Source organism: Silurus meridionalis, chromosome 3, assembly GCF_014805685.1.
Source record: "Silurus meridionalis isolate SWU-2019-XX chromosome 3, ASM1480568v1, whole genome shotgun sequence".
Lineage (NCBI taxonomy): Eukaryota > Metazoa > Chordata > Actinopteri > Siluriformes > Siluridae > Silurus > Silurus meridionalis.
This window is the reverse complement of record NC_060886.1, coordinates 22,067,009-22,209,715: the sequence shown is the minus strand read 5'-3', so window position 1 is coordinate 22,209,715 and position 142,707 is coordinate 22,067,009. Positions and strand designations below refer to the sequence as shown.

Below are 142,707 nucleotides of genomic sequence, written 5' to 3'. Positions count from 1 at the left end.
CATGGCAGCAAGAGACTACATCGCTGAACGATTCGAGATCCTATCCACGGAGCAAGATTTTCTCGATTTCATCCCTCCTGAACTGTTCGCCATCATAGGGAGTGATGCTCTCAACGTAGAGAAAGAGGAAATGGTGTTTGAGCTGCTCATGAGGTGGATCAGGAAGGACAAAGAGAACCGGGCAAAGCATTTAGGCGATGCTTTCGAGCACATTCGTTTCCGACTGCTTGAAGAGAAGTATTTTAAAGAAAAGGTGGAGAAGGATGATATTATTAAAGCTGATCCTGAGCTTGTAAAGAAACTTAAAATCATTAAAGATGCCTTTGCTGGAAAACTTCCAGGAAAGGTAGGCGGGAAAGAGGCTGGAGAGAGCAAAATGCCTGGATATCTGAACGACACCCGAAGGATTGGCATGTACGCCAAGGACCTAATCCTGATGATTAGCGACACGGCGGCCGTGGCTTACGACCCTGTTGAGAACGAATGCTCACTGGCAGCAATGGCCGAGCAGATACCTAAGAATCATGTCTGCATCATTACCAAAAAGAATCAACTTTTTGTTGCAGGTGGACTGTTTGCGGATGAGGAAAATAAAGAATCACCTTTGCAGTGCTACTGTTTTCAGGTAAATACGAGCATTTCCACACTCTGCACATCCCAAAGTATTTTATTCCTAATATACTGCAGCCCTATTTCAACAATCACAGGTCTTTATTTATTAATGATACAATTTGATCTGCCTATTCAATATCATTGAACACCTAAAACATTAGTTTCTACCAGAACTAGTTACTGCTTACACTTATGTTATAGCTGTCTTTTCAATAATCTCAAAGTAAAAAAACAAAAACAAAAACAAACAAAAAAAAACAACAAAGAAGTTTATCATGATTTTGAAACCATCAAGTGCAAACTCCTTTGTCCAAAGACTTCTCCTGTAGAGAAAATCTAAACACTCCTTACACAAAAACATCACCAATTACAAGTGTGATTTATCTGGCTATGATTTTCTTATAAGCCCTTGATTATTAGTCCAAGTCCATGTAAATTAGCTGTTACTATAGAAAGTCGTTATTACTACAGGGTGGGCAAAAAAGTAACTAGGTGATATTTAATGGCCTTATTTTCATACAGGATGGTGCACCACTTTATTTTGCTCTTATGGTGTGTGCGTGGTTAAACCAGCATTTTCCTGGGTGTTGGCTGGGACGAAGTACATGGCTTCCGTAAAGTCCAGATCTCACTTCATGTGATTTTTTCCTGTGAGGCTACGTATAGGAGGAGGTGTAAAGGACAAAGCCTCACACAATGGAGGACTCGGAGGCACGGATTCAGGAGGTTCTCAAAGCGACTGCCTTCAGTGCATTTCATTCCCGGCCATTTGAGGAAACTAGTTGGCGCCACCGGTGCCTACGTTAAAACGTTGAAAGATTTGCTTTAATTTTCCTATGTAATAAAGCAAATGTACAAATGTTTCAATACATGTGTATTAGAAATATTTACTTCACCAATGTTTAATGCAGAGTTATTATTCACCCACCCTGTAGTAACAATGCATCGATATAAACCTGTGATTTCAATTTCATGCAACTTACTTCAATTAAATTCAATGTCATCCTGATGTGAATTACAGCTGGATCCTATTAGTGCAGACTGGATTGCTATGCCGCCACTGCCTTCTTCCCGATGTCTCTTTGCCATGGGAGAATTTGAGAACCTGATATTTGCTGTTGCTGGCAAAGATTTACAGACCAATGAGTCTCTTGACTCAGTGATGTGTTTTGACACAATGTAAGTGCGACATCCATTACCTTGTTTTCCACTTTATATGATCCTGACATTTAAAAAGAATCACGAGTCTCTTATGAGTCCTTTTTGTTGTTTTTTGTTTTGTCACAGAAAGATGAAATGGACCGAGACGAAAAAGCTTCCCCTGCGGATACACGGCCACAGTGTGATCTCACAAAACGGCCTGGTCTACTGTATAGGAGGAAAGACAGATGACAAGTAAGATGAGTGTTAAAGCGATGCTGACAATAACAATCTAAATCTCCCAAATATTCTTAAAGTGTGGTTTTGTCTGTATAACAAAACAGCAAAACCATCAACAAGATGTTTGCATATAACCATAAGAAGTCTGAATGGAAGGAGTTGGCATCAATGAAAACACCACGGTCCATGTTTGGGGCAGTTGTCCATAAAGAGAAGATAATTGTGGTTGGAGGAGTCAATGAGGACACCCTTTTAGCATCGTGTGAAGCCTATGACTTTGGAAGCAACAAGTAAGTGCCATTTAGTAGCTGTTTTTATTACATATTACATGCCATGGTCTAAATGTGTACACAGATATGCACTTGAGCAGACCGAACTGATTCCTTCTTTTTTTATTATTTATTTATTTATTTTTTAACTTGAACTTTCATGGTTTCTGTGTGCTGATCCTAACATGCTTTTATAAAAAAAATCAAAATGAAATGAGCTACTAGGTACAGCACAAAATTTCCAAAAGCATGTAAATATCTGATCATCACATACATACAATCTGTAGACCTTCTCCTAATGTTACAAACTGAATGTCTTTGTATGCTGTAGCATTAAGATCAGATTTCACTCAAACCATGTTCCTATGCACAAAGCAAAGTCCACAAGCACATGACTTGAGATGAAAAAAGTCATGGCCCAAATAGATCATTGACACCGCCAATATTAATGGCTTGAAAATGGATGTTCAACAAACCCAAATAATTGTGATGGTTAGGTGTTTACATATTTTCTACAATAAAATCTGTAAGCCAAAAAGAGGTCGTTATTGACGTAAATACAATGTAATTTATCCACTATGAACTTATTAGTCCACTGACAGATCATCTCTCTCTCTCTCTCTCTCTCTCTCTCTATATATATATATATATTTTTTTTCTCTCTCTCTCTCTCTCTCTCTCTCTCTCATATATATATATATATATATATATATATATATATATATATATATATATATATATATATATATATATATAATTTATTGATTTTAATTATACTTGATCATTATTTTTGACATATAGGTGGGAAGCCTTCCCTGAATTTGCACAGGAAAGAAGTTCAGTAAATGTTGTTAGTGTTGATGGAGAGCTTTATGCAATCGGAGGCTTTACCATGGTAGGGCAAGATAAAGAATGTGTGCCATCAGAGATCACAGACATTTGGCAGTAAGTACTCATCACCACAATTGTGTTATAAGTATTACAACAAACAACAAGTAATGCTGTTATAGGCTAAGTGTTCCTGCAAAAATGTCTAACCTTAAGGCTGTTTTTATTATTATAGGTATGAAGAGGACAAGAAGCAGTGGGCTGGAATTTTGAGGGAGATGCGTTATGCAGCTGGTGCTTCCTGCGTTTCTATGCGACTGAATGCTGCAAAAATGCCCAAACTGTAAAAATAGTCCCGGTCTCTGTAATAGGGACATGATATTTTAAGCCTTACTTGATGATTCCAATTATGTGAAAATCTAATTTAGCAGTGCACGAGCATGAAACCCACACTGGTTTGAGTTTAGGATGATTTCACAAGATTGCCATATATTTGTATGCACAAGTGACTTTTTTTGTTTGTTTAATTGCTCAAAAACCTGTATTTGCTTAACCCTTTCATGATGATGACGACTACACATAAAAAAAATAATAATTCTGAATTCATATATGAAGAATATATGCACGAAAGGGTTAATTCAGACATCAAAGTACAACGTTATGACATTTGAAATGAGTTTGTTTATTACAGAAATAATATTTATATTGCAATATATACAATTAATAAAAACTCACAGTAGACATTACTGACAATGTGGTATTTCTCTGTATTCTTGTATTGAATATAAGAATGAGGTATTTGCACATCATATGCAGTCCATCAATAGCCACACTCTCTAGAATGAATATCCAGAGATGAAGAGTGGATTTCTTGGTGCTCGGAAAGTTTATGTGACTTTGGGAAGTTCTGTGAATAACCTATTTCGCAAATATTCCTTCCAGGCCTCAGGTGTTGAAAGCTCCATAGAGTTCCATTCAAAGTGAGGAACCTGTGTTGGACAATAGTTCATGAAGCTAGTAATGTTCTTCTTTTCTAACTAGATAACAACTGAAAACATTCTTTATTTACTCACCTGCAGAACATGATATCCTAAAATCTCCAGATGTCTCTTTCTCATCAGGACATCTCCTTTAACATGCTGTGAGTGTTTGCAGAAGGACTTGGAATTCAGGAACTCTATAGCAATACTAAGGGAACAGGTATAAAATAAAGTAAAAAAATAAATCTATAGATTAGTGCTGTTGAATTATAAAATATGACTAAATGGGAAGCAGGAAGTTCTAATAATAGTTTCGGTTGTAATTCAAATTACAGACTAATTTAAGACTAATAAATAGTGATTATATTCTAATATTAATTTAAAAAAATGGACAAAGATTTGTTTTTCTATGGAGATGTTTATGAATGGAAGGGGCCTCCAGTACTTTGTATTCACAAATTGTATAACACAGGAGATCTTTCAAGAAAGAGGCCTTTGTGCTTTCTCTGAAACGTGACAATTTTTTTGTCCTATTCACTTCAAGAGAGCAAGATACATAAAAGAGAATCTGGGATTGAATAAGGAATGAATCTTTACAGCTGCTATAATGAAAGTGAACTCAATAACGAACTTGCAGCAATATAAGTGCAACTTTAATCATGCTGTTTGGTTATGTTTTATTTTATATCAAATTTAAATATGTACATACCGCTTAGCACCTGGAGGTAGCTCTGTCCTTTCCTTCTCTGTCCCAGAGTCCCAGTGCACCTTGCCATCTTCGTTGATCTGCAAGTCACTCAGTTTACTGTAAGGTATCGCCTGCTGATTGTGATCCAAGACGCACTCATAGTCTGCAAAGTTGATACGGACGTGTAAAACCATTCCAACTACTTTCTCTCCGTGAAATGTTTCAAACTTAATGCTTAAACTTACCAACAGTGTAGAAGTACGGAGTCAAACCTCCTACTTTGACACAGTTGATGCCGCCAAGCACTTCTCCCAGCATCCTGTGGATCTGCTGCTGGGCGAGATTAACTGAGCTGTGGTCTGTGTTTTAAAAAGAGAAATTCAGTTTATTACCCTTCATGGTAAATTGTTTCACTTGTGGTGCTCTGAAAACCATGCACTACAATAAAACATCTGCAGGTATCGTCAATCACCTCTCTTATGGAGCTGCATGCAGTAACGCTCATGGAACCAGGGCACCTGGAACTCTGGGCACTCGAGACACAAGGCGCGGTTCAGCTGCATCAAGCGGGAACGTACTCGCATGTTCTGAGCACTTGGTAATGCTGGTAGTGGGAAAGTATATAAGTGTAAATGAAAAGCTGATAATTGCTTAGTAATGCGCATGATGTACTAAATGCTTTTTTAAATGGGTATCAAGTATCTCTTCAGGGATCTTGTATCTCTTTTACACAGGGATTACACAAGATCACATACAAGATGAATTGACAACATATTTCAATCTGATTTACTCAAATTACTTAGAGCTCTTTTTCTTTTTCCATTTGGCAGAATTACATAAATTAACACTAGAAATTTTCTGACTGGTAGAAGAAAGACAAGAACTAAAAAGTTGCACATACTCTCAAGCTGTGCATCCAGCCTCGCCAAAAAATCCACTCGGAATATTTCTCTGATTAGAGGCTCTGGGAAGCGGTTGGTCAGAGCCAAAATGTAAGCCAACAGGACCAACATGTGAGGCTCAAACGAACCTGAGAATATCAAAAACAACATTTAAGTTTGTTTCTAGTTCAAATTTCCAGAACCAAAATGATTCCAAGTTCCAAAAAAAAGAAAAGAAAAAAGAAAGAAATAAAACTTACCGATTTTGGTGGGACAATGCTGAATGTAAGCATCAAATAACTCGTCCACCTTTGGAGAGTCGTAGTTAAGTAGAGCAAATGGGAGTAAAGTGGCATAAATTGCAGAGTAATGAATCTGTAGAGGGTAATAGAAAAAAGTTTAGGTATGTCTATAAATGCAGAAAAATACATTCACTATTAGATAAATCATAATCTGATTTAGTGAATGTCAAAAGATCTAAAACATCTCAACCTAATACCACAGTGTTTAAGGTTTACACAAATGAAAATGAGAAACGTAATGCCTGGTCTTTTCTTCAAATGCCCAGTATGCAGTTAACCTGTGCCGTATTGACCAAAGTAGAAAATCTGTTCCTCCACTGTTCTAGCCTAACTAGGTTTAAGTTCATTTTCAAGGTTATTTACATAGCGCTTTCACAGCGGTCTCAAAGCAGCTTTACAGGACGTAAGAATTATACAACAAATACATTTTAATAGAAGTGAATTATAAGATTTTGAGTGACATCTCTCTTCGTTAGAAATGAGTTTATTAGAGGGACAGCGCATGTAGGATGTTTTGGTGACAAGGTGAGGGAGGCGAGATTGAGATGGTTTGGACATGTGCAGAGGAGGGACATGAATTATATTGGTAGAAGAATGCTGGGGATGGAGCCACCAGGTAGGAGGAAAAGAGGAAGGCCAAAGAGGAGGTTCATGGATGTGGTGATGGAAGACAGAGACAGGACAGAGACAGAAAAGAGGCAGATGTAGAGGACAGGGTGGTATGGAGACGGATGATCCGCTGTGGCGACCCCTAATGGGAGCAGCCGAAAGAAGAAGATGAGTGACATCTCTCTTCAACAATTGATTTTCATCTGCAGAACTGCCTCTTACTGACATTTTTTGTTTTTCGCACCATTCTATGGAAACTCGTTTAATACCCAAACAGCTCAACTGGCACCAACAACCATGGCACATTTTTCCCTATTCTGATTTTTGATTAACATAAACTGAATCTACTCACTTTTGAGTTTCTGCCACATGATTGACTTTCTGGATAATTGCATGAACATGTTTTTCTACTATAGTGGTTTCTAAGTCTATTCACAAATTTATCTGCACCATTAATTCACAAATTAGTTCACAAAAGGAAATCAGTATAATTTGTATCATACTAACAGCAATTGCTTCACTAAATACTAAAAAAAAAAAAATTTCAACCTCCTACCTTGTGTGTGTTTTCTAAGGCAACACTGGCGATTCGGTCCAGCAGCAAAGTAGAGCGATAGGTGGTCCTGGTCAAAAATAGAACCAGGTCTAGCATGTTGATCCAGGTGAGCTGATCTGCCAACTTCTGAAGCACCACAACCGTCTCCTCGAGCAGCATCTCCTCAAACCATTCCCCTGACATGAATTTAAGCTCGTCCATGAGCAGGTCCAGTCTCTTGGCTGCGTGGACTCGATCATGTGCACGGCGGTTTAGGCTCTGCAGCACATGTATGTACCTGCTGTGAGTGGTCTGGCCATAGGAGGGATCATTCCGCATCCATTTAGCAACAGCTGTTGTGAGTGAACTTAAACCGATCAGGTTGCATTGAGGCAGCACGGCATCGATGCGAGAGAAGACCGAGTCCTCGATTCGTGCGGAGGGCAGCATGGCAAGCACACGGGTTAGCATGGTCACCTCGTATATGTGCACACAGGTCTGTAAGTAACTAATAAAGATGGAAACAATGGGATAATATTTATAATACCAATATAATATACCAATTTCAGACAAGTTTTTACTGTCACTCATTACATATTTACACAAATATCTGTACTTTCTACTGCTTACATTTTCACAGACTCGTTACTTTAGTTTTTATCTATTTAGTGAAATGTCATGTTTTTTCATCTCACTGCACTGATCAACCTATTTCCTGTCATTACGTGTTTTTTTTTTCTTTTTCAAGGCAACAACAGATATGGGGCAAACATGGATAAGACAGAGGGAGTCAGTGATGTAAACATGACTGAAAACTGATTATCTTTTCTCTGCTTGTGTTCTATATAGTGGTTGTTCAGCTGGGATACATTCATTAGGTAACAACATTTAAAAATTCGTTTTGTACCAATGTGTTAATTAGAGCTGTCAAAATGCGAATTAATTTTAACAGCACAAATTTTATTAACGCGCGATTAATGCATTTCTGTCCTACCGTTTTTTGTATTAAAAATATAAATCAATAAATATAAAAGTGGCGAAATTAAAACCTTCAGCGCAACACGTTTATTCATGATGTCCTTTCTTTATTCACTTATAAAAAAATTAAAGATAAACAGAATACTTGAATACTTGTAATTATGTAGTCTGTATGAAAGTTAGAAGAGGTACAGTTTCTCCGGTATCACCTCATTAACCGTGCAAACATTACAAAAAGGAAACATAGCAAAGGTTCCATTTAGTGTCCTGACGATTTGACTTTAAAATGATTTACCATAATTACTTTAAAACATTTACAAGAATATTTTATCTTCAGAATATTTTGTCTTTAACATAGATGTTGAGTCTGGTTTCACTAATAATAAACATACATTCGAAAAATGCCCATGTTGATTTAGAGTATTAAAAAAATGTAAAGTATTAATATAAGGTACATTTATAACAGATAAAAATGTGTGATTAAGTTGCGATTATGAGTACACTCACGACAATCATGCAATTAACCACAATTAAATATTTTAATCGATTGACAGCCCTAATATTAATCTAATGTGAAGTCCAGTTACCAGCGTGACACTAAAACAGGTAGAATGGCTATTTTTTTTTACTTAAGTACGTGTCAGAGCCCAAACATCTTTACTTTAACTTGAGTAAAAAACTATAGTCAGTACTCTTAACAGAGTATTTTAAAACATGAGTATCTGTACTCCCTCTTAAGTGAAGGATGTGTGCACTTTTGCTACCTCTGATAGTAAATAAAAAATATCTACCTATTCATTATTTCAGGAGGAAACAAGTCATTAAAATTGATTCTAATAGCATCGCTTCCTTACTCTGCATAATAACGACTTCATACTGCATAGCAACTGCAGAGTTCACCGAGGTAATTAGCAATACAAACATTAAAGGAAACTAATCACCTCATACAACTTAATCAATTAAATGATGTTAATAACAAATGTTAATATTTGTAATCAGAATCAGGTTTATTGGCCAAGTGTGTTGACACACACAAGGAATTCGGTTCCAGCTGTTAGTGACTCTCAAAAGTACAGACATAAATAAAACCTATACATGACAAAACAGACAAGACAAAAACAGACTATACAAGACAAAACAAGACAATATGAGACAGTATAGACAGTGTGGGTAATAAATAGGGATACACTATTTACACTACACAATACACTATTAATGCTGATAAAGCAACTATTGAACTGGCTGAGACTCACCGGAGCACAATGCACCTCAGGCTGGAGAAGAGCTCAGGACTCTGACAGTGCAGCAGAACAAGCGCCTGGATGGTCTTTGCGATCTCTACCGGCCTATACACCTCCAAATTCCTGTGCAGTACGGCTGCAATCCTACAAAATTCAATCAACACATATCTATAAAGAATATACAGCCTAACCAGCCCTATCCCAACATGATGAAGTTGCTCTAAACTCACTGATATATGCTACAGATTACAGTCCTGAGATCACTAAACACTTCTTCTCATAAAAATCAGAGAAGCAAGGTTGAAGGTCATACTTATTAATGAGTTGAAAGTTCCGGCTCTGTGTCTCCTCCAGTGTCTCAGCAATTACTAGAGCTTGTTGAGCATTTAGCTGATCAGCCAGCAGCAGTGCTGTACTTTCCAACCTGTGATACGAAAACACAAAGTTAGAAATGAAATGATTTTTTAAAATGTCTTAAACCTGGCAGCAATTCTAAAGAGCTCTGGTTCAATTTGGAATCCGGGTTACTGTGTATGTGGAGGTTCTGTGCCTGCTCTGACCATGTCAATGAGGGTATTAGTTTACTTTGGCCCATTCCCTTTGAATGGGTGTGTGAATATCTACATTCATGTAGTATTCTCAAAGTATCCCTGAGAAAGATTCTGCTGATTAAGCAGCTTTTGAAGATGAATAACTGCATCATATAAGGAACAACAAACAACAAACCGAGCTGTTACATACGCACCAGTGGTGTGATTGCATTTCATGCAAACCCATGCCTTATGCACCACCCCCTTCATTCAATTTATTTTATTTTTGTTTATGTTCATTTTTGCAATTTACCTTTCTCTGATCGCTGGTCCTGCCAGGGGACCTAAAGCAGTAAAGAGCTTTGTAAAAGACTCCGGATCAGTGCACGAGTCCATCAGCTCCACCAGCCTCTCCATTGCAGCCTGTCTAAAGTCCCAGTTGCTGAACGGAAGGGACCGATACAGTGTCACTATAATACTGAGGTTCTCCACATCCAGATTAGGGATATTTTTAAGTAGAATGTGACTGCATTTTTCCAACAAAGGTCGATGAATGAACTTGATATGGCGGAGGAACTGCACTACCCTCCTAGGATTGTTATAATGGGACGCGTCCATGCTGTCCAACAGGATCTCAGCCTTTTCAATCAGCGCGTCCCGTAAGCGGGCAGACAGCAGCGACGACATGCTGATCATGAGCGTCGTCAACACTCTGAAAAAGATTACTGATTATTATTATGATTTCTATCTGGATTAAGGACTTATGCAAAGTGACATGGTTTATTTTTAGAAATATCGAGAATCAGAAATAGAGATATTAGAAATTGTGAATCAATACCTGGCATCTTCTATTGAATCCAGCTTCTGACTCACAATCTCAACAATGTGACCCATCAGTGGACTGTGGTGCAGCCCCAGGTCATTTAAACAAATAGATAACTTTGACAGAGTTGTCATGGGGAATCTGAAAAATAGATTAGCTAGGTGTTGGGTATAAAATTTAAACAAAATCTACCAGATTAATATTGATATTGTAAGAAATTACAATCCGTAAATCTGTAGAATTAAAGTATATCATTCTAATATGACAAACCTCTTTTAAAGTGTCATTAAAATATTATCAACAGGTATTAGGGCAGCATTACCTTTCTAATCTGTTCCAGGCTTCAATCACCAGCTGCTGGATGAGAGAGTCATGTGGTTCAATTTGCAGTCTTTTCCAAAGAAAAAAAGAAAAAAGAAATAAACAGAACATTAGATGAATAGATGCATTAGTCCTGGGGTCGTTCCCATCATTATACTGCTGCATGTGTGACTAAAAGTGCTTTTAATTATGGTTAAGTAACCACAAGCCAATTCTGTGTTCGAGACAATATTATGTACCTGAGTCCACCATAAAGTATGTCCACCACCGTTGCATCATCCATCAGGCTGATTTTGTTCTCAGCCAGAACTCGAAGTGTGAGGAACTGTGGATGAGCTCGGATCAGTTTGACCGTCCGCAGCATTTCTGGTCTCTCCCTCTGAAACTGCCACAGCAGGCCCACGGCAAAGCCCACATGACTGACTGAGAGCTTCACCTTGTTCTTGCTCACCACGTCAAAGAGCTGGTCCTCAGCCGTGCAGGCCCTGAGCTGCCCCAGGATATGGTCATGACACACAGTGCCATGATGAAACAATCTGTGAGGGTGCCAGCACAAGGCACGGAGCCTGAACATGACCGCAAACAGGTCAGGAAAGCAGCCTGCTCTTCATATTACACTCTTCAGAACTGGAACTCCTAGAGCTGGGGCAAAGAGATGAGATGAGATGAGATGAGATGAGATGAGATAAAATTTGTTAATTTTGTTCCACTGATCATGACTTTAGGGAGAGAAATTACTACTAGGAGGCTCCTTATTCATTTCCCTGGCTTGGGCATGAACAGAGTACAGGGTTATTTAAAAAGAATAAACCGATTTCATTACGCAATATTTTATTAGGAAAAGCAATACAAACCTCCAGCCAAGTCACAAGTATTATACTCACAATATATACTATATATACTCACTTTATATCGACAAAAATACATTAATACCCCTGTATAATACAGGAATGACTATACTATACCGGAAGATGGAGCTGTCAAAGGGGTCGTCAAAGTAACAGGAAAACTTGTACTCTAACCCCACATCACAAACAGGGTGTCATTATCAACTATAAAATATAGTGCAACTTTTGGGACTATGACACAATAAAAAAGACCTGAAACTCACTTAAACTGTATTCACAAAGACATGATATGGTTTCGTGGTGTTAGCGGGCAGGTTTGACCTATCCTCAACTCACGTGGGAACATTTGGTTAGTTAGCTAGCTCCGAATCATAGGAAATATAAATTAAATAAATTGAATATAGGAATTTATTTTACACTAACAACAGTTGCTGTCGGATTAAACCGGGCTATTATAACGAGTTTCTGTTAATGTCTCTAAAGGAACCACTGTGGGGATTTTTTTTAATACACGGCTAATTTGGCGTTTTAAGTTTCAACAATTGCTTCCGGTTCACAATGTAACGAACCGCAGGAGAAATACAGAGAGAACGGGGGGCTTTTATAATCCAAAATAAAAGCTTTGTATTTGCGATTTGTATTCCAAAAAAGTACTCCCGAGTAAATTATGTAACTATGTAGAATGTATCTTTTATTTTAAACGTGTATTATTATTATTATTAATTATTATTAATAATAATAATAATAATAATAATAATAATATGCAGGGGCAGTCGAGGGCAGATAATTTTTAATATACATTTTTATTTTTATCTTTTGTTTATTTATTTATTTATTTATTCATTCATCTTCAGAAACTTTTTTCCCCCTGGCCAGGGTCATGAAGGGATCAGGGACCTATAAATGCTGGCAATGTAGAAATGTTATGTTACCCTGTTAAGTTGGCCAGTTATTATCAATAGTAAAAAAATAACAAAAGTTAAAATACCAAGTAAATGTTACAACCAAGGTTAGGATCCAGGGTTGTGGTTTCAAAAACTTTATTGAGCAGAAATAAAGCAAGGTGGTTCTATGGAAATATAAAAAAAACACAATCAACACAAAATCCTGACAGTCTTCTGTGTACATTTTTCCCCCAAACTTCTTTAACTGCCATCATTATTCCCAGGTTCTTTCCAGTAATCTTGGAGGAGTCCATTCATCACTATTTTTCTAAAAAGTAGCATGCAATTCACACAGCCACATGACCCTCTATCCCGACCACTACAGTACTTCAAATCTTTGCTATCTGTTCTTTTGACACATTTCTGCTTCAAATGTGCTGATTCTAATCAAACATTAAGCACCTTTAAATATACTGACTTGATTTGTGCCACAAAAATATATATTTCATGCATAACAGAATTTCTCAATAATCAAAAGGGTTACAAGGTAAAAATGTTGTACATATTAATCACAGTACACCACAATACACATATCACACTTAGGTGCAATGAGACGCCCAGTTTCCCATCCTGTTTTTGGTAGGTGGGAGGTACAGTAATTGGAAACCCAGGAGGTAACCCATGCAGATATGTGGAGAACTGTCTGTTCTCACCTTTGGCCACTGTATGCAACATTTGGGTAACCATGGGTAATGAACTATCCTTCTCAGGCACTGCTAATATAGCATACTCATGTGAATTTCTCTTTTACAGTATCAGGAGAATTTATTCACACATGCCAATCTGGTGCTTGTTCAGTCCCTCATTATCTTTATACTGGACTGCTGCAAGTCGCTCCTGGCAGGACCATCCTAGGTTCTCCTACACCACCCTACTTCTATGCTCCCTCACTGGCTTCCGGTAGCTGCTAGCATCAGATATAAAACACAGATGCTTGCCTACAAAGTGATAACAGACCTGCACCCCTCTACCTCTCAGCACTTATCTCACCCCACACTGCTCCTTTGCTCGAATGGTCCCACCGTCTCTCAGGGTACAAAAAAGACATGCTTCCATGTGATGCCTGAACTTGATGCCTGTCTCTAGCAGTTTTCAAAAGATGCCTAAAGACCTACCACTTTCAAGGTTTTTAAATTAACACTTTTTTATTAAAAAAAACATTGCTTTTTAACTAGAATGCATTTATTGATGGAGACTTGAAAGAAGTTGCTCTGAATAAGAACGTGCATGAAAACTTCAATAAATACTTCACCTTTGGTATTAAGTTGTAACCGAGTTAAATCTGCTTTTTTCCTGTAAAAATACATTATAAAGGTTATGGGCAAAGGCTTGGGAAAGTATTCATTATTATAACTGTGATTCAATTTACAGGCAATAGAGGACAGAAACTGCTTCTTTAAATAAATAAGAAATAAATGCATGGCCTGTTATAAAACAAAATACACAAGTTAAAAAAAAACCTGTACATTAAATGAACACTCAAATGCTGAATTAGGCTTCAATTCTTTTAATTTCTGACATCAGCGACACTGCTCACCAAGTGAATCCTAGTCGTTTTTTAGCCTTCTGAATGTCAGGAGTTTCATGCAGCTCCTTTATGAGCTGTGCACTTCTGCAAGCATAACTGGGCAGCTGAACCCCAGATTGATCCAGTACTTGATAACTTGGTCTAACACCATTAAACACAGGACCACGTCCTCCACCAATGCCCTCCTTTGTGACTTTGAGCAGAGGGGAGATGTTTCTCTGAGCCTCGCTGGCTTTTTGAATCACATGCTTGGCATAGTTCTGAAACTGATTCTCTTCCTCTGCAATAAGCTCCGCATTCCTCACCACAAACTCCTGATCCTGGTGTTTTAGGCTCTGCTCTTGTGCATGTTTCTCAGCCTAGATGCATAAAGGAAGTGACCAGATGTCTAGTTATGTTGTGTTAAATTCTTTAAACAAACAAAAAAAAAAAAGAAATATTTAGCTAATTTACCATCTGATGGATAAGAGTGTCTTGTAGCATTTTGGCTTCCTCCTTCATTTTTTGTGATTTGATAAGCTGCTTTTGAAGGAAAATGTTATCGGATGCTTTCTTCGCATTAAGCATCTCCATAGCTTTCTGTTTCTCCTCTCGCCTCTTGTACTCCAGTTCTTTTTGCTAAAATTGGAGACCAAAAAAAAATTAATAAAGAAAAAACTCTTAAATAAGTTTGGAGTTGGAGAAAATATTTTGAATGTAAATGATGAAAAAAAAACATTTAACATTTAACATATTTCCAATAAAGGAGTTTACCACAGCTTCTCTGTGTTCTGCAATACTCTTCATCATGGCAGCCTTCTTTTCATTCTTTTCAAGCTGTTTTTTATCCTGCTTGGCCTCAGCTTCTGCAGCTGCCTTGGAGATCAGCTCTTCATTGGTGGTGTGTTCTTGGATATATGCTTCCAATTTCTCGACAAGCGCTTCCTTGTGTCTCTGAGCCTCTCTGCCATGATAAATAATCATCACACAAATGAACAAAAGTATGTGGACACCTAACCAACACACATATCATATAGGGGCTTCCCCTGTAAAAGTGGGGACCACACAACACCTTCACTGAAACTGAAATGGTCTAAAAAGGTTCCAGCATTAGCAATGCTTCTGTTTACAATCTGAGCTCTAATAAGACAATGCTAAGACTTAGAGTGGAACAATTTGAGATTCCTGCACAGAACCCTGACCTCAAAGTCACTGAACACCACTGAGATAAATTGGAATGCTGACAGTATACCACGCTTGCTCATCCAGTATCACTGATGGGCTGAACAGACAAATCTTCACAATCACTTCACAAAAGCCTTCCCTAAAGAGTGGAGTCTATTGTAGTGGCAACAGCAGAACCGACTACATATTAATGCTCTTTTTTTGGAATGGGATGTCCAACACATTTATATAAATGTGATGTACAGGTGTCCACATATGTTTGCTAATATAGTGCACATTCTATAAACCTTAAAGAAATATACCGTGGCATACTAGGGTCAATATTATAGGGTCAATACTAAATATAAATACAGTGGAACCCGGTTATGTCGATGTCCTAGGGGGTTGCCAAAAAGCATCGAGATAACCGATGATCGAGATAAACGAAAATCAATTTGGTGGCAATATATTAACGTGATTGAAATTTCTTTATGTACATGATGTTCGTTAATAAACGAGAATGTGCATGCACATGTTTTTTGGAGGTTTTTTTACACAACAGCGTTGCCGCGATTTGTTTGATAAAGGCATGCTATAAAAATGTACATACAGTACATGTTTGTTAACTGTCAGGAATCCACCTGCCACGCCCCCTTCAGCGTGGCAGATGCTTTCTCGGCCGCTTTCTCTGAAGCTCCCGGCTTCAATTGTGCACATATGGTGCTCGTTTAGCATCATCACCAGCTCCTATTTAAACTTCCACACTCTCACTGTCCGTTATTGTTGGTATATGTTGGTTCACGGCGGTCGTTGTTATCGCGCATGCGTATCCCGGTACATGCCTTCCCACCGGCACTCTCTCAACGTCTGCTCTTTTCTTCCCAAAGCGCATCGCGGATTCCCCCCGATCCTGCTGGTGTTCATTCTATGCTTTTGCTGCTCATCCCACGTTCCGCGCCACGCTCCTCCTTTCGCCTCCCGTTCATCGCATAACATTTAACAACAAAAGGCATATGTGCACTAACTAACAGCAGAGATTCACCAGTATACAATACAACACCTGTAGCATCTGTAAGGCTGTAAGGATTTTTCCGCCACTTTCGCGAGTTCTTCTGCGGCTGCACAGCGCCGATCAAGATAACTGACGTTAAATGGCAAAATTTTCCCCCCTTGTGCTCGAGATATTAGGGTTCGGCGACATAACTTTTTTTTTTTATTTATTTATTTTTTTATACCTTAACATCTGTGCCTCTTTTTCTTTTCTGAGTTTCATCATTTTGCCTTTTGCCTTCACAAAAAGCTGTAGTCTCTCCTCTTCCAGCTTCTGTTTCTCAGCCTCAGCTGCTTGTGCGATTTTCTTGTTGGCAAGATGCTCCTGATTGAAGAAAACAAAAAAAATGACGATTAAATAAAGAAGACTGCCAAAAACTAACGTGAATATTTTTTAGTTTTTTTTTTTTTTTGCTTGCTTTTTACCTTATACGCCTTCATATTCTTTTCCTTCTCCTCTTGCTTCTTCTGCTTGTGTGTGATTTGTTCCTTATTATAGAGCTCTTGCAATTGCCAGAATTCCTCTGCTGCTTTATTATGTTCCATAGCCTGCTTCTCTCTCAATTGTTCATGGTCCTTAATCCTAATAAACAGAGATAATGTTATAAAACACAGGGGTTCTGTACAGTTCAAACAGAGGAATGTTTACTAATTTCAATTGTTAAACTGAGTCTGTTGTAACACTGCTAATGGAAAATGAATGGTCTCAGGCTATGTGTAAGGTGACTACGTATACGTTAGATACTTTGTTACATTAATATAGCTAATGGCTATCAAATCATGCACATGTTGGTGTATCCAAAAATGTACTGTTGTTTCAAACTCTCAGCAACTTCCAGACACTTCTGCTTCTTCTCCATGGTTTTAAGCCACTCCTGTTGTAAAGCCAGTGTTTCTTTGCGTGCAATAATAGACAGAATCTCTTTTTCGACATCTTTAGAAGCATTATTAATTTTTTTCTTCAGCTCAATCTGAGCCTCCCTCTCCTTCAGAACTTCAGTCATCAGCAGGGCACTCTGACGGAGAAATTAATGTTAGTAAACAAAATCCTGATTCCATAATCTGGACATCATCAACATTATGAAAAAGTCAATATGTGGAGAAAATCGCAAAGAACACAATGTATTATACAACATAGGTGATGACAAGAAATGCAGCTATTATAGCTATAGATTATTCTAATACTAACATGAAATCTCTTCACTCTATCAGTCTGGTAGTATTGCAGGGTTTTGGCCTTCTCTATTTCTTCCTTTCTTTTCTGCTCTTGAAACTTTGCTTCCTCAATGTCAATCCGCTTTTTCTCCTCCTCTTCAGCTTCCTCTCGAATTTTCTTCGCCTCCAACCGCATTTGCTGCTGTCGCTGTAAATGCATAGATATTTTCATCGAAACACATTTCATCAGTCGGTGGCACTGAAGATGCATGGAGGCACACAGATGTGACAGCTTTTTACTGGATTACATTTTAGATACTCTTTTTGTATACAAGTATACAATTGTCAATTTATGAAACCTGATAAAATGCCATAGGACCATTCACACACTACATCATCAAAGTCATAACTAAGTAAAATCTGTTGACTTACAGCAATGGTGTTAGGCCAGTTTTTGACCAATTCTTTGGAGCGCAGGTGCTTGGCCTCGCGCTCTTTTGCAGCTGCGATGAGACTCTCTTGCTGTTTGTTCACACGATTCACACTATCTTGGATTCGCCTCCATTCTGACATGGGCAACACAGTCACCTCACGCAGGTCTACGGCTTGAGTTGGTTTAGTGTTCAATTCTGCTGAGTTAACTGTTGGGGAGTTGCAGGTACAAGTGTAAATTATAGAGTGTTATATTGCTACATAAGGATATATTATTTCTTGCTCTATAGTATGGCTGTCATAGTGCAGACATGTCAAACTCAAGGGCTTCAGGCCACTTCCAGCCTGTGGATCCATTATATCCGGCCCTCAATATAATATCATATTTCTATTATAAAAGACAAAGTTTGTCCCTGCATGTTTGAAAGAACATACAGTATCTCACAAAAGTGAATACACCCCTAACATTTCAGCAACCATTTTAGTATATCTTTCCAAAGGACAGAACTATAGAAATGAAACCTGGATATATTTTAGAGTAGTCAATATTACACTGTTACACTGTTCATTATGTAGGTTATCCTATCTTGCTAATGGGTAGGTTACTATCCACTATCTTTACATTCATTATGAATATCTAATGTAATCACTGTGAGGAGATACAAATACAAATATATCGGCCAGGTTATTGTTATAGGTATTAGTCAACAAAACAAGTAACTAAGTTAACAAAGTTGGCTAAATTAAGCCACGCTAGCATGTGGCCTGTTCACTTACCTCTAGTAATTGACCCTTTTCTCCGTCCGTACTGCACAACAGACGCCGAATCTACTGACATGTTTACACAGCTATTTATTTTTTATTATTAAACACGTTGATAATACTTGATGTGTTTTACATGAGAACAAAAAAGCAAAGTTGTTTTCAATTGTGCTTCCGCTGCGCCTTGGCTTCAACGCTGCGCCACAATTACAACTCAACTTTGGAGTTGCTTAGCAGCAAGGTTAACAAACCACTGTGTCTCCCATGGCAACCACAAGAGCTCAGGGGCAAGCACGTGACCTGAAAGGGCGCGCCGACACGCAGTGCAAAAACAAGCACGAGCGGGACAGACCGAGTGTTATGAGGACATACAATATCTAATCTAATATCCAAATCTAATATCAGATCAGTGCAAACATTGATCTGTAGAATATATATATATATATATATATATATATATATATATATATATATATATATATATATATATATATATATATATATATATCGTATATATATATCGTATATACAAATATATATATATATATATATATATATATATATATATATATATATATATATATATATATATATATATATACGATATACGGTGGATATAAACACCCTTATTTTTTTTTCATAAATCTGTTGTTTTAATTAAAAACAGAAATAACAACATAAATGCCAGACTTGTTGAATCTTTAATGTGATCTTCCATCTTATGAAATTCCAGAGATTAAAGAAAATATTTCATAATTGGACACATTTTACATAAAAAAAACCCTGCATTGAATAAGTCTACACACCCTTTGATTATAGGGCCCTAACTGTCCTCAGAGTTAACCTGTCAAATTCAGAATTAGGCCTGGAGGTAAATGGCATACACCTCCCATCAATTAGAGTAATCTTAATTAAAACCATTTAAAAGTTAGCTGTTGATGAATATTTCCCTGAATGTTTGACGTTGCATTTTACTGAGGCTGCGTTTGATCTTGGCATTAACATGCGATCTGTATTCAGATGTAGTCCTCAAACTCATTGACAATACAAATGTAAACGCATTCTAATCGGAATGTTGCGCGTTTACACTTGGCAACATCAGATCCAATTTTCTTGCGCAATATTAATGGCCGCAGAAGATGGCCCAGGTGCAGGGTCAACCTGAAGTGGTGTTTTTTGTTTTAAAAACCATTTTCAATCGAGGGACATTTTACAAATCCCGCAAACATATGGTTTCGAGAACACTGCCAGCTCAGCTAGGGTGGAAAAAACGCACTTTCTTTACAGAGAATGAGTGGAATTCTGCAACTTTTAAGTGCACAGGCAAACTTAGCACTATATTTGTAATGTACTTGATTATATTGCGTCAACCTCTGAATGCAGACACGATGGCTGGATTGTGTTTACATTTTATTAAGGTCCAATCACTGCGCGTCCTCGACTACTTCTGGACTAGGACATGTTAATCCGATAACATTCTGATCAGAAGCGCAGCCTTAATTGTTGAAAGGTACCAATCAGGAGAGGGCTGTGAAACTGAACGTACAATGGAACACTGTCACAACCATCATTAATGAGTGGAGAAAATGTGGCACCTCAGAAACATTGCAAAGATCAGGACGACCCTCCTAAGTTATTGAGAGGACAAGGAGAAAACTTATCAGGGAGGCTACTAAGTGGCCAAAAGCAACAATGAAGGAACTTCTTGCATGTGATTACTTCTGTAATCTGCAAAAGTCTGGGTAGGGTGGCAAAACAGAAGCTGTTTCTTACAAAGAGGAATATACATGCCCATCTAAATTATGCCAAAAGATTGTGGAAAATAAAGAGAAGACAAAGGTTGAACTTTTTGGCCATAATTCTAAATGGTTTGTGCCGCAGAAATATATACATAACAATGAATGCCTTTATTTTGATTATGTGAGGCTCCCAGAATAATGTTTGCCCAAATTACCTGGAGATGAATGAATGAACTTAAAAATGAAACAGCACAGTGGTGCAGTCAATTGTATTGCCACTTCAAAGTTTGAGGTCCGCGGTTCACTACTGAGCACTGTTTATTGTCTGTGCAGCAGTTTGCATGTTCTCGTCCATTTCCTCTAACCTACAGTAAATTATGCCATGGAATATTATAATTGCTTAAATATGTGTGTAGATGTCTGGTATATTGTCCAAATTATATTCCTTCCTCATGCCTAGTGTTTTCCAGACCCACTGTGACCCTGACTATGAAAAAGCAGTTACTAAAGATAAATTATCTTTATATTGTCTACAGTCATTAATGGAGTAACTAAAAGAGGAGTGTTCAAAAAGAAAAATTGATATGAGAAAAACATAAAAAGGCAAATGAGTACATTTATTAACCTTAAATAAGAAATAAATGCTCTTTCTGCATTTCACAAGCCTACTTTTCACATAATGAAGTTATTTATTAGCATTTGATTGAGGGCTTTGTACAAAAGGATGAATGTTGCAGATCTAGTTTTTTTTTAATAACACATAGCACATCTTAAACAAAACAAAAGCTTTCGAAAACAGCAACAGGTAAATGTCCAAGTTTTGTTATGGCAATTGTTATCGCCTCCGGATTCTAAGGGATCTAAATTATTAGAACTGAAATTCCAAAAACTGTTATACAAAGGGTTTGAAGATGATTTTGAATACATTTCAATGTCTCACACACACACACACACACACACACACACACACACACACACACACACACACACACACACACGCCACTGTTTCCCTTCACCTTTCTGTATGCCTTTCTAAATCTTACTGTTAAGTCTTATCAGCACTGAGTGAGTTGTGTGTTATTTCATCCCCACTGTCTAATGTAAGCATATGATATGGTTGAGAAAGCAATAATGAACTTGCTGACCTGATAATTTGACTAACCATATTAATTATTAATATCTTAACATTTGTTAAAATCACTTTTTTCTTGATGGTACAGGAATGAAAGCCTGTTGAACTCAATTGTACACATATGCATACATTAACTGAGCGCTTTATTAAAAACATTATAATTATACTAAGTTGAGCCTTCATTCGCTTTCCCAAAACCACCTTAATTCTTTATGGATTCCACAAGATTATTGAAATATTTTTTTCAGATTCTGGTCCATGTTGGCTTGATTTCTTTAAGCAGTGCTGGCAGATTTTTTTGTTGCACTTTCATTCTGCTGTTCCAAATGTGTTCTATTGGATTCTATTCGATTTGGAAAGAGCAAAGGCCTTTAAAGAACACTGAACATAAAGGCATGCTGTCCTCTTTCTGATACCTATTTGAGACAAGTTGAGACCAGTTTGTTTTGTGACAAGTTTGTTTTGTGACATGGTGCATTATCCTGCTGGAAGTAGAAGATGAGAAAACTGTGGCCATGAAGGGATGTACAAAATCAACAACAAAACTCAAACAAACTGTGTATACAAACAACGACTGTTGGGTACTTTCAATTTCTGACTCTACCATTTGTGTGCCTCAGCAAAAACTGAAATCCATCCGACCAGGATATGTTTGATCCAATATTGGTGAGGCAGTGCACCACAGAACAGATTTCTGCTCAGTCAGAAATGGAAGCTAACGTTGTTTGGCCTGAAGCCAAACCGCCCCAAGGTTTGATGTATTGCAAATTCGGACTTGCTTTTCTGCCCACAACAACGGTATAGAATGTGTATCTGAATTACTGTCAACTCGAAAGAGTCTACCAAATCTCAGCTGACTTCACATATCAAAAAGGCATTTCTGTTCACTACACTTAATGGATGTTTTATGATTATTGCCCTATTCGACAATCCCTGGAGATCAGCAGATTTAGAAATACTTAAACTGGTCCATCTGGCACAATCAAGACACACTGATTGATTGACACTACACCTTTAAACACTACCGGAAGCTGTTGAATAACAGCTGTATGATTTTACACACATGCTCCCATAGATTTTTATAGATAATTGCATGAATAAGTGAACACATGCCCAGTAATTGTATATTTTCCATATTTTTCATGATGCAAATTAATCCACATGTGCTCCTTTTATATTAGATTTCACCTAGGCTGTCTTATCATCACATGGTACAACGTGTACACAGATTACCAGCCAAGAAACTTTCATGGCATGATTTTTATTTTTTCTAATTAGTATTTCTGGTTTGGCTGGTGGTGTCCTGAGTTAGAGGGCGTGGCTTTGCTTTCAGATAAGCTCCTCCTTTTGCTCTCCGGTGATCCTGACGCAAACTCGGTTCAGCAAACGCACACGTGCCCACTCAGCTGCACAACTCCCGCAAGCTGCATCCTGCAGGATGAGGAACATGGCAATCAAGCGCGTTTTAATAAGCGAAAGTGTGGATCCATGCTGCAAGAAGATTCTCCAAGACAATGGAATTGAAGTCACCGAAAAGTCCAATATGAACAAAGATGAGCTGAAAGCCCAGATTAAGGTAACTGAACAATATTTATAAATGCTGTTTTTTTGTGTGTGTGTATAAGAAAATTAAGTATTAGATTAGATCTCTTTTTAATTATTTTTTTCCCCCCTCCACAATCCTGTTTATCCGTGTCTGAAACCCTGAGCCCCGCCATTGCCTCCTCCTCCTGCACTTCTCCACAGAGTCTGATGTAACATCAGAAACCCTTACAGAACGACCTGCATACTGATTAGCTCTGATCTCTGATGAATGGAGATCCAGGCTGTATCCAAAACCCTATTTCCATCCGCAGGGATTTACTTTAATAATGCATGTATTTTTATATTTTATTACCTTTTTAAACGTACTACATTTTATACTGAATCACAAACTGAACGTGTGTGTATATATACAGGTCGTTCAGACTTGTGTATAAACAGCTCAGAGGACTGCATCATCCTACACCACTGACCCTTGGCCGTGCTCCATATGTCACGTTGAACTTTCTGCTTCCTTTTTATCATCTGTAGGATTTTGATGCTCTGGTTGTTCGCTCAGCGACCAAAGTCAGCGCTGACGTCATCGAAAACGCCGGCAGCCTGAAGCTGATTGGACGAGCTGGAACGGGCGTGGACAACGTGGACGTGGAGGCGGCCACCAAGAAAGGCATAATTGTCATGAAGTAATGAAAGCATTAGCTGGGAATTGAGTGGGATTTTTTTATTTTTTTGTTATTGCTCATGCATTCACTTGTACTGTTCTGAAACATGCCTCCAAAATAACATGCCCTGTTTTGAGGTATTTCACATGTTTGCATATTGTTCAGAAGATACAATGATCACATTTCGACAAATTAACCAGTTGAAATGTTTACATGGGTGCACACACACGCACACACAAAACGTTAAAACGTGTTACCTGGATTAACCACTGTTATGTTGTGTTACAATTGTTCCCAGTCTATTGTTTGTCCCGAGTAGTTAAACTACTCATTTATCTTAAGAACAATTCTCCAGGAACTGCACGTTATTTTGATTTCCCAGCACATATCTGACCCTTTTCCAACACTGGTTTTATTTCTGACCTGTCATTTTTTTATCATTGACATTCATGACATTTAAAAAGTTATTTGACTATGAATGATTACATTTAAAATGGTGAAAGATCCATGATGCAACACGGCAGCAACTCCTTCTATAGTGGTTAAATCATTAAACAAAGCTTCCCAACATGTTCCCAGTTAAATAACATATTTGAAAATCTACTGTTTATGTAAGGAATGTTCGGTGTAAAAATTGAGTGCGTATTAGAATGAATACATTTCAGATAATCTGTTTATTCTATTAAATTACAACCAGCCCAAGTGTCATAGCTGCTGTTATAGAAAAAAAAATCATTACTTATCAGATTCAAGATTAAAACAGTGCTGTGTTATAAAATTGATTATATCTAATTTGCATGTTTTTAAACCAGAGCGATTATTGTACAGTTGTCAGTGCATTCCAGTGTGAGCTTTTGCATCATTGTGGGGCATCTTGAAAATGGTCTGGTTTGTCGTTCGTTTTACAGCACTCCAAGTGGCAACACAATCAGTGCTGCTGAACTGACCTGTGCCCTTGTAATGAGTTTATCAAGGTAAGAACAACATGTTGCAACATGCAATAAAATTAACAGGATGCATTTTTAAAATGTTTTGGTGTATGCTGTATTTTCTGTGTACACCTGGTAATCTTTTTTTTTCTTCTTTTGTAGAAATATTCCACAAGCTGTTATGTCCATGAAGGCAGGAAACTGGGATCGTAAAAAGGTGCTGGCTTGAGTACTATGCTGTGAATTGTTTAAGCTCCGTTTGAGCCAGCATGGCCTGTGGTGTAATTACAGACACTTTTGTGTTCTCTGTTCATTGAGTCGTCCATAATTAGAGCTGACCATTGGGTACATTATGCCTCAGAAAAAGTAATTAAATGGCTTGTTGATTTTGCAGTTCATGGGTGCAGAGTTGTATGGCAAAACTCTTGGAATAATTGGTCTTGGAAGAATTGGGAAAGAGGTGGCCACTCGAATGCAGTCCTTTGCGATGAGGGTATGATGAGCTATTTTTGTGTCCTGTTTCTTTAGGAGCTTTATTTATAAATGTTAGTTCTTGTCTAATGGCAGTGTACTGATGTGTCACTTTCTTTTTCTTTCCAGACCATTGGTTATGACCCCATTACTCCTCCAGAGGTGTCTAAGAGCTGGGGGGTGGAGCAGATGTCTCTGGAGGAGCTCTGGCCCCAGTGTGATTACATCACTGTGCATACTCCCCTCATGCCCTCCACTACAGGTAAATGTGCCAAAAAGGGGCAAGGCTTTAATATGGTTAGAAAGATCCATGTTATTAATAATATTACAGATGCAAATAAATAGTTTTAAATGCCAAACTTTATTCCACTTAACTAGGTTTTGTTGCTTTTCCCTAATATTTTATTAATTATTCAAGTGTGACTTATTAAAATATATATAAAAAATTTAATACACTTAACATGCTGTATTAATTGTTGTTTAAAAAAAAAAAAAATAATCTCTGCTTCTCTCTCTTTCTTTCCTTTAAATATATACAGGATTACTGAATGATGCCTCATTTGCTAAATGTAAGAGAGGTGTAAAGGTGGTAAACTGTGCCCGGGGAGGCATCATTGATGAGGCGGCTTTGCTGAGAGCTCTGGAGTCTGGTCAGTGTGGAGGAGCAGGTCTGGATGTGTTTGTAGAGGTGAGATTGTTTGATGAATTATCTAAAGATTTAAATGAAAGCTGTAAAATCAACAGTCATCATCTAGTGTACATGTACCGTACTCATCTGCTATAGGGCTGTGTATTATGTAGTAAGCATGGTCTTCTAATTTTGCAGCCTGTAATTTAGCAGTTTTTCCAGACCTAGTTCAGAGTCAAAACTTTCTGTCCCCTAAATAAAAATCTACTATTAAGACTGAGGTGAACAAATGCGTTTAGTAAACATCTATTATTATTATTATTATTATTATTATAATACTGTGTTTTTATTTATTTATTATTATTTTTACTTCGGTATTACGTCTATATTGCCATTTGAACACTACACTGTATTAAGAGCTCTAACTTTTCTTTGTACAATTATGAATCATAGATTATATGGAAATGAAAGCTAACAGAGCGGCCAGGACAGGTGTGGTAATATTTAATTCTTTGTGCCAATGTGACGATAATGATGATGGTGGTGGTTGTGTGCGATATTGGTTTAAGGAACCTCCTAAGGACCAGGCATTGATCAATCACCCCAATGTGATCAGCTGCCCGCATTTGGGTGCCAGCACCAAGGAGGCCCAGGCTCGCTGTGGCCAAGACATAGCACTGCAGATTGTGGACATGGTCAAAGGCAAAGCTTTAGTAGGAGCGGTAAGGTTTTTTTTTTTCCCCTGGAAAAAAAGTAAATGTTTAAATGTGCATCATCTCTATTTTTGTAGGATATTTTAAAATAAAAAAATTAAACACCATCATAAGTCAGAATGTACTACATTAGTAAATCTCTCTAAAATTTACGGTGCCTGTCTAACATGCATAAGAACAACAGCCAGAATTGAAGGTTTATGAAGCTTGATGTTCCCCACAATGATAAATTCTCCACTGATCTGAAATACTAGCAAAATAGACTTCCCGCTAAATGAGAAATACGTTTAAAAATAGTGCTTTGTATACCACTACACTTAAAAATGTCTGGAGTGTCAGTGCTAATAGTTTAATTCTTTTTTTGGTCTCTTTGCATGCGCAGGTGAACGCACAAGTCCTGGCTAGCACTTTTACCCCCGAGTCACAACAATGGATCAGACTGGGTGAGGCTTTGGGCAAATTACTGAAGGCCTGCAACACCACGAAACAGCCTTACAACCAGGTCCACATCACCACTCAAGGTGGGCTTAGTGCACCAGAGTCCACCTAATTATGAAACACAAAGATACAGATTACAGCTGTGTAAAGAAACTTGAAATGTTTTTTGTTTACAGCTGGTTATCCCCCTCTAGTGTTGTAATTATGTACTACATGCTTTGGCATTATAAGTAAATCTATTTCTGTAGCATAGTTTATTGTGTTAAAAACAGCTTGGAAAGATACTGATAAGATTTTATTTTTTTTTCTTTTGTTATCATTCAGGAGAATGTTTGAAGAAATCGGCTGAGTTCCTGAGTTCAGCAGTCTTTGTTGGACTGATGCCTGAAAGCTCTGAGAATGGCCCAAACCTGGTGAATGCTCTCACACTGGCGGAAGAGACCGGAATTACGGTAAGGATTTTTTGCCAATATGTTCCTACTGACTGTTTAATAAAATGTCAGGCATGATGGGCATAGTGACATTTGCTTCTTTAATTTCATCCTTCTATACTCAAGTTTTATAATCACATTGCTAACAAACAATGGAAGTGCAGAACCACTGATCAGGTCAGCAATTTCTATTTACAACTTTTAGCACATTTTAGAAAATTTCCCATTTTAATAGAGAAGAACGATGCATGTAGTTCAGAATAAAACATAGTTCACTTTGTTGGGCCATGTTCATTCATGCAGCCTAATTTCATATGAGTTGAGATGGAAATATTTTTGTAATCTGAACAGAAATGCATGGAATAAAAATATATTAAGAAGAACTTCAGTATCCACACTGCCAGGCACTACTCTGAAGCACCGTTAATGACAACCAATGTGAATACATGAGTAAATGTAACAACATTAGAAACAGACAAATTGCTTATTCACAATATTTCTTGCAATTTGCAATTCGGACACTCTGTCATTGAACAGCTAGACCTAGATTAAAGCAAATGTATGATTGTTTGTGGAGAATTAAGTATCGCCTTCCCTACTTTTCCATCCTCTCAACGACGCAAAATCAACACACCAAACATGCCTTTATGAACCGCATTTGTTGTAGGTTAATATGTCAGTTTCTTTTCGGGACTGATTAGTCAATGTAAGATGTGCTACAACCAGCTACATTCTTCTGAAATCTGTCAACAGATTAAAAAAGGTCACAGTGATGGGAATCAAGCTAAAGCCACCTGCGTGTTGGAGGCGTCTGTGAATGGCAGTGTTTATAAAGCTTCAGGCACCGTGCAGACTGCAGTGCCAGTCCTTCTTGAGCTGAACGGCAGTGTGTTCAGGCAGCCAGTGCCTCTGTCTGGAAACCTGTTGTTTTTCAGGGCTGCTGCTTCACCTCAGCTCCTGCCCTCTGTTACTGGTAAATTAATTGATATCAAATGAATGAAATAATGTACTAGCTGAATTAGCCAAGACAATCGAGATTGTATATTTGCTAATCTTATATTAAATTAGTAATACAAATCTTGTTTGGACAATCAGGTGAGCTGGCAGCTGCAGATGTTGAGATCGATCACTTCAGTGCCTCCAGTGCCTCTGGTGATGATCAGTGGTACTGCGTGGGGGTTACCTCTCTGCTGAAAGACCTCAGCACTCTTTCGCCCCTGGTGAAAGAGGCAGCACAACTTACTGCATGAGTTCCTGCTAACAGGATGTTGGTGGGAATTTTCTGTAGCATTCCAGTGTCTTACATATCTAAGTATTTGATGAATTTCTTCAGTCCTGGGGATTCCCAACATAATTGATTCGTAATTATTATTGAAGGAATACACCTGCATTTTTAATCTTAGCATTTTTTTTTTTTTTTTTTTGTAATTACCATTGAAAAGAACAGAGCTCTCTAGCATTTTGCTGACATTACAATTCTGGTTTTAGGCTTCCAACCATTAGATGTATTGATTATTGGCTGTGGTAATATGCTGCTCATGCTATATAAGGACAATAGGTTAAATGTCTTTTGGAATGATATTTAACGTTTTCAAAAAAATGAGGCAGATTTCTCAGTAATCATAGAGGGCAGTGATTCCCTAGGACTGGATGTGAGTTTTCTAGATCTAACACAAGCATAGCTTACCCATAGTGCGCAGGTTCCTAACCCTGGCCATGGAGTATCCCCTGCCCTACACATCTTAGGGCTTTTTCTAATATAACACACCAAACACACTTGAACTCGAGAAGGGATGGTAATTAAAAGATTGGTTGAATCAGTTGTGTTGTGTTCAAAGAAAACACTAAAATGTGCATGATAGGATGAACTCCAGGACCAAGACTTGGAACCTGTTAGTGCAATATGGAATTACTTTTGATAAGCTTAAACGCAGGCATTGTGAGTTTAGTATATATATAATACTAATGTTGTGGTTTGTAATCTAGATTCAAATTTTCTGAATCACAATAAGTAGAAGTAATAATAAGACTAACTGATATTTTTCTAGTGAAGCAGTTTGAAAGAATGGATGGATGAATGCAAGAGTCTTGCACATTTTGCATATGCCTTTAAGAGTGGCCAATGTACCTGAAGGTGAATTGGCTACTTTCAAATTGCCACTGTGTGTGAAGAAGCATGTACCAGGGTACTTTTTGTGGGATAAGCTCCAGATCCAGGATAAGTGAAAATAGTGACGAAAAGATGCATGAATGATGAAACTTAAATGTTGTGATGGCTTGATGTAATGAAGTAGAAAATCACCACACTGCTAGACTCCAACTGTCACCTGACCTTAAGCTGTATTAGGTTTAACTCAAATGTAAAAAGATTAAACAGTACATAATTGAACATCAAGCTCATTTGTACTCCAGGTCTGTGAATTGTGAATGATTAAAAGTGATATCACAAATAGTTGTTTGTTTCTTTGTGGTGGTTATTTAAAATATTTTCTGCAGTGTGTGCTCTGTCTCCATGGAAACTGCTGGGTTATTTTAGTCCTTTACAGTGAGCTGGGTGCATGAGGGACACACGATGGGATAATCCCAGCATAATTCATAATGCTGGTGAGAGGAATTAGTCCTTCTTTTTTGATTTAGTAATTGTTCTAGTCATTTACAAAAATGATATGTTTATGTATTGAGATTAGCTCTGATCCTGCTGTGTATGAAGACACATGAATTGTGTAGAATAGGTTTCTGTATAGTGGTGGTTTTTAGGCTGTGTTCAGTTCAGGAGATTGTGTAGCACCATGTGACAGCCGGCTGGCCTCTCCAACTATACACATATACCAAAATAGGAGTCCAAATGGAGGAGCCATCTGTCTTCTTCGGCACAGCTAGAGAGAGATATGCCTGAGGAACTGAGTCCATGCTTCACATCGTGCTCTTTAAATCTTTTTTTAATTTAAGAATCTGTGTCAGTCCATCATTCTAGTCCAGGTAAGTTTGAATTTGTCCACCTATATGAATTTCATCTGTGTACAGGTGTTTCTTGTCTAAGAAAAAATAAATAAATCTGGGGGCAAAGTATCATGTTCTGTGTTGTGGCAGCTGGGTATTGCAGAACCCTGAAATCTAAACTGATTATGGAAGAACAGGAGAAATAAGCCATTTTTATTTTGTTCAATATGTACTTTTTTTTTTTTTTTTTTTTTTTTACAACATTAATGCCAGTGCTTACATGTGGAGGTTAATTTCATCACATTATGCTCTAAAATTGTACAACAATATAAGAAAATTAGACCTTTTGAAAATGAAACCATTAGTAAAATATCAGAGTTAAAAAATAAAACGATTAAAACATTAATTTTGTGGGTAAAAATTAATGAAAAAAAAAAATAAATGAAGTTTTTTTAATAACTAATCACACAAAGAAATATACGTTTGGACGTGAAAAAAAAGTATGTGCAAATATGTAAAACAGGTATGATCCCTAAAAATAACATTAATTGTAATGTACCTGTTCTGTAAGAGATCTCCAATTGCACTGCTTATTGGCAATGAGAAGATTTATCCTTGTGAACCTTTTACCTCTTAACATTACTTACTAAAGTAACACATTCACTTTTGGCTGTACTGTGTAAAATGTGGCTATGTAATATAACAAAAAAATTATTTTATTTCCCAGTTCACTTCTAAATCATGTCGTCTGTGGGTGTAGAAAGTTACACGTACGAATTCTGCGATGAAGATCATCCATCAGAAACATTAAGAGCTCTTCTGGAGTTCTATGCTTGTGGCCTGTTCACTGACATCACACTTCAGTGTTGTACAGGACAGATGTTTCACTGTCACAAGGCCTTGCTGTCAGCCTGCAGTGCCTACTTTAAAGTCATGTTCACCTCGGATATGAAGGAACGCTCAAATATCATCATCAACCTGTCTGGCATAGATGGAGAGATCCTAAGCGCTCTGGTCAATTATGTTTATACGTCCAAAGTGAGCATCACCCAGGCTAATGTGCAAAGCCTCCTAGAAGCTGCTGACCTCCTTCAATTCAGTGCAGTAAAGGCGGCCTGTGAGGAGTTCATGATGCGTTTTTTAGATGTCGATAACTGCCTTGGGATTCATGCTTTTGCAGAGCTTCATGTCTGCCCCTCGCTGGAGCGCGAGTCACTGAGGATTATACTTAGTAGATTTGAAGAGCTGATATGTCAAGAGGAGTTTTGGGGACTTGACTTCAAAAAGCTTGCCACAATCCTGTCTACTGAGAATGTGAACATGTGTAATGTGGAGACACTTTTAGACGCAGTTGTAAAGTGGGTGACCTTTGACCTAGATTCTCGCAAAGAAAACATTCTGGATCTGCTGCACTGCGTTCAGCTCGAGGTGGATGACACGTATCTTACAACGGCTTTGGACGTGTACAAACAGTGTAACGAGCACAAAATACGCTCTATCATCAGTCATTCTGTGAATTCTAGTGAAATGTTTAAAACTAGAAAGAACCTCACATCAAAAATGTATATTATAGGCGGATATTATTGGCACACATTGTCTGAGATTCACATATGGGACCCAATTTGCAACACGTGGGTCCAGGGGAAGGACATTCCTGACTACACGAGAGAAAGCTATAGCGTTTCACTTCTTGGTTCTAACATTTACCTGACAGGAGGATACAGGACAGAGACAGTAGACGCACTGGATACAGTTTGGATTTACAAAATTGACACAGATGAGTGGACACAGGGATGCTCTATGATCACTTCCAGATATTACCACTGCTCTGTGCCTTTACATGGATGTATATTCGTCATAGGCGGGTACACAGCGGGAGCCCCCACTAAGGAGACTGAATTTTACGACCCATTAAAGAAGAAATGGTTTCCTGTGGCAGATATGATACAAGGTAAAAATTAAAATGCTAAAAGGAATGACTATGTTTTTGTGCAAGAGTCTTCTGAATTTTTGGTATACTTCCACCTCCCAAAAACATGTCAATAGTTACATTTTTACTTGGTTAAAGTGCCGGAGATATCAGTTGGTGTGTCAATGTGTGCATGTGTTTCATTCAGGCTGTATACCTGCCAACTATACAGTGTTTTCTGTTTTGTCACCAAACATGACATTATAATAAACCATAAATGATAGAAATGAAGCTACTTTGAAGTTACATCCAGTTCAATTATAGGATTATAATTCTTGAACATTAGTGGGGGGAATCCACAAGCATGCCATTACTTATCATTTGGCAAGCTCTTTGCACATGCCTCTCCCAAGAATACTCAAATAGACAGCCTATAATTAGAAGTGGCAATAAAGTGATTCAGAGTTGCAGACTTTTGTTTAATTTGACTGCAAACAGCTCTGTAATAAACGATTACTTGTGCCAGCATTTAAAGGATTTATGGGCCAGCTTATTTGTTTACTATTCATAGGTGTTGGAAATGCTACTGCATGCGTGGTGCAAGACAGAATCTATGTGACCGGGGGTCATTATGGATACAGAGGGAGCTGCACCTATGAGAAAATACAAACTTACAGAGCTGATGTCAATGAGTGGAGCATTACAACAATATGTCCCCATCCAGGTAAGACTAAACCTTGCCTATATATAAAATATACATAGTCCTACATTATACATATTGTACACAGATTAATCACTTTATTTGCTGACAGTATTTCTTTGTCACACAGAGAATTCCAGTTCGTACTTCCTGTAAAAATCTAACTTCCATAAGTTTTATACTATGATTATCATTCAAAATATTTATTATTCATTGTATTTCCTATTTCAGAGTATGGGCTTTGCTCAGTATCACTGAACAACAAGCTCTACTTGGTGGGTGGTCAGAGCACCATCACAGACTGCTATGACCCAGAAAAGGATGAATGGACACAGATAGCCATGATGAAGGAGAGACGGATGGAATGTGGAGCTGCAGTAATAAATGGGTGCATCTACGTCACTGGTGGCTATTCCTACTCAAAGGGCACATATTTGGAAAGTATAGAACGTTATGACCCTGACCTGGACTGCTGGGAAATAGTAGGGACCCTACCTAGTGCCACTCGCTCACATGGCTGTCTTGGTGTGTTTTGTTTATAAACAGTTATTGTTCATATGTTTGCTGACACCTGTATGTATTATATTTGTATTTTATTCAGGGTCTTATTTCCAAATTGTATGACTGTAAATTATGTTTTTATAGAGTTTATACTGATAGTGTTAGTATAAAGCTTTCACATATTAAAGCTTATTTCTAAAATGTGTTGAAGAAGACAACACACAGCAGTGACATGTTTTCACATGTACATTCCTACATGCACTAACCTGCTGACCAGGACTAAATTACACACAGCCACTCATAGTGTTAAAATCAGAATCTGACTGTTATTTCTGTTTAGTGTTTATTAAATGAGAATAGGAAAACCCGGGCAAATATAGAAAGCTGAAAAGCTGTTTTAAAAATTATCTTTATGAACCTGTAATTCTTCAGTTACAGTGCATTCGGAAAGTTTTTAGACCCCCTTCAATTTTATGTTGCAGCCTGATACTACAATCATTTCAATAATTTTTTCCCCATTAACTAACTACACCCTGTACCCCATATTGACGAGGTGAAAACAGAATTAAAAAAATTAAAAACTGACATATTACATGTACCTGCACTATATTGCCAAAAGATTGTGGACACCTGGTCATAAGTATAGTATGTGCTTTTTGATCATTGCATTCCAAGTTTAGTCCCAATTCTCTCCGCTCTTCTGGGAAGACGTTCCACTACATTTTAGAGTGTGCTTATGGAAATTTCATCCATTCAGACACAAGGCTTTTAGTAAAGTCAGGGATTGATGTAAGTGAGGTGAGCAGGTATGGGGTGCAGTCAGTGTTCACATTCATCCCAAAGGTGTTTAATAAAAGGTCTGAACTCTATAGCAGGAAATCTTCCACTCCAACCCATGCAAGTTCAAGTGAAGGGAAAAATGTCATGCTACCATATCCAAAGACATTCTATATTATTGTGTGCCAACAGTTTGGGAAAGAACCACAAATGGCTGAGAAAGTCAGGTGTCCCAATACTTTTGTCCATATCATTTAAGCATTCAGACCTTTTGCAACAACATTTATAAATTAGCTCAGGTGTCTCCCAATTCTCATGATCGTTGTTGAGATGTTTCTACACCTTAACTGAAGTCTACCTGTGGAAAAGTAAATCCCCCAAAACAGTTATGCAAAGTATGTAGCATCATACCCAAAACAACTTGAGGCTGTAATTGTTGTCAAAGGTGCTTCAACTAAGTACTGAGTGACGTCCTCAGTACTATAGACTAATGGGGAAAATTTTTATATTTCAATGAGTGTAGTATCAGGCTGTAACAAATTTTTTTTTAAAGTAAAGGGGGGTCTGAACACTTTTGAATACCCTGTATATGTTTTCACAATACATCCACAATGAGAATTCTAAAGAACTGATTTAAATGAATGAATGGTGTTTAATATAAGCTATTTGCAATAGATTTAAAAACACAAATATTTACTATTTACCAACCCATTAATTCAGTTTGTGTAAAAAAATATACCAGCTGTGAAGAAGTTATGTTAACATGTTTGATTTATCCTTTTCAAATCATAAACTTGGTACATTTCCAGTAAGATCTGGTGCCTATAAGTATATTAACTGAGACTGTGATAATTCAATGACTTCCCTTCATGCACTGTGAATGTTATTCTTTACAAAATGTGTGTGTGTTGTTTCATATTTAAAACCAACTGTTCTCATCCAGTATCATTGCTGTACATTTTATTCCTCATGTACATCATAATTCTCTTCAAGTGTCAGACAAGTCAATTGCATCACTGCCATCTAGTGAACAATCATAGAAACTACACTAAATGACTTCATACATCAAGAAATGTTAAAGCAACATTACGAGTCCAGACGTAATGCAGAACAAAATATTTTAAAACATATCTACAATAGAAAAAAGTGTCAGGAGAAAGTTGAATAAAAAACCAACAAACGAGAAAATCAAAATTTTCATGCTGGGATGAATCGAATAAAGTCCACCTGGATGTCAACCTAAAAAAATTCAAAACGAAATGCATTTTATTAAACATGAAAACACAGAAGTAAAAAAAATTTCAAAATACATATGAGTAAACAATTAATAATTCTTACCGATTTCTTTTTATGAAACTTATACGATGCTGGTAGATCATACCTAAGTTCTGTGAAAAAGCATACAGATATCCCATATTCAAACTGTAGCTTAAATATAGTATCAAACATTACATGATCACATTATTACTGTATAAACTGTTTTAGAGTAGTCCTACATTACCTGCGATTACTTCCATTTTCACTTTCCAGTCATTCGCTTTCTTCTGTATGTGCTGTAGACAAATTCAAAGCTCTGTTGTAAGACTGTTTTAGGATGTAATATCTAGGGCTGCAACAACTGATCGTTATAATCGCCATTATATAAATGCCATTATCGATTAGTTGGACTGTTGAAGTTACCGGATAGCGTGACGGTAAGATACACAGCCACTTGTGAAATGGCATAGTACATAGTACTAGTACATAGTACAGTTCAACTGGCAGCAGGAAAAAGTGTGTGTCCCAAGTCATCCGAGGCATGGCAGCATTTTATATTAAACACAACAAAGAAGGCTGTAACCTGCAAGTTATGCAAAGCGGAGCTTGTGTGGGATGGAAGTACCACAGTGATGCACGAGCACATGAACAGAAAACACCCTGGTGTCACGGGTGAAGGCGAAACATCAGCACGGTGAGTAAAAACTGAAGAATTCTCATCATGTGAAAATGGTATATTTTAATGAAGTGCTATTGTGTAAACTGTAACTTCAGCACAGTCGCAGTGGATCTGTGGCTCGCGAGCATCAGGTTGCGCAATCAGCTCGCTCATGACCAGGGCTCCAGACAAAAAAAAAAAAATCAATTAAAAGAGCCATTGGCTCCTATGAGAAAAACAACATGCACCAAATTAGATTTTTAAGTGCCACACAAGAATGAACTTTAAAAAATGTAAAACACTTACTTCGAGTCATCCTGTCATGTGTACATGTACCATCTTTTTACAGCATGGCCTGGGAACTGAAGCGATCATATAGGCGGAGTTGAATTATATTTTAATCTCTTTTTATTCTCTTTCAGCACGCACTCCGAGCATTTTCATGCTTTTGACTATCGCCATGTTTTCTTAATGTACTAATGAAATCAGTTTCTCTCACAATTTCTCTGCCCGCTTTAGAGCAGAAGTTGCAAAACATTTTATGCGTCTCGTGATCCAACCTCAGTCATGAAAACTCTTAAATCCTAGAAGTTTTTCAAATGTCTCTCAGCACTTTTATTTATGTTTTTACTGACTGACATAGAAAGATGGTCCTCGGTGTGTCTGTCGTTCTCTCTCTCCAACTCTGGCACAGCCTGCTTTTTTACTAACAGGCGTGTTATCAGCGGAGGAGTTGGACAGAGATGGAGACTGTTTCAAAAAGTGGGATGTTTTTAGTTTTGACATGTTTTTTTCTGATGCAGAAAGGTAAGTTTTGCTTTAACTGTCGGGTTATTTTGATGCTTTAACTCATGAGTCTCCGTTTATTACATCAACAAATGATGTGAAAGGCCATTCCTCACAGAACACGCACATAAAATGTCATAACATGCAGATTATCTGGTCATAACGTGCAAATTTATATGTTCGCAGCAACAACATTATCGGCAAAAATATTGCTCGCGGTTTATTATTTTTGGTCGCAAATGCCCATTTTATTCGCAGTCTGGAGCCCTGACGACGTAGTGATGGAAAGCAGCAGATAACAGCAGCAGTATACGTTTACATTTTTAGTCACTGTTGCGTTTTTTTTAGCAAATGATTATGCATTTGTACACAAATGCTTATTTATTTTTTTCTTAATCAAGCCTGAACAAAATTTCGGTGTATTTTTTAAACAACAATTTTCAAAACAATGTTGCAATATATTTTATATTAATTTTATTTAAACATCGTTGTCAAATTGCCATCTGCAATTATCATTAAAAACAATACAAATGTTGATTTCCACAAGCTGCTTCACCTTGAATACTCAAATGCTGTTTTCTTTTTTCAAAGGAGAAATCCCAAATGCACTCCTCAGCAAGCTATAAGCTTTATAAAATGTCAAAATGAATGATAGTTTAACTCTATATGTGGCTTTTGCAGTTTTTAATGCTGATTAATCGATTATCAGAACAATCGTTAGTTGCAGCCCTAGTAATATCTTTCAGCAAGCAGAAATAAAACCACTTACATCTCGTGTGGAAGTCTTATGAAGAGAATAAACAGCTCCTTTTGACATAGACAGGGCCGTTTTCAGAAACTGCATATCTATACCTTTTAAAAAAAAAAGTTTGGAGTGTTTGCTGTGGTTATCAAACAACCCAATTATATTGCAGCCATTCATAATGATCATTTTGCAAATATGTGAAGACTTTAAACAGTAACGAAACAACTTCCACTGCTGTTTTACGTACCCTGATTGTGTTTTGTGCCAAACGGAGGGTTCATGATCACTGTGTCGAATTTCTTTGTGTATAAAGATCCAATAGAGAGGATGTCACACTGAACCATGTCGATGTTCGGCAGCTCGAATTCCTCCACGTTTCGTTTGAAGATGTCCAGCGCATCACTGTCAATGTCAAAGCCTACACACAATCTGGTAAAAAAATTTTTTTAGGAAAAATAGGTTTTCTGAAGTACATTATAGACTTTGATTCTTCAAATAAAAATCCAAATTAAGTTCTTACCCTGCATCCAAGACAGCAGCTCCTATACTGAGCACTCCACATCCACACCCCAGATCAGCAACCAGTTTATTCTCAATGTCATCAAATGAATTGTGGATGGTGTAAAGCATGCAACCTGTAACAGACAATATTCAGTGTAGTGCAAGTCTTTGTATAGAAAGGATATGTTTAAAATAATAAAAATTATAAGCAAAAATACCTTTGTGTATAATTATATTAAATGCTTGTTACACAAAAATTCTACAGTAAGGTTCAGAAGCATCTTTTTTAAGGGATTTTTTGACAGTTTGACTGTGGTGGTGTGGCAGAGTGCTAACATTCTCTCCCGTTCTCTGTCTAACATAAGCTTTTGTGTCCAAAAGTCCAAAATGTAAAATTTTGATTAATCTGTCTACAGATTAATGTTATACAAGTGATCCCTCAAGTGAATTATTAATAAACACAAATCGAAAAGCACTGTTACCTGCTATATGCGGGCCTGTGGGATACTGTTCAAGGAGGATCTTTGGTTCCTCAAACCCGTCCACTTGCTGTAAGCAACTCTCCAGTTCTTTCAGCTTCATTGTTAAGGTAAAAACGTGCGGTGAACTATTTCAGTAACCAACCTGTAGGATGATTAACAGGAAATGGGATATTGATCATGATTGATGATGATGAATGAATGAATGATAATGATGATGATGAATGTTATCAGATCAAAGCATGAAGAACTGATAAAACTGGAAGTTCAGTGGAAGTATTAAAGCAAGTAGTGCTAATGGTGGAGATTATTACCTATCAGACAGTTCAATACTATACATGTGGTTATAGATAACATTTGGTTATAATAGTTAACCTAACAAACTAGAGTTAACTAAGTTAATTGCAAAAGAAAAAACAACAGCTGACAATTACAATAAATGTGAACCTGAACCATTGCATTTATAATAAATGGCAACCCCAATTCCAGAAATGTTGGACAAATGTTGTGTAAAATGTAAAAACCAGAATGCAATGATTTATAATTCTCATAAAGCCATATTTTATGAGAAAAGTGTTTGCTGGAAAAGTAAGTGTTACTAAATATATATATATATATATATATATATATATATATATATATATATATATATATATATATATATATATATAAAAAAACAGCTGGAGGAACATTTTGCAACTACATAGATTAATTGACAACAGGTCAGAAACATGGTTGTGTATAAAAAGAGTATCTTAAAGAGGCAGAGTCTCTAAGATTCTAATTGGTTTACCAATCTGATGAAGAGAAACACCTCCGGAAATCATCGTCTGTGAATACAGACAGTCCTTGCCAATCACAAAGGCAGGTTAAAGCACTATTATGCAAAGAAGAAGCCACATGTGAAAATAATCCAGAACTGCTGCTATCTTCTCTGGGCCCGAAACTCTTTTAAAATGGACTGAGGCAAAGTGAAAAGCTGTTCTGTGTTCAGATTAATTAAAATGTTTTAATTCTATGTCATCCAGTATAACTGGGAAAAAAGGACTATCCAGCTTATTATTAGTGCTCAGTTCAAAAGCCTGCATCTATGATGATATGGAAGTGCATCAGTGCTTATGGAATGGGCAGCTTTCACATCTGGAAAAGCTCCATCACTTCTAAAAGGTATATATATGTATGTATGTATGTGTGTGTGTGTGTGTGTGTGTGTGCGTTTATAGAGCATATGTTTTAGAGCATATGCTTCCCTTCCATTCCATTTTTTTAGACATGTCGCAGCCACCAAATTTAAAATGACCTTATTTTTTTACTTAAAATAGTGCGTTTTCCTCAGTTTAAACATTTGATATGTTTTCCATGTTCTATTGTAGATAAATTATTGGTTTATAAGATTAACATATCATTCTAAGTCTGTTTTTATAGAACTTTTACACAGCGTCCCAAATTTTTTAAATATTGGGCTTATACAATAACAAAGCTGTTCTGGGAGGTTTGAATTCGTTTTCTTGATTAAAAAAATAATAATAAAATAAAATAAAAACCCTGACTTCCTCGGAAATTCTTCATGTCTCTATTATTTATAGGATAATATTAGAGTAAGATTATAGCCAAGAAATAAACCATCTGTATACTAGGGAGATGCTAGAAATGTTTGTATAAACTGGCAGAAATATCCAAACAATATTTCCAATTTGAGAAGCTGACATTTAATTTAACAAACCATGGTACATTTGCGCACAGAAGAGCGCCTGAACACTTAACACTAGGAGATTGACTTAATAATACTCATAAAATCACAGTGACAAAAACACAAAAACAAACGTCCGGTCTCAGATGTGCACTTTATACACATTGCTTGCGTTATGCATGCAATGAAAAGGACTGAAACAGAACGCGCTGTGCACTAAAACTATTACATTTCTCTATCAAAATCACCTTTTTTAACGTTATTTATTTCGTTTTTTTCGACAGCAAAACACAGAAGTAATCCAAACACTTACATTAACTCAGTGAAGTGCTCATGGTAACTGGCATGGATCATGGCTACATAGGGAACATACTACCTGGCTACATAGTGTGTACTAGATCCACAGGCGCTTTATCTCCTGCCTGATGAGCCACTGGTCCACCATACTACTTAGTAAGGTAGAATGAAAGGACGCTTACAATTTACTTCCGGCTTAGAGGTGCTTGAGAACGTCAAAACAAAAGTTCTAGGTTATCCTAGTATAGCGTTAGAGTCCTGCTGCATTACTATTCACCCCGTGTTGTTTTCCTTGTCGTAAATAAAAAAAAAAAATAAACAAACAAATTAATAAGATTACCATATTTTTGTTGTAAAATTATTATGAACATATGGTGTTTACTTTAACGCACTTATATTTCCGATTTCAGATTATGTTCCAGACGTTTTACAGCATGTCCAAAAATCGCGTTCTCATTTATTTGTTAGTTTGGGCCAAGATAATTTTTAGCGGGCCATTTTCCCTTTTACAAACTGTAAATTAATCTTCTAGAAAATGTGCTTAAGTTTGGAAACACCTAGCCTTTTTTTTTTTCATTTGAGACACATGCATGTTCCTTTTTTTTATATACGCAACACAAGAATTGGACAATAACTTGTCCACTGGAGAATTGGGACAGATGAGCCCAAATTTGACATTTTTGGCTGTAACCGAAGAACTTATGTAGGACGGAAAACAGAAGAGAATGTTGGCGGACGCCCTCACACCCAGAGTCAAACATGGAAGTGGAAACACAATAGTTTGTGTTTGTTTTTGAGCAGGAAAGTCTGGAGTCTTACTCTGGGTAAAAGGAATACTGAACCAAAATGGTACAATTCCATACATCAACACCATGCAATTCCATTAAGACTAATTGAAACTCATTATAAAACAGGACAATGAGCCGAAGCATACGTCCAAGCTCTGCAAGCGTTATTTAGAGAGAAAACAATCGGCTGGAGTGTTGTCTATCATGGAATGGCTTGTCCAGTCACCGCACCTAAATCCTTTTGAACTGCTCTGGGATGAACTGGATTGCAAGGTCATCATTGCTGGAGAACAACTCTCGCCCCCTGTATGAAACAGTTTCTTCTCTGAGCAGCTTCTTCAGTGACAGACTGTTACACCCTAAGTGTCTGAAGGAGCGATACAGACGGTCTTTTCTCCCTGCTGCTATTAGACTGTACAATCAGAGCTGCACCCAGTGAACCAGTCACCAAAATATACACTGTTATTGTGTTTTTAACTGTGCAATATAACAACGTTTGTTATAATATTACCTATGGGCAATATGTTTGAATTAGTGTTCAAACATTAGTGCAATTATGTTTAAAGTAGTGTAACTACTTTATTGGTGGTCTTTTTTTCTTTTTGTATTTATACACTCTGATATTAGCACATTTATTTTCTTTGCTGCTGTAACACAGAAATTTCCCCACTGTGGGATGAATAAAGGTTTATCTTATCTTATCTTATCTTATCTTATCTTATCTTATCTTATCTTATCTTATCTTATCTTAGTGGGATCCGTTTAAATGTGGTATTTTACAGGATCACTGGTCTGTTTCTGGGTAGATGTAGTGTTTGACAGGTAAATAAATAACAAGTGTGGTAAAAAGTACTTTAGAATGTGCTCTTACAGGTGTGATGCTCTTATCATTAGTGGTGGACATTAAGAAGGTTTATTTTTTTTAGATTATTTCTTCATATTTTTCTTTTCAAAAAGGAATGATCTCCATTACTGTCACTTTTACTTCACTACATTTTATTGGGTAATATTTAACATCTTACTCCATCACATCTCACATCTCAAATACCTCTGCCATTCTTCACTTTTTGAAGTGAGAAAGTTAAATGATAACAACTTTAAATCCCAAGAGTTTGCGTGGAGTAAGGGTACTCTCACTGTGTGTCTGTAACAATAAAAATCTCCTTCTGTAACATGGTATAAGGTGCAGGAGTGTGGAGCATTTGAATTGCATGCATTATTTACATATAGTGCTCAGAGATTAGTTCTTTAAATTTTGGCGCTTAAGTATATTTAAAAGCAAGTACTTTTGTTTATTTATTTTACTCAAGCAGAAATGTAAAAACAGTACTTTTTACAGGAGTAATATTTAATCATGGTGTTTGTACTTTTTTCTATTTTCTACCTTTCCCCCAAATAGATTTTCTGTATAATTGTGTAGTGTATCTCATTTTTTTCTTTGTCTCACTCATTACTTCTCTCAATCATGTGTGTGTGTGTGTGTGTGTGTGTGTGTGTGTGTGTGTGTGTGTGTGTGTGTTGTGTGTGTATCTGTCTGAGAGGGGCATCAGAGACCACAAACAACATCAGAACATGAGAAGCCGATCAGTCTGCTCCCTCGGTTTTAACAGGCTAGTGAGCCCATTTTATTTTCTATTATGTGGGTGTAGAATGGGGTGTTCTTTTAATGTATGGAATTTAAGTGTTGGGTGGAGCAGTATTTAGTAAGGAAGGGTTTTATAGCTTAAAATGGTTAAGGAGATTGAGTGCAAGTGATGGGGACTTGTGGTCACGGCTGCTGCGGTGAGGAAACCCAAAGCCTGCCGTCTGACCAGCACCACAGTAACAGCATACTTCCCATTCTTCCTCCAAACCTCAGGCCGGCCTTGCCAATTCTTCTCACTGAAAACTCAAAGGCTCCCCTCCTCCCTCTCTAGGATGAATGGAGGCTTGAGGAGCATATACGGTCACTGTGTGTGAACAGTCGTAACTTTGGAATGTGATTCATTGTAATGTTTTTGGCTTTTTTGTGGTAAAATTGCAAGTTTATTTTTTGCCTGTATTTTTTTCCCCTTGGTGTGTTTACATGAATGGCCAAGAGCTAGACATATGGTATGCGTTTGTCAGATTTAGCATGCTGACACACCTACACATGCACATAATAATACTCATAAAGAAAAAGAACATGAATGGTGGGATGAATGATGGATAAATAGAAGAGTGTGTTTATTTATAGATTTTTTGAATGTCCATCCTTGAGTGCTGTTTGTTGTAATATCAGCAATGGTTAATAGGGGGCAGTATAAGCCAACTTCGAGCTCCTGGAGTAGCGGGCTTTTTGTCCATACTTTGGAGTGTATAATCTTTTTCAGAGACTTCTCATCCCTGAGCAGCTTTATGTTTTCCCTAGAGCACAGTGCCAGCATGGTGGCAGCCATGATGAGGAAATGATAATGGACAGTGCTCAGAGCAGCACTAGCTGTCAAACTCGCTTAGAGAAATGTCATTGACTTTCTTTTTCTCCTCTCTGCCTGACAGCTCCTGGCTTTTACAGTTTCTGCTGAAAACATGCAAATCTGTCCTTGTCTTCTGCCTTGGTTGTTTTGGTTTGCCTCATGTTTTTGTGCCCTTTGCTGAGGTGAATGCTTAGACCAAGACCAAGAACAAGAACAGACAAATAAATTCAATTAATGCAAACTTGAAATACCATGGTGTTTAAAAGATTGAGTGTGACTCTGGCAAAAAAAACAAAAAAAACAAAAACAAAAACAAAAACCTACTAAAGACCTATTGAGACGTTTTTATCTTCATGATGTAATTTCAGTTTATCTGAACTTCCACATGAGATTTTTTGCCATGCCTTTATTTTATCAATCATGCATGAGAAGGTCTGTGTTTCTGAATTGGAAAAAAAAATTGAGACAGAGGGAGAGCTAGATGTGTGAATGAGTGGTGGAGTCCGAGTGCCAGGGTGACGCAGGCCACCGCAAAGAGAGGGCTTATAAAATGTGAATCATCTTGCACCCTGTTTTTAGACAAACCATGAAAATGCTGGAATGAGAGGGCACTTAATTTAGCCTACGCTTTTTTAACTTTCCTGCGGCTGGTAATTCATGCATAGCAGCAAGCAGACCGGATTTTTTGGGGGAGAAAACATTGAAAACCTTTGACCAGGCAGCCTAGCACCCAACTCTGGAGCCCATTAGTGTAGCCACCAAGCTGCCATCCTTAATCAAGTGGCACCAGGGAGGATAGGAGATAAGAGAGTGCAGATGACATTAAAAAGAAAATAGAAACATAAAAAAGTAGGACTTCTTGCTCTCCTCTCTTTCCTTTCCACAATCTCCTCTCTTTCCTTACTTCTCTTCTCTCTTTCCTCTTCTCTCTATCCTCTCCTCACCATATCCTTTCTTTCCTTACCTCACCATCCTCTCTCCTCTGTATACTCTCCTTGCATTCCTCTGTATACTCTTCTCCACTCTATTTTCTCCTTCCTACCCTCTCTTCCATTTCCTTTTCTATTCTTCTCTCTCCTCTCTTTGCTTTCATATCCTGTCTAAATCTGCTATTGTCTCCTTGCTCTTCACTCTCTTCTCTCCATCCTTCCTCTGTATCCTCTCCTCAATCTCCTCTCCCGCCTCAATTTCCTCTCATCTCTCACCCATCCTTGTTCTCCTCTTCAGTTCAGTGGTGGATGAAGTGCCCAAAGCATGTACTTGAGTAAAAGTAGGTAAAATATTACTCCAGTAAAAGTAAAAGTGCTTCCTTTAAACATTCACTTAAGTAAAAGTACAAAGATATTAGCCTTGAAATGTACTTAAGTATCCAAGTACTATGATATATTATGGCTTTAATGTCTTATTATCATTTTTGTCACAAGACTCAAGAAGATAACACCAACCAGCAATGGTGGTTCTAAGCCCTGGGTGAACCACGTCATGACCCAAAGACTCACCTATTGATTAATTTCAGCTTTAAAAAGCTGCTCTCTGCTTCAGCTACCATCGCTTAATAAATGTAATATTCTCAGAGCAGTCCACAAATTTGGATACATTTTTGAGAGCTTTATACACGGATAAATATCACCCTAAAGGCATTTATTGCACAATTAAACACACATCATTGTGCACAACTGACCAAACTCTCAGAACAAAGAGACATACGACTCTTTAGCTATTCATAAAATACATACAACATCCCATATGTCTTTTAAATTATCTACTTAAGCTGCACTAGAGATTTTCCTTACTGAACTCAATTCAGGACCTATTCAGTACAATCACAAAAAAAACTTCATGACATCACCTCCATTAAAAAGGTAACCAATCAAAACAATCAACCAATCAATAAGTGCTATTTTAACTACAATCCAACTAGACTAGTTAGGCTGTAATTGTTTTGTTGCGAACTACACACATTATTATATACTACATCGATAATCTAAATCCATAATTTTAATTTAGACATCACTCCAGGTCTTCTCAGTTCTCCCAGTAGAAACCCTGAAGGTGATGTCACCCAACCCCCTCCTCCTCTCCGTTCTGAGTGTATGAGTAAGGAAACGTCCCTGGGTGGTAGGTGCACACTCCCAGGCCCGACTAGGTTAATTTACTGTGACATGACATAATAATTGACACGACCATGCAAATAAGCGGTAAACAAACAAACAAACAAACAACAACCCTGATTAGTGATTAGCTGCATGTTTAACCAGTTAAGTTTTCATCCGCTTATAAGTAAAAAGGAATGACTGATTTAGCAAAAGGTAGTTGAAATCTCCATGAATGGAAATACTTGAGTAAAGTACAGATACGCGAAAAAACTACTCAAGTACAGTAACAAATTGCATTTACTTTCTTACTGTACACCACGTCTCCTCTTCTCTCATCTCCAGTATTTTGGGCTAATATACTCCATTCTACTTTTGTGCCCTTGAACAAGACATTATTCTAAAGTTCCTCTAGGAATTTCTTCATTCACTGTGGCTTAATTATAATATGATTTTAGTTCGCTTCCCCTGCCAGTGTTTCATATTTCAACACAATTTCTAGACGAAACGAAATCATAAGAAGCAGTCTTTTAAAAAAATCTGCTCTCTCACAAGAACACACTACTGTACACATAACTTTATATGGGTTAATCAAAATCTATGTATGATTTCAAACTGCACTTATACTGCACACAGTATAATCTGTATATCTGATTCACTAGATATGTGTTAGCTTTAATTCAGGCAGTAATACAGTAGATGATAGTTGTGCAGTAATGATGACAGTGTGATGGTTGCAGGTTAAAGTTCTGAGGAGATTGGCATGAACTTTGTTTTTCTTGGAAAACAGCAACTACAGTATCATTAGCTCTCAGCTGTGATCTTCAAACAAGGCTGAAGTCACAAAGTCCATAAAACACAAGCAGGTCTGTTTATAGCAAGTGAATTAATTGACAGATACTCACATTTAAGCGCACACAGCCGTCATGTTAGAAAGTAGTTTTTAACTTGTCAGTTTTCAGCTGTCTATTTCTTTAATATATATTTCTATACTCTAAAATGATGACTATATAAAATATATATTATATATTTTTGTAGATATTTTATGTAGACATAAAAAGATCTATATATACAAGTTTCTATATATATATATATATATATATATATATATATATATATATATATATATATATATATATAGTACAGACCAAAAGTTTGGACACACCTTCTCATTCAAAGAGTTTTCTTTATTTTCATGACTATGAAAATTGTAGAGTCACACTGAAGGCATCAAGGGCTATTTGACCAAGAAGGAGAGTGATGGGGTGCTGCACCAGATGACCTGGCCTCCACAGTCACCAGACCTGAACCCAATCGAGATGGTTTAGGGGTGAGCTGGACCGCAGAGTGAAGGCAAAAGGGCCAACAAGTGCTAAGCATCTCTCGGGAACTCCTTCAAGACTGTTGGAAGACCATTTCAGGTGACTACCTCTTGAAGCTCATCAAGAGAATGCCAAGAGTGTGCAAAGCAGTAATCAAAGCAAAAGGTGGCTACTTTGAAGAACCTAGAATATGACATATTTTCATGAGCTCTTACATTTTTGCCATCTCTCCATGTTGGTTTCTTCAAACTTCTCCCCCCTTTCTCAAACATGCCAATAGTGTATGTGAATGGGTGACGCTAAATTGCCCATAGATGTGCATAAATATGCAAATTGATATATGTTTGTGATGGATTGGCATCCCATCTAGGTGTATTTTTGTCCTGCCCATTGTTCCCTAGTTCCAGATCAACTCTAACCAGAATAAAGTAGCTACTGGAAATAAATGAATAAATAAAACTAAAAGTGTGAATTGAGGTGACCAAAAAGATTTGTGCTTACAGCAAGCATATTGTCTAATGCCATTACTAAGACAGTCCAATTTTTTTTTTTTACCATGAGCTACCCACTGTCCTGGAACTCATTTTCTCCTTGCTTCGTACTTTTTTTCAATGGGGAAGCTTGTTGACAAATTAAGACGTGTCATTTCAGTTTAAAGCGCCCTGCATGGGTTACAGCAAGCATTCCTTGAGCACACAGCAACACATATACCTCAGCCTCAGCGCATAATAAGCACTGTCCCGACTATGTGGTTTGCGTTTCCCCATGCGCAATCGTAGAGAAGCCACATGAAAAACTCTCGGTATTAAAGGACAAGTCTTGGTTAGGAGGGATTTTGTCATGCAACAAGACCATGTGTTTTTTTGTTACTTTTTTCTCGACTTTTTGGAGAAATACAGTCACCATTCAATTAGTTAATTAAACCACACTTTTATTCTTTACCACTGGGTTTGAAGTGGCTAGTATTTTTCATTAATGGGTTATTGAACATATTTCTTCAATGCATTGTTGTTTTTTTTATTTTTTTTTTCAAATGTGTAGTTTTCTATATGGATGGGAAATTCATAGTCGACATATTAACATTGGGGACATTTCACTATTAGCACAAAGAACTCTCTGTATCATTTCAATAGAATCAAAATAAATAAATAAATGTGTGACAAATGTATGATGATAAATGTGTTGCCTTTTTAAAAAAAATTATTATAGTCCAAGGTTTTTGATTAATATTAAAATTACAGTTATATAGGGATATACACAGGGATATAATCTCACAACCTTCCCACCAGAACCTTTATAACTATATCACTATATCTAATTAACTGAACACCATCTCTAATTAACTACTAAGCAATACCTCATGACTTTTAGGCCTTGCAAACTATCTTCAATTCATGTTAATTTTTTGTGCATTGCTTCTTTTAATAAACATAATTACTACACTTTTTAGATATTAAGGAACAAATATTGAGGAAAAAAGTCAAAAGGGAACCCACATTTTTGTGACAGCTGCTAGTATATTTACAAACCATTACAGTATACAGTTCTACAGTATAGAGTATTACAATTTTCTTTCAGAATTATGTGTCTTATTGGATGAGCTTCCAATGAATCCATTACAGCTAATTTCCTGCATTTAGATGTTCTTGAAACAAATTCTTAATTTAGTTTTTTCTAATTTTCTCTGCTCCATCCATCCATCCATCCATCCATCCATCCATCCATCCATCCATCCATCCATCCATCCATCCATCCATCCATCTATCCATCCATCCATCCATCCATCCATCCATCCATCCATCCATCCAACTGTCTGTCTGCTTGTCCATCAATGCATCAATTGATCCCCACCTGCTGCCTGTCTGATCAAACAGAAGAGACAGAAGTGCATGAAGACAAGAAGAATCCATTATTACAGAGAAACCCAGAATAGACATCTTTTTATTACAAGCCGGTCCAGTGGTGGTGGTGGTGGTGGTGAGGAAATTACAGAGAGCTCTTCTCACACATAAAACGTTTGCAATGCTGAAACCAGGAACCTCAATAAAGGCTGAATTAGAAAATCTTTAGTTTTTTACTCAACTTATTTTTTAAAAACATTTCTAAATTTTTCCCACTCTCTTCTGAGTTTTGTTTTATGTTGTGCTTCAGCAGGCTGTTTTGTGGCTTCTCTCTGAAGCCTGTGGTAGGAAAATACGCTCACTTGTGGCCAACTGGAATGCCACTCCTGAACTTAACATCTGTTGGGAGGAAGATGTTAAAAGGGGTAGGGTTATAGTATGAAGAAAAAAAGCTGCTAATCTCATGCTCAGATTTTGCAAATTTGTGTCATGTGTTGTGCTGGAGCACACAAACAGTATCCTCAAGATGGCTGTGGAAAGATGAGTCTTTAGATCTTTGAGGCTCCTTCATGCCTCCATATTTATGTGAACTACAGAGTGGTTAGTCCACATCCGCTCCTCGATTGAGCATTTAATTTAAACAGCTTGTCATTTATGTGGAGTAATATGGAACAGGTGTTGTTTGTGCCTCAGTGAGCATGACAGCACCATTTTATAGATACTACTCCATATTTTGTCCAATAAGCAACAGGTTATAAATGCATCTGTTACTAGTAACTGTAGTAAATGTTACTTCTACAGACAGAAGATGTTGCAGTTGAAGAACCAAACTAGGCCAACCAGTATAAAAGCATGCCTTTTTCGTTTCAACAGCAAATTACATCTACCTATTTCACCACAATGGAGAGCACAGTGCAGAGCCCAAGCAGTCTAGTGGTGGTGCAGGGTATTGTGGGCCACTCCCTACATGCTGCTAATTGGTGTAATCACTGCTGTAATGAAGTATGGTGGTTTCTCCAAGTGTGATTACAGGTCGTCAGTTCCCAGAGGAAATGAGGGGTTGGGGAGCAGAGGAATTCTCTGTGATATGGGTGTTGTTGCTCATTTACGAGATGTGCGAGTGAGGCGTGTGCTGTTGTTTTGACGCTGTTGCTGATGGTAGCTGCTGTCAGGCTTTCTGTCAGGAAGTAAACAATCTGGGTGCAGACGGCCTTTTATATTCACCAGTTTCCTTGTTCGAGTCTTATCTTAGAGTTTGCCACTTTCTACAGGACATAGTGCTTTGTGAGTGTGCCCAGAGGAAGCTTTCTTTGCTGAAAGCCTTTTTTTTATGTCAGGATATTTTCAGATTCAGATATCAACTTTGTCACACATGTTTCAACTAACATTCCTTAGCAAAAATACAATGCAATAAAATGCATTATGCTTGGTAAAAGTGGGATTTGAACATATTCAATTAAATGTAAGATGATGGCACTTCAGAATTAGGTTTCACACATATTTAAGGGAAATTTTAAACAAAACTTTAATGTAATCACATTAAACAAATAAGAAGGACACCATATGTATCATAAATATAATATAATTAAAATATGTGGAATTTTTTTGTCATGGAACAACCCGAGAAATGTCCCTTTACATTCCACTTGATTCATTGTTATTTAATAAAAAATAATGAGAGTATAACAAGAATAAAAAAAAAAAAAATACTTCATAAGACCAATCAAAAAAACATTTTTAGTGAATTGTTGGCCTTCTGGAAAGTATGTTCATTTACTGTATATGTACTTAATACTTGGTAGGGGCTCCTTTTGCTTTAATTACTGCCTCAATTCGGCGTGGCATGGAGGTGATCAGTCTGTGGCACTGCTGAGGTGGTATGGAAGCCCAGGTTTCTTTTACAGTTGCCTTTTGCTCATTTGCGTTTTTCTTTTCTATTTTCTCATTTTCCTCTTGACAATACCCATAGATTCTCTATGGTGTTCAGGTCTGGTGAGTTTGCCGCTAGTCAAGCACACCAACACCATGGTCTTTTAACCAACTTTTGGTGCTTTTGGCAGTGTGGGCAGGTGCCAATTCCTGCTGGAAAATGAAATCAGCATCTCCATAAGGCTGGTCAGCAAAGGAAAGCATGCAGTGCTCTTAAACTTCCTGGAAGACGGCTGTGCTGAACGTGGACTTGATAAAACACAGTGGACCAAAACCAGCAGATGACATGACTCCCCAAACCACCACTGACGGTGCAAACTTTACACTGGACTATTCTGTGCCTCTCTTCTTCCAGACACTGAGAGCTTGATTTTCAAATGAAGGGAAACATTTTCTTTCCTTTCATCTGAAAAGACAACTTTGACCCACTGAGCAACAGTCCAGTCCTTTTTGTCCCTTGCCCAGGTAAGACACCACTGGCGTTGTATCTGGTTCAAGAGTGGCTTGACACAAGGAATGTGTCAGTTGTAGCCCATGGATACGTCTGTGCGTGGTGGCTCTTAAAGCACTGACTCCAGCTGCAGTCCACTCTTTGTGAATCTCCCACACATTCTTGAATGGGCTTCGTTTGTGACACCATGAGTCTCTAATATTGAACTTTTTCACAATATTCAAATTTCCCAAAATAGTGAATTTTGGGTTTTCATTAGCTGTAAGCCATAATCATCAAAATTAAAACAAAAATAAACAATTGAAATATAAAAAAATTAATATAAATCACTAAAATAATGATAATAAAATTTTAATGATATTCTGATTTATTGAGATGCACCTGTATATAGGTGTAGAAATTAAAAAGGATCATCTGGCAATCATAAACTATTTCCTATTTTACTGTTTATTATTTATATTTGCAATTTTAACTAACTTTTGAGAACCACCCAGATTCCTGCCCAAATTGTTTCTAAAGTAAGTATGAATCATAACAACAATTAAATACAATATTATTTTACAATGTTTCACAAAAAAATTCACAAATGTTTTACACATTAGGATAAAGCTAAAACAAAATGTATGGGTTAATAATTTTTTTACTGTGTACCACTGTGTATAGTAAAAAATGACAATAAAAAAAAGCCCCTTGACCATCCAAGACTTTATGAATTATACATGCACAAAAACCATCATCTCTAGGCTAATGCTGATTTGTAGTTTGGAAAGAAACGTCTTTTTCATGAGTGTATGTTAGTGTGGTACTTCACTCAATGGACCAATGCCTTGGGGCCCAGGCCACTCACGGTGGGTAGAATTGATGAGAAATGTTTGAATAATAAGGTGAAAACAGGTGTTTATTATGTAGCCCTTGTGCGTTCCATGAGGAGAATAAATCAGCACCATCCAATGGTGTTTGTAATGTAGTCCACTTTTAGTTCATATTCTTTCTCATAGAGCAAATTACATTTGGCTTAACCTAAAGTGTTCATTAATACATTAAATAGCAAACATGTACTAAGATGTAATTAAGGTAGCTGTTGTTCACACATGAATTCATGTGACTCATGGTGTAGTAAAGGTTAGTTCTTGATTAGTATATTCGCCTTAACTCACCATTAGTTCTTAATAAATAAACTTTTAGTTTGCATATAGTACATGCTTATTTATACACTGTTATTGTAGTTTTACTGATATAAGATATATGCATGTATTGCTTAGGTGCTTAGTTTACAACCAAACCATTACTTTATTATTATTTACTGAGAAATTATGCACTTGTCATTAGCAGCTTTTAGTACTCAACTGAGTGTCAGTATAGTACTACTCATTCTTTTCTTTTGTTCATTATCAGTTACCACTGAGCTTTCCACTATACTGTATGTTGGAATATGGCTGTGGGGATTTGTGTTTATTTAGCCACAAGGGCACGAGTGTCTGGTGTGCAGTCAGTACTACCAGCTCATCCCCAAGATGTTCATTGAGGTTGAGCTCAGGCTCCTGTGCACAGGGTCACTGTCATGCTAGAACATGTTTAAGCCCTTTAGCAACATGAAGGGAAATTATAATACTGCAAATGGTTGTAATGATAAGGTGTCCACAAACTTTTGGTGATGCTGTACATATGTTTCAAACTTTTTCTCTTGTCAACTGGTTTTGCACACACAGAAGGAAACACATATTTAAGGACACACTATACACTATATTTTTGCCTATGCTGATTTTTTTAGGGCCATTCTTTTTAACACACAGTGGGGGAAATCATTATTTAATCCCCTGCTGATTTTGTAAATTTCACCCCCTTATGAAGAAAGGAACAGTCTAGAATTTTTAAGTAGGTTTATTTTAACAGAGAGCCATGACATTAAAAAAATCCATAAAAAACATCAAAGAAAGGTTATAAATTAATTTGTATTTGATCGAGTGAAAAAAGTATTTGATCCTGTACCAAATTAGCAAAAATTCTGATTCTCACAGACCCCAATTAGTCCTGTCCATTTAGAAAAGTACTCTTAATATCAACTCGGTATGTGTATAAAAGACACCTGTCACAGAATTAACCTTTTCCATTCAAACCTCTCCACACCATGGCAAAGACCAAAGAGCCTTCAAAGAAAATCAGGGGCAAGATTGTATACCTACACAGATTCTACAGTGCATGGCCCTGTTCATTTGGTGAAGTCTTTCTGTACCCTTAGCAGAGAAGCAGATGTTTTCTCCTCCATGTTTGACAGTGGGGTTGGTGTTTTTGGGGTCATATTCAGCATTTCGCTACCTCCAAACACGCCGAGTCGAGTTGATGCCAAAGAGCTCAATTTTGGTCTCATCTGACCACATCACATTCTCCCAAGTGTTTTCTAAATCATTCAGGCGTTTACTAGCAAACTTCAGCTGGGCCTGTTCATGTGAATCCTTGATCAGAGAGACCTTGGTGTGTTACCAATGGTTTTCTTGGTGACTGTGGTCCCAGCTCCCTTGAGATGATTAACAAGCTCCTCCTGTGTAATTCTGGACTGATCCTAACCTTTTTTAAGAATCGTCCTTACCCCATGAGGTGATATTTTGCATGGAGCTCCAGAGCGAAGGCGATTGACTTATCTTGTATTTCTTATATTCTTGAACTATTGTGCCAAGTCTCTTTCTCACCAAGCTTCTTGCTGATGGCCTTTAAGGCCATTCCAGCCTTGTGCAGGTCTACAATCTTGCCTCTGATGTCCTTTGACAGTCTTGCCCATGGTGGTGGAGAGGTTTGAATGGAAGAGGTTGATTCTGTGACGGGTGTTTTGTTATACACACAATTAATTGATATTAGGAGTTCTTTCTCAAAGGGACAGGACTAATTTGGGTCATGGTCAGAATTCTTGCTGGTTGGTAGGGAATCAAATACTTATTTCACTTTATCAAATACAAAGTAATTTATATATATATTATTTTTTATTTTTTTTTATATTATTTCCCTCTCTGTTGCAATAAACCTACCATAAAAATTCTAGACTGTTCATTTCTTTGTAAGGGGGAAAATCTACAAAATCAGCAGGGGATCAAATGATTTTTTCCCACACTGAAGTTACATGTTCTCTATTTAGGCAACTGTATTCTAAAGTAGTCTGCATTTACTGTAACCTGAATGAAACACCAGAAATTTTGCAACAGTAAATTTTGTATTAAATACTAAATTAATAGTTGTTTAGATAAAGGTAGAGACTATGAGGAAATATCTGGAGGATTCAAAATAATTTTAAAGGGTCCACCAATGCCCTCCCTCAGTTTTATACTGTACATTTGCACATTTCTCCTTTTTAATTTAGTTTTAACTAATGCAAAATTTGAATTTTGCTGTGTTAGGATGTAGCCAAATGTTTTTCCTGCCATACAACATACATTTAAGTAATAAAATAAATTCATGATTTTTAAATTTTTATTTCTGTTAAGTTCAGAGTAAGCTTTTACAGGATGCATTTCTGTTTAAACTTTTAGCATCTTAACAGCAATAAAATAACCTTTTCTGAGAAATCAGTGACTCACAGAGTAGGCGTCTATTTTAACTCCCTGTAATGTGGTGTCGCTTAGTTAGCTTATTTTTCTGAGTCTCTTTTTCCTTGGGGTTTCTCTGAATCACCTTTACTATGCGAATGATAAACTTATCCTCATTCTACAGACCTTAACACAAACACCTAACTCCATTTAGGGCAGCCTATTGCGCTATGGTTTTACACACAGATGATGAAATAAGACATTCACCATCAAAGTCCACTGTGAGGTATTTCTGGAGAATAATTTTCCTCCATCTGAAATGCGGAAAAAAGGAGTCTTGTTTTCAGCTTGTTTGCTATGGTCGACTTGTCCTTAGGTGAAGAAGAACGAGCTAAGTCTTCTGTGTCCTGCTTCCTAACCTCAGAGTTAACCCCAGACTCCGTCTGCCCCCACACTGCACGACATAAATAGGGACAGTATGGGGCTTATGGCAAACTTTGGATAGAGAGTGTATGTGTGTGTGTGGAGGTGGCAGAGCAGTGATTAATGCTGTTTATGGTGATTTAACGTGTTTATGAGCTTTGGTATTCTGCATGGTTTGGCATAACTGTAATTGTCGGATTAATCACTTATGAGGTAGCACTGACTCAGTGATAGTGTGCAGTAAAAAGACGGTCAACAATTTGAAACAGTTCCTTCCCATTAAAAGAAGTGTTTATTGACTAAATACTAATGGCATGGCTAAAAAGGATAAAAAGTATTTACAGTTTTTCTCAGTTGCTTTGGAGCATTTATCAGATCAGAAATGGAATCCTCAAAACCTTGTTCAACCTCCACATCACGTAGTCACTTAAAAGCATTTATTGTTGCTTTGATCAAATTGCGAATGCTTTTATACATTCATTTAATTGATTGTTTAAAGTTGTCTACTGTTTCCTACATTATCTGTTGTTTGTTACGTCAATCAAAATATATTATTCTAGTATCACCTACACCTTAACCCGCAAAACATCTCTGCATCAGTTCAATGAATTTCTAATAAACGTATTTTTGTAAATGTGTCTTGAATTGATAAATTGTGCAAATGAATCTTGAATTTCACTAATACAGGAAAACCACGTCACTTTGAAATCTTTAGTGTTTACTGTGTGGGCTGCCTTCCTGAGAACCTCCTGAGAAATTCCTGAGGAAACTTCCTGAGAAATTAGAATGCTTATTTGTAATATATATTTTTTTCTTTAATCGGCGTACTGTTCTTTAAAATGAAGTATTTTTTTATTGAAACATCAAAGAAGCTGTACTTTGATGTGAATATCGTTTTTTGTGTACTTTATCCACCCATGCAAAGAGGCGAGGTTAGTTGAAACAGTGTCGCAGCAATGAGTGACCAAGATTCTTTCCTTATATTATCTTCAAATGTCTGCTGTTCACTGACCATTTCCTTTAATTAGTGTATTTTTTTAAATAAAAGAGCAAGAATTTTCTTGCTTTTTATAAAACATGCACCTTTAAATGTAATACATATATTAGTAGGTTAGCCAAATGATCTAATGCAGTGATCATATGACAGACAGACAGACAGACAGAGATAGATTGATAGATCGGTAGATAGATAGATAGATAGATAGATAGATAGATAGATAGATAGATAGATAGATAGATAGATAGATAGATAGATAGATAGATAGATAGATAGATAGATAGACTTAATTGATAACAAAAAAATTTTAATGAAGGGGCAGTATACCTTAAATTGAGTCAACTGCTGTTAAAATTTAATATTTGCCATGGGTAGGAATAGATTCCCAGGAAATCTCAACCCAGACATTACTAACAACCCTTGCTGTAAAGATCAATATTGACCCTTGTGGTAATTATAACTCCCTCAACATGACTCACCCCACTCGGGCATATGTCAACAGCAAGCTTTTCTGATTTGGATTACCTGATCAATGTAGGGTGGAATTTAATTTTGTTAACTCAATATTTATTCCTTATCCACTGCATTGCTGACCTCTGCTGTGCTTCTGGTTTGAAATAAAAAGCATTACAATTAGTTTTTAAATACCACTCAGCAAGCATAGTATTGTACTGTAGGACATTCAAAAAGCGCCTTTATTGTCTGCCTATATTTCCGTCTAGGACACATACTCTCTAAGATATGACATTATGTGATGATGAAAAAGCTTGTGTACAAAAGCAGCATGCACATTCTGTTCTTTCCCATTCTGCCTTGTCAATCAATGAGGGGAAAAAGTAGTTAAATCTTTCTGTTAGCCATACATGTAATTACAGCTTGCCAAACTGTTACTAAATATGCTCTCACTGGGTTTCTGGTTTTGTTTTTTCCTCCCCTATCCCCTTTTGAAGGGGTTCTAATTGGTGGAGACAGTGTGTCAGGATTAGAGGCTGGGTGTTTTAAACCCCAACACCCCCCAAAACCACATGGACCCCCCTCCTCTCAAGACTCCGAACTTTACTACAGCTTTTGGGACGAGTACACAGATCTGGGTTTACTGTGGTCTGACTTTCAGCACCTCTGCACTGTTCCCATATGACACCTACAAACCCTCTCCCCAAACACACATGCAAATCTATTCCTAAACACAGTATGGGCAGGGACACAGGCAAACAATCTGGCTGCTCTTTATTAGATCAGACTTTTTGTTGACTAGCCTTGCAACTTCTTCCGGGAGACTATTTCACTATTTCAAAAAATTAGGCTTTTGATCATACAGTAAATACTGGTTACACTTTAACCGATTATGATAATTAGAACAAAACCTGGAAAAAAGCACATGAACAGGATTGTTTACTTATGTAGTGAACAGGAATGCAATAATAATGAAGGAATTGAAAAAAAAATTCCAGAGGTACGTAGTTTTTAATGGGAATTAGGGTGGCTGCAAAAATACATCCAACACTGTGTTAAAAACTGAACAGTAATCTGAAAATCTGACAGCCCTGCATATGACCCTTACAACAAGATTGTGTTTACCACAGTAAAAACCAAAAATTACCACCTTATTTGTATGTCAGCCCTCCTGGGAGCACCCTGCTGCTTTGGTGCTGTATAGAACAGATTTGGAGGCACAGGACAGGTGTACGGGTGCAATCAATCAGCTTCTATCGTCACCTCCTGCTGCCAGCTCTGACGACTCTGCATCCACTTCATTGAGGGTGCTGTACTCTTGGTGCACCTCAGCCGTCTCCACTCCACACACTTCCTGTCTCAGCAGCACGGCTTAAGCAAACATGACACACAAAAGCCCCACAGTGCGACAGCCTACGAGCAAAATGTGCGATACTGTTCAAGCCCCGGTCCAGGCTACTGTCAGAGTTGCTCTGCCAAGACCTCATGGGATGTGTTCATGTTCCATTTTAATACCCTAATTATGGGTTCTTCTCCATTTTATTAACTTTAAAACATAAATAAGATATACATGGATATGATGTGTGGGAGAAAAAAGAGAACTTAAGAATATATCCTTATATCATTAGCTATAATCTTATATTGTCCCTCACTATATGCCAGTATGTGGAGCACTTGTGTGGTTTCTTGTTAAATGAACCAGAAATGAAACAAATGGGCAATCAGATAAATCTTTGGGAGTAACCTGCAGCAATTGTGTGCCCACACAATAAATATATGAAAAATAAAAAAAGCATGGCCATGTATGCCCATGCCCAATGCCTGACAAGGCTGACCCCCTGCTGGGAGCATGGAGCCACATTTCTGTGTATGGCCAGACTGAATTTCCTACATTCACCTACTAAGCTGCTTAATGCTACAAACTCAGATTTATCATTTGGCCTAAGTTGTAGCAACAGTGGACACAAAGATTATACATGTTAACCACAAGTATATATAAAGGTCCAATTCTGCTTTTAAATGTATAAATAATTAATATATTCTGCAGCAAAGTGTAGTTTGTACATTTAGAGTTTTAAAGTATACAGATCGCTAATAAATAGCTTGTTTACAATTGCAATACATTTTCCGTAATGATACTGCTGTTTATATGACTGTTATGGCAAAGACAGGTTCTGTATCATATCAGCAGAATACTGATTAACCTGGCTTTGACTGCTTGTTCATAGGAAATGGAGGTGACACAGTGTCATACTTGAGTATGTTGCGCTTTTGTTTGCTTTTTCATGTCCGTGTTGCAACAGAATTTAGTGGAGCTGGAGCTGTGAAAGGATCCTGGAATAAAAGGCTAAAGGAGACCAATCTATTTACCTTCTTTTCTCTCTCTCTCTCTCTCTCTCTCTCTCTCTCTCTCTCTCTCTCTCTCTCTCTCTCTCTCTCTCTCTCGCTCTTTCTCTCTCTCTCTTCACCTTTCGCCGATTCCCTTTTATTTCTCAGGTAAAACATTTACAGACACTCAGTCAATAAATGTTCAAGCTGTTCTGTCATGTGAACTTGTGCAGGTAATGCAAAACCTGGAGTTGTAGGACAGCTCAGACTTAATCTTAGTTTCAGCTGCTTGGCTTTTTTTAAAGCAGGTTTTGGTGACTTTTGTGGGATGAGGGATCTTTGTTTAGCCTGTCAAATGAAACCTCCAGTTTAAATAAACAAAACATTGAACTTGTCAAATAAAAACCACCAACTTGTTTGATTTTGGAACAACCATTTAGGAAAGTTGAACTTTCAGTGGTTTCACCCAGAATCTTTACATGAACGCTTCATGTGTAACCTTCTTGGGCAGGAATAATGTCAAATAAACATTTGGACATGAAAAAACATGAAGACAAGCCAAGAAAAGTTAGACTCAGTTGGTCAGTACAACTTCCTTAATATAATAAAAACGTTTATCATATCTCTCAGGCGTCAACATGTTAAAGAATAGATCTGAACAGTGGTACACAAATCACTACATTTATTTGTTTAAAGTAAACACACCATCGAAGATCACAGCTGGGCATTAAACTGTACTGAAATGAGTTCATGATACATCTGGGCCTTACAGCCACAATGATTTCTCCTGTTAGCCATCCATTTCTCTTGCCCTCTCTCTGTCTGTCTCTCTTTCATTTCTCTTTCTTACACAAAGTCTATCACTGCACTAAAAATATCAAGAGCTGCAAAAGTAAATAATTATATAAAAGCTCATAAGCACAAATATATAAATATAAAGTACATAATGAATTTATTGATATTTGCTTTTTCAGAGCTGAGGGAGTGGCAGAGCAGTGGCGCACCAGAGCGGCCCTGGTGCTCTTTAAAGTGGTGCTCTGGGCTGTGGGAATGTACGCTTTTGGGCCGTGGCACTGAGCGATGGTGAGCAACCCTGGCTTTCGCTCACACAACATGCCTGATCACTCCCGCTTGCCCGTTCAGGCTATACCTTTCATTTCAAGAGCTTTCCATAACATGCCAACCACCATATTAAGTGTCAGGATATTTCTGCCTTTCCTCCCTTTCTGCCTCTCTTTCCATCTCTCTCTCTCTCTCTCTCTCTTCTTCTCTTTCTCTCTCTCAGATCTTTTTTCTTTTTTTTTCACTTTTCCTGTACCTCTTTTTCCTTTTCCTCTTAATTTAGAGAATTCTAATTTATATCCAGGAAAGGCTGTTCTAAAGAGATAGTCTGCAGTATATCTTGATTAAAGCTTAGGAGACAATGGTATTAGTCATTATTATTTCCACTGATTAGGAAGTCAATCCGATGAATTCTGCTCTTCTGAAGTAGCATGATTGAACGGCAGCTGTTGACACGTCAACTCTAAGATCAGAGGGCAGTGTTTTGGTTATAGTGCATCTGGACGCTGGTCTCTGATTGCACTTGTCTGCTTTAAATCACTATTGATGACAAATTTAAGCCAAGGTGGGGTCTTTAGCACACGCTAGCTTGGCCCAGCAGCAGCTCCCGTTTTCGGCGACTGTGTGGGAGTTGCCATTATTACTTCCTTCAGATGTTAATCTTTTGTGAGCATGAAGTTTGTTCAATGAGTCCACTTCAATTTCCTTCCTACTCTGGATCTCAACTTTCAATTGTGAGTACACACTGCAACCCTCCACCCATGTCTATATGTGGAAATAAAGTTCAAATTACTATAAGTAGATATCCTTAGATGTACGGGAATTTAGGGAATTGTCGGCCACACGAGCCTATCATTTATGAGCTGATTATTTGGGGATTAAATGTTCAAAATTTGTACCGATGGCTGTCATGTGCTTAAAGTAGTGGGCAAAGTGAATGAGTGATAATGTGCTTTTTTATTAAACCTAAAACGGTGACTATAACTCTGCTCGGATTGAAATCCATAAACCAAAGCGGTAGAGTAAATACAACCTTACTGTAAACATCCTGTTCCAGTATAATCGCCATAGTGCAGTTCCTTGACCTGTAGCTGCGCTCAAGCAAGCTTGCTTTTCTCACCTCCACAGTCTACATGAGCTGAAAGAGCTTGGGATTAATTTAAACACAACACATATCTGTAAGCTAAGGTACAAATACAGTACACACACAAATCGTGATGACAGAAAAGCTATCAGCAATAAATCAGGCTGTGGTTTCTGGATGATATAACTAACTCCAGTCAGTCTGCTGCTTTTAAGAACTTTTTCTTCAAGCATTCCCCTTGATGATATGTGAGCCTGCATTCATTGCAGTGCGGTATTTTTGTCCATTATGGTGCTAGGTGAGCACGTTTGTGGTGTAGCCGTGTTTACCTGTGGTCAGATCTGCTATACTACCCTGCTGTGAGCCTTCGTCTACATATAGGTGAGAAAGGGAGTGAGGGAACCTGAAAACAGATGCGGAAAAAGTTAAAATTAGAAGAAAAGGCCCCACTATTTTTCAGCACCACAGTCATAAACAAAAAAGCAGTCGGAATGACCAGGGTGTTCATTCACTAATTTTAATTGGTTAGCTAAATTCTGAACCTCACATAAAACAAGGTATATAAATAAAAAAAAACTTGTCTGTCCCCTTTTTAGGTGTCAGTCACTTTAATTCCTCCCATGTGCACAACTGTATTTTAAACTTTTGCCAACTCTGTGATTGATGAGAGAAACAAGAGAGAAAAGGAGAGAATGGATCCTGCGTGTCCATGTTGTATGGGTTTGTCTCGTGATCCTCTGCGGGATGCCGCTGTCACCCCCGTTGTGGCTAGCTGCTCTGCTGCTGCTACAGGCTTCAAAGAGTGCAAGTCTGCCCACAGCCCTAATTAGAGGGTCCCTGCCTTGAGCTGGGGACAAGCTAGCGGAAAGTGTGCGCAAGTGCACACACCATGCTTCGCTAGCAGTGAGCCGACATGGGCCGGGGATGAAGGGAGGAGTAGCAACCTCATCAAATCTGTCCCATGATTCCTTTGCTTTTCTCTCTTATCCACAAACACACTTTTCTTACCTCCTGTTTTATACTTTTATCCTGTTTCTTTCCTGTATTTTCTGTGTAAACACCATTCAGGGAAAAGGAAGCATTAAAGAAATGAGTTGGTTTAGGAAAGATGAACAGCAGCTAGCAGAAAATTACTTGTAGCATCCGCATTATTGCTTCTATTCAAGTATGTGTGTGAAGCAACCCAAGAACCCAAGACAGCTGCTGTGGAGATGGATGTGGAGAAACATGTGCCGCCCAAAACCCCAAACCCAAATGAAAAAACAATCACTATGCTTCAGTAATCACTATGACAACTCATCTTCATCCCCCCCTTTTCCATTATCGTCTCCTTCCTTTTCGGTCCATAAGCAGACATTGTATACTAAAGGCTGTTTATGTTAACTCGCACCCATCATTGTTTATGTTACCTCAGGTTTTAACCATATTGTCACGGCCTAGTTAAACGGGCTGTTAGCCAGAACACAGCTGGCAGGGCCAACGGCGGTGTAGTAAAATATAAATATAATAAGAACGTTTTTGAGCTGGTGTATCCATTCTGAGCAGTGAAACATCACCACAATGACCACAGCTGTGGCATACGTGCAGGAACGAAAAAAAGGCCATGCCTCAGGAGCCTGAGAGAGGAAGCCAGCAGGAGCAAGGAGCAGGCAAAGATGTGCAACATGCGTTTTAAACTTTATATTAAACTATATTTACTATATGTCCTAAACACACAGACATGCTTGTGATTCTTACTCTTTGATATTTAAATGACTTTTTGGTTTTGTATGTGTATCTCTTTACAGCAATCTAAATTAAACTGAATTTGGGAAGAGACCTATTTCTACTGTGATGCAACAGTTTTAAAGACAAAATTTGAAAGCTGGCAGTCGAGTACCTATGTGCTCTTCCTAATAACAGTTTTATATTTAACTAAGAGGATTTAGGCCACCGGAGATTGGGGAGGATTTTTTGGGTAACCAGGAAGAAGGAAAAAATTAAAGTGGTTCTGAAGGTATAGCAACAGAAAAGAGAAAGCATGGGGGCAGCTTCCACAGGCTGCCATTGATGCATTGAGTTATTCAGGGCTCTGGACTTTGGGCCTCAATTACAGCTATTTGGCAGGAGCACTTACGCAGAGAGACGCGGCTGTGGCAAGTCCGGACCACGCTGCCCGACCCTTCGCTCTTCCCCTGGGCAGTGCTTTGTTTTTTTAGCAGGCCGCTAGCTCAGGCTGCTTTTAGCCTCTGCTTTTAGACATCTCTGGTATTATTTTTTCTTTGCTCGCTCCAACGATGGCCTCAGTCGTTTAGTAAGCCCAAGCACTTGGAGAGGAAACAAAATGATCAGTCACTGACAGTGTGCTTCCCACATGCAAAAAATTGTATGACATGATTCTCATCTCTTTGTTTTGCTTCAAGTAAACATCCATTCTATCCAACCAAGCCGATTTCTGTATAGATCTGGATTAGCAGATACAGAATGCCTATTTAAAAGTTTGACTTCTAGAAGGACAGGAAAGAGGCACTCTAATAGAGGACAAGAGAGAGAGAGGAAGAGAGAGAGAGAGAGAGAGAGAGATAGAGAGAGAGAGAGAAAGAGAAAGAGAGAGAAAAACAAAGAGAGAGAGAGTGAGAGAGAGAGAGAGAGAGAGAGAGAGAGAGAGAGAGAGAGAGAGAGAGAGAGAAAGAGAAACAGAAAGAGGGGACTTCTTCATGAAGCTGTTGGGGACAGCAGGAAGTGGTTAGGGCAAAAAAACAGAAACTATTACCTTGAGGAGAACGAAAGGCAGACTAAAACGCCGAATCCCACCGCAGTCCACAAGAACGCCAGTCCTGAATAAAAACAACTAAAAACAGAGTTGTTTACCGTTTAATACCAGAAAAACACCAATTTCCCTATGCACTCGTTCTTTCTCTGTGCCTAACTTTTAGCTGGTTCTCTTCCCATCTCCAGCTCTCCTCCATTATTTCTTTTGTGGGTTAAGTCCTTGGGTAGTACTAGTACTCATGTGACAGCCCTTTGCTTACTTTACTGACACTTGATTGGCTGAAATTATGTGAAATGCACCCATCTGGTGTCCTCTTATTTCACAAGAGAAAATTAATAATACATAATACTACTATATCAATGGTCTGCAGTCTAAACTGCTGCTCTTGCACACTTGATGCTCAGTGACCACTGCAGCACTCATTGCCCATTCAGGCTGTGGGCTCTCCTTTTGAGTGTGTAAGGGAATTCTGATTGGATATGAGTACATCTATAATATCTGACATACTGTTAACAGTCTAGTTCAATAGGCAGGCCTTCAGGCAGAAATGTTCTTAATTTTTTCTTCCCCAAAGGGACAAGGACACACTCCATAAAATCCACACACTCTGTAATTGAGTCTTTATGACCTACAGTTTTATCTGCTGTACAAGTCCACCTGGATGTGCCATATATGCATCCACACTAAAGCTGCTTTCATTTCATCCATGCATCCAAAAATATGTTTATTACATGTGTAGAGCTTGCAAGTCACAGATGCTTGAGGCTTTCTATATGATTATAGCAAGATGGGCATCTAAGCCTTAAATAAGTTGAAGAAACAATTCATTATAAGTGGCAATAAGCATTAGGTTTGGGAAAAAGATACATTAAAGTATATTTTAAAGTAAAATACCAAATACTTTAACTTTAAGTGTATAAAATAAACCACAAAATACAGCAGCCACACCATATATCAAAATAAAGTACTGTATTTTTTTATTTTTTAAATAAAATTTTTTGTCAACACCTTCCATCAGTTGTCTTTGATTTGTCCCTTCACCATTACACTGAATCGGTTGATTAAGTAAACAATGTAACATAATGTGAATAGCATATATTCACATACATATCCCTGTGATCTCCCAAATGAAGGTTAGTTTTAAAGTAACCAACAGTTTAATGTTTAACAGTTTGTGAATGACTCATAATTGTATCCTAATTTAGTACTTGGTGTTTGGTAACAAAGGGCCGACTTTACAACACCGCATCGTGTTGTCAGTGTTGTTCGGTGTTGTCTGTGTTGTCAGTGTTGCTGATGCAAAGCAACGCATCAGCAACATCGACAATGACAAATAATTCAAAAACAAGTCATTCATAAGAAGACAACTGATGGAATCTGCATATCAACTAGTTTCGAATTAGTTATCATTATAATCATTCGATTATTAATCATAAATCATAAATATAATAATAAGTGTCAGGCAGTCATTCATGCAATATTATGCAAAATCATGATCCTACTAAACAGCTACCTCAGTTAGGGTACAATAATCTGCATTATCTTTTTTATTATTATTAGTCATAGGATGCCTATTTGAAAGCTGGCAGCCTGCACATTTCTTACATTGACCACCTTCCACCATATGGATACATTTTCTCTTCTGATCTCAACAAGTCTGGCTAAACTACTGAGTTGGCACCAATCAACAGCTGCATTTTTATGATGTCATCATGTAGACTTCTTGCAAATATTTTACAGTAATTCAACAATACAAAAATACAAAACACTAAAGTGGTATATATTTAAAACAAAATATGAAACCATTTTCATCAACCCTATCAAATAAAAATGACAAAATCCTATTTCATATTTGAAATACATATTTGAAATACATGTATCATAAATATTTCCCATCCCTGATAAGCATTAAGGCAATGGTCAAAAAGTAAATGAGAATGAGATGGCAGTGTTTGTTTTTGCTCTTCACTTGACTGTCCCACATGAGGACAGACAGACCTTAACAGAACTAAAATATCTTATTATTAAATACTCCCCTGAACCAAAATACTTTATCCACACAAATAATAAAAAATATAAATCAATGCCAGACCACAAAAACGTTGGTAAAATTTGCTTTTGAAATGGACAAAAACCCACAAGCTTCTTTTTGGCAAATATTTGAGGAGCTAATTTAGAAGACGTGCAGCTGTTTTTCTTTCTCGTTTAAGAAAGAACTAACAGAGTGCAAGTGTCACAGATCTAGCTTTTCTCAAGGCTTTCGCCACCGGCCGACCGACAGGCAGACTCATCGACAGAGGCACACAGTTCTCCATCTGTGTAAGTGGAGCATCCTCTCTCCCTCTCTCTCTCTGTTCACTCTCTCCCTCACTCTCTCTCAGTGCAGTAAAATAAGAGCTGCGCCTGTGAAAGCTTGTTCCTAATTATACTCTGCCCTCTCCCCCTTACCTGCTCCATCTGCAATTAGAACAGTGGAGCCCTCAGGAGAGTCGTGCTACTGTCCATCACCTGAGTACAGCCTGGTACAGACTGCAGCCCTGTGACTGAAGATAAAATTAGGCTGTATTCTCAGTCTCAAGACAGAACAATACTGTGTGCAATCAGTTTAGTGATAGAAAATGTTGCTATGCTGAGCTGGATAGGCATATGTCATTGACCTGGAAAATTATAACACATACAGTGTATGAGTGCTGGTTCTAGGAATTGCAAATTATTTGCTGAAACAAGGACTGATTTTCTGTTTTACGTCTAATTTGTTCCAATTTAAAACTTTGGACAAGTGCAGATTCATGCTCAACAGAGAAATCAGCACCTAGGTGGCACGAGGTGGCCATGACAATAAAAATCAGCCTTATTACCTCAATTGCATCCCAGCTCTAACCTCAAACCACATCTCTATTAATCCTGTATGTATGCAGACTTCTTGCTGACTCAATGAATCAATCCAGCTTCATGCTTATTTCAATCATCACAATGGATACTGTCCTGTACTAGGTAATACAATCATAAATCAATAAATATTATTCTTGTAGGTTACGTGCTCAAATTGGTGCAGCCTCTTAATATGCTTTTTGCCACCTTGATGACCTTGAACCTATAGAACGTATTGTAATTTTAATACATGAAATGAGTGTAAAAGATGATCTTAGGATCAGTACTATCTGTGTGTATGGGTCCGTGTGTGTGCGTGCGTGCCGTTTGTATATCTACTCACGTGAGCGCACGCTCACCGGGTCAGTGTAGGAGGAGGAGGAGGAGGAGGAAACGAAGGCTGCTGTTAGTCTGAGGTTTGAGGTGACTCGGGGCCACAACACTGCGCGCCGATCCGCGCATGAAACCAAGTGCACTTCAGTAATCAATGTAGAGGTTGGAAAACTGTGTTACAGTACACAAAGTGGGAAACAACGGCGCGCGTGCATGCGTCAGCGTGTGTGTGTGTGTGTGTGTGTGTGTGTGTGTGTGTATGTGTGTATCAGAGCGACCGATTCGGCGGTCCGTGGCAGAGCCGGTGTGTATCGCGGGGGAGAAGGAGTGGCGCAGGCGGGCAGCATAGGGGTAGGAGTGCAGGAGCGCCAGGGCGCGGTCTTTTACTGCTTTCTTTACTGATCATTTCAGCTTCAGACGCGAGTGGACGAAGTGCGCCAGAAAGGCAAAGGCGAGCGCAGAACATGAGGATTCCTCCTCACAGCAGCAGCAGCAGCAGCAGCAGTAGCCGGCGGCTCTCAGTCTTCACCGTGCACCCTGTCAATCTGTCACTGCTGTCCGTTGAGTTAAAGACACGGACTTAGCAGGAGGTTCCCGTGTAATCTCGCAATAAATGGACTCGCTCTCGTTTTCATTCCGCTGTTTCATCGTCGGTGCGTATATGGAGAGGCACTGTCCTCTCGGCACCACTGGACCTTGCTTTTGTTTTGACGTCTTCCACAGTGCGACGCATGCCAAGCTCGCCGTAGACAGCGCGTACTTTTTTTACGCACAGACGATGACAAGGATAAAAGCAATAAGGAATTAAAGACCCCTCGATTTATTTAGCCCTTATTTGGGGGAAATTAGGAGTGTGGAAGAAGGGGGGCAGTTTGAGTTTCACCCTTGACCCGTGGCCCCCGTAGCACTCCGTGTTTGGGGACTTTCTTGTTTTGAGAGGGGGTAATGCGTGTTCCCGCGGTGCTGGGGCTCCTGGTCGCCTGCGCGCTGATCTGCGCCCCGGTGAGCGAAGCGTGCGGCCCGGGCAGGGGCTACGGCAACAAGCGGCGGCTTCCCAAGAAACTCACGCCGCTCAACTACAAGCAGTTTATCCCGAACGTCGCCGAGAAGACGCTGGGTGCCAGCGGGCGCCTCGAAGGCAAGATCACGCGGAACTCGGAGCGCTTCAAGGAGCTCACCCCCAACTACAACCCCGACATCATCTTCAAGGATGAGGAGAACACGGGCGCGGACCGGCTCATGACCCAGGTAAGCGATTCGATTACGGGCCCATTAGGAGATGCGCTCGGCGCCGGGGATCCGGTTACACAGAGCATTTGGAGCAGCCTCTCTCTCTCTCTCTCTCTCTCTCTCTCTCTCTCTCTTCACCCTTTGCTTCGCGTTTAAGGCTTTACTGAAACGCTGCTATCGATCGCCGCTGCTTTCATCTGAACCACGTTAAAGATGGATTGATCGTTCTGAACGCTTCTTGTGCACAGTGAAACCCCCTGTCCTGAGTCCACAGCCACATCTATACTCATAAGTGCGGTGTTCATTCAGCACCAACGCAGGCTGCAACGAAGCAATCTAAACCTGAGCCGTGATTTACAGTGGAACATGAGCGGCATATCTCTGCTTTATATTTCACAAAGTACAACCTTTTTTTCTGGAATTCATAGTTTTACATAAAATGCAGATGCCCTTTACTGAGTAAACACTTGCAGTCTCACCTCTCAGAGTTTTGCATCAAGATAGTGTTTGCTGTTTAGTTTAATCTGAGATTACTGAGTTAATTACTTATATGCAAAAAGTTTCATTTAGTTACCACTTCCAAAAAATGTCGATTGTTCAACGTGTTTGATTCCTTTTTTCCTTTTCTTTTTGTGTCTCGCTTCTGTAGTTAGGTTATAACAGGTCTCTGAGTTCTCCTATAGGCCACATAGGCTATACCTATTTTATTCAAAAATAAGCACTTTATATATAAACATAATTGATGCACGTCAGTGTTTGATCTAACACTTATAAAAGAAGGTTGTCCACACCAAAAGTTGAGTGTAATGTAGCTGAAACAGGCGATTACACGACACATTCACTATTATCATACATACCCTATTTGCTTAAATGCTTTCATATTGGCTATTAATGTTTTTATTATTGAAATTCTATGTAGTATATCAGTGTAGATTGGTCACAGGCAGGTAACAAGTGTTATCTTGTTATGGCAAGTATATTGACATAGCAATAATAATAATAAAAAAAAACTGTATTAGTAACATGCTGGCACAAAACACCTTTATTTAGAAATTTTATATGCCTTATGTAGAGTCCATAAATCATCTAATAGTTGAAAAAAAAAGTCGGTGCTTTTTTGGTTTAAGAACAAATATTGCTGAAAATAGCAGGCTGATGTTTGTGTTCCGTGTGTTGGCAGTGTCTGCTTGATTCTATAATAAAAGCAGAAAAATCTTCTGTTGGTTTAGTTTTCAGGTTTATTTTTGAAACGATGAATGAATAAAGGCATGACACTATAAATCAGGCCTTTGAGAAAAACACACCTGCTGTTATATCGTGATGAAATGATTATGCCAATATGGTTTGCTTGGGTGTTCGAGGAAATAAATATGTGTACTTATTTGACATTTGACACATTATTTTATCTTTAAAGAGTAGGATCTGAAGATGCGATTTGATTCAATAATTCAGGGAATTTGATTCAAGGAAGTCTTACAACAATACATTTTCCATTTCTGTACAGGTTAAATATTTAGAGACTGTGAATTAAAGGATGCAGATGTTTTTATCCACTTTGTATAAATACTACTTAAGCACTTTTCATTTGTAGGAAAAGGGCCACAACTTATGTGTTATTATGATCATAAACTTTGCCCATCTCTTACAGTGACCTTTGTTCTTTACTGATCACTTCTTGATTGCGTGTCAACATATTTTGGTCTATTACTGTGAGCTGCATTTTCTTCCTGTTATAGGCCCACACATTTATTCCCTATATTGTCCCTTTTCCAGGTCCCCAACATGTATCATAATTTTGAGATTAATATTATGGATATTACATAATTATATGAAGCCAAATGTGTAGCTGCTAACAGATACTTCTACTTTAACCACTGACTGTCTTTTTTCATTTTAGAACTTGCCTGTGCACTATCTATGCACTTTTCTGGACAGAATTAGGCCAATGCTTTAGTCTTAGTAATGATGAAACAGACCTGCAGTGCTCTAGTTTCCAGAGATCTGCATTTTCCACCTTACGTTTATAATCCTGACGTTAATGTCTGCTCTTACAGCGTTGTAAAGACAAGCTGAACTCTCTGGCTATCTCCGTCATGAACATGTGGCCAGGTGTGAAGCTGAGGGTCACTGAGGGCTGGGATGAAGATGGCAATCACCTTGAGGAATCTCTGCACTATGAAGGAAGGGCAGTAGATATCACCACCTCTGACCGTGATCGTAATAAATACGGCATGTTGGCAAGGCTGGCGGTGGAGGCCGGCTTCGACTGGGTTTACTACGAGTCCAAAGCACACGTCCATTGCAGCGTGAAATCAGGTAGGAAAAAGACTTCGTACTCTAAGGCTCAAGGAGAGTGTCAAGGGCATAAGAATATCACATTGTACCTTTGTGAGGTTTTTAGATTAGAAAAAAGGCCTACAGTATTGATTTATGATAAATAATCAGTAATATTTTTTAAATGGGAAGCAGTCTGATGTCTTGGGGAGAGTTAAAGTAAAGGACATCAAAAAAAAACTAAACAATTTGTACCATATATAATAGTAGCTGTGTTGCTCTGTAACTGTATGCTTAGAGTAAATGACCACTATATAGTAAAGCAGCTGTTTGTTAAAATAGTACTAATTGCACTTATCACAACTGCAGCTGATTATTCGTTAAGGACCAACCTATACTGTGCACTGCGCAAATATTAAGAAAGTGTCTATTAGACGTAGAGTTGAATTAGTTTCAGTACGTGTTGCTGTTTGTTAGTCACACTAATATTACACCTTCTAGACAAGATACACACAAGATTCAATGACAAGAGTTGAAAAAAACACAGACGTTAGAAGATATAGACTCCTGGGTGTTACCAGTTTCAGCAGTAGTGCTCAGGTGTGTCTGGTTGTGGATTGTGGTCTATTCTCATTAGCAAGTGAGGTAAGTGGGAGACATGGGCTGGAGGTGATGACCAAGGAACAGACCACATCATTAGGTCGTAAACACCTCTCTATACTCATGTCATCCGGGAATAAATTACCAACCAGGAAGGAAAGACTGGAATTTTTTTAGTTATAAATCTTCCATTGTCTGGTTTATCAAAACTCATCTTTTGTACACTGTGAGTAATGTTGGACTGAATCACAGCTAATTCCTTACTTTGTTAGAAGCAGATCAGAAGAGACACTTACGAGTACTCCAGTTATTTGTATATGTTATAATAGAACGGCTAAGTTGTTATTTTCATTTCTGAATCTATGTTGCATGAATAGAATTTGACTTCACACATACAAAAAAACCTGACCCTATGTACTATAACTTTTCTAGGTTAGTGCAACACTTAAGTTTGAAAAATGTCAGTTTTGGGCCCCTGTTGAGGAATGGGACTTCTGTGTGTGGACGTTTATGAAGCACTTTTGTTATCACTCTGATAGGGAGTGCAAACACAGGCAAGCCCTGTTGTCTGAGCCTACCTTATCAAAGTCCTTCATAGGTGTGTTCTGCCACGCAAGGAGTAGTCCTGCTGCATATTTGTGTGTTTGACTAAATGGGATTTGATTAGTAGGACATTGAAAATGTATTATCTTGGATTGGTAATCTGCACTTGTCAGTTAAAAATAAGGATTTCTTAGCGTTTATTCTTTTATTTTTTTCTTTATTTCTTTATTAGCCTTTTGTGTGTAGATGTAACATTTTTACTAATTCCCGAAACTTGTATCATGTGCTATGGAGATGTGGTGATATTTTAATTAGAAAAGAAATAGAAAAGAAAATACTCCTAATAAAAAGCACATTGACCTCTAAACCTCCCCCTTTGTAGTTGTGAAAATTGGGTTTCATAATGTGTACCTTTGGGTCCTATAATGTAGGTGTGGAGAGGGCAGAGAGCAGACTGAGAGAGTGAGAGAGGTTGAGAATGTTAAAAGTAGAGCAAGTTACTAAAGTGCTTTTGAGATGATTAACCCGCTCCTTTGTTTTCCAGATGGTTATTCCGTTGTTCCTTTTCTAAGATCTCTTATCTCAGCCATGTCTTATCACCTGGCCTTGGTCCTCACCTTTCCCAAATATTTGTGTTCGGCTCTAGGAAGACTTGACTCTTGTTGCTGGCCCTATAGCATCTAGCAAAGCCCGACCCAGTAACTTCTGCAAGAGGGAAGCCAAGCATGTGCTTAAGGCCTGTGGTTATTTATTAGCTTATATTGTATTTTTATGTGGTGTCTCAAGTTGAGTAAAAAGAGAAAACTCATTAGCTTTAAGAATGGTGTTTAGAATGTTTGCTTGAACACAAAGTTGTTTTGCCACTGTAGCTAACTTTCGATTTTATTGGTGTTTCTTTACGTTTGCAATTAGTGAGACAGGATCAGGGAGACAGGGACAGAGACAGAGACAGAGACAGAGTGATGTATCATGGCATGTTTGCATTACCAAATACTTGATCTTCATTTTTAGAATGTATCTAAGTTCTTTGATCCAGTGTGTTACTGATTAATATGGAGAATTCATACACATTTCTGTCTCTTTCTATAAGAACACTCTGTGGCTGCTAAGACAGGTGGCTGTTTTCCGGGAGGAGCTCTGTTGAGTCTGGAGAATGGGAGCAGGAAGGCCATGAAGGATCTGCAGCTCGGTGAGCGAGTCTTGGCATCATTGCATGGTGACGGCAGTGGGCAGCTTGTCTTCAGCGAGGTCATCGCTTTCCTAGACCGCCAATCCTCCGCCCACACACTGTTTTATACAATAGAGACAGAGTCCGGTGCTGCATTAAGCCTTACTGCTGCCCACCTCATGTTTGTGGCTGAGGGGAACTGCTCGGGCCCGGCGCCCAGGGGACAGCTCAGGACTGTGTTCGCCAGTGACGTGCAGCTTGGTCAGTGTGTGGTTGTGGCTCATGGATTGGCACAAGAAGGAAAGCTGTCCCGAGTGATCAGAGTTCAGCTACAGGAGGACATAGGAGTGTTCGCGCCTCTCACCGTGCATGGCACAGTTGTGGTTAACGACATTGTGTCCTCCTGCTATGCCGCCATGGAAGAACACTGGCTTGCTCACATTGCTTTTACCCCACTGAGGGCACTTCATCATTGGGGAGGGCCAATGTGGCACCAAGCTGAGGGGGTGCACTGGTACTCCTCACTGCTGCACTGGATTGGAACACACATACTCAACCCAAAACACTTTCACCCCTGGAGTGTGGTAGCTTCTGATAGATGAGAAAATGAAATGCCAGAGAGAAATCAGACAAAAAAGGGTGAAATGAAAAACTTTTTTTCTCTTTAAAGACTTGAAGAGTGCAGTAAATCATTGGGTGTGTTTTGACTTGGAGGACATCCCCTGAAACGATTCAGAAAAAACCCACATGTAAAAAATTCTCAATGCAAAACTATTTGAAATGGGTTTCTTTTATTGCCTACACTGGAGCATACTCACAAACACAAACACGCACACTTCTACACATATGTGCATACGTGCTGTTAATAACCATTCTTATACTGAGATAATGCAACAGAGGTAAACTGTAGATAAATTAGCTCAGGTAAGCAGTAGCTCAGACATAGGAACACAGTCTTAGCCTGTCTGATGCTGTAGCTGTTTCAGTATAATAAAGTGTTATATGAAGATTACATGGGCTTGGGAGTCAGATGCAGTTATTACTAAAGGCAACTAAGAAAATCTACCAGATCTGCTAGCTATCAGGAATTTTCACTTCTGGTGTCGTACCATTCTGTAAGTTATTTGTTACGTCCCATTCTTCTCTTACAAGTTCAAACTCAGTGTCTTCTACTTATCAATGCTGTTAATGTTTCATGTTTTACTGCTGGAAATGTTCTTTGTAACTTTATCATGTATTTAATAGTCACATTGTACACTGTATTTCTACATTTAGCATACGCAAGGGGTAAAATACACACCATTGCAACTTTATCTATACTATTAAGCGATACTGTGCTACTTACTATTTATTAACTTCACTCAGTACAGATGTGTCAGAGAGCAGCCTGCTCAGCATCTTTCGTAAATGCTCAGTATGTTAATTCCCCATGTATGCTTAATGGAGTGATACTCACAATCTGGCGTGCTTTATTTACCTTTTTTGTGGCATTATTAACTTTTTACCAAAAAGATGTCAAAATTATATGTTCATAAAAATATTTAAAGATCTATTTTTCAAAATTAAACTATATGGAAATATGTGGCTTCTCTTCCATTTGTTCTTTTGCCTCTCCTCGTTTAACTTTCATGGTTATAATATGGAATACTGTATGATATTACGTCTAGACAGAAGCTGCATCGTGCTTTTCAACAATGGGTCCTGGTAACGCAACACCATTAAAATCTGATATTATAACAAAGTGCAACATAAGAACATATTTGGTACAGTTTAGCTTTATCAGCAACACACACATGCTTTATCTTATTACTACGGTAATAAGCTAGACATCTCTGCAGACGTCAATGTGATTTTCTCCACCTCCATGCTTCGGCAGGCACAGAATGGAAATGTACGGAGACCAGGCCAGTCCAACACTTTTCCCACAGGCTGTGGAGGTTTGTACACAGTCACTAGGTTTTGGCTGATTTCTTGTGGCTTATCGGCTAGTGATTGTATCTTCCTTGTGCTCTGATCTTGTACAAGACCCCTCTCAGACAGAGTTCCTATATCCCAAAACAAGATATGTGTTAAGGAATAGATAACTATTATTGTTATTGTTATTATTAGTGATAACAATAACAACAACAACAACAATAATAATAATAATAAATATATTAATACAAATAATTTTGAAAAAAAGATTATTTACATTTTCTGGGGATAAAAGAAAGAAAGAAAGAAAGAAAGAAAGAAAGAAAGAAAGAAAGAAAGAAAGATAGATTTAGACAGTGAAAAAAAGAATATGATACAAAAAAGAACTGAAATGAAGAAATATAAAAGTATAGAAATGGGCTTTATAGTGTATATCTGCACTCTGTGTTTGTTTGTATGTGTGTGTTTTTTTCTTCCATGTATTTCAAAGAGAAATTCTAATCAATTAAATAAGATCAAATAACAAACACTGTATTTTTCATTAGTCCATGCATTTACTACCTGAAACTGTGTGATCTAGAAGAAAAGCCAAGAGACTAACTAAAAACACAGGCAGCATCAGACAAGACTGCAAAAATATATCAAGACTGCGTACACCTAAATGCAGAAAGCAAACAAAAAAAGCTAATTAGTGCACTTTATTCAAAATGATAACATGACCCTGTTTTCCAGTGAGTAAAGAACATTTGAATGTCTTCATCTTACCAGTGTGGATAAATCCAGACTGCATTCGGAACCAGCGAGGAAGCACTAAAGACATGAACAACGTGAAACCTGTGTTAAAAATGTTGCGCCCTGAGTCCACGTCCGTGTACTGGAGGTACGTTATTCCTGTAGCTGCAGCCACTGTGTAGGTCACGCTAAGCACAGCACCTTAAATGATGAGATAAAGGTGTGAATTTCAAGGGTTCTCAGTCATTATGAGAGTTTGAATATGAGAGGATAATCACCATGAATAGCCAGAGGGACTGAAGTAATCAGCTGAGTGAATTGTAAGAACAGACCCAGGACCAGCATCATCACAGCAGCGAGCTGCACTGTGGCACGAGACCCACACTGAAAGAGAGCGAGTGGACAGGGAGAGGAAGAAAGAGAGAGAGAGAGAGAGAGAGAGAGAAAATTAAATAATTAGTCTGAAATTTATCTGAAGATTTTAATCTATTGTACATTCAGTGGGATTAGGATGAACCACTGTAGGAAGCATTGTTTTCTATTGTACCTGGCCGACGCTGGTCATGCATGCATTAGGGACACTGCTGCAGAGCCCTACTGGTGCGCCCATCAGCCCAGCAAACACGCTGCTCAGCCCCTCTACACTAACCCCTCTGTTACACGCCTGTGCTGGAGGTGTGGGAGCTTTGAGGAGTCGGGCTGTTAACACATACACCACCTGAGAGCTGATACAAGAGGACAACCCTGCTGCAATTCCAGCTGCAATACTGTCACCAGACAGGAGGGGGAGCCCAAGACCTGTATGTAGGAAGGAGACTTACAATAAATCTGCCATTTGAATAAAATTACAGGAAACATTAGCTAGTGCTACTTAGCTATTGAAAGTAATAGTTGCGAATACAACCACTGAAATCTATATGCTCATTCAAAACAGAGCAATGCCGCAATAAAAAAATCATCTCAGGGTAAATATGTAAAAAAGACAAAATCACAATTCACAAAATCAGTGTATTCTTTCACAAAATCAGTGTCTTCTTTATATTTTATGATCTTCCATGTGAGTATACCTGGTAAAGGCAGGCTAAGCCATGTTGCTGTGGGATCTAGAGAAAGTAGTTTAGAGGAATTTACAGCTGTCCGGTCCTGAAATGAGGTCGTATTTAAATCATCCTTGAAAAGCAGTTCAGACACAGAGTGAAGAGTGATGCGTCCGCAGTGTTGCAGAACAGCACACACAACCCACACCAACAGCACAGAAAGCAGCACCTACACACAAGCACACAGAGGTTTTTTGCAGTATTCCGGCATTAGCTTAACTATAGAATATCCATTTTTAGAGAAATACAGTTTCATTATTAGATGTAATTCAGCTATAAGGTTAAATGAACATTTAGTTTCATGATCTTTAGTTAGAGTAAGGTAAAAGAATATGGATTTATAGACAATTAATGGACTGTTATTTATATTAAACCCTATTATTAGTAAATGTTCATAGAGCATTTACAGTAATATAACTAATATAAATTTAGTTCGTATTTATGAGGGCTACAGAGTCCACAACAAGAACTGTTTTATAATTTATTAGTAGCAAAAAATAATACTTTAAATAATACAAATATTCCCAAAACAATTTTATTAGTTTTTTTTTTTTTGTTGTAAAAAAATGCTAGAATTTTTTTAACAAATCGGCACATTCGACACATCCGTAACATCAGGTGCCACATGTTAAAAGAGAAAATCATTTATGAATTTTAATTAATTTAAGGATCATAGTTAATGAATGTATTTAATGTACATGCATAATGTTAGGATATTTCATGATTTCTTCATCTACTATAGCAATAATTGTAAAGTAGTTTCAGCTGAAACTTAAAAAAATGTTTTAATGTGGACTGTTTTCTCTACTGTAAAGCTGCACTCACTGAGAGCATGCTGACATTAGGGTACAGCAGGAACTTTAGATGACCAGGGAGAGTACAGCAACGCAGGTGCTGAGAGAGAAGCACTATCAAAACCACAGTCCTGAAAGCAAAAGTTCACGTTTTTGTATATGAGCTGAGCAAACGTCAATATTTGGTCATCCATTCATAAATAAGTATATCCACTAAAATTATGATTTAACCTTTCATAAAAAACAATTGCAAAAAACGTGCATTATATTTAAAACATGCTTATGCAACACCACCACCATGTATTTCATAAAGCACAAGCCAAACAATCACAAAGTACTCACAGCAGCGCAAAGCCCCAGTGGTCTGAGCAGAGCAGAGCTGCCTCTCTGTAAATGGAGAATCCCAGCATGCAACACACAGGAGTGAGGACAAGGGGGCCACATCGGGTCAACATTGCTCCGCCAACACCACACGAACCCACTAACAACTGCACCAGGCCTGCTACTACAGTCATGCCCTGCAACTGAACACACGCACACACAAACAGAACAATGTATCAATAAATGGTCACTGAAAAAGGTCACTATATTGGGGTCTCAGGTACAAACACTTCACTTCATTAGAAATACTCATTGGTTGTGTGGTAAAGTGGGTTCGACATTATAGTACACAATCAGTATGTGGACTTGATGCTATGAGGTAATAGGAAGAGGGGGTGGGCTGACGATTCAGGACCACGGACAGCAGTGCAGCACCTCTCTCAGTTGGTCTACCGGGACCTCAAAGTGCTCTGATTGATCACTCTGCCCTCTGCAGGCTGCATGACTCCCTGCAAAAACAGAAACTATTCAACATCTGTGCATAAAAAATGATTTACAATTATGATTCAGATTGCTGAAAAGTTCAAATGCGTCATAAATCCTTTTAACAAATAGGTATGGTAATAAGAACTGGCCTGGCTGTGCACAAAGTAAAACAAGAGCTGGAACCAGGAAGTCCAGTGATGGAGACTGGATCAATGGTAGGCTGTGAATAAGAGAGAGTACATGCCATAATACACGATAACCAAGTAAAATAAGTAGGATAGAGAATAGGTAAAAGGTGTTTACCATGATCCAAAACAAGTCTGGAAAAGCGTAGAAACACCAGAGTAAAAGAACACAGAGGCAGTTGTCCTTTCCTTCTCAGACTGAGGCACTAATGCCCCAACCACCAATGCACACAGAGAGGCATGGACCATAACATGCTGCACAACAGAGTATGTTTGAGAGAGAGAGTAAAAGAGTGGGAGATAGAGAGACCTTTTAAACCTGCTAAATTAACAATTGATAAACATACAAAAGTTAAATCAGAAAGGGAAGCCTTTGTTCCTTTCAATTACATAAAGGAAAGCTAAAGAAGCTGTTAACTGCTAAATATATAGTACATGTGATCATTAACAGAAAATTTGACATTGTTTGTTTAAAGTCTCTTGACTTGAGTTCATATTATTTTGATTCTAAATCTAGCAAACGTGGGAAAAGTGAAAATGTAAGGACAGTTCACTTAAATATAGTTAAATTGAGCTTTTAGAACAAAAATCCCAACCTTTTCCATGATATTAGTTTTGATAAGTCATAATATAGTAATAGCAAGTAATTCCAGTAGTTACCTAAACAAAATAAAAAATCATAAAAAATGGTTTACGATATAATAAAAAAAACCTACTGTGTAATAATAAGGAATAATTAGAAATACAAATAATTTCAGACACATTTTTGCAAAGAAACTTTTGCACGGATATGCAAGGGTATTAACATACACAGGTATTCACAAAGGTGCAACCAATAAAAGTGTTAAAAATGGTTTAAATTACATTTCATCATGTGCACAGTGGCTAGTTTATATATTGATGTAATACCTCATTGAACAAAGTGATTCTTTGGCAATCCTTTTTGTCAGTGGCAAAGTGAAATACAACTCATCATACCTGCAATGCCAAGGCTATATTTAGCATGAGCGGAGGACGGCGGTCCACTTTAAGATTCTTCAGTGTGTCGACTTCGTCCAAGTCATGCTGAGGACATGCTGCCATCCACTTAGGTCTGTCTGGCTTCACCATTTATACTTCACTACTCTGCCCCAGGTCCGCATAAAGTAAATCCCCTTTTAGTCCTGCAGCTTTTGCTTTCAGTATGAACTGAATGCCTTCAGGAGACTGTCGGGACTGCATGCCTTAAGAGAAAGGCCCTCTGTTTTTTACTTTGTGTGATTTAAATCATATGATGACCTTTGACTCCATGATTGTGAAAGCTGAATTCTTTGTGATATCTGACTGCATGTTTCCACTTAATCATTATCCTTCTTAGGGTAACAATAACTGAACTCTATTGCACAAGTACAATAGATTTGCTGCAAACCGTTCATTTTACTGCTTTTACAGTAACAATATACAGTATGTAAGATAACCTACATTAAAAAAAATAAATAAATAAAACAAGCTGAACTTTAGATTGTTTTGGAGTTAGAAAAAAAGCATCTACTTTGCACAAATACATGTATCTTTTTAAAAACACAATAGTCTTTGCTTCAATTGCTGCTTGAGTATGCAATATGAGTGAGTGGTTGAAACACTGAACTTAAACACTGCAAAAAGGGACTCCTATAGTACAAAGTAACATCTGTTTACTGTACACCAGGGATTTAAACAAGCACACTGTGCAGTCTAAAACCATCAACAATATTTTCATATAATCCTGTATAGTGTTAAATCATATCCTGAGGAGGAGTAAAAATGAGCATATGGTCATAGGATTAAATCAACATTTATTAGAGCTGACTTGACAGTAAGCTACACAGATTTAGAAGAAGAATATTCATGGCTTAGAGGCAGAAGGTGGACCTGGACAAGAAACCCACCTCAGCAAGAAAACAGAAATACGTCTACACACTGCACATGGAGTTAAGCATGCTTAGATCTCATTCACACAATGGTCACAGGTATACAGCGGATATGTGTACTGTGTACATTTATCAATGATGCAGAACAAAATGTCACCATTTAAACATTTACAAATGCACTGGCACAAGATTAGAAGTGAATACCCTCTTATAATGAAGTACATGAAGGATATGTTTTCCACCCAGTATGTGTTTTCTCTAATGAAATCCTATCAAATCTTATCAACTAGAACTCCATCAAGTGTTTCAGCAACTCACTTATCCCTCTTCACTGAGATGTAGTTTCATTTTTTAACTGAAGCAAACCAAAAATAAAAACAAAACAAAAAAATCAAGATTACACACAAAGGATCGATTGGATGACACGCTTCATGCTTGGTCATTTGTAGTGTCTTACTGAAGGAACATCATTTAGAAACAAGGAAAAACAACACTTTCTCTTAGAGCACAGCACATCTAAAGTGAGTCAGGGTGCCCCGGGTTATCTCTTCCTCTGTGCAAATTGTGATGAGGTTAAAGTTCATGTTAGATATACGGGGATATGGAGGAAAAGTTACGGCTCCAAGTGAACAAATGTACACATGAAGAACATTCACAAAGAACTAAAACACAACATAACAGTAAAATCCAGCCAAGAGTTCAGTCCATGGCACTTTACACACTCACCAGGATCGCTTTTTTTTTTTTTTACTTATCATTTTGCGCACATGTACAAAAATAAAACTATAAATGCTGAGAAAGAGGGTTGAATAAATATAATGCATATTTCTGGTTGAACAATGCACCATAAATACAAATCACTGTGGAAACTTTTACTTCAATCACAACAAATGGGAATATCTCAGAAAATGTTGTGGCAGAAGTCATGACGTTATTGCATAATCACAGAATCTGGAGGAAAGGGACCACTGACATCTAGTGTTTTACTATAAAATAATATGTTTAATACAGTTTGATAAAGAAATTAGGCAAACAATCATGTTTATATTTCTTTAGAAAATCTAAGGATCAGACAGGGCACAGTGTGTAAGCTAATATATATATATATATTTTACCTTTTACTGTATCCTGAGCAGAACATTGATTCCTTATTGTCTAAATTAGCTGCATCAGTCACTGGTTAGCTGCATATATTTAAAACTTTTTACAGCGTGACAGTACATTTGAGTACTTTAAAGTCTGCTAGTTAGAGTTTCTACTATAAATAGTGCTCAGATGATCAAGTCCTCCTAATTCTCCATTGGGATGTGATTATAACGATTAAAAAAATATCATGCAGAATTCCTCATCTGTATTAGTCAAATAGCTACATTACTCATAGGTTTTATTTTTCGGCTTAATATATTCATCTAGCTGTTTTATACAGACTACAGAAAAGAAAATTCTTAAGTTAGATGGCAATGTGTCAATACTGTGACTGTGACATATAGGTCTTTTAGCTTTGTACAGTATAATAACACATTTGAGACCCTTTAATAATTTAAATACAGACCAAAAAGTCAATATGCTCATACTGTCTGTACGTCCCATGAGTCGAAGTCGGCTGCCTGTGTTGCCAATTGAATAAATCGCATACCTCCATTCTCAACAAGCATCCAGAATTGTGAGGACAAAACAAATAAAACAGGAATCAGGAAAAGAGAAGTGAATGGCAAAAAGTCACATCCTGGCTTTCACATCTTCCGTGTGAAGTTCTCAGGAAACACTCCTTTTTTGCTCTGATCTTTCAACTGAACCCAGTCAGCCTCTTTTATTCCCATCAACCAACCATCATCCTGCAAAAACACACAATAAAAAGATTTAGATCGAATCCATTAGAAACAAGGCACATTTAGGTGTGGATTGAAATACTTATTATCAATGCACTAAGCTATATAAAAAAATACACATTATTGCTGCTACCTGCACTATGCAAGAAATGCTAATAAATACAAAAGTAATGTTGACCTGATCCTCTGCGTTATCATATGTCACCACAAGCACCACATCTCCTGCCTTCATCTCCAGCTCATCTGAGTCATTGGCAGCATAATCATGCATTGCTTGGACCTGAAGTAAACAAAAAAAGCAATGAAAACATTTTTAAGGTCACACAGTCTAAGGCACATCTTAGTTCACAGAGAAATAGCAAAGCGAAATTCGAAATTTAGACTTACTTTGAACAGAAAGCTTTGTGGCATTTCTGTGCTCTCATTAGTTGTTTCTGGTGTCTAAAAATACAGAGCAAATGTATAAGTATTAAAATAAAAAAAAGTCTTTTTTTTAATTAGTTTTTTTTTTCTCACATTGCTCCTACTGGTTGCACAACATGTAATCTCAGACTTTTTGTAATTAAACTATAGCTTTCTTTGTCACTGTGGTGATACCATCAATGGCACACTTTCTGTAGCATTAGGGGCATCTTTCGATTATTACCTTGAAATTAGAACTTCTCTCATTTTATAGCACACACCTTTGGTTATTGTTAAAGTAAACTATATTGACATTATGCAATAGATACAAATTAAAAGGTAACAAATGATGCTGTAAAGTAATTATATCTACTTTGTAGTATTTAGATGATGATTTCAACTTTTAAATACAAACAAGTCTATAGATCTAGACAAGAAACAATGCAACATTTATTTACATTAATAGCCACCTCACTAACTATTGAACTGTTAAATACATTTTCGGGACCTAAGCAGAGCAATTCTATAACAATAATAATAATAATAATAATAATAATACAGATTTAATGTTTTGCAGTGACATTGCAAGATCACTATAAAATATAACTTACTGCACAATTGTTTTCTTGTATGGTATATACTTAATGCACTGTTTACTACAACAGTGGTCAAACTACAGGATATATATATATATATATATATATATATATATATATATATATATATATATATATATATATATATATATATATATATATAAATAAAAGAGCTAGCCAATTTTAATTTTTTATTTGATGTTCAGCATTATGCTATATGGACAATATTATTGGGACATGTGACTTTCACACTCATGTGGCTCCTCCCCAAATTGTTCCCACAAATTTAGAAGCTCAAAGTTGCATAGGATTTGGCCAAACCATTCACTGCCCATGTGCACAAAGTAAGCTCCAGGAAAAAATGGTTTAAATGCTTGGAGAGGAAGACTTCTGAAATCAGCCATACTGATGTTTCGTTCTCCTCACCATAGGACTCCTCACCATACAGTGTCTGACTTTACTAACACCCTTTTGGCTAAATCAACAAAAATCTCCAGGAATCCTCAAAATCTTGTGTAACAGCTTTCCAGAGGAGTGGAGGTTATTATAACAGCAAATTGGTTACTAAATGTGGAATGGGATGTTATGTGCACAAAAGCTTTTTCTCCATATAGTGCATAAAGAACTCTTATCTCATACTCAGTCTCATCTCAGTTCCTTTGTCAGATACAATCTTAAAAGTTAGTGTTGTTAGCATATCTGACTCCTCTCAGCAGAATATTAGCTTAGCTACAAACAGTTCAAATACCCATGCTAGCTTGTGACTTACTCGATTAACAGTAGAATGCTTTTATATATAATTTTATAATCTATGTCTCTGCTTAAAAAGTGGAGTAAATATTGGAGCAAATACATTTGGTGAAAAACAATCCAAAGTCAAAAGTTACCATACACGTACTGCAGAACTCAATTCGGCTAAAATTAGCAAAAATGTTAAATTGACATTCAAAAAGGTAAAAATAAAGATAAAATGAATACCATAGTCACTTAATCAAGAAAATATATGTTGCAAACGTGGACACTCACTGGTGCTGGCTGTTCTGTGGTAGTTGTACTTTCTGATGCCTGAAAAACAGAGCGAAAGAAAAGAGGACATATGGACAAAGAGACAGACACAAAGTGAAGGACAAACACAAAGAGAGCAACAAAACAACAGCAAAGTAAATCTCTGTACTCAAACATAAAGCACACAGTTCAACCCACACATACAGATCTAATCACCAATCTACTACTACTGCTACTACCAACATGCCCCCGATTGCCATGACATGTGACCTCATGCCTAACTGGTGTGTCTGCAGCAGCATGCCTTCAGTCTGGCTGTCCATCAGCCAGTGAAGGCATGAGCAGAGCCTCATCTAGAACAATACCTGAGCCCCATCACTGTGCCAACCCTCAGCCTTCACCGGCTGGGACCCATCATCATCCCAAGTGGGCTCTGCAGCTGGAGCATGTACTGGTTGGCTGCAATCATCATCCCATGACTGGGCTGCTTCAGTGTGGCTTTCGGTTTGCTGCAGTGAGGGGTGAGGGTGTGGGGAAGGTGGTAAAAGGCAGTGGATGGGGGCATATGGCATCCAGGTGAAACCATGGCCAAGGATCATTCACAGAGAGCAGTGTGAAGGAGTGTGAAAAACATGAGCATTGCTATAAACTGCATATTTATAAACAAAGAATTGGTCTTGGGGTATAGTACAGTGCTTTTTTTTGGAGAAATGTTGAAGACACTTGGAGAAAAGATACTGAAGATAGACAAACAGAACAATAGAGACATTTATACATATAATGTATACATGTATGTTATTTAAAAGAAAAAAAGAGAAAGGGCAACCCTCAGATATGGATAAAGAAGACTGGAAGTCGATGCACTCACCCCCCATGAATCCCAATTCTTCAGTGAATCATGATGAAGAGGGAGAAAAAAAGAAAGAAAACAGAAAAAAAAAAGATTATTTGTTTTACAAAAACTCAAATAAATTTTTTTTTTGCAGAAATACACATATCCGCTATTACACAGTGATACAGACCTGTGATGCTGAAGCAGGGGCAACCGGTGTGGTAGCTGCCTGTAGTGCATCCAGGTCCATGTCTAAAAGATTACTACTGGCTGGAGCATCAAACTATCAGAGTGGGGAACAACATAGTGGGGAACAACATAGTGCATCTCATTAACTTTTAATGGAATCCAATATTCTAGGAGTTCTAGTAATAAGGATCTATGGGAACAGGGTGTGTATAAAATATGATACCGACTTGTGTTGGAGACGTAACACTAATGCCAACAGCAGAAGCCTCATCAAAAAGGTTAATAATGTTGTCCTGCTTCAGATCCTTGGATGGAGTGACTTTAGGTGGTGGAGGAAGAGCAGGTTTCAGCTAGTTACACACAAAGACTATTATTACTATTTACTAGTATTAAAAATGGCTTGAAATTAAACTGGTGAGTCATCCTGCAAAAAAGAATAATGCTCTCAGTCTCTGGGCCCTTTTTGATAAAGACAGTTGAAAACAGTGTTTACAGCCATGTTAAGAAGTCTCCCCAATGGTGTTAGAGACCACAGGAGACTAATATTAAAACTAAGCAGGTTTAAAAGCTGCCCAGAGTATTCAAAATATAAAGGCTGTTATAAAAGCAAAGACATTTGAAAATATTGATATCATATTTCAAAATGATCCTGCAAAACTTTTCCAAAGGATATCCACACTTCACTATAAATTTATATATATATATATATATATATATATATATATATATATATATATATATATATATATATATATATAATAGTTAAAGAAAATCTGTGAAATCTATCACATTAAATGTCATGTTGCTACAAATGCAATTCTTTATATTGCCTTATGCTCTGATCATACAAACATTTGCACTCTATTCTAAGTCTTTTTGAACAACAGGATAGGGTCAAAAGTGCAACTGATAAAGTGTGATTAAGTGCAAATATCTGAGGTGTTCGTGTACCTTAGATGGAGATTTAGGGATCGCTGGTACCGCTGGACTCAGAGTATGATTAGCATCTTGGTCACTGGATGGTGAAGGAAAGATAAACTCAATTTAAACAGGACACCATGGATCATGTGATATTTCATACATTCATGCTTGTTACAGGCCAGTCTAAGCCTCACTGCTCTGCTTTCCAAGCCTTCTCTGTAGACAATTTATGGCTAAACTTGAAAATCAAATTGTATGTATATATATATATATATATATATATATATATATATATATATATATATATATATATATATATATATATATATACAGTGAGGAAAATAAGTATTTGAACACCCTGCTATTTTGCAAGTTCTCCCACTTAGAAATCATGGAGGGGTCTGAAATTGTCATTGTAGGTGCATGTCCACTGTGAGAGACATGAAAAAAAAGAAAAATCCAGAAATCACAATATATGATTTTTAAACTATTTATTTGTATGATACAGCTGCAAATAAGTATTTGAACACCTGTCTATCAGCTAGAATTCTGACCCTCAAAGACCTGTTAGTCTGCCTTTAAAATGTCCACCTCCACTACATTTATCATCCTAAATTATATGCACCTGTTTGAGGTCGTTAGCTGCATTAAGACACCTGTCCACCCCATACAATCAGTAAGAATCCAACTACTAACATGGCCAAGACCAAAGAGCTGTCCAAAGACACTAGAGACAAAATTGTACACCTCCACAAGGCTGGAAAGGGCTACGGAAATTGCCAAGCAGCTTGGTGAAAAAGGTCCACTGTTGGAGCAATCATTAGAAAATGGAAGAAGCTAAACATGACTGTCAATCTCCCTCGGACTGGGGCTCCATGCAAGATCTCACCTCGTGTGGTCTCAATGATCCTAAGGAAGGTGAGAAATCAGCCCAGAATTACACAGGAGGAGCTGATCAATGACCTGAAAAGAGCTGGGACCACCGTTTCCAAGGTTACTGTTGGTAATACACTAAGACGTCATGGTTTGAAATCATGCATGGCACGGAAGGTTCCCCTGCTTAAACCAGCACATGTCCAGGCACGTCTTAAGTTTGCCAATGACCATTTGGATGATCCAGAGGAGTCATGGGAGAAAGTCATGTGGTCAGATAAGACCAAAATAGAACTTTTGGGTCATAATTCCACTAAACGTGTTTGGAGAAAGAAGAATGATGAGTACCATCCAAGAACACCATCCCTACTGTGAAGCATGGGGTGGTAGCATCATGCTTTGGGGTGTTTTTCTGCACATGGGACAGGGCGACTGCACTTTATTAAGGAGAGGATGACGGGGGCCATGTATTGCGAGATTTTGGGGAACAACCTCCTTCCCTCAGTTAGAGCATTGAAGATGGGTCGAGGCTGGGTCTTCCAACATGACAATGACCTGAAGCACACAGCCAGGATAACCAAGGAGTGGCTCTGTAAGAAGCATATCAAGGTTCTGGCGTGGCCTAGCCAGTCTCCAAACCTAAACCCAATAGAGAATCTTTGGAGGGAGCTCAAACTCCGTGTTTCTCAGCGACAGGCCAAAAACCTGACTGATCTAGGGAAGATCTGTGTGGAGGAGTGGGCCAAAATCCCTCCTGAAGTGTGTGCAAACCTGGTGAAAAACTACAGGAAACATTTGACATCTGTAATTGCAAACAAAGGCTACTGTACCAAATATTAGCATTGACTTTCTCAGGTGTTCAAATACTTATTTGAAGCTGTATCATACAAATAAATACAGTGGAACCCGGTTATGTCGATGTCCTAGGGGGTCGCCAAAAAGCATCGAGGTAACCGATGATCGAGATAAACGAAAATCAATTTGGCGGCAATATATTAACGTGCTTGAAATTTCTTTATGTACATGATGTGCGTTAATAAATGAGAATGTGCATGCACGTGTTTTTGGAGGGTTTTTTACACAACAGCGTTGCCGCGATTTGTTTGATGAAGGCATGCTATAAAAATACATACAGTACATGTTTATCTGTCAGGAATCCACCTGCCACGCCCCCTTCGGCCCCCTTCAGCGTGGCAGGTGCTTTCTCGGCCGCTTTCTCTGAAGCTCCCGGCTTCAAATCGTACATATGGTGCTCGTTTATCATCATCACCAGCTCCTATTTAAACTTCCACACTCTCACTGTCCGTTATTGTTGGTATATGTTGGTTCACGGCGGTCGTTGTTATCGCGCATGCGTATCCCGGTACATGCCTTCCCACCGGCACTCTCTCAACGTCTGCGCTTTTCTTCCCAAAGCGCACTGCGGATTCCCCCCGATCCTGCCGGTGTTCATTCTATGACTTTGGATGGTCATCACACGTTCCGCGCCGCCAAGCGCGGCTTTCGCCTCCCGTTCATCGCATAACATTTACCAACAAAAGGCATATGTGCACTAACTAACAGCAGAGATTCACCAGTATACAATACAACACCTGTAGCAGCTGTAAGGCTTGATTTTTCCGCCACTTCATGAGTTCTTCTGCGGCTGCACCGAGATAACCGACGTTAAATGGCAAATTTTTCCCCCCTTGTGCTCGAGATATTAGGGTTCGGCGACATAAAAAAAGTCGACATAACCGATAAAAAAATGCTTAGAAAAAGCGAGAATTTGGCGGTTCCACTTCAAAAACGTCGACTTAATAGGGTTGTCGAGGTAACCGAGGGCGAGATAACCGGGTTCCACTGTAGTTAAAAAATCATACATTGTGATTTCTGGATTTTTTTTTTAGATTATGTCTCTCACAGTGGACATGCACCTACGATGACAATTTCAGACCCCTCCATGATTTCTAAGTGGGAGAACTTGCGAAAGAGCAGGGTGTTCAAATACTTATTTTCCTCACTGTATATGCATATACATATATGTATATTAATCATGCAAACAACTTGATATACACTTGCTTCTTTCATAAAACCATTCTTCACATGCTTAGTGCGGGCTGACAGAGTAAAACACATCTGTTTAAACATTGAAGTTCTAGAAAGCTAACACGTTTTCATCATCTCACAAAAGTGGCCAGCAAAAAGCAGCACAGAAAACACACACACACACACACACACACACACACACACACACACACACACACACACACACACACAGTACATAGATACATACATACATATATAGCACACTGACACACGCATCCTGGAGCGCACACAAACACACACTGCTGGGCTGCCACTGTTACCTCCTTTGAATTGTTGAGGTCTTCTCCATTCGAATACCTGTTTTTCTGTGAGAGTGGTGGTGCCGTTCATTGTTCAGTTATTAGTTAATTGCTAGTTAATAATTAATTACTTTCTATTAAGAGCACTCATAATAAACAGATAGTGACATTAAGCTGCTAATCTCACTGACACTAAACAGATTCCATATTGTTATTCTGGACAATATTCTGACTATTATAATTATTAAAACATATAAACATATAACTGACCTGGACAAGTCTTGATTCTCCAGTTTCACCAGTGTATCTTGCATATTTTGGCTCAGCTGTAAGAAGCAAAGTCAACATAAGTCCACAAAAAACAATAAGCTTCTTATTGTTTTCTTATAGTATTGATATGTTATAGTAAATCAGGCCTTTTGGCAATAAATATTACCTTTCCAATTTCTCTGTGAAACTTCTCCTCTAGACCAGCCACACTCTGAAAGGTGTTTACATAGAAGCCAACACGACTACAGGAGAGAAAAAAAACATACCACAGTTCTGTGCAACTGTCCAGCAACAACTGAGACATTTCAGAATTTTACATTTCAGTAAAATGTCATTATAGAAGATGCTGACCAAATAATTAGTACAGCACAGGCCATTGCAATATACACTGCAGTCAGATATTTTTTGCAAACTCCTCTTCAAAACCGATACGTGAATTATTCTCAAACTGTCTTTGTATGATGTAGTATTACAATTTCTCTTCACTGGACCCAAGAGGGTCAAAAATATTGCAGCATGGCAATGCCTTGTACATAAATGTACATAACACTTTGTACGCGTTCTATACACTTCCATCCACCTAATTATATATATATATATATATATATATATATATATATATATATATATATATATATATATATATATATATATACATACACCACGTACCTTTAATCATGCTGTGCACCCTAACCTTAGACTGGGACGTAACAATGTACATTAATCAAGATCCATCAAGACATGGTGTACCAAAGTTAATTTAGAAGAATAGATGTGGCTGGCATAATGCCTTGACCTCAATCCCAATGTACCTTTGTCATGAACTGGAACACCCCAGGCCATCTTGCATGACATCAGTGTCTGGTGTGACTAATGCTCTTACAGCTAAATAAGCAAAAATCCCCACAACCATCTAAAATCTAATAATAAAAAAGCCTTCCAAAAAGAGTGGAACTTATTGGAACAACAAAGGAGGACTTAATATGAATTTAGTCCTCCGTTGTTGCATATTCCATATTTTATAGAATTGCATAATCCAGGAGCACATGTGGGTATAGCAGTCAGGTGTCCACAAACCTATGGATTCACACTGCAGTTTCCACAGAAACATGTTAAATAGACACCTTGAGGCATAAGTAAACTCTGGAAAGATTACTTGTTTTTGCTTATGGATTTAAATCTGCACTGGGATGGCAGCTATCCCCCTCAACAAACAGCTAAAACATAGTGACAGCTAGCTGAGCTTATACTGCAATGACAGTTCATGAAAGGGATGTTGACATAATGGTAAGATTAATGCTCCAAGCTATTATACCATCAGTTTTCAAAGGTTAGAATAATAAACATGAGGCTCAGCTGACCAAACAAAGTCATCACTGATGACAGGTTGTAATAAAAATCTAATTATAAGACAGGGAAATAACAGGCTTCGAGAGGCTTTGTGTATTTATTCTCTACAATTACTATCAGGGCAATTCCAGCATTATTATTATTAATGTGACATTTGCACTATCACCGGCTAACAAGAGATAAACTAGCACTAAGTCAATTTCCAGATAGTGTCATTTGTTTTCTTGAGGACTTCTTCTTCTGCTTCTCTTATTAGGGGTCGCCACAGCAGATCATCCGTCTCCATACCCCCCTGTCCTCTACATCTGCCTCTTTCAACCCAACTACATGCATGTCTTCCCTCACCACATCCATAAACCTCCTCCTTGGCCTTCCTCTTTTCCTCCTTCCTGGTGGCTCCATCCTCAGCATTCAACATACAACATACCTGCGCAGTCCCTCTAATAAACTCATTTCTAATCTTGTCCATCCTCATCACTCCCAACGAAAACCTCAACATCTTCAGCTCTGCTACCTCCAGCTTCACCTCATGTCTTTTACTCAATGCCACTGTCTCTAAACCATACAAAATCGCAGGTCTCACAACAGTCTTATAAATTTCCCCTTTCACTTTTTTCAGATACTCTTCGATCACAAATCACTCCTGCCACTCTTCTCCCCCCACTCCACCCTGCCTGCACTCTTTTCTTCACTTCTCTAACACACTCCCCATTACTTTGCACTATTGACCCCAGGTACCTGAACTCCTCCACCTTCTCCACCTCTTCTCCTGCAACTGCACCACTTCACTGCCCTCCCTCTCATTCACACACATGTACTCTGTTTTACTTCTACTGACTTTCATTCCCCTTCTCTCCAGCACGTACCTCCACCTCTCCAAGCTCTTCTTAACCTTCTCACCACAAATCACAATATCATCCACAAACATCATAGTCCATGGAGACTCCTGTCTGACCTCGGCCGTCACCCTTAACAACCTGGTTAGAAACTCCACTGCCATCTCTCCTAAACATTTTCATGCTTCATGTTTTCCAGGTCATCTGGTCCAACCAACTTTCCACTCTTCATCCTCTTAATCACTGCTCTCACTTCCTCATTACTAATCCTATTCACTTCCTGCTTCACCATCTCCACATCATCCAACCTTCTCTCTCTCATTTTCCTCATTCATCAGCTGCTTTACCTGCTGCCGCATCTCCTTGTATTCCTGCCTACTTTTCTCATCACTCTGGCGATCCCAATTCTGTTTTGCCAACCTCCTTCTCCTTATGCTTTCCTGCACTTCCTTATTCCACCACCAGGTCTCTTTTTCTTCCTGTCCATTTCCAGATGTCACTCCAAGAACCTTTCTAGCTGTCTCCCTTATCACTTCTGCAGTGGTTGCCCAATCATCCAGCACCTCTTCACCACCACCGAGCCCCTGTCTAACCTCTTCCCTGAATCTCACACTACAGTCTTCCTCCTTCAGTTTCCACCATCTTATTCTTCTTTCAGTCTTCACTCTCCTCTTCATCTTCTTCACCTTCAAAACCATCCTACAGACCATCATCCGATGCTGTCTAGCTACAGTGTCCCTGGCCAATACCTTACAGTCTCCAATCTCCTTCAGGTTGCATCTCCTACATAGAACATAGTCCACCTGTGTGCACCTTCCTCAACTCTTATACGTCACTTTATGATTCTCCTTCTTCTTTAAATAAGTGTTCACCACTGCTATTTCCATCCTTTTAGCAAAATCTACCACCATCTACCCTTCCACATTCCTCTCCTTAAGGCCATACCTACCCATAACCTTCTCATCACCTCTGTTCCCTTCACCTACATGCCCATTTAAATCTGCCCCAATCCCCAATCGTTCATTCCTAGGTACACCTTCCACCACTTCATCTAATTCACTCCAGAATTTTTCCTTCTCCTTCATCTCACAACCCACATGTGGAGCATAAGCACTGATGAAATCTGAAACTCTCTTCACCTCCACTACATACTTACTGTACTCTTCCTTCAGGATCACCCCTATGCCATTTCTCTTTCCATCCACACCATGAAAGAACAGTTTAAATCCACCTTTAATGTTCCTGGCCTTACTCTCTTTCCACTTGGTCTCCTGAACACATAACATATCTACCTTTCTCCTCTCAATCATATCAGCTACCTCTGTTCCTTTACCAGTCATAGTACTAACATTTAAAGTGCCCACCTTAACCTCCACTCTCCTTCTCATTTCCCTGCTGTCTCTGTAGATGTCTTTCTCCTCTCCTTTGGCCAACAGTAGCCTAATTTCCACCCGTACCCTGTTGGCTAACAATACCTGTGGCGGTCGTTGGTAACCCGGGCCTCGACCGATCCGGTATGAAATTCTGATTCGTGATCCGCATATTTGATTTGGCACATGTTTAACACTGGATGCCCTTCCTTACACAACCCTCCCCATTTATCCAGGCTTTGGACCGGCACTGAGAGTGCAATGGTTTGTGCAACCCTAATGACTGGGTCATTTGTTTTCTTGAGGACAATGCAGAAAAATCTTTAAAAAAAAATAATTTATTGATTAACAGGTTTCATATACATAGCAATTTAGTGTTATGACTGTCATAAAATAGATACAAACTGTGGGAGGCTAAACATTTTCTTAAAACTAATTTTGAAGAGCAATGTAGAGAGCATATAAAAAGCATAAAGGAACAGAAATTACAGAAAAAAATGTTCATAGTTTTGGGTGTGACATTTAAAGTGCTATGGATGTGGCATATCTAAAAAAAATAAGTGCTTCACGGGTACAAACAATGCTCCACATGCTGTTTTCTCTATAATGTTAAAAGTGACTAGAAAGTTGAAATACATTTTAAAGATAGTTTTGCTAATTTTGACAGTAATTACCCATATTTATCACAATGATATTAAATTAAAATGTATTAAGGTATTTAGAGATGTACTATTATTGATCAGAAGTATTATTTCAGGGTGATTGTTTCCCTAAAACAACATGTACATATGCTTGATGCTGTTAATATTGCTGTACAGAACCAAACATAAATAAAACCAAAGAACACAATAGACAGTAATAGGTGGTTAATTAAGCACTGACCTGTTCCAAAGTGATGGCAATTCCTCCTGAAGATCTATGTTGATATCCTCAAATACCTTCTGTGCCCTCTCTAACTCCTCTTCAGCCTAAACCGTTAAAAAAAATACAAGTACAAATGTTAATGATCATCATTAATGAACCAAAGGATGTTAAATTATCATCTACGAGTGTTTCATTGAACAATTTATTTATGCAGTGATGTTAATATATGTTTGATGTATTTGTGTGTAACTCGGTAAAATTACTTTGTTCAGCCGGTCATTATTGTTAGCAGGAAAACAAACTCGCTAAGAGTATTAAACAACTGAACAAAGTACCATGCTGATGAAGGATGATCACAATTAGTTACACAAACCAATTCACTTCTTATCTTTATATTTGAAATTAGAAATTGTGATGCATCTCCAACTTTAAATCAGAGACTGCCTTAAAAAATACATTAAAGACGTTAATGTATTTTCATGGAGCCTATTGCATGCTTTAATTATAATGTTCATCTCTCAATGTGTGATGCTACAGCATTCTAAACTACAACATGCAGATATATGAATGGACACTCAGTGGGCATAGGTCATCGCTGCCTAAATTATTATTTCGTTACATATGTGATGGTTTAATAAATAGTCCAAAATGTAACACTTAACGAGAGCTCACTTTGGAACACCTATACACATTTTTTATTGGAGCCCCGATAAAGCTAAGATTTTATGATTCAGTCGCAAAAGCCTTTGTAAGTACAACACCATGCAACCGATCAATATATGTAATTAATCTGTGTAATTACCTGACACCTGGTCAGGTTGGTCTGAGCGACATTATGAGCAGATAGAATTCCTTGTGCCCATCCCGGAGTGGCCCTCTCCAACAAAGATGCAGGCTTATTAAAACAAGACAAAAAGTAAAGTAAAAATAAGTACTGATTCTTCCAACAAACACATCCACACAGTGTTTTTTTTAAGACACCTTTTGGACATGATCAATGGAACAATTCGTTTGTTCTTATGAGTGTCACAAAGTATACCTATACACACTTACCTTGGATATTTTAATACCACCTTCCTTCTTCTTTCCCTTGTTTACTGCAGCATAGGTGTGGCGGGCGCTGTCATAGTCCACCAACTTCCTGTCGCGCTTCGCTATTCGGGCCTTAAAATGTAATTTTATTACACAAGCTCATTCAGGTATGTGTTTAGGCAAGAAGATCAAATCAAATGTCTGAATGCCTGACATCATTTATAGCGTAAGTACCTTAATATCAGGAAACTGGCCCAAATAGGTGTCCATGGAGATTAATGCATGATCCACTAGTTTTTGGTGAAAATCTGTCCACAGGAGGTCTGAATCCTGCAATGTACAATGATGCATAATGTGCTTTTGTTTGGTTTACCAACTCTAACCATTAACCAAGTTTACATCATGTAAACTTATACCACAATGCAAACTTAATGTAAGTGTGCATTATATTTTGTATAATTACAGTAAAAAAAAAAAATGTAAAAATGTAATTTAACAAACTAAATCTATATGTGAGATCTATTTGTGGCGATGAGGTTTTATCACCAGACAGATGGTATTTATTGATTTGTATTGATTTTTACCCAAGAGGACCTTTAGCATTATGGCACTCTACTAAACTGATTAAATGTAACATAACAGCAAGAAAAAGTCCTGAAAACTCTTGAAATGGAATTAAGAAAGTATTTTCAAATTAAATTATTTTGGTCATTACAACTTTAAGACAACTTTAAAGCATTACAGCATCAACTGATTCCTCTTGTACATTTTATTCAGAAACAAACAAAAATACAGGCAAACAAATGAGAAAGCATGAGGATATGTTCCACATGCGGAAAAACATTATTACTGCATCTGAAGCATCTTCACCAGACAATTACTGAAGAATTGATCGTTAAAAAAAAAAAAAAATACATAGAATAATTACCTCTACAATCGAGTCCATTTCATCTTTGCCATCCCACTCGGGTTCGTACATATCAGCTAGGCATTCTTGCACACGTTTGGAGGACTCGTGCATTGCTGTTGAATAACACAGGGAAAAACTAAAACAATGGAAAAACCACACAAATTGAGTAATAAACCACAATCCAAGACAGGAAACTAGAATATGGTAAAAGTACCTTTCACAGCAGCCAAATAGGCCCGCAAGTCTCTCTGCAGTTTGGTGCCTTCTGCCTACACGGGAATTGAATGAATGTGAAATAAAGACATACATAAAGAAGAAGGACAAAATGCAATGCTGAAAAATATATATATCAAGGTAAAAAGGAAGTATATATGGAATATAGTCGTTGCGGGTTCTCACCAGCTGTTTGTTAAAGTTTATCACTCCTTCTTCAAATGCAAGGTCTTTGGTCTCATCAGCTTTGCCAAGCTTCTGCAGAACCTGAAAAAATATTGTTAAAATGTGTTTTAACATTCAATGTGAGAGGGAACAAACAACCTTGCTAAATTAAATAAACAGATAACTCTTTATTGAGTTAACATGTGGAAGTGTTACTGATCCTGGGCAAAAACTAAATAAATTGCAGTTTGTAAAATATTATATTGTCGTATTCATTCATCTACAGTGTCTGCTTCATAATGAATACATTGGAGCTATATCATATCATATCATTTCATATCATATCATTTCATATCATAGGAAAACTGGCTGTGAAACAGGAATACAATACACAGAGATACCAGTCCCTTACAGGGTAGCATGCTCACACATAGAGGCAAATTAACACAATCGATTTATGCCAAAAAGATGTTTTTGCACATGGAAGAAAAAAAGGAGGCCTTTTGTTATATACAATACAGTGAAATTATTTCTGCATATATCCCAGCCTATAAGGAAGCGGATATAAAAGCCCAGGATCTGTCATGAAACAAACCATGAAACAATTTCCTACCGGATACATGCTACTGTTTGTCTGTTAGATCTTAAGGACAAGTGTCCATGGTTATACTGGATAATAACTTATAGGTTAATGTAATATTTGTAATGAAAATGTGCAGGTATACATGATCAGGGTTGTCAGTCAAAATCTGAGCTTTTTTCCACAGGACACCGAATTAATTATGACACGTTTCTTTGTTTCTTAGGGTCCAGTGGCCCTTCAGTCCACTCAATGTCCTTGGAAGCACCCCACATGGCTTCCTGCAAATGATGCCAAATCATTTTTTTTTATTTTTTGCAGTATACTAAGTGAAGCAGATTATTAAGATCTCTCTTACTATCAGATTAATGGAACGCTCTGTCAGTCATATCAGTATTTGGGGGTTGGGGGGTAGAAACAGAGACCGAATGAGAGGCAGCTGGCCTGCAGGATGGTAAAGAGAGCTCACTGCAGTATTAGTGAAAGGGGAAGAAGCCTTGAGCACAAGTTAAAGGGGAAGAAGCCTCGACTCAGGATCTTATGTGCTGTATTACAGGCCTGAATGAAGCACAGATCATCCTGAATGCACAGATCATTCTCAGTCTTATCCTTTATTGATCTAAATTTGCAAGCATTATATTTTTTCTGATCGCTCTGCGTGGCCTATAAACGGACTGACAATATGAATGGGCTGTTGGTGAGCAATTCTGTCATCACAACAGGATAAATAGGACACGACAGTCTACAAGCGAGCGTCGATCCTTCATCCTGAACACGGACACAGCAAAGAGATGAGGATGTAATCCTGTCATTTCAAAGACATGCACGTAATTTGGTCACTTACCTTTTCCTGAGCCCTTGTTAATTTTTTCTGCACGTTACTGGCTAGTTTTCCTGCGGAAACCCCTTTGCCCATCGTCATCTCAGCCATTTTGTCTTTTCTCTTTAATATCTCTCTTTTCAAAGGTCGTCTGAATAGTTCAAATGTCTATCGCATTGAGACCTCGGACGCGTGTGATGATATCAGCGGAATGACGCTTGACAGATCGCTGCTTATTATAATAATTAAGATCGGTTTATTATAGGGAAACCTGCACGCGCACACGAGATGCGCGTTCCCCAGATGAAACGTCGCCTTAAAGGGGCAGGCGCATGCACAGTAGCTTGCCTGGTCGTGTATGTCCCGGATGTAGGTAACCTTCCAACGATTCATGGTTCGAAGATTTCCAATGAGGCATGTAATTACAAAAAGAAAAAATAAACATATTCCTTTTCACCGACAAGACATTTGAAACATTCACATTTTGGTCTTTATGTGTGTCTTTTAAGCATATATCTATATTGTAATTTTGATGGTCATAGCTCCTCCTGCCTGGTGCACAAATACTTTTTTCATTATGAAGTCATTTGTACAGATTATATTGTGTTATATTGTTTTGCCTCACAATAATTCTTTGCCTAAGCTTCAGTGATGCAGTGATACATCCTAATGTGCACTCTGTACAGGACATAAATGTTGGATCTTATGTGTTAGACTTTACAAAGGGCAATCATGAGTTGATTTGAACTACGATAGTTTCTACTGAAATTACAGTCATCAGCTGTTATGAGATAAATAGTTATGGGGTCAACAGTGTAAAGTAATGGACAGTGTGTTAGAGAAGTGAAGAAAAGAGTGCAGGCAGGGTGGAGTGGGTGGAGAAGAGTGATAGCAGGAGTGATTTGTGATAGAAGGGTATCTGCAAGAGTGAAAGGACTGTGGTGAGACCTGCGATGTTGTATGGTTTAGAGATAGTGGCATTGAGTAAAAGACAGGAGGTGGAGCTGGAGGTAGCAGAGCTGAAGATGTTGAGGTTTTCATTGGGAGTGACGAGGATGGACAGGATTCGATGAGTTTATGAGTTTATTAGAGGGACAGCGCATGTAGGACATTTCAGAGACAATGTGAGGGAGGCGAGATTGAGATGGTTTGGACATGTGCAGAGGAGGAACATGGGGTATATCAGTAGGAGAATGCTGAGGATGGAGCCACCAGGAGGGAGGAAAAGAGGAAGACCAAAGAGGAGGTTTATGGACGTGGTGAGGGAAGACATACAGTTAGATGGTGTGAAAGAGGCAGATGTAGAGGACAGGGGGGTATGGAGACGGATGATCCGCTGTGGCGACCCCTAATGGGAGAAGCCGAAAGAAGAAGAAGTTATGTATAATCCTTGTGTAAGGTATTGATTCATATACACCACATGATGGCGACAAAGCGATCATCCTACAATATTTGCAAGACGATCGAGAATCCCTACGAGAAAACCCTAATAAAAAGATTTTTTGTTTTATAATACAATTACATAGTAAAAATGACTAAATATATATATATATATATATATATAAATTGTATTATTGCCGTAATCATTACTGTTATTGTTGTTATGTATTATATAATATTATAGTGACCTAAAGGTGAAAAATTCAATAAATAAATAAAAAAAAAAAAAAAAATATATATATATATATATATATATATATATATATATATATATATATATATATATATATATATATATACACACACACACACACAGAGAGAGAGAGAGAGAGAGAGAGAGAGAGAGAGATCATTATTATATACATGCACATATTATGAGTAACGTAACATTATTTAATTGTATTTTTTATTATTATTATATTATTTTATTCTTTTGTTGTAAGACCTACATTACAGTGTTGTGATGAACTATGATTATGTCAGTATTACAGGGTTCCCAGATCACCGACTCCTCCCTATAAATAGAATTATTGTATTATTATACACAAAAAAATAACGGTGTGAAACATTAAGGGTGTGTGTGATATTTCAACGAGTCAAAGTGTGTGTTTACTGGCATAGGAAATGTAAAAAATATATTTAATGAACACTCGATCCAGAACGATCAGTTATCACCACCAGCTCGACCCCCTCCCCCTTTCCTCCCTCCCCTCTCATGCTTTTGTCTCTCTAATGGTACACTCCAAACAAAGCGGTGAGCGCGTGAGCGACTGAACCGAGCTCGAACCACGGGTGTGAACGGAAGCGGGTTCGGGTCAGTGGCGCTCCCTGAGGAGAGAAACTGTTAAACCGGATCATGATTCAGAGCAAAATTGTTCGTTTCTGCAAAGGCTAGTGCATCTGTTTGGTTCTGCATCCGTGACTGTGTGCGTAAGGTGTGAAGGAAAGCTGGAATTCACCTGTTATGGTTCTCTTGAATAGAAAAAAATGGCCGTGAAATTCGGCAGAGGTGTTCAAATGAAATGACGGGATTACAGGATACCGCGCAAAATGATGCTGAGGTTGAAACTCCAATAGACGCATCAGCACCGTGTAGGAAATGAACAACTCCTGATGAGCGGAGGAGGTGGTGAGTTGTTATGTATTGTTTATTCCTGCTCATGTTTCAAAGCATCATCCCATGCAACATGAATGAGAAGGTTGGGTGCGCTTTTCTGGTTTCCACCAGCGCTGGTTTTGTGCTTCTTTCAAACATCTCTGCCGAGTTTTGTAGTGGAATTGGGTGAGATCCATTTAACAACAGGCATCTCAATAAGGCAATAACCAAGGGTCTTTAAAGACAAAGACTGATTCTTATTGCATGCATCCCACATGGGTATTTAGACATGAATTATTATGATATTTATAACTGCCACTAATGACCCATGAGCACCTGAAGGCGTTGTTACTATTGTTCTCCCAGCAGCGGTATGTCTCCTTTTGTTTCATCGTTCCATATGCTGGTGTGTTTGGTGCCTTTGTTTCTGATGTAAAACACCCCATATAATAATCACTTGGTTTATTTCTTTCACAGATTTGATCAGATCGTGGTTAAGCATGTGCTCCTGCAATGTTATTGTAATGCTGCTTTGTTTGACGTGGGGTTGAACTTGGATTGGAATAACAGCCTGTGCTGAAGTCACGTGTTCAGAAAATCTGACAACATTACAGGATGTTTGCCCCCTACCCTCAGTATTAATGCATTATTCTTGAATATCTTTAATCTTTATTCATTAATACATCATGTAAGATGCCACCACATGATGAGATTCTTATTCCCTGATCAGATTCAGAATAATATTTAAGGTATGTAGGCACTGAATATAAATTCTCTAAAAAAAAAAAAAAAAGATTATATTGTGTCTGCTTAGAAAGACTCCAAAATTACAAACATATCCTTATGGATGACAGCATCAAGATACACATCTATAGTATGTATCCTCAATCTTTAATTAGCATTGATATCATGTTTTAAGTGGTCCAATTATATACCATTCACTCCAGGTTAAAGATAATTTGATGCATGTGGCATCGAACACTTCAGCCATACTGAGACGTTGCGGCTGTCCATTGCTTGATTGAACTTTTTTCAAATCCTTTTCAAATCCAACATATTTGAGACATAATTGCTTATGTTGTAGTGACACCTTTGAGAGGTATAGATGTGTGTTCCTCCACAATGGATGAACTGGCTTTACCAGCTCAGTCAAAAAGGTTTTTAAAACATTAGCAATGGCCTTTCATCTCTTAACATTTTGCCTTGACAACAGCCTGATGATTATTCAATTATTCAGGATGATTGCTCATGTGCCTGATCCCCTGTTACACCCTTTGAATCGCTTTTCCTTGCTTTGATGAGTGAACCCTTTATGAATGGACATTTAGAGAGAGATTCACCGTAGTTTGGTCGAATAACGAAGTCCCTCCCAATACAACAGTGAGACGCTCAACTCTCAAATTAGATTTCTTGAATGTTGTCTAAACGTGGAATGTAAAGAATATAAGGATTAGTTTTTGTCAGAGTAAAAAAAAAAAAAAAACATTCCCTTTGTTTGACTTTTTCTTACCATTCTTTTACCATTTCACTGCTACTGAAGTTTAGATATCCATCTCTTAGAAAGGTCAGGATTTTCTTCTGATAGCTGTTTTTTTGGATTGTTTTCACGTCCGACTGCTCACAGCAAACTGCATAAGCTATTACATTCCAACATGATGTTGAATTTGCTGTTACAGACATGATGTTCAATTTAAGTCATTAGAGACAGACACATTGCAACTACAGGATTTTCATGGTTATTTAGGCTTGCTACTAATGATAACTGCAGAATAAATAGTCATTGCTGTGGCTTTTTAACAGGTTTAAAAGGACATGGATTTGAAACTGTAAATTAAGGTTCTTAAAAAAAAAAACTTCACTTAATAAAACTAGTTGAAGGAGTACAAGGTTCTCACTGGTATTAACCTAATAAAAAAAATCATCAGTAATTAGCTCTTGAGTGTTGCTGAAATCCTATTCTCACTTATATTGCAGACGGGCAGAATGTGGTTTTAATCACACTTTTAAAAGTAAATTTTCAATTCACACCTCCTTGATAATTACTTGTTATCATGAAGTGGGGAAAATGGACGAAAACATCAGAGGGTGTTAATTCTGTCACCAGAAGGCTATCAGATGCTTATAGAAATAAGCATTGGATTTCTAGGTAATGTACATGCTACATATTCATTACACGCCTGTTTTCTGCCAGAAGATAATACAACAGTTACCATGGCATTAGATCTAATTTGGTAGTTTGTAATAGAGTCTGTTGGGAAGAAGTTCAGAGGTGCTGTCTGATTTCCACAAGCGTGTCATATTGAAGAAGCATGAGACCAAGTCATCAATAATTAAATAGAATCTACTTTGTCTGCAGTTATTTCATGGCAAAAAAGCAGCAAATTAAATTACCTCAGGGATACAAGTGTGCTTAAAAGATTTAAAAGCTTTCGGCCTGCGCTTATTTATTGACCAGCAAATGGCCTGAGGGAACTTGGGCAGAATAATGATAGAGTGGCCCAACATCATCTCTGTGATGAAATTATAAACACATTTCTGCTGGGCTTTGAACCAAGCAGGAGAAATTAGGAAAAGGATGGAAAGTTTGAGACTTTGAGTGTTGAAATTGATACCAGGGTACTTCTTCATATCATTTAGGAAAATCTGTATTGTTCTACAGGAAATGATAATGTTGATACATGATCAGAAATGATCAGTGGAGGGAAAAATATTGATTGTAATTAAATAACACATTGCAGTTCTATAAAATAAACAACCCGCCAATAGCCACCATAACAGCCTCAGTGGACCTTAGTCACATTTCTACAAGTCTCTTTAACTTTACTGTAGGGACAAATGCTGTTTGATTTTTTAGAATATATTTCCTCAAGTGGTGTTTTGATGAGGGTGCTGGAAAGCGCATTTAAAAGATTGGTCTAAAATCTCCCATAAGTGTTCAGTTTTGTAGCGATCTAGTGCTCATGAATGCTAAAGCACATGATTTTCATCAAGTGCACCCGTTGCAAGGAAATCTACTTTGCTCAGCTATTGGGTGTTCTATAAAACTTATTCCGTGTTTCATTAGCACAGCATGCTCATTGAAAAGGTGGTGAGATAATGGGATGCAGGTGTGTGGCTGTTGGAAATGAGGAAAGAGAGTCTGAATGAAAGCTGTTATTAAATATTTGAAGAGGAAGACAACATTCTGGGGTCCTTAGAGGGGCATATCACATTGTTACATTATAGCACACCTACCATTTTTTGGATTTCATCTGAGGAGAGATTAACAAAGAGGGAGAGCCAATAAAAGAGAAGACAAGAGACCGAGATAAGACTTAAAAGAAACTGAGGAGTAGCAAAGTAGTGAAAAGGAGATGAAGTCAAGGAAAAGGTAAGTGAGAGAGTAAGTCAATGTAAATCTCATTATCCCTTTTCAGGCACTACTTCTCACCCTTTATAGTTCCTCTGCATGGACTCTCCTCCAGGAAACCGCAGGAAGAGCAGTGAATGTGATTTAAAGACGTCACAGTTATTTTACCTTCTCCATATTAGTATACACAATTCTATTACCAATTCTACTCATGTTATGACAGAGACTCTGTCCTCATTTTGTATTACTCATGCTGAACATAACCACAGAGTGAAACCTCAGTCCATTTGGCAAACTGTTCTCTCTTGCTTCTGTATACTGTGATACCTTTAGAATAATACACTGATCCAAACTCTCAATAAGGACAAGTTTAGCTGCATTCTAACTTGAAAATCTAGTCATGGAGTAAGTTAGGAGTAAAACAAAACAAAATGTGCTGCTGTAATCAATATGATCACTGATCGGATAGTGTGATTTCTTTTTTGGGGGTTTTTATTTATTTCACCCTTTATTAAAGCAGGTCCCAAAGTGTTTCCCCTCTTACAATCAAACAGCAATTTGTTCACATTGTTAACTATTTTTTTTTTTTTTGACATTGCATACTCTTTATCCATTTATAGCTATTTTTAATGAAACTAATGAATCTTTTTGCCACTTATGTTACATCTCTTTTTTTTTCTTCTTTCTTTTAGTATATGACCTGTATTTTTATAGTAGAATTTAAAAGCACTGTGTTTATGAAAAAGTTATTGAAGTTTAGTGAATCACCTCTTCATCTGTACTTTTATGAATGTCCAGCAGTCAGTTTGTGTCACATCTTTGATTGGCAATGTTTTTATTCTTGGTGGCTTTTAAGATGAAATATAAAGCACCCAGGAGCCTGAAATATTTTATTGAAATTTCTTTTTTTACCCTTTAAAAGCCTAAAATGTGCAGCATTGAGATTGCAGTTATATATCTGTCAAAACCTTCAGTGGACCATTTACATTTTTTTATGTGTTTTTTATTTTTTGTATCTCATTCAACCTGCATTGCCTGGATGCTGCCATCTAAGCAACATACATTTTGTATTTATGTACAGAGCTTGGACAATGTTTGGTTATCTTCTTGGACAATGGTTAACTTCATGCATATGAGCTGGGCTCCTTTTATTGGCCTTTTACCCTCTTCTGTCCATAATTCTTTTTCTTTTTCTGGCTCCAAATCGCACGACTTCCTCACTCTTTTCCAGCATTCCCTCCATATACCAAGGCCAAGAATAGTTCAATAGAGGCTCTGTATCAGGCTCAAGCTTGTGGAAACCACTAAACCATTTAATTTGGACACAGAGTGTGTGTCAGAGGTCATTCTGTCCTTTGTGTGTTTGTGTATGAGTATGCATGTTAAGAAAAATGTTGCACAGACCTACAATTTAGCCACAATTGCATTACTTACCATCCTTGTCTACTTAAATTTACATGAATACTCCTGGCTTATTGCTTGCAAATCTGGCCACAATTTAAATCCTGTTATGTGTGATCTGCTGGAATTATAATGAAGCAGCAAAAAAATAAAGATCAGCATCAACAGTGATTAAGTCATTTGATAAAAAGAACAATACATCGTTGCTCATTAGTGTTCCTCTAGATAATGGTTGTTCTTTTAAATTTTTGTTACAAAGGCTTTAGGACTTAAATAGAATAATGTTCTTTACCAATTTCCCTTCAGCTCTGCTGGGAGCTGAGTGAGGGGGTCAGACACAGGCCTCTGTCGGATTTCTATGCCAAGAGCGTCATCAAACGCTCACTGTTTTCCCTCCACCAGATGCACTGTGGAGCTCAGTGTGAGCTTCTGAATTCTGTAGTAAAGCTCTGCCTCGGATAGAATAGAGGGATACAGAATGATTATATGCACTGAGCAAGTATTCACCAGCTTGATCATGATTAGATTGCTAATGGTGATTGCTCCGATCAACCATCAGATGGCTGATGAGACACAAACACACAGCATCTGGTGCAGCGCTTGCAGAAAACCATTAAGAGTTCAGTAAGATGTATGAAGATCCTCACCTACATACAGCGATCCTTTGTTGTTATATCAATTGCAGTTGTATATCTGTCAAAAAGGTTTACAACAATTTGGAGAAGACAACTTGGTCTCTCTGCCGTACCTTTGAACTTTCGTCCGTTGAATCTATTAATATTTTTTTTATATTAAAATCTTTCGTGCTGTTTTGCATTCAGGAAGATGTATGGAGGTCAGACATCCTTCCATTTTTTGTAAGCGCAGTTCTACATAGTTAGAATGTATTCTCCATAATGACTGACTCCAGATTGTCTTACATACATAATATTAGTAATGCATTAAAGTAGTAAAAATCTATTATCTTTAATAGAAAATTGGGAAAAAATAATATCACAATCTATTGTGTAACAGTTATAATTTACAATTCATAAAAATTGCTATTAGAGATGTGTTTTCAGCGAGACGATGCACAATGTATTGAGTGTTAGTCAGTAACTCTTCCTTTTTAGCAATCGTGTGATTATTAAATACATTTTTACATAATACCAAATTCGGTGACCACCATTTCCATCGGCATAGCATTTTTGTTTTCCGAATTGCAGCTAAACACAATTTAAAGAGACCTCTAAATGTCCTGTTCGATATTTGTGAGCTCACAGATGGCCACAATCGATTCGCTCTGTTGTCTTGTTTCTACCCTTCAGTGAGCAGAGCCATTTAGACTCTGTTGAACCTCCAGGGAGTATTGTCTATAGTATTGTTAGGTTTTAAACATGTGATATGATAAAATGGTATATGTGTGCAGCATTGCATCACCAAGGACCTTAACAGATCTCTGCATAAGCACAGAATGTTTATCACACTGCTGCACTGTTTGCTTTCTTTTGGTAGGCAAATTATTTCTACTATAAAACAGTAAATGTTCTATTTAATCATAATGTGTATTTATTTTTCATGAAATATTTCTATACATTGGAATGGAGTGAAAAGCATTATACATATGCTTGGCAGGTTAAATTTGGGGAGCTGGGCTTAGTTTTTGCAGGTGGCACTAATAGGGTATCCATATCCTTTACCTTCTTTGGCTTTAAAATTCCTGCAACATTCTAGTTTTGTGATTTTCTTTTTCTTTATAATTCTAGCTTTAGGCAACGGCTTCTTGTCAATAAACCATTTTTCTCTGTTTATCTTATAGTGCAGACACGAAAGTGAATACACCAATAATATGCAAATCAACATGATCAAAAAGAATGGCATAAATGTAGTTGCATCTAATAGAGTGCTGATGTCATTCAGGTCAGGAGAAGGGAAAAGACCTTCGGTGCTAATGGATTTTGGAGCAGAAGCTCTCAACAGGATTAACGAGGTTGAACAGAGCCCTGTCGCTCAGTCTTAACACACACACACACACACACACTCACACTCACACTCACATTCATGCACACACTTATGCACATTCTGCTTTATATATCTTGCATATACACACCCATTCCCAAGCATCTCTGAGATTTGACCTCAGGATCCCTACATCACTTATTTGCCCTTCGAGTCGTTGATGGCAGGAAACCTGCACTGTGCTGACTGCTACAGAATAAGTGTCTAAAGCTCCGCTTTTATCTTTGTCACTTGCTCAGACTCCTGCCCGCCTGTGGTGTGTGACTGAGAAACTGGAGTAAGTCAGTGTTTTCTGCAAGTTTCTGCAGTTCATTTTGTGTGTCAAACCTTACTCGGTGTCTACGTGCCTTGTTTATTAATAGAAATGAATAGTGGTTTAAGATTCTGTATCCGTCCTTTCTTTCTCAGACTTTATTAATGCAGGATACATTTCTATATTGTATATTATTCTCAGGAGGATGTTAAATTAATTTCCCCCTCTAGTCATAATTTAGCAGTTACCAGAGAATGTTAAACAGTGCCTTTTTTATTTGGACTAGATTCACAGATGCTTGATACTTTCTCTGTGACCAGTATGCTAATGACTCTGTGATTAATGCAAAGTGCATTAGTCTGAAATGTAGATTTTAGTGCCGTGTAAACTCATCTTTATATATATATATATATATATATATATATATATATATATATATATATATATATATATATATATCACAAACGCACACACTGGAGACAAAGGGCATTCATGAACTTATCTACAACCTATCAATCATTTAGAATAAGAAATATATGGAAGTTTGTTAAAAATGTGAATACTGTGTTTAAAAGTCTCAAGTGTTTAATGTAGTACAGTATTCTAGTAATTCAGAATTCACATGCTGCCAGATTATTTACACATAATTTGAGTTTACTTGTAAAATGTAAAAGCAAAAATCTGAGAATGCATTCATAATTTGAAGTGAGCAAAATAAGACTTTCCTGGAGTAACAATAATAATAATCTGCCTTAATAAGAAATTATTGGAGTCCAACTGTGGTAAATTCTGTTGATTGGAAATTATTTGGAAAGGCTTACACCTGTCTATATAAGTTCCCACAGTTAACAGTGCATGTCTGAGCACAAACCAAGCCATGAAGTCCAAGGAATTGTTTGTAGACCTCAGAGGATTGTATCAAGGCACAGATCTGGGGAAGGGTACAGAAAGATTTCTGCAGTATTGAAGGTCCCAATGAGCACGTTGGCCTCCATCATCCATAAATGAAAGAATTTTAAAACCACCAGGATGCTTTCTATAGCGGAGCCGTCTAGCAAAACTAAGTGATCGGGGGAAAAAGGACCTTAGTCAGGGAGGTGACCAAGAACCCAATGGGCACTCTGAAAGAGCTCCAGCGTTTCTCTGTGGAGAGAGGAGAGCCTTCCAGAAGAACAATTCTGCATCAAAACCCTGCATGAAAGACGGTCTTTGTAAAGGAGGAACGTTTTCAGTGTAACATAGCTAACTGTGCTTTTTTCCATTATAAAACTTAAAACGGAGGAAGAAAAATAAATCATGTGGGACATGCTGATATAGGAAAATGCACAAAAACACAAAGTGCTCACAAAGTGCTCACACCACCTCAAGATTTATTATTTTCTTATAATTGCATCGTTTTATCTTTTTATAGTGAATGTTTAACATTTTATGTATGATTTTTAAATTTGTTGGTTAACCTGGTCTTAATATTTACTTGTTTTAACCAGCACACATTTGTGGTTATTTACTGCAAATGACCTTTAATTGCTATTTGTTTGTAGGTGGGCTTTATTGTAACTAAGTAGCCTTTATGAATTTAGTTGCCCTTCTAGACCTGGAGTCCTGAATTTGGATGCATGTAAAAAGTAGTGTAGACTATTGATTGGTCATTTGATGCATTCACCATATTTACAATGTCACCAAAGTCGCACAAGCATGTTTTACTAGATGGTAAGGAACACCGGTCCTCAAAAATAGTGCAAAGGTTTCTCTCTTTTATCAAATGTACTTGTTCTGCTGGATATAAGAGGCATCAACACAATTTTGAATGTGAATATCATTTTTTTTATACTTCCTTCTTTATATATTTTTTCCCCTATTTTACTTTTTAGTGGTGTTTTCAGCCTGTGTTTCTTATGTAGTTCTGCATTAATGTAAGGAAAAATACCTAGTGGCTTCCACTTTAATATATTTTACTATATGGAGTAAAAAAAACTACATCCATACCTGCCATTAGAGCAAATTATCACACACGGCTGTAAAATGATCCCATGTTGGTTTGCACAGGCAATGAGCATTGTTCTGAAACTGGAAACGCTGCTCTATTTTGAGGGCTGGATGTTAGTTGTTGGTTAGTTGTTAGTAGACTAGACCTATTTATTATTAATTTATTGTCAAACAGTTTAATATTTATTTGAAAAAAAGAACTGTACTATAGATGAGTGTATCATCTTTGGCCCATTTCCTTATATAATGTGAACATAACTCATTCACCCTGAGTTCATGTGGCTTTAGATAGAAGACACAGAGTCTGTGCTCATACTGCTGAATCTCTCTTTCTGTGCTTCTTCGTGCCCAGTGTAAATAAAATAAACTTGTTAACATTTCATGCTTAGTAGGGCCTGTTGTGCTTCATCATGATGGACATGTAATCATGGTGCAGATGAGATCTGTTGTGGTCCGATGAGTAGCAAAAAAGCTGGATCACAAATGAGGTGATTAGGTTTCTTTGCGACTGTGATGGAGGTCTTGCCTTTTGCTTTTACTTCTCGTTTTAGTAATATCTGTGGATGTTTGATGTAGAGAACTATAAAATTTTGTCATTATATCTTGTGTTTTTAATTACATTTTAAAAGTCGCATTTTTGTGTTTATTTTGCTTGTCTTACGCACATTTCAGAGCAGCATGGCAATGGCATAACAGTGTTATCTATCTTGGTGTTATGCCTAGAGTGTTGGAGAAGACAGGAGGGGTGAGCACTGATCATTAAAAACAAGAAAAGAAAAATGCAAGGTGAGCTAAAGCACTAAATGGTTCTAGACCTGTTGCCATGGCGCCGGGCCATTCTCTTGTTTGCTAAGTGCGGTGTAACTGAAGGCATCCCATAATGCAGCAGTTGTTATGACAACAGACAAGAACTAAGACATGGTGATGTTTATGCTACATGATGGTTATGATGGTACTTTTGGTTTCTTTGATGCTTTCATGCTACCCCAGAGTCCTCTACTGTCTGTGTTTTTACTATCTTAAATGATGCAGCATAGCACAGACAGAGAAATTATATATAGCATGTTTACAGTGATCACTGAAGGTCTCCTTAATATTCGTTCTTGGTCAGTTTTCCTGCAGCATTTGCACGACTTATCCTTACCAACGAAACTGTAACAAATTCATAATGCTTCCAGTTCTAGTGTTCCACAGAAAGCAAAGCCAACACACTGACTAAATTCATCATTTTTATTTTTATAACATAACTGCACCGGTGACTGACCGGTGTTTTTTTTTTTTTTTTTTATTGCACAGTCAATTAGGTTTTTTGTTGTTGTTGTTGTTGTTGTTGTTGTTGAAATACACATGACAATAGCAGGTGCAATTCACAGCCAGTTCACTGAAGTTATGAAGATGGAATTCTGAAAAAGGGACGATGTTTCCTTAGAGTTCTTTTGTACTTTTTTTACCTGTATGATTTATTTGAATGTACCAGACATTTGATGCTATTTTTTTCTTTTCTTTTCAACACTTTCTGATACAGATCAAAGAAGTCTAGCTGAAGGAGCTAATCCTAGATATTTTTTTTTCTCTTGTGTCTCCTACAAATCAGGGTATTTCAAGTTATACTGCAACAGTGCAGTCTCATTTAAAAGAAACAGCATCTTTTTAGGTGGATTGTTTTTCTCACAAATTAATGTTTCTTCGTATGATTGTGTTCTTGTGAACATGCACCATGTACCGTTTTAAATCAGAACAACTGTCATACACGCGCGCGCGCACACACACACACACACACACACACACACACACACACACACAAACTCACTGCAGTAGAATCGATGTGCCAGAGCCTCACTCTAAAGCACATGCTACAATAGATCAATATGACACCACTACTAAATACATCCCCTGAAACAAAAACACACTCAAGCCTGATTGAGCATGTTGTCTTAGTGAAAGGATCTTATTCCTTGAGTTGACATAATTACATCTTAAATCTTTATAGTTTGAGCTCTGCAAAAAAATTGGTTAAGACCGTCTTCCAAAAATGTATAATGTTTTTGAGATTCCACAATGAATTATGCATAATTTCTCACTTGTGCAAACTTTCTGCAGTTACGAAAAGCCATAAAAAATACGTGCATTGGGCTGTGCATGTTTTTATTTTTTTTTCTTCCTGCTTTTAGTTCTCTTAAGTACAGGAAATAAGATTTGTTTTGCGCATGCATGTAAACACTAAAGAATCCATATCTTTAGCATTTTATGTTCAGCTGCAAAAATGTAAGAGAGTGAATGAATGAAGGATACTCACAGCGTTTCAGAGCACAGTGATGCACTGTATCAGTAATGCTATTTTTGACCATGTCTTCCAGCACAGAGACACAAGCAGTCACATACATCTGTTGAACAGAAGATTTTAAACCCAGCACACGACCACAAGGTTATTCTCTCCATGCCCTGTTCATTTGTTTTTAGTCTATACAGTAATGGCTGTTTTGTTTTTTTTTGAGCCGTGTTGCAGTGGATCCGGATCATATCCCAAAATTTTGGCCCTGACGCAGGAATAGATCCTGGATGGTTATTGCAATTAGCAACAAGCACTAATCAAGTGCAATGTGTAAATTTACTGTGTGGTAATAAACTCTATGTGGTCTGCTTTTCTAGGATTTTCAGCAGCGTATGAAAGCGATGAATTAAAAGGCACTGGTGCTTAATATCAACTTTTTAGCTTTAGATTCTAATCTATTTTTTTAATGGCATTGTCACATGATCACCATTATTCCTCTCTTTTTGCAGGTAAATAGTCTTGGATGGGAAATTCCTCTTGACCTTTTCTGACCCACCCATCCTCATTATTGTCTCCCCCAACTCTGACTACTACAACGTCTCCCACTTGACCATCATGACCTCCACAGCCCAGCTGCTGGCTTTTAAGCTCGCCCCACCATCTCAGGGTGGGAGCGAAAACAGTTTTTTTAGCTGTGATGAAGAGATCGAGCGGCGTTATGAAGTTGTTCCTTCTGTCGTCTGCTCCATGTGCTGCCTCTTCGGCATCATCTATTGCTTCTTCGGTAGGTGGTGTGTTGAGTGTACAAGATAATGGTGTTTTTTTGCTTTTTACCGGAAAATGTTTTGGGAATCCATTCATCTTCAGTTGACTGGAAAAGATAAGCAGATTTGTGTGTGTGTGTGTGTGTGTGTGTGTGTGTGTGTGTGTGTGTGTGTGTGTGTGTGTGTGTGTGTGTGTGTGTGTGTGTATGGTAGTCAACACACACTCAGAAAAACACACACATCCTGCACTAGGATCAGTTTGAGCATAACGGGTGTTGATGCTTTGCCACACTGCACAAAGCTGTTCATTTCAGAAACCCGGTTCACGTAATAATTCTTTGAATTCGATAACGATGACGGCCTGTGCTTGTCCCTGTCCATTACATAAGCTTTATCACTTTCACTGGACTGTGAAATTTACCTTCACATCTTTCATTCCCATTGAGAAAGGGTCAGTGAAGAACTAGCAGAGGTTAAAAGAGGGGCCTTCAGCTGTGACAAATTGCAGCTTAAACACTCAGCACACACACTTTGTGTTTCTCTACACCACACATTCCCAAATTTTTCTTTAGGTTTAGCTTTTATAATAATATTTAACACAGTAAAATGTGTGAAATGTACCTGTTCAGAAAGGACAATATAATAAAAAAAAATTTTTGACAATGAAATATTTTTTATGGAAATGCAACATTTAAATTATGTTCCATGCTTCATTAATCTGAAACAAACTGTTACAAATGAAACCAAAGGAAAAAAGAAACGGAGGGCCGTAAAAGGTATTTTTTAATACGTATGTATGTATTTATTTATTTTGGAAGCATATAAACCTGTATCTCTCGTGCAATGCAGAGGAATAGAGCTGAAGTCATTAAAATTGCTTGCACATGCACCGAACTGCTGCTGAGCCACTGAGCAGCTGTAGCTGTGGGTAAAAGTACAAGCATTTTTATTATGCTGTGGTTGATGTGAAGCCGTGTGGAAGCAGTGTATTTTCTGCTTCCTGTCTGAAATGCATTTTCTGTAATCCCATGGTGCTATGTGTAAAGTAGTTTTTCAACAAATATCGAGTTACGGTCGATTTGAAAATCTCCGCTGGATGACATTTCTATCAGTGTGTGTTATATATAGTGATATTTGCTTTCTTTTTTTTTTTGTGTGTTCATTAAGTTGTAAATAATTTTCTCATCTATCTCAGGCTATCGGTGTTTTAAGGCTGTAATGTTCCTCACCGGCCTGATGTTCGGCTCCATCATTATTTTCATGCTGTGCTACAAGGAACGAGTGATGGACACACAGCTCAGCGTGGAGGCCAGTGTGGGCATTGGGCTGGGCATCGGGACACTGTGTGGCCTCGTCACCATGCTGGTGCGCAGCGTTGGGCTCTTCATGGTGGGCCTACTGCTGGGCTTGCTGGTGGCACTGGCCTCCTTGGTAGTGTTGGAGGAGTTCTACCACCCACGCACGGTGTGGCTTCCGCTGGGCGTGCTGCTCGGTTCAGGCATGCTTTTCGCCGTGCTCACCCTGCAGTGGCAGCGCTGCTTCACAACACTCTCCACGGCTGTGTTCGGCTCAGCCATCGTCACCGTGACTGTGGATTATTTTGTGGAGCTGTTCGCACTCACACACTACATCTATGAAAGGGTGAAGGTGGCCCCGGCTCAGCCTGTGTGTTGGTACACGTGGGTGGTGATGGGCGTGTGGCCTGTGCTTGCCCTGTTGGGCGTCCTCATTCAGTGGAAGGTGACTGCAGATGGATATTCGCATACCGAAGGTAGGATTCAACACCTATCAGCCTGCTCTCATCGAGCTTTGGTTTCTTATATCAAAACAAAATCAGCTTTTCACATCCCATTGAAGTGTGATGGAATAAAGGGAGGTTTAAAAAATTTCCTCTGTCCTATGACAGTAAATGAACACAAAATTGTGAAGGCTGATTCCATGATTGTGTTTTTTGTAGATCTGATATTATTTATGTATATATTTACAGCATGTAAAGAAAAGATAAGAGATATCTAAATCAGGGAATATGTCCCTCACAACAACCTACAGTATGTGAGTAATGCAGGTAATTTAAAACCGATTTGCATCACTGTTACCTGCAGCCAATAACTACCCTTTAGAATCTATTTAAAATCTCTTGCCTAATAAACATTTTTGCAGGTCCTCAATTGCAAATTATTATGCAAACCCTACACCTGTAAGTTTTGGTCATGTCACTCAACCTGAACCCATTGACCGCCAAAAAAAAAAATCTGGATCATCACAAGTTCCAAAAAGATGATGGGAACCGATTAAACTCATTCCTTTTCCTTTATAGTTTTTTAATATTGACATAATAATAGACAAGATCATTTTGAAAATTGACTATTGAATGAGATGATGAAATTATTTATTAAAGAATATATGTATTTAAATCATTAGAAAGTTCTTAATGGCTTGATGCTATTATTATGGAGGCTAGTTTGCAGCATTGTGTGTATTTGCTAATTCTTTGTAGAGAAAAAAAACTCGGAAATTTTGAATGAAAATGCAGCCAATGGTTTAAATCTTGTTTTTTTTGTTTTGTTTGTCATTTAAACAAAAACTTATATAAATATATTTTTGACACAAAGAAAACTATAATCCCAGAATCACACTGCACATTTTTAGCACACAAAGATAGTAGCAATGATAAAAGATTGCTGATTCCTTCAGGTTGTTTCCTCAGGGAGTTTAAATATGTTACATAATATGCACTACATCCCACTACTGTCCAGTGTGGTTAGATGAAGAGCAAAGAACTATGATGATGCTTTATTTTCTGACTGTCCTACTTAATTATTCCCTGTGATGCTAGTCCTATGGAGAAAAAACTTGTTCTGCTGCATTCTGTGTACTGGCTTAGTCAGAGCCACTGTTAAGCAGCATGAGTTGCCTGAGGATTTGTACAAATGCCAAATCATTGTCCTTTTCCAACTAAGCTGGAGTTCTTTGAAGTCAACTTTAACCCCCCAACATTAATTACAGCTAAATTCTGAAAAGTTTGAAAAATTTGAATATAAATGCACTACTAGAAGGAGTATATTTTAATATATTAAGGAGCCTCCAATTGTTTACTATGACAGACTGAATTAACATTAGCATGTGTTCAAACATGTTTATAATGAGCGGACATATGAAGGAGGCTATATTATTTTACATTCATTTATTTATTTATGTTCTCATTGCTGATATTGATCCAAATTGGACATTTCTAAGAACCAGTGATACGTCTCATTCTGGGTCAAAAGGTTTTCTTTAGCTTTCCAATTTTCCACAAGTTTGCCCATTTGGCCTTGACCAATTTTAATCCAACACTCAGCTCTCTCCCATCATACAGCAGCTAGCAGGAAGAACTTTATTAACGTCTTATACATGAAAGAGCTTAGAGAACCCTGACTAGCTAGTGACAGTGTGATTGATAGAAAAGAGAAAGTTTAACACTCCTCTCACACAAAGAGCTTGGACAGTTTTTTCTCTTGGAATCCTGGCCACAGATGGCTGTGTTATCATAAATATTTAAACTAGATAGGGCAAATGCTTTTTTTGTTTCACCACTCAGAAGTTTGCCCAGTGAAATGTAAACACTTAGGAAAAGAACTATTTTGTAGGACATATTCTATGATCATTTTTGTGGCATTTATTTTCAAAATTGTTCGAGGAAATTGCTAAAATGTTATAAATGTCAAAGATTGTTTGGCCTAAAGGATTCAGAAACCAATGTTTCAGTGTATAAAGTATATGTTAAGCAACTAAAGGTTAATTACATCGCTTAAATAAGCTTCATGTATCAATATGCTGGAAATTTGCACAGGACCACAGCACAACATGCATGACAAAACATTCATGCAAGACTACATAGCAGCACAACAATATCTCAGACAGAAGGCAATTGTATATACAGTGTAAAATTGTATGTTTAAATTGCGGCAATAAATACTGAGTTGTGTGTTACATGATTACAGAAATACTGCCAAGACTGCCAAGGTGTTGATTTAACAGTTGAACTTTTACTGTACAACGTATTGTATTATGACCCATGGTGCATGCAATACCAGCGGATTTGGAATTACTCTGTGAGCTGCAGGAGGTTGAGACCTGCAAAAAACTGTATTTTCCACCAGTATGTGCTTTGGCAGTTTTTTTTTTTGAGCTTCCCAAGAAAATCACTCCAGCAACAAATACAGTGTTGGTAGTGGGAGGATTGTGATATGAAGCATGTGGTACAGTGTGAGGGTTTTGTTTCGCACTAAGATTGTGCGATCCAGGATTGTTAGATGATCGACACAAAAGATGAGTGGGAGAACAAGAGCTTAATGTGCAGTGGGTGACCAAACAAATAGGTCTAAATTTTCTTCCAAATATTATGTAAGGTGTCTGCAGCACTTCTTTGTGAGAAAGCAAGCTAGCAGGCGTGTTAAAATAACAATCAAACTGACACGCACAGCCTCAGAATTATAGTGTGTGTGTGTGAGGGGCGGACGCTTCAGTAGTGCTGGGGACGTTGCCATAGTGAAGCGCTGGGGCCCCTGTGTATAGAGGGGAGGAGAGAGGAACATTTATCGAGAAGGAGGTGAATATGAGCATGGAGTAGGAGGGGTTTGTGTGTGTGTGTGTGTGTGTGTGTTGTGTGTATGCACATGTGTGCATGCATGTTGGAAAGAGGGAGCTCATTATGTAAATTCTCTGACAGATGGGGCCCGTATCTGTCGAGGCACAACAGAGTGAGTGAAAGGACAAAAATAATCCCACCGCCTCTATTAGTGACAAGGAACAGAATGAGAATGCTAATTTAGGCGTGTGGAGCGGCAGAAAGTGTCAAAACACTCTGCAGTTTGTTTGGCATTGCGATGGCAGATCAGTGGGAGAGATATCTGATTCTTCATGCATGCAACTTAGTGCCTTTACAGTTCAGTCAAACTAAAATGAAGGAAAATGAAAACATTTTGTATGTGCGATGGGTGATATGAACTGGTGTGGAAAATGAGCATGCTGTCCCTCTGAATCAATTTGCCTGTCCTGTTCTTTTTCACTGTTCTCTCTCTCTCTCTCTCTCTCTCTCTCTCTCTCTCTCTCTCTCTCTCTCTCTGTCTCTCTCTCTCTCTTTCCACTGTGTTTTTCCTTATGACTAGCATTCTCTCATTCCAAACCGTTCTCTTTTTTCTTTTAGAATGAATAACATTCCTTTTACTCACTTTAAATCTTCCTCTCTTACATCCCCCCCATTTCTTCCTCCATCTTTTGCATAAAGTGTTTATCAGTCATCAGCAGAGGCGGCTGCAGCTGATGAAGATTCGCCAGAAGGAGGAGAGAAGAGAGAGCAGAAAAAAGAAGAAGAAACAACAACAGAAACCTCAGCAGCAACATCAGCAGCAGAAACAGAAGCCAAAATATCACCATCCTCCCCAGTCTAATCCTCATACCACCAACCCACCTGCAAAAGTCCAGCCTCAAGAACCCACGTATCGCAGGAAACCCAACCCCACACGCCGCTATGATGGAGATGTACTCTCTCCGGTAAAGTCTCAAGCTTATTCATTTTTATTGCTTTTTGTCCTATTTATGATATCCTTTCATAGCCATATCTACTTCGATCCACATTTCATTTCCTTTTTTTAGTATATTATCGCATTTTATATATAAATATATTGTTATATTTCCAACTGTAGGTCCTCTGGTAGTCCCTCCTTCATCATAAATTACTTTCTTTCTCTTCCAGAGCTATATTCAGCATTTTCGGGACAGACACGTGGACAGACGAGGCTACTCTCATGGCAGACTGATCAGCGGCTCTCATACAGTGGATATAGACTATGACTGCGGCTCTCAGGTCCCTCTGACCGCCCATACAGGACCAGCAGTGAGAGTGTGATCCTGCCCCCTTGTGTTCAGTTTGGTGTTCCAACCAGGCCTGTTTCTACTGTATGCTGTCCTCAGTTCAGAGTCTCAAAGGAGAAGAAGTATTTATACAGGGGACTCACATGCCATTTGTTATAAGTGATGCACTGGGGAGAATAGTTTTTGCCAATAGCCTTATTTATCAGGGCTCTGACCGAAATGGTTTCTCTTTTCCTAGATTGAAATTGTGTACTGTTGAGGTTGTGTGCATAATTGTGTGTGTGTGTGTGTGGGTAGGTGGCCCTCCAGACCTTTATTTGACTGCACACCTTCCCTTGGCAAACAGAATGGGCTCACTACTGCAGCAGCCATTTTAAAGATTGGACATTATTCAGGCTGTGCGGTGGACCAAATACGGCACGGCTCTGAAGCCTTGCTATCCGCATAAATCATACACGTTTACGCACAAACAGCATGTTTAACAGCAGCAGACTTTATGACTCATGCAGTACAGAAATATGCCCAGTTATGGAAATGCACTCTATTCACAGATTGTTGTTTACAGTACAGATGAGGCCATAGGTACATTTTACACCAGAAGAAAACTGTATGCTTGATTTTTCAGGACTAATGGTCTGATTCTGTGCGCTCCTTCAAGGAAAGGCTCTTAAGGGGGCCCTTACTGAATCATATTCTGCCAAGCATGTGTATGAGCCGGTGTTTGTTTTAACCTGGTCAGGTGATTTTTGGGTGTTTGAGGCATTGTTTATTGTCTAATTAAGACCAAATTTAGCTCTAATTATGTCCCATACGGCTTAGTTAAAGCTTCGTGCAGCGACTCTCATTAGACCTGCTGGGGATAAGGCATTACTGGATTACCCTGATGATGCAGGTAACACTGTGAACACTGCGGGAGTTTTTATACAAATGATTTAAAGTGTCCTTGTCTACTGTGACAGTTTTTCAATGAGACCAAGGTATTGATTGAACAAGAGTGAAGATTTATAGTAGTGGACCAGCCACATTAAACAGGGATTACATATGTTCATGTGTGTTTGAGAGTGAGTGAGTGTGTTTCTGTGTTTGTGTATGTTTCTGGGGAGAAGAATGTGCATGTGTATGTAGGAGGGGTATGGAAAAGGAGGTCAATGTGATAATTTGTGTTATTTGAATTTGTTTACATCCTGCCTCTTCCGCTGGTCGATGTGTCATTTATTTTCCGGTCTTGTCCGATCTTGGAACTGTAAAGAACTGAAACACTCAGCCTCGCTCTGTTTACTGTCTTTTACCACTGCAGCATCTGTTGCCCCTGGACATTTTGTACATTTAGTTGAATGCTGAACATATTTGTACATATTATACCACTAGTGTCATGATTTGTATTGTGTATTTTTCTCTGATTAATACTTAATTACATCTGAATGCTGATGCAGTGTCATCATGTGTCTGCTGGGTCTATTTATATTTCAGCATTTTTGTTGTCTAAAAATGACTGTTGGATGAAGTGGGTCAGAAGGAGATGATGAGCCTATGTTGCTTATTATGATTATGATGATGATTATTATTATTGCATGTATTTGTATAAACATGAGTATGATAAAATGCTTCTAAAAACTTTATATTCTGTATGAATGTGCTACTTTTATTAAGTAATTAGTTTGTTTGTTTATTTATCCATATTTTTGCTTCAGCTTCACAGTACTCTGAGATTTCACATATACTTTATGAATGCCACTGCCTTGCCCATGCATCATGCATCAGCCATGACATGTTCAATTAGAGCCGGGATGCAGATCATTTTTTTCTGTAGAAATGAAAATTGTATTTCTCAGAATTAATGTGCACAGACAAGGATTAAATATCAGAGCCAATCGGAAAACAATGAGTTATGTTGCAACTGCTTAAATGATAGATTTCTGCCCTACTTGATAAAATGTATTTTCTGCTCTTCATAAAATATGAAAACACTCTTACATTTTAAATAATCCCAGTTATACTGGTTTTATCGCATCTAGGTTCAGATGCTTTTGGTTTTTTTTAGGATTTTAGGAGCTGTAATTAAAAGATGTCACAGAGAAAAAGAGTCATACCCCAAGCTCTCTAAATGTGGGAGACACTTATAATAATGTGGACCACCATTATACTATAACTCTCACAATCATGTTGTCTGTCCCTCAGAAAGTTTCACTTTTTGCAGTTAAAATGTCCACACTCCAGCCTAGAAGTGTTGGAGAGAACACTGAAGCAATGCTTTGCTGCTTAACAATTAGTTTCTGCTACATTCCTGCAGATATCTTCTTCTTCTTCTTCTTTTGGCTGCTCCCATTAGTGGTCGCCACAGCAGATCATCTGTCTCCATACTACCAGTCTATAAACCAGGACTGGTCCATGAACTGTCCATAAACCTCCTCATTGGTCTTCCTCTTTTCTTTCTTCCTGGGAGCTCCATCCTCAGCATTCTTCTACCGATATAACCCATGTTCCTCCTTGGCACATGTCCAATTCATCTCAACCGGGCCTTTGTCCCCAAAACGTCCTACATGCGCTGTTCTTCTAATAAACTCATTTCTAATCCTGTCCATCCTTGTCACTCCCAACGAAAACCTCGCTGTCTCTAAACCATACAACATCGCAGGTCTCACCACAGTCCTATAAACTTCCCCTTTCACTCTTGCAGATACCTTTCGATCACAAATCACAACTGCCACTCTTGTCCACCCACTCCACCCTGCCTGCACTCTTTTCTTCACTTCTCTAAAACACACTTTATTATTTGCACTGTTGACCCCAGGTACCTGAACTCCTCCACCTTCTTCACCTCTTGTCCCTGCAACCGCACCACTCCACTGTCCTCCCTCTCATTCACACACATGTACTCTGTCTTATTCCTACTGCCTTTCAATCCCCTTCTCTCCAGTGTGTAACTCCACCTCTCCAGGCTCTTCTGAACCTGCTTCCTACTCTCCCCACAAATTACAATAAAATCCACAAACATCATAGTTACCAGAGACTCCTGTCTGACCTCGTCCGTCAACCTGTCCATCACTACTGCAAACAGGAAAGGGCTCAGAGCCGATCCTTGATGCAATCCAACGTTCAAGGTAAAGGTCCCACCTCCACTGGATTGCTGTCAAACTGTCCTCATACCTATCCTGCACCACCCTCACATACTTCTCTGACACCTGACTTCCTCATACAATACCACAACTCCTCTCTCTCACCACTGCCAGTTTCATCCATTTTGCAAAATCTACCACCATCTGCCGTTCCACATTTCTTTCCCTAAAACCATACCTAACCTATCACCTCCTCATCACCTCTGTTCCCTTCACCTACATGGCCATTTAAATCTGCCCCAATCAGCATTCGTTCATTCCTAGATACACCTTCTACCACTTTTTTCCTTCTCCTCCATCTCACAACCTACTTGTGGAGCATAGTCACTGATGAGATTTATCATCACCCCTTCAACTTCCAGCTTCAGAAACTCTATCAGAAACTCTTTTCACCTTCACTACACTCTTAATGTACTCTTTCTTCAGGATCACCCCTACACCATTTCTCTTTCCATCCACACGATGATTGAACAGTTTAAACCCCCCTCCAATGTTCCTGGCCTTACTCCCTTTCCACTTGGTCTCCTGAACACATAACATATCTACCTTTCTCTCACTCCATCATATCAGCTACCTCTCTCCCTTTACCAGTCATAGTACCAACATTTAAAATACCCACCCTAACCTCCACTCTTCTCCAACTTTCTCTGCCGTCTCTGTAGACTCTTTCTCATCTCCTTCTCCTCCTTTAGCCAACAGTAGCCCAATTTTCACCGGTACCCTGTTGGCTAACAATACCTGTGGCGGACGTTGGTAACCCGGGCCTCGACCGATCCAGTATGAAAGTTTGATTTGTGATCCGCAAATTTAATTTGCCACGTTTTTACTCTGGATGCCCTTCCAAATGCAACCCTTCCCATTTTTTCTTGTGTTTTTTATTTATTGGGCTTGGGACTGGCACAAAGAGTGCACTGGCTTGTGCAACCCTAATGGCTGGGTTACATTCCAGCAGAAATCACTAACCTTTCACACATATCTAGATGCCTGTGGTGAAAAAAGGGATTTTTTTGCTTTCAAATTTCTATCAATCCACAACTGCAAAGGTTGTCTTTTATGTACTTTTGTGTGTGCTGAGCATGTGTCCGCTTTGAGGCAGTCCAGAATGCTAATAAAAGAAATGCTAACCAGTTTTAGCATGATTATAATCTCATTGTTACAAGCCCATGTTCGGGTTCCTGTGCCGTAGTCTCTGGAGGATGTTTCTAGACTGTTAGCCTTCAAAGTAAGAGAGGGTATTATCACCTGCTCCTACCGGAACAGCACTTGCAGCTGTATATGTGGGCTTGTAGTCTGATAATGAGCAAGAAAGTATCCTAGAGTATCCGAGAGGGTGTATCTTTACAAGTATTGGCACAAAGCCTTTTCGCCCTTTTGCTGTTATCTCAGTCTACGTTGTGTCCCATAATGCTCTGAGCAGATGCTGAGACTGAGCTCTGATTAGAGCAGTGAAGCCAGATGCATGTTTTTGTTGGATAAGGAATAGGGAGAGCTGATTATAAGGAATAGAATAGAAAAGGTCATGGTGATAAAAGTTGCTCAAATCCTTTTTTTCCTCTGGTCTTCTGAGCTGACATTTGGCTGCATAACGCTTTTAAAAATGAGCTCGGCAGTAACTGCAGTTGTCTATATGTGGAATAAGAAGGAGAGCTGCTCCAGCTAGTGACAAGGGGAAAAACACTGAATAAATAAGTAGCTCCTTAATGCTTTAGGAGGCATTTTTCTGGCATGGTTTGAGTCCACTTAGCGTAAAAGCAAATGAGTACAAGGTTATTCGGACTGACTCCTTTTATCCTGAAGCATTATCTTGGTGGCAACGCTTTCTTCCAGGATGAAGCTCCCTTCCACAGTGTATGCAGGCTCACTGAATGGTTTGATAAACATAAAAAATTGTGCAAATCACAATTCTTTAAACTTTTAAAATATATGCATATGGACAGTAAGGTTATTATGGTGGCTTGTTGTGGTCTACAACCTTTTGAATATATTTTATACTGGTGTGTCCACTCATTTGTCACCTGTCTGTATGTGTATGAATTATGCTCTTTAATCTTATCTATGAAGGACAGCTGTGTATGTAGGATTTCACCCAAGTCGATTCAAACAACTGTAATGCATCTTCTATTTGCTGATAGGAACTCTGTGAGTAAGATTGATTGACCCCTAGTGTCTCAGTATACACCATTTAATGAAATCCAGTAAACCCCAAGGAATCTTTTTTTTTCTTCTTCATTTTTTGTGTCTGCATTTATAGTTCTAAAAAAACAACCAAAAAAACCCCAATATTTGATATAATGTTACAGGTTTTAATTGTAGATCCCCTTTCCCAAATCTGTGAACCTTTAACTGTGACTCATGTTGCTGAGACATCGACATTTATGTGGTCATATCATGCAGTATGTTAGACGATTGTTTCAAGTTTCATTTTAATGAAACCACAAAATCAATTAGCAGGCCTCATATGGTGGTAAGCGGTAAATCATGATGCGCATGTGACCCACTTACTCACAAGCACACACATACACTTGCATACAAAATTCTAAGAAATGGCAGTTGAATATTGACATTCTTTTTAACAAATGGCTGCCACAGTTTCATCTTCATTCGTAATCATTCGGCCTTTGCACACTTTCACCTTAGTCTCCTTTATACTTTCATAGCTGCCTGGAATTGCAGGTCATAGCATCAGTGAGGTTATTATTTATATATATAAAAATAGGGAAGGCATATGTAGCTTGGAAATGTCTGGATTTAATTCGGATTCAAATTCTGTTTCTGTTCGCGTTGCATCTCACGTTTCTCTTCTCCGTCTTAATTGATGTCTTGCTGGTGCTGTGTGGATTCACTGACAACCTTCAAGAAGAGACAAGAGATCATTCACAGGCCAAATGAAACATTCTAACAATATTCAGGAAAAGATTTAGTGTGAAGTAAATTAAGTGCTGGAACAGACAAAAATGTGGTTTAGGATGAATTCACAATCAGTGTGTGTCAAATTTGTGTCATAAAAAAAAAATAGGGCCAGGGCAAATCTTTAAAAATGTAATAAAAAAAACTGTGCATTGAGAATTGATTTTTTTCCCCTTAATCACTACAGGAAGAACCACTGCTTTGTGTATTGGATGGATTTTAAAAATGATGCAAGTCTACAATGCCTCAGATACATTTGTTGAGTCCAGTGTCATTAAAAAATAACAAAAAGGTTTGGATTCTATAAGGGTAAGTTAGAGAAGGAGTGGAAGGAGGCGTGATAACGCAAACAAAGGTGGACCTGCTGCCAAACTTACACACTGAGCGCTCATGGCGTTCATTGCCTTGTGAGAAGTTTTAGACTAGAGGTGAATGAAAAATAAGTAAGCTGATGATTTCAGACATGAAACAGTAACAAGCTGTTCTGTTTAATGCGATGAATATATGACTAACACCTTAGAGAGATGTGTGTGTATATGTGTGAGTCACCTCTCCGTCACGGGTCTCTATGGTCTTGATCAGAACTGTTTTCTTGGAGTGGATCTCAGAGGAACGTGGCTGTGAGAACTGCTCTGCGCTGGCCTCTGTGAAACCTACAACACCATCAGATCTGATTAGACAGTTGAACTATGTAATGTTATTTTCTGTACTGAGTGTTAAGTTCTATTATTTCAGATTGAATCTTTTTGCATCACAATAGTGTATTGTAAAGTGTATTGTAAACATGTAAAGGGTAAGCACTTCCAATGAACCCTCTAATAATAATATTTTATTGAATTTTATGTACATAATATTGATATGTTATAGCAAGATTCAATGCCTTATTTAAAATAAACAAGCAGTTAGTCCAGAATGCAGCAGCCAGCGTTCTCACAAGGTTGAGAAAATATGACCATATAACCCCAATCTTATCATCTCTACACATATAAATACCTTACCTCTGGAATCACCTTTGAAGCTTAAGGAGGAATATGTCTGCACTGGCAGAGAGATCCTAAAAATTAGAAATGTTATATATGAATTATTTGATATAATGTCATAAGGTCAAGGCTCAATAATAAATAACATTTACTATCAATAATAAAACGTGTTCAGAAAATGTTTGTACTTTTAAAAACAAACAAAAAACAAAAATAGGGAGGCTTTTCTCCTCTATTCATCACCTGCTCTCCTCTCCCTCCAGCAACTTCCTGTAGGTGGCGATTTCCACATCCAGGGCCATTTTGACATTAAGGAGTTCCTGGTACTCACGAAGGTGACGAGCCATGTCATCTTTCATTTTGGCAATCTCAGCATCTAGACGAGCAATGGTGTCCTGATAACCACTAGCCTCGCGACCCGTCCTTTCTTCCATCTCCCTCATCTGCCTTATCAGAGACTCGTTCTGGAGGGAAGGATAGAAATACAAAGACAACAATATACAAATAATAGATAAGGACTATCCCACTGATATAAAATGCTAGTACTCAGAGTCTCCAGGTTCAGCCAGTGTGTTGCTATCACACAAACTCCAGAGCAAACATAATAAATTATTGCTGTCCAGGTGTACTTTGGCTGAACTTATATTTGCATTGATGTGGGCACTGCTACTTGTTCCTTATGAGGATGGTAAGTATGGTATTAAATATGACTTACGGTGCCCTTAAGGGAATCGATCTCGCAGGTGTAGGATTGGATTTGGTGGCGAAACTCCATAGTCTCCTGCTTGGCCTGTCTCAGTGCATCGTTGTTCTTGTTTACAGCTTGGTTCAAATCTGATACCTGAAAAAATAAGTCAACTGTAATCAATGGAATTGATAGAAAATATTTAAGCAATCCACATTAACGTTCCATATGTCAGTGGAAGGACAGCTCGCTGTGGGTTCTTATTTAGGGAGTGGTTGAATGGAAATGTTTTATGTTTATTTAATGTTAATGGGTTGAGATAATTATGTGTTAATATGCCAGACCTTGGACTTGTACCACTCCTCAGCTTCTGAAATGTTCTTGGCTGCAATGCCCTCGTACTGGGTGCGGATATCCCTCAGAGCAGAGGACAGGTCAGGTGTAGACATGTCCATTTGGACCTGGACCTGAGTATCCTGCATCTGGCTCTGCAGTTCACGAATCTCCTGTACATACAAAGACAACATAAAGACATTAAGATTTGTATATTGTTTGAAAAAAACAAAAAAACTTTGTGAGTTCCCCTTGTGTGGTTTCCTAATTATTGTTCTGCATAATGGTTCTGCTTGAATTCATTTCTCATAGGGAAATCCTGAATTAGATAGTTTTCCACAGAGAGGAGGTAAGGGGCTGGCTGCTGACTTCCTTTCACATTTAATTTGATGAAGTTCGAACATTAAAGTAGAAAGATTTTAGTGTGAATTCTGTATACAAAAGCAATGTACAGCAATATATATATATATATATATATATATATATATATATATATATATATATATATATATATATATACACACAAATGGGCTTCTTCACTTTCTGCCTAGAACCCTGTCTGGGAAGTTCTCTGTTGTAGAATTCTAACAAGAACAGTTTTAGATTGTGGAATTGACCTTTAAGTCTTTAACACAAAATTTTATGTAAACTAGTCCTATTAAAGTGCACTGTGAAACAATGTGGGAGGTGAATCGACCCCCCTCCCCCTCACCCTCCACCCACCCACACACACACACACACACACACACACACACACACACACACACACACACCCTTCTCTGTCACAGTTAAGCGTCAAGCTCTCTTTCTCTCTCTCTCACAGGTTTTAATTATAGAAATACATCTGTTCCATTGCATTACACTGCCCCCTCCCTGTCAGAGCATAGCTGACAAATACACATACGCCAGGCAAAGATTTTACCTTTAAATGTCAGAAGCGTGCATGAAAGGCTTTAACCTTTAGAGATTTGGTATGTGTGTTCGTGCGAGTGGGAGGACATGTGTGTACACTTCATTCCTTTTATAAACGAAGTGATTTACTTTTGGACAGAAATAGAACAGATAAGGAGTGTTTATAGCCTGCTAATGTCTGCATGACACTTGTGACTGACCGAGAGAGAATGAGTGTGACTAAATGAATGGTCTGTAAATCACACACACGAACACACATATGCAAACACACCTCCTCATGGATCTTCTTGAGGAAGGCAATCTCCTCATGAAGACTCTCAATGCGTCTCTCCAGGTCCAGCCGGGCAAGAGTGGCAGCATCAACATCCTAAAGAAAAGCACAGTTACAGCAAAAGTACTGTAAATATAATAAAGACGTAAAAAATCAGACTTGAAGGTTTGAAAAGATGAACATTTGATTGTATTGTAATGTGACATGGGGACTTACAGCTCTGAAAGCAGAGAGGTTGTTCTCAGCCTCTTCTTTCTGGTGGATCTCCTCTTGAAGTCTATAAAAGAACACAAATGGAAGTCAGTGACCTTCAAACATGCTCACTTTTGAGGTTCAGACTTTTCACACCCTTCAAACCTTTCTCTAGTTCTTTGAGGTAACACAAACATTTAATTAAATGTTATATACAGTAATAACATATCTCAATCATATCACATAACACTTAATCAAGAGTTAATTATAGGAAAGCATATGCTTTTATCCTTTTGTAGTTACATTTAGTATTGTGGAACGCACATTAGATCCTGGTATCATTGATGCTATAGCTGTCATCGTCTCTTTCACTAACTCCACCATTTTCTGCCCAGTTTTGGTCACCTGCCAATTCCCTCCCAACACCCAGATCTCCCCATCACATGACAGCTACCAACTGGGAGGGTAAAGGCTAACACATGCTTCCTCTAAAGCATGTGAAGTGAGCTAATTACATCCATTGAGTCTGCTCATAGGGCAGTTTCACATACATGAAAGAACGTGCTGTCTGCCCTCTGTCACTCTGCCATAAGCACAAAATGTCCAGAATTGGACCTTTGATTAACAGGAAAGAGAGTATTTCATCCCTCCCAACCAGAGAGCATGGCCACTACTTTGCTCCTGACCAGGGATCACTTTGGCATTTTTGGGATTTGAACTAAAGATAGACAGCATGCTTTTTAAAACATTTTCTTCTCTTACTGTTGCATGCTTTCACAAAATTTTAACGCACAATCGCTTATTATTCTAAAAACAGTTTCACCTCATGTTATGTAACTCGTGTAAATGAGTATGTATATGTTTTATTAAGACCCTCTAATAGGAAGTTCAAGATATCCTATGTTTCTTTGTCAAATAATGTTTTGTTTGTCTTTTATATCACTTCAGTTATTTGAAACACCATCCATGCAAGTCAGAAATAATAACATAAGAAGGAGCATCAAATATAAACAGGTGATTTGCATCGGGGTCAGAACTGCTGCTATGCAAAATTAGTCAACATTTTCTGATCAATCAGAATAGAGTTTCATACCGCACTGTAGAACAAAATGTAAAAACTACACACATTTCTAACACACTAACTCACAGCATAATTACTTACAATAAGAATCATCTGGTTGAAGGTTAAAGTGTATTCTTGTACTGAGTATATCATTTTCATTCAGGTTTATTTTTGTATTGCATTCTGATATTATTTTTGCCACATTACCCACCGCTCCCCCCAACAGACATTAATCCCAAATGCAGTTGTTTTCTATTTATAGAGAAAAAAGTTAAAAATAAAGAGGAAGGGACAATGCTCTGGTGTGACCTTACCATTAATGAGCAATGCAGTGTGTACATATCATTGAGGATATGGCATTTAGCCAATGTGGATTGCATTGACCATTAAAATTAATGACCCCTTTTGAAACGGCTACATGTAGATTAGGTAGCAAATATCTGGTTGCATGCGTGTGATTGTTGGCATGCTGATAATGTCTGATAATATTTCAGTGACAGATGCGGGAATCACGGCATAGCTATCGATATGACTGATCTCTCAATTACATGCTTCCCTATGGAAAACATGTTTGAATTGCAATACTTGTCTCCTCATTGCTCTTTTAAGGGTATAGTATATGCTCATTTAAGCGAGTCCTCATTTGTTCCCTTTTTGGATGTCCTCTGTATGCCGAGATACACTCTCCTTCAGCAATGCCTAAAAATTTTTCTGCTTTTAGCAGCTTGCAAACCAGTTACTGTGAATCATTATTGTTAATGTAGGACAGTTATGCTCTAATGCCAACAGTCCCTTGAGTGCTATTTACTCACTCTGCTACACACAAACTCAAATTCACTCACTCACCCCTGAAACTTCAACACACACTCGGAGGGAGGCTGAGAGATACGGATATTTTAGGAGATGAGAATTGTCTACAGTGATGTGGGGGTGGGTATATCAAGGAGGATAATAATAGCTTGCTAATCTGGGAGCCATGTTACATTACAGTGGGTCCTCTTGAAACTATGAAAGCAACTGGAGCAATATTAAACCCCAAACCCCAAGATCATACATGCCTCATGAGCTGCGGCATTGGTACATCATGAGTGTAAATGTTCCGTATTCATATTGTATTATATTCTCTCTCTCTCTCTCTCTCTCTCTCTCTCCCTCCATCTCGCTTTCTATCTACACAGCTTAATTCTTGAACAAGTCTCTGTACTTTTAAATACCCTTTATGTCTACAACCCCCAACCCCATGATTCATGAGTAATTTCAGTTTTAATATTTTAACAGCAGAGCCTATTCCCGATGACAAGTTTTAGCCTTCACCCAACACTATAGCTGCCAATTGAATCTTCTGTGGAAAAAATACCTGCAGGCTAAAATGAAATTGCTTTTCTGCAATATTTGCTGAGAAATGACACATCTGAACTTTTCTGCAGGGGCTCTGAAACATTACACAGCTGTTAGAAACTGCGCTCTCCTGTATTCCTGGGATCTGATCGTGAAGGTCTTTGCTTATATGTGCACAATGTTCTGTCAAATTGTGTAACCTAGCCCATAAATGTTAATCAAATTCAAGTAAATTCAGTTCACTGTTATTGCCACAGTAAATATCTATTATAAAGAAACTTAAGAATGCTGCTGGGTATAAACTCACACTATAAAATAGACCCTACTCTTTTATCTGCGCTCATCAGTTTCACACGAGTTATGGCACCTCTATACTAAAGACTTTCAAACACCCTTGCTGTGTCATTAAATGATTTAATGCTTATGGAATGAACATATTTTTTAATCTGTTCTCCAGTAGACTTACCATAAAAGTGGCTATTTATTCTCCATTCATACTCTAGGAAAAGTATTCATCAAAAGAATTTGTATATTATTATAGCAATATTTTCTATTATTACTATACGTTTTAATCTATTTTAATTATTAAAAAAATACAATTAACAAAATTTGTTAGTTTAGACAATGAATCAAGAAAAAGATATTAGCACAACTACTATTATTTTAAGGACTAATTATTAAAATTATAATATCATTAAAAAAGTTAAATCACAGCTTTGTTTCACTGACCCAATACACACAACAATGAAAAAGTTATGCATTTTTTGTAATTAATAAAAACTATCTACTTTTTTTTTTACTAATATTTCTCTCACCTGAGCTTGAGTTTCTGTAGGTCATCAGACAGGTTATCTCGCTCCACCTCTACGCACGCTCTCTGGTTGGTCAGAGTGTCGACCTGCCTGCGCAGCTCCCTCATCTCCTCCTCGTACATCTCAGCAATACGTGTTGGCTCACGGCCCCTTAGGCGCTCAATCTCTACAGACAGGGCCTGGTTCTGCTGCTCAAGGAAGCGCACCTTCTCAATGTAACTGACAAAGCGATCATTCAGGTGCTGTAGCTCGGCCTTCTCGTTGGTGCGTGTGTGCAGGAAATCCTGGTTCATGGCATCAGCCAGGCTAAAGTCCAGCTTGCCACCCATACCTGCATAAGAGCGTGTTACTGCTCCACCAAAGCCTCCAGAGCGGTGGCTTGAGTAAACAGGAGAAGAAGAGCTCTTGGTCACCTCATAGACTCTGGAGGAAAGGCGTGAAGAGCCAGAAGAGCCGCGGCCAAACAAAGAGCTGGACATGGTCGAGCCCAGGCCTGAGCCGAAGGTTCGGCGGTAGGAAGAAGCCGTCTCGGCAGATGAGGAGTAAGCCTTGCTCATGGTTGTGATGTTATGGGGTGTGTACTGGAAAGAAAGTAACCGGGTTGACAGACCTGGATAGAATGATGATCAGTGGCCAGGAAAAGCTGCTATATGTAGCCTTGGTCACATTCTACCCCCTCCCTCACATTTATCACCCCTTTCTTCAGCCCACCCTGTTCACTCAGCTGTCATGGGGTTTCCAGTAGGTGGGTGGATTAGATGCCAGTAAGTGTGTGAGATGATAGCATGTGTGCAAGTTAGTGGTGAACACTGGTGTAAACTTAGTTACTTATAAGTGCCCATCAGTGACTGTTAAAATAATGACAATCTAAAAAAAATTTTTTTTTTACATTTTTCAGTTTAATATGGTATTGTTTCATATATAAGAGGTGACAGAAATTATACTTATATACATGAATACATGAGTATAATCTGCTGTATTTAAACACTTCCCACATAAAAAAACTGCTTTTTAGAAAACACTTTTTAGCAGTGTATGACGTAAACCGAAGGCTCCATCTGTCATGTGAAAAAGATCATCCATTGGTTATATTAGATAATAGCTCCATGTTTTTAGCTGCATTCATACACACTTCCATGTATGCGGGGTTGCCAGATATTCACACTTAATCAGGAAGTATGTGGGCGAGAGGATGTTTGGTGAAATGGCATGAGACAGCCTTTGGGAAGACAGAAAACAGAATCACATAAACCCTTTATTTAGGTTTTTGTTTGGCAGTGATGCCTTGTCTCTCATAACAGATGAACAAAAAAGAAAATCATATTTTACCACACTTGATTCAGTCTACTATAAGGTCTATAGTGTCGTAATTAATTCATGAATAATAAATAGGGTATGGTTTTGGGTTCCTACATGTGTGGAGCAAACTACTCTCACTGTCACTGTCACTATTAATGTTATTGGATCAACTATACATTTTGGAAAGATGGCCATAGTGAGTTCTATTTATGAGGCTTTTTATACTGTTTATATCACGAAAACATTGAAGGCTAATGTTACATCGAGGAGACATGTAATGCTTCAAAAATGAAGTAGGGCCCAAGATATCACCTGGCCAAATTCTTTCATGGCATTCTATGTAGGTTCTTCATATCACTTCTTTTTCAGCACTTTAGATTACTATACTCTGAATAAAACAGACATGAATCCTGTAAGCACTTTGGTATGCCCACCTCCCCCCCGTGTCTGCAATACTGTTCCCCTGGCTGAATGGTCTGTGTTACTCCACAGCTGCTGCTGTCACTGCTATTAATAGGCTTTTAGTCTGAACACTGTCCCTTGTATGTTCTTCTTAAGGTCCATCAGTTGGACCTGACAACCTCATACACTAACCTCTTTCTAAAGAAAAAAAAACACTGGCAAGAACAAAATCTATCAAATATCTGCAAATTGGATTACTGGAATGTAGAGTAAATGGAAAACAATAAATATATACATATAATATATTAATATATTATTAATTTGCTGAATTCTTTTCCCAAACATCCACTAAATATTATGCAGGTTGAATTATTCAACAGTGATGCTACTGGCTTTTTCTAACATTATACAAGCTGTATTTTTACAAAGTTTTTAGCTACAGCTTTTCCAAAAACAACCTTTTTATGTGCTGGCCAGCCGCACACATTTTATGAGCACTAGATTAAGCAGAAGTGTTGCAAAATGTAATTTTTTTTTTTCAGAAATTTCAAGTTCTCAAGTAGCATCTTAGGTAGAATTATTGAGTTTAATAAATCAAAAATTTCGATTTAGTCTTAGTGTCTCACAGTACTGTGCATGGGTTTGGTATTTGTTTTGCATCTCAGGTGTCAAGATAGCCCAAAGTGACTCAAACAACACCTCATCTAATGGCTTTTGCTCTGTTTTAGGGAAGCTTCTAGAAAGCTAGAATGACAAGAACAGCGTGGCCTTTTTAGGGCTTAAGAAACAAATGATGTATACCAGGTGCCAGGCTTACTGAGAAAACAGGAAAAGGTTTGACTAATGTTCAGTTGTGTTCAGTTTTAGTACGTAGTATCATTCTGGAGGATTCTAGCAGCCCAAGTGGGTCAGCAGAAGGGAAATAGATTGATGTAGCAATTTTAAAAAGTGTCATGATGGGAATAAACACAGAGGAGTTCCCCTGACCTGAGTTAAGAAACATAGCGAGTGTGCCTGGAAAAAATAAGTGTAAGGCAACTCACTAACAAAAGATTTATAATCTTTAACTCAATAAATAATAATATGTCAATAATAACTCAATAATTACTGTATTTTAGTTTTATTTAAAGTGTGTCACTTTTTCATCTTTTTTTTTTTATTTGTAAGTAGAGCTTGTTCTTGGTGATTATCTAAATGGTCCAAAAGGCATTATAAATGCTATATTCTCACAACTGCAATATAATATGTCATGCTATATATTTAATCATCTTACAGATAATAACCGTTTCCCTCAAATCACAAGGCATGTCACACTTTAGGTCATTTTTTTAATACATTGAGTATTAAGTAGCCTATGTATAGAGATATAGACCATAATAATATATGATAATGAACACTGAGACTTTTCGTTTGCTTCCCATCTCTAATATACTTAAAAAGGATAATTTTTTGTTGCTAGAGTGAACGCTAGTATGGTGTGCTGCATTCAGGTCACCGCTTAGCGTGATCATTTACCCAAGTGCACTTGGAACACAGAAAACCTGGGCTCTCTGCCAGAGCAATAACTGAACTGTGTGATGTGCTTCCATGTTTATAGCAACTGTGTCATAGAAACAGGCAAGCTTCTCAGCAGACAAAAATGGCACATCTCATTTTCATTCAAATACCCTTAATTTATTTAACATGTATTCCTAATGTTCAAAGAACATACATTTATAGACAAAATAAGATTTGGAGACTAGTTTTTTCCTCCACAGAGGTTTGCTTGTGTCATTATTTAATTTTACGTTAACTAGAAACCTCCACCATAAGAATTTGGTTTTCACATGTTGAGTATAATTATATTTCATTTAGTCATTGCACATTGTGGCTTAAGGGAAGTAATAGAAGAAAGCAATGACTGGTTAAAGGAATGACAGGTCAGAAATGATCTATCATGGGGTCAGATTTCACAAGCACCTCCTGTTGCTTGGTAACACAAATACAGGATCTGGCATGTGGGCTGCTCATGTAAAGAAAAGGCTGCTCTGCTCAGGAGTGACCACATGTCCTCTGAATGTTTATCTATGATATTAAATCACCATAATCAACTGCAATGAGGCTAATCATCCTTCTATACAAATATCAGAGTTTTATTATTACATTTGTATGATACGATTAATTGTCTCTTGACTGGCTCCTGACAAACCAGAGATGGCGCAGAAATGCAGAAATGATGCTGAATAAGATTAGATAAGATATACCTTTATTCGTCCCACAGTCGGGAAATTTCTCTATAATAAAGGTCAATATTTTAGTGAGTGTCAATTCACATTCAATTTTCAATTGAAAATTGATATTTCAAATTTGGACATTTTACATGAAAAGTGGTGAATCCCAGGAATCCTGTTTTATTCAAGAATGTATTCAATAAATAAAATAATAACAACAACCATGAAAAGCATGAATCATTGGTTAGTCCAGACTTCCATGTATGTGTCTCTTCTGTCTCTATACACCATTTTCTTCTTTCCCTTTAATTACTGAATAATTCATAGTAGCAACATAAAATGTGATGAGACTTTAAATCAGTAAACAGCACTCTACATCAACCTCTCTGCACCTGATTTGTCTTTTATATGTAACATGTATGCATTTTTTTGTAATGACTTGCTCATCCTTTCTTGCAGCATGAATCCATCACCAGCGTGTGGCCTGACCAGCATGTGCCAGTAAGGGGGAGGTGAGAGAGCAGCTCCCAGGAGGCACTTGGGTCTAAATGCCATGATATGTGACTCCAAACATAGGCGGGGGTTCAGGGTAAGGCGTTGGTGCCACCGCAGCAGGTCAGCTTTCAAAAATACAACCAGCAGCTGCCCTAGCAACGACCAAACAGACTTCAACAATACGTCAAGTCACATGAACAAGAGCGAGAGAGATGGGTGATCACTGATTTAAAATATAAATTTTAATTGACTGATAGACACAGTAGGTGTCACCAGCCTGTGTGGTCAATGCTGCATTAAACAGAAAGATAACTACTAAAATAAAGAATCACATACTTTCCTAATATATTCATAATAAAATACATTTGCCACAAATACTCGATTTTTCTGTTTGGTAAATGTGCATGAACAATGATCTTGATTGTGTATAGTGTTTTCCAGTGATTTTTCCAGTCATGTGAGCACAAGCGATAACTATGTGCATATAAGGCAATGACTACATGTGGACAGAGGGAGGCAGTGTGACTTCGGCCATTTGGGTTGTGTTTTAATAGTGGATAGATCTTTTTAGCATAATAGGTACAAACACTGACACAATAACATAATAACACAATAACATATAGAAGTAAAATTAATTATTTTTATTTTATTGAATTTGAGGTATGATGGAGATTTTTTATGGATACTTTGGTTAATAATGATATCTTATTAAGCAATGTGTAGGAAAAATATATTAATCCTTAAACATTCTGGTTTTAACTAGGTAAAAGCTGAAATTAGCTTTTATCGTGTGTGTTTGTGTATATGTGTGTGTGTGTGTGTGTGTGTGTGTGTGTGTGTGTGTGTGTGTGTGTGTGTGTGTGTGTATGTGTGTGTGTGTGTGTGAGACCTCCAGTGGGAAATTTACACACTGTTCCACAGCTGGAGGACAGATTTTATGTACCGCATATTTAAAAAGGAAGGAAGTTTTAATGCTGTATTGGTGAAGATCATGAAATAGACATTAAGGCATTAATAACAAAAATCCCCATCCCACAGCAAGCTCTGTTATTTTAGAACCTATTTTAAAAATATAATAAAGATTTTAATGTACATGGTTTGAATACTGTGCTGTGTGAAATGTGCCTGATAATGCTCAGAAATTGTAATATAGATTGTTTTATTTATTGTATTTTCTTTAGCTGTCTTCTTTTAGAAAACTGTAATAAATTGTTTAATTAATAACATATTGACTAGCTGTCAGAAAGCTTCACCATTATCTCACTGGCAAAGTAATATATAAAATGTAAAAAGTTTCACACACACAAATAAAAAATGTAACAAGATTAAATTGTTTGTGGAAGGTTTAGCACCATTAGTAAGCTTAAAAACTTTAGTCTAATAACTTACAAAACACAAACAGAGCATGGTATGGCTAAAAGACCAATGTGACCAGCTGATAGATGAAAACAGTTTGTTAATTGCCACTTCTAATGCAAAGTTGAAAATAAAACTGAAACAGAAAGCTGTTTTCAGATTATAAGACAATAGCAAAGTGATTATTTCCAAATAAATGTAAACACATTCAATATTTAACCAACAAGAGCTGTTCTACAAATGAGTTTTGGCAATTTTGTCTATAAGCCTGACCCGCTTTCGCTTTCATAAAGTTTCACTGAAGAGAAGGTAAAACATTTACATTAGAAAAATATGATTTTATATATATATATATATCTCCAAAGGGCAGAATTTCACTTTTGCATATAGGTTTAACAAAAAGTAATTATAAAAATAATGGCAAAAATGATAATGGAAAATATTAAAGTCTGTGTTAAAATTGTTTAAGAGAAATATGCAAATTTATGTACTAACATGTACATCAAATCAATGTAAAGGCGACCTAAGGCAATAATCACTTTTGGGAGGGTCTTTGTTTCTTTAGCAGCCTCATTTAATCTAAACAGCAGCCACAAAAACCTGCTACAGCCCAAAGTGCACTTAATAAATAAAACAGCTAAACCTAAAATAGCAAAATGTTAAGCTTTTAATGCACTTAAAAACAAACCAAGAGTCAGAAGATGAGCAGGAATTAAAGAAACGCACATATGAGAGCTCCTATGCCACTATTTACTTGTTTACTTCTGATGAACTGTTTGGGAGAAAAGTGAGTAAACTGGAATTTACTTAAGATAATGGATCAAATATTTGATGTAAAATTCACACAGGAATGTGACTAACCCATGTCCTCTGGGTGTAGAGAAATATTCTTAAAATATCGTTGGCATGTTTTTTAAACAATTAGTCATTTTGTTCGTCACATGTGAACCAGGGAAAAATAATTATATATGTCTATTTGAATAGTTCTTTATATAGATAATTTCCTTCCTTATGATTTGCTGTTTGAACCATTAAAAGTCTAATATTTTTATTTTATTTTCGGACTTGGGCAATTTGTTTCTGCACTTGAGTGTACATAAAAGAATGCGTCAAATATTTGCGCTTTGTTAATCTCTGTCTGGGAATCCATCGCGCCCAGATGGATGTTTGTCAGAGACTCTATGGAAGACCTTAATGCCAGCCCCTTGCCCCCCTTTCCGGGCTGTTGATGACGTCACTGCGGGTTTCCGCCACAGCAGCAGGAGGGAGGGAGAACTCAGCCTGGCTCACGACTCCCGATCCTGATCCCGATCCGCGCCGCACATTCCACGCTTTCTCCAAAATTTCCGTGCGTGTATGTGTGTTTTAGAGTCTGTTTTACTGCCAAACCAAATCACGCTCAGTTTACCATTAACCTGACTGACTGGCTCCTGAGCCGTGCCTACTGTTCCAGCGACCCCAGAACCAAAATGCGGAATTAAAACCGACGGTCTCCAAATTGCGCTCTGATGGATCGTTCTGCGACGATGCGTCCGCGTTTATGGAGCGCCGTGTTGGGAATGACCGTGCTTTACCAGCTTGTTACGGCAGGCAAATACGGTGAGTAGATATCTGCAGGCGAGGCAAGAAGGGGAGTGGGCTGTAGGGAGGGAAAAATATGCTTCGAGATGCAAACGTGCGTTGTATGATTGTGACTGCAAGATGAGACGAGCTAAAGACACTTCTGGTTGCAATTATATTTATTACACATTTCCTGTGCATCTACGTTATATGCACAGTTCTCTAAAACAGCCATAATAACATGGGAAACAAGAACGCGCCAAAGCGAGGATGCGCTTGTGATACGTTTCAGATTTTCCTCATTACATCAAACCTGACGTGTGTTTATCCAGAAAACAAACCCTGACGCACTTGGGCTCGTAAAGATGTTGTGATTTCCGTAATTTCCGTCCATCTTATTGAGCAACTGGTGGAAAGCTGAGGGCTGTTTCAAGGCTAAATGCTTTCAGCACCACGGACAGCGGTCACATTACAGCCTGCTCCTCTCCTCAAGGCTGTTCCCCTCTTACTGCTCTGACCACCGTGACTCACAACACACCTGATCACTGTGGTGTGAGGAGAACGTTTCCTCTTATGCATCCTACTGTAAAGTGGGTGGCAGATTTATGCCAGCATAAACTAAAATAATTTATGCTTCTGTTTAAATTGTCTTACATAATCCTTATTTGCCACCTCATCTCACTTTGTTATTGTTTCCTTACAGAATATTTGTGTCTTCATTTATTTTAAGATAATAAATCATCATAGCATGTGACATATTTAACAGTTTATCATTCATGATCAATTAAAGAAATATTTTGTGAATAAAATAGCACACATTTACACCACCAGGTGAGATCACTATACCTGTTTAACTCTCTTTTTCTCTTCTATTTTTTTTCTTTGCTGTGTTTCCTGTGCAGCAATGACTCACTGAGTGCATGGAGACCAATCACACTCTCTTTCTAATTTTTACAAAATCACAGGTCTACTAATGCATGCAGATCTGTAATTGAGGCTGAAACCTGGCCTGTTCTTTTTCTTTATTTATTATGCCAGTTGTATTGTCATTTGATGAATGACTTTGGTATGATGGAGAACAGCTATCAGGCTGCAGACAATGGATCCATGTGTGAGTGGGAAGCTGTCACTGTCATATTCGAAGATGCGATAACATCCTTTCTCTGTCTCTTGCTCTCTCGCTCTCTCTCTCTCTCTCTCTCTCTCTCTCTCTCTCTCTCTCTCTCTCTCTTCCCCCCCCCCTCTCTCTTTCTCCCTTTCTCTCCCTTTCCCTTACTCCTGAATCACTCATTTGGTTACATGGCCCAGATCACCACCTGTTAGGGAAGTCAACAGGGGGGGAGATTGACAAGTCCCATCTTATCCTATTTATATTTGGCATGATTAATTCAAATGGGATATGATCACAGGGGCTGGTAAAAAATAACTGCCGTATCTGTTTATTCCCTGTGCTGGAGTGGAGCTGATGCACTGAAAGAACTAACATCTTTAATACTGTCAACATTTTGGTCTGATCCAGCTTTTGCCTTTTTTCCCCAATGGCAATTGGGCCACTTCTGGTTTTTCTTGTACCCTGTGGTATCATTGCAGGTTTTTATCTGTGTTTGTCAAGCTCCATGCACTTGTCAGGAGCACTTTTAGCCATTTCAGGTTATTCCCATATGCACTCACACACACACAGTGAGACGATAGAGTGGTCAGTAGCTGACTGGCATCTGAGCAGTCTCTGTGTTTGATCAGCTGTGTCCTGTACAGACTTAAAAGCCTTGGCCTTGTAAGCATGCACAGAGATCCAGGTCATCAGCTGCTTTTCTGGAACACTGTGTATCTAAATGCTGATTTTTATTAGAGTGTAAAGTATTTTTGCTGTTGCTGAGAAGCCATGGCTGCAGACTGACTGTGAAGCAGACAGATTCAGAGACATAGATAGACAGGCAGAGACAGATTTCATCTAAGGCTGTTTACTGCTCACTGATGCAGAGCTGAACGTGGGAGTAGGGGAGAGGTCAGCTCAAATCAGAGTCCAGCTACACACACACACACACACACACACACACACACACACACACACACACACACACACACACACACACACACACACACACACACACACACACTCTCTCTCTCTCTCTCTCTCTCTCTCTCACATTAATTTATTTTGTATTGAAAACAGTTTTACAGTTTATATATATTTATGACAATGAAGTAAATGTTTAATATTTTTAAAATTTAATATTTTAGATTCTGGCTAAAGCAATTGCAACATGATGGATTTGATCTAAATTGGATTGTAAGGCTTTGCACAAACTTGAAGAGTCTATACCAATTTAAGTGCACTCTATTATTAAAGTTAAAACGTGTCTGAATCAAATACTGTGAAACTTTAAAATCTTTTAAACATTCTATTGTAATATAATTTAAAATAAATTAGAAAAGAATGTAAAGCAAAAGCCTTTTCAGTAGTGCTTTTTTTTGTTTTTGGACTGCACTATATACACAAGTGGGCCATAAAAATATAACTATACTTCTTAATTTTGTTGTGTGGCTCTGAAATGATTTTATTTGCATTCAAATGCAATAAATTTTACTCTAATCAATTTAAACAGTATACTTAAAATCAAATGTACAATGGCAAATAGATCAGCATTTTTTACTGCATAGCAAAATTCACTGTATAGAAACACATCTGGTTCACATTCACAGAATTTTTAGGTGTGTCAAAGTTTGTAGATTTTTACGTCGCATTTTCTATTTCCTCAAAACTTGGAACAGTTTTCAGAGAAACCATATGTGGTTTTAAAACTTCACAGCACTCTAAGTTTAAAATTGCATTTAATTAAAGATGTAAATATATAGTTACAAAAGAAAGAAATAGATAATAAATTTGTTGATGGGGTTAGTGATGCACAGCAAGTTTAAGTAATTATTATTTTTATTCTTATTATTCTTATTGTTGTTATTCTAATTCTTATTATTCTTATGATTCTTCTTATTATTACTACTTTAACTATTTCTTTAAGTGTTCTAATATTTACTTTACCATACACTCTTCTCTCTCTCTCTCCCTCTGTCTCTCTGTCTCTCTCTCTCTCTCTCTCTCTCTCTCTCTCTCTCTCTCTCTCGCAAACACACACTAATACTCTTTCTTTCTCTCACTGTCCCTCTAAGGCTGCCTGTTTGAGAAGCGACTGTGCTTCAGAGAGCAGTTCTGCTCTGATGGTAAGTGTATCAGAAAACAACTTTATGATGCTGTTCATATTACTCCATCACAAACTGTCCAGAAATGTTGTTATCTTCTGCTATATCTGGTTCACACATAAACATACATACCTTGAAATGTATATATGTAATGCACACAGAGATATATGCACATGTTTGAACATGGGTTCTAAGTGTGCATAGTTTATTATGTGTGTTTGTAATGCTTTACATTTGTGTGTGTGTGTGTGTGTGTGTGTGTGTGTGTGTGTCGGTCTGTCTGTCTGTGTGTGGATGTGTCTGCTTGAGTCTTTGTGCACATTTTCAATGAATGGATGTGATACATGAGCCTCTAGTGATGATGTAAGGAGGACCGTGGCAATAATTGTGGGTACTGGATTGGTCTGTAAGTAGTTGGGTGGGGAAATACAATAATTATATAATAATGGTACTGTGAATACAGCAAGTCACTACAGTATACAATATTCTGAGAATGGATTTAATCTGTTTTTTATAATATTGACTGGCTGCATTGCTGCTCATATTAAACTATTCATATATTTTTATTAGAAGAGTAATATTTACAATTTATTTCAAAGCTTTGCTATATTACACACTTTGTCATTTTTATATATTTCCTCGACTCCTAGCAGCTACATTTTATTGCATCACGTTAATCACTAGTCGGCCTCTGCCTTTTACTCACTCCCCTATTTTCTGTTTGTCTATCAGTTTCCCCTTCTGTCTCTTTCTCTATCTCATCTTTTTTCTCCAACCCTCTCCAAACCCCTCCTTTCTCTCTACCCCCTTGCCCTTCATCTCCATGGCAACCCTGACATCATCAAGCCCATTGCAACTAGGTGCACGCCTCCACAATCACTGATGAGTCACTAGCCTTCGCTTACGCACAGGCTCTCCATTTCTGCTCTCAGAGAAAATAGACACACTCAAGTACGTGTGCAAAACTACTGCTGCTCTGCAATTGTATTTAAAAACTTCATCTTGTAACTATAGTGAGTGTACTTTGAGTGTGTACAGCTACATTATGTTCTGCATGTGGGTGAAGAGCAGTTGTATACAGACACAGACACACACACACACACAC

At 38.0% G+C, this 142,707-nt stretch overlaps 12 protein-coding genes and 1 long non-coding RNA gene across 20 annotated transcripts in view; 6 read left to right on the top strand and 7 right to left on the bottom strand.

Moving 5' to 3' along the window:
• The window catches only part of klhl41a (kelch-like family member 41a), a 4,386-nt gene extending 551 nt beyond the window's left edge, over nt 1-3,835 (top strand). Inside the window, exons 1-6 of the mRNA XM_046845771.1 lie at nt 1-625; nt 1,634-1,791; nt 1,900-2,007; nt 2,097-2,282; nt 3,063-3,206; nt 3,325-3,835. The exon at nt 1-625 is cut by the window's left edge and continues 551 nt beyond it. Of these exons, the coding sequence (XP_046701727.1) occupies nt 1-625; nt 1,634-1,791; nt 1,900-2,007; nt 2,097-2,282; nt 3,063-3,206; nt 3,325-3,436 (1,333 nt within the window). The 3' untranslated portion in view covers nt 3,437-3,835. The remainder of the gene's footprint in view (nt 626-1,633; nt 1,792-1,899; nt 2,008-2,096; nt 2,283-3,062; nt 3,207-3,324) is intronic.
• On the bottom strand, nt 3,751-12,371 carry fastkd1 (FAST kinase domains 1). 2 transcript variants are annotated; one of them, XM_046845770.1, is made up of 15 exons: nt 11,943-12,371; nt 11,217-11,619; nt 10,979-11,047; nt 10,672-10,797; nt 10,147-10,545; nt 9,617-9,727; nt 9,316-9,447; nt 7,106-7,592; nt 5,899-6,013; nt 5,659-5,787; nt 5,230-5,361; nt 5,003-5,116; nt 4,779-4,920; nt 4,163-4,277; nt 3,751-4,078 (listed from the first exon to the last, which is right to left on the bottom strand). In XM_046845770.1, the coding sequence occupies exons 2-15, from the start codon at nt 11,549-11,551 to the stop codon at nt 3,977-3,979; spliced, it is 2,508 nt and encodes an 835-aa protein (XP_046701726.1). In that variant the 5' UTR covers nt 11,552-11,619; nt 11,943-12,371; the 3' UTR covers nt 3,751-3,976. The 2 variants fall into 2 exon arrangements, with proteins under 2 accessions (XP_046701726.1, XP_046701725.1); XM_046845769.1 differs by having other exon boundaries at nt 12,089-12,371.
• Nucleotides 12,372-14,260: 1,889 nt separating this feature from the next.
• cfap210 (cilia and flagella associated protein 210) lies at nt 14,261-19,084 on the bottom strand. Its single transcript, XM_046840800.1, has 9 exons — nt 18,855-19,084; nt 18,078-18,286; nt 17,680-17,853; nt 17,301-17,506; nt 16,917-17,073; nt 16,676-16,815; nt 15,051-15,240; nt 14,751-14,915; nt 14,261-14,656 (listed from the first exon to the last, which is right to left on the bottom strand). Exons 1-9 carry the CDS (start codon nt 18,913-18,915, stop codon nt 14,303-14,305), a joined length of 1,656 nt encoding a protein of 551 aa, XP_046696756.1. The 5' UTR covers nt 18,916-19,084; the 3' UTR covers nt 14,261-14,302.
• A 3,983-nt stretch (nt 19,085-23,067) lies between these two features.
• Nucleotides 23,068-29,976, top strand: phgdh (phosphoglycerate dehydrogenase). Of its 2 annotated transcripts, XM_046845936.1 has the most exons (12): nt 23,068-23,286; nt 23,784-23,935; nt 24,823-24,888; nt 25,006-25,060; nt 25,238-25,336; nt 25,444-25,576; nt 25,854-26,002; nt 26,512-26,664; nt 27,038-27,176; nt 27,418-27,545; nt 28,278-28,497; nt 28,620-29,976. In XM_046845936.1, the coding sequence occupies exons 1-12, from the start codon at nt 23,149-23,151 to the stop codon at nt 28,772-28,774; spliced, it is 1,587 nt and encodes a 528-aa protein (XP_046701892.1). In that variant the 5' UTR covers nt 23,068-23,148; the 3' UTR covers nt 28,775-29,976. The 2 variants fall into 2 exon arrangements, with proteins under 2 accessions (XP_046701892.1, XP_046701893.1); XM_046845937.1 differs by lacking the exons at nt 28,278-28,497; nt 28,620-29,976 and adding an exon at nt 27,651-28,235.
• Nucleotides 29,977-30,121: 145 nt separating this feature from the next.
• On the top strand, nt 30,122-34,441 carry klhl23 (kelch-like family member 23). Its single transcript, XM_046845419.1, has 4 exons — nt 30,122-30,503; nt 31,192-32,415; nt 32,945-33,097; nt 33,305-34,441. Exons 2-4 carry the CDS (start codon nt 31,206-31,208, stop codon nt 33,613-33,615), a joined length of 1,674 nt encoding a protein of 557 aa, XP_046701375.1. The 5' UTR covers nt 30,122-30,503; nt 31,192-31,205; the 3' UTR covers nt 33,616-34,441.
• An 853-nt stretch (nt 34,442-35,294) lies between these two features.
• Nucleotides 35,295-40,918, bottom strand: mettl5 (methyltransferase 5, N6-adenosine). The gene is made up of 8 exons (XM_046839297.1): nt 40,781-40,918; nt 38,781-38,922; nt 38,318-38,432; nt 38,045-38,226; nt 37,822-37,904; nt 35,853-35,904; nt 35,690-35,739; nt 35,295-35,590 (listed from the first exon to the last, which is right to left on the bottom strand). The coding sequence occupies exons 2-8, from the start codon at nt 38,878-38,880 to the stop codon at nt 35,549-35,551; spliced, it is 624 nt and encodes a 207-aa protein (XP_046695253.1). The 5' UTR covers nt 38,881-38,922; nt 40,781-40,918; the 3' UTR covers nt 35,295-35,548.
• A 19,135-nt stretch (nt 40,919-60,053) lies between these two features.
• Nucleotides 60,054-64,316, bottom strand: LOC124383259. The gene is made up of 3 exons (XR_006925245.1): nt 64,238-64,316; nt 63,602-63,791; nt 60,054-61,888 (listed from the first exon to the last, which is right to left on the bottom strand). It is a non-coding gene; the product is annotated as an uncharacterized LOC124383259 (long non-coding RNA).
• A 3,194-nt stretch (nt 64,317-67,510) lies between these two features.
• On the top strand, nt 67,511-74,836 carry ihha (Indian hedgehog signaling molecule a). The gene is made up of 3 exons (XM_046845759.1): nt 67,511-68,689; nt 70,726-70,987; nt 73,179-74,836. Exons 1-3 carry the CDS (start codon nt 68,387-68,389, stop codon nt 73,856-73,858), a joined length of 1,245 nt encoding a protein of 414 aa, XP_046701715.1. The 5' UTR covers nt 67,511-68,386; the 3' UTR covers nt 73,859-74,836.
• On the bottom strand, nt 74,029-79,994 carry slc23a3 (solute carrier family 23 member 3). The gene is made up of 12 exons (XM_046845757.1): nt 79,764-79,994; nt 78,904-79,040; nt 78,750-78,820; nt 78,550-78,623; nt 78,136-78,317; nt 77,825-77,924; nt 76,970-77,168; nt 76,450-76,700; nt 76,181-76,286; nt 75,936-76,103; nt 75,732-75,827; nt 74,029-75,301 (listed from the first exon to the last, which is right to left on the bottom strand). Exons 1-12 carry the CDS (start codon nt 79,893-79,895, stop codon nt 75,066-75,068), a joined length of 1,752 nt encoding a protein of 583 aa, XP_046701713.1. The 5' UTR covers nt 79,896-79,994; the 3' UTR covers nt 74,029-75,065.
• A 588-nt stretch (nt 79,995-80,582) lies between these two features.
• Nucleotides 80,583-98,390, bottom strand: LOC124383328 (myc box-dependent-interacting protein 1). Of its 3 annotated transcripts, XM_046845872.1 has the most exons (20): nt 98,083-98,390; nt 96,680-96,760; nt 96,495-96,549; nt 96,299-96,393; nt 95,605-95,700; nt 95,392-95,502; nt 95,141-95,233; nt 94,357-94,442; nt 90,085-90,160; nt 89,919-89,974; nt 89,670-89,714; nt 86,479-86,542; nt 85,755-85,877; nt 85,529-85,621; nt 85,375-85,392; nt 84,872-85,015; nt 84,528-84,566; nt 82,891-82,944; nt 82,682-82,783; nt 80,583-82,509 (listed from the first exon to the last, which is right to left on the bottom strand). In XM_046845872.1, the coding sequence occupies exons 1-20, from the start codon at nt 98,167-98,169 to the stop codon at nt 82,408-82,410; spliced, it is 1,620 nt and encodes a 539-aa protein (XP_046701828.1). In that variant the 5' UTR covers nt 98,170-98,390; the 3' UTR covers nt 80,583-82,407. The 3 variants fall into 3 exon arrangements, with proteins under 3 accessions (XP_046701828.1, XP_046701830.1, XP_046701829.1); XM_046845874.1 differs by lacking the exon at nt 84,872-85,015 and having other exon boundaries at nt 98,083-98,389; XM_046845873.1 differs by lacking the exon at nt 89,670-89,714 and having other exon boundaries at nt 98,083-98,389.
• A 1,841-nt stretch (nt 98,391-100,231) lies between these two features.
• tmem198a (transmembrane protein 198a) lies at nt 100,232-120,092 on the top strand. Of its 3 annotated transcripts, XM_046845287.1 has the most exons (6): nt 100,232-100,627; nt 110,254-110,367; nt 112,363-112,637; nt 113,813-114,388; nt 117,887-118,152; nt 118,355-120,092. In XM_046845287.1, the coding sequence occupies exons 3-6, from the start codon at nt 112,469-112,471 to the stop codon at nt 118,505-118,507; spliced, it is 1,164 nt and encodes a 387-aa protein (XP_046701243.1). In that variant the 5' UTR covers nt 100,232-100,627; nt 110,254-110,367; nt 112,363-112,468; the 3' UTR covers nt 118,508-120,092. The 3 variants fall into 3 exon arrangements, with proteins under 3 accessions (XP_046701243.1, XP_046701242.1, XP_046701244.1); XM_046845286.1 differs by lacking the exon at nt 110,254-110,367; XM_046845288.1 differs by lacking the exons at nt 100,232-100,627; nt 110,254-110,367 and adding an exon at nt 100,823-100,965.
• A 3,779-nt stretch (nt 120,093-123,871) lies between these two features.
• Nucleotides 123,872-131,721, bottom strand: desma (desmin a). Of its 2 annotated transcripts, XM_046845284.1 has the most exons (10): nt 131,086-131,721; nt 127,894-127,954; nt 127,678-127,773; nt 126,506-126,667; nt 126,192-126,317; nt 125,720-125,940; nt 125,495-125,550; nt 125,046-125,149; nt 124,874-124,918; nt 123,872-124,439 (listed from the first exon to the last, which is right to left on the bottom strand). In XM_046845284.1, the coding sequence occupies exons 1-10, from the start codon at nt 131,637-131,639 to the stop codon at nt 124,398-124,400; spliced, it is 1,467 nt and encodes a 488-aa protein (XP_046701240.1). In that variant the 5' UTR covers nt 131,640-131,721; the 3' UTR covers nt 123,872-124,397. The 2 variants fall into 2 exon arrangements, with proteins under 2 accessions (XP_046701240.1, XP_046701241.1); XM_046845285.1 differs by lacking the exon at nt 124,874-124,918.
• Nucleotides 131,722-138,112: 6,391 nt separating this feature from the next.
• The window catches only part of ptprna (protein tyrosine phosphatase receptor type Na), a 23,697-nt gene continuing 19,102 nt past the window's right edge, over nt 138,113-142,707 (top strand). The window contains exons 1-2 of the mRNA XM_046842081.1: nt 138,113-138,443; nt 141,573-141,623. Coding sequence (XP_046698037.1) covers nt 138,353-138,443; nt 141,573-141,623 — 142 coding nt within the window. The 5' untranslated portion in view covers nt 138,113-138,352. The remainder of the gene's footprint in view (nt 138,444-141,572; nt 141,624-142,707) is intronic.

Coding starts and splice junctions, on each gene's coding strand:
- fastkd1 (XM_046845770.1), bottom strand. CDS start 11,551: ATGTTCAGGCTCCGTGCCTTGTGCTGGCACCCTCACAGATTGTTTCAT. Junction 10,798..10,978: donor GCCTGGAACAGATTAGAAAG/GTAATGCTGCCC, acceptor TCTATTTTTCAG/ATTCCCCATGACAACTCTGT. Junction 10,546..10,671: donor GATTCAATAGAAGATGCCAG/GTATTGATTCAC, acceptor AATCTTTTTCAG/AGTGTTGACGACGCTCATGA.
- cfap210 (XM_046840800.1), bottom strand. CDS start 18,915: ATGTCAGTAGATTCGGCGTCTGTTGTGCAGTACGGACGGAGAAAAGGG. Junction 16,816..16,916: donor AGAATATGAAGGCGTATAAG/GTAAAAAGCAAG, acceptor TTCTTCAATCAG/GAGCATCTTGCCAACAAGAA. Junction 14,657..14,750: donor ACACTCTTATCCATCAGATG/GTAAATTAGCTA, acceptor TTATGCATCTAG/GCTGAGAAACATGCACAAGA.
- phgdh (XM_046845936.1), top strand. CDS start 23,149: ATGAGGAACATGGCAATCAAGCGCGTTTTAATAAGCGAAAGTGTGGAT. Junction 23,287..23,783: donor AGCTGAAAGCCCAGATTAAG/GTAACTGAACAA, acceptor TATCATCTGTAG/GATTTTGATGCTCTGGTTGT. Junction 27,177..27,417: donor GGTCCACATCACCACTCAAG/GTGGGCTTAGTG, acceptor GTTATCATTCAG/GAGAATGTTTGAAGAAATCG.
- klhl23 (XM_046845419.1), top strand. CDS start 31,206: ATGTCGTCTGTGGGTGTAGAAAGTTACACGTACGAATTCTGCGATGAA. Junction 32,416..32,944: donor TGTGGCAGATATGATACAAG/GTAAAAATTAAA, acceptor TACTATTCATAG/GTGTTGGAAATGCTACTGCA. Junction 33,098..33,304: donor AACAATATGTCCCCATCCAG/GTAAGACTAAAC, acceptor TTCCTATTTCAG/AGTATGGGCTTTGCTCAGTA.
- mettl5 (XM_046839297.1), bottom strand. CDS start 38,880: ATGAAGCTGAAAGAACTGGAGAGTTGCTTACAGCAAGTGGACGGGTTT. Junction 38,227..38,317: donor GCTGCTGTCTTGGATGCAGG/GTAAGAACTTAA, acceptor TTTTTTTACCAG/ATTGTGTGTAGGCTTTGACA. Junction 35,905..37,821: donor ATAAGACTTCCACACGAGAT/GTAAGTGGTTTT, acceptor ATTTGTCTACAG/CACATACAGAAGAAAGCGAA.
- ihha (XM_046845759.1), top strand. CDS start 68,387: ATGCGTGTTCCCGCGGTGCTGGGGCTCCTGGTCGCCTGCGCGCTGATC. Junction 68,690..70,725: donor CGGACCGGCTCATGACCCAG/GTAAGCGATTCG, acceptor CTGCTCTTACAG/CGTTGTAAAGACAAGCTGAA. Junction 70,988..73,178: donor CCATTGCAGCGTGAAATCAG/GTAGGAAAAAGA, acceptor TCTTTCTATAAG/AACACTCTGTGGCTGCTAAG.
- slc23a3 (XM_046845757.1), bottom strand. CDS start 79,895: ATGGTGAAGCCAGACAGACCTAAGTGGATGGCAGCATGTCCTCAGCAT. Junction 76,701..76,969: donor GCTTAGCCTGCCTTTACCAG/GTATACTCACAT, acceptor TCCTACATACAG/GTCTTGGGCTCCCCCTCCTG. Junction 75,828..75,935: donor GTCTGGATTTATCCACACTG/GTAAGATGAAGA, acceptor TTCTGCATTTAG/GTGTACGCAGTCTTGATATA.
- LOC124383328 (XM_046845872.1), bottom strand. CDS start 98,169: ATGGCTGAGATGACGATGGGCAAAGGGGTTTCCGCAGGAAAACTAGCC. Junction 95,701..96,298: donor AAATGGACTCGATTGTAGAG/GTAATTATTCTA, acceptor TGTACATTGCAG/GATTCAGACCTCCTGTGGAC. Junction 82,945..84,527: donor CCACAGAACAGCCAGCACCA/GTGAGTGTCCAC, acceptor CTGTATTTTTAG/ACACCAGAAACAACTAATGA.
- tmem198a (XM_046845286.1), top strand. CDS start 112,469: ATGACCTCCACAGCCCAGCTGCTGGCTTTTAAGCTCGCCCCACCATCT. Junction 112,638..113,812: donor CATCATCTATTGCTTCTTCG/GTAGGTGGTGTG, acceptor CATCTATCTCAG/GCTATCGGTGTTTTAAGGCT. Junction 114,389..117,886: donor TGGATATTCGCATACCGAAG/GTAGGATTCAAC, acceptor TTTTGCATAAAG/TGTTTATCAGTCATCAGCAG.
- desma (XM_046845284.1), bottom strand. CDS start 131,639: ATGAGCAAGGCTTACTCCTCATCTGCCGAGACGGCTTCTTCCTACCGC. Junction 127,955..131,085: donor CTACAGAAACTCAAGCTCAG/GTGAGAGAAATA, acceptor GTTCTTTTATAG/ACTTCAAGAGGAGATCCACC. Junction 126,318..126,505: donor AGGAGTGGTACAAGTCCAAG/GTCTGGCATATT, acceptor TTATTTTTTCAG/GTATCAGATTTGAACCAAGC.